Source organism: Schistocerca piceifrons, chromosome 7 (assembly GCF_021461385.2).
Source record: "Schistocerca piceifrons isolate TAMUIC-IGC-003096 chromosome 7, iqSchPice1.1, whole genome shotgun sequence".
NCBI lineage: Eukaryota > Metazoa > Arthropoda > Insecta > Orthoptera > Acrididae > Schistocerca > Schistocerca piceifrons.
Window position 1 is genome coordinate 320,262,797 of NC_060144.1, and position 144,179 is coordinate 320,406,975.

The 144,179-nt window shown below is 42.5% G+C and overlaps 2 protein-coding genes across 2 annotated transcripts in view; both read right to left on the reverse strand.

The window, feature by feature from the left end:
* Window positions 1-14,763: 14,763 nt before the first annotated feature.
* LOC124805654 (acetylcholinesterase-like) lies at window positions 14,764-68,321 on the reverse strand. Its single transcript, XM_047266221.1, has 10 exons — window positions 68,238-68,321; window positions 62,365-62,499; window positions 59,382-59,667; window positions 46,415-46,600; window positions 36,281-36,501; window positions 33,038-33,203; window positions 29,780-29,958; window positions 26,507-26,630; window positions 21,992-22,124; window positions 14,764-14,911 (listed from the first exon to the last, which is right to left on the reverse strand). The coding sequence occupies exons 1-10, from the start codon at window positions 68,319-68,321 to the stop codon at window positions 14,764-14,766; spliced, it is 1,662 nt and encodes a 553-aa protein (XP_047122177.1).
* Window positions 68,322-106,554: 38,233 nt separating this feature from the next.
* LOC124805655 (acetylcholinesterase-like) overlaps window positions 106,555-144,179 on the reverse strand; it is a 47,979-nt gene continuing 10,354 nt past the window's right edge. The window contains exons 4-10 of the mRNA XM_047266222.1: window positions 130,488-130,673; window positions 121,390-121,610; window positions 118,530-118,695; window positions 115,015-115,193; window positions 113,192-113,315; window positions 109,233-109,365; window positions 106,555-106,702 (exon numbers count right to left, since the gene is read on the reverse strand). Coding sequence (XP_047122178.1) covers window positions 106,555-106,702; window positions 109,233-109,365; window positions 113,192-113,315; window positions 115,015-115,193; window positions 118,530-118,695; window positions 121,390-121,610; window positions 130,488-130,673 — 1,157 coding nt within the window. The remainder of the gene's footprint in view (window positions 106,703-109,232; window positions 109,366-113,191; window positions 113,316-115,014; window positions 115,194-118,529; window positions 118,696-121,389; window positions 121,611-130,487; window positions 130,674-144,179) is intronic.

Below are 144,179 nucleotides of genomic sequence, written 5' to 3' on the forward strand. Positions count from 1 at the left end.
TCTAATTGTATAACGTTTTATAGGCGGAGAAGGAATGAGAGAGAGGAGAAAGACTAATTGAGCTCTGTAATAAATTTCAGCTAATAACAGCGAATACTCTGTTCAGGAATCACAGTAGGGGAGGTATACATGGAGGGCGTGAAACTGAATGAAATTGGATTCCGCTGCTGATGAGATGTGAACCAGTCTTCCACCATGGGATGATAGTAACAGCGGACGACGACAGTCGACAACGGCCAGTTGCGCCCACCTATTCAAAACATGTGGCTTCACGCCACTGCGCGGAATCTCGCGGAAGTGGAATATTTCTGTAGTCAGTGGCGAGCCAGTGTGTGAATCGGACATTCAACAAAGCTACGAGCCCCCTTGAAAAAGTCCTCCGCAGATGGGGACAAAACGTCGGGTTTTGAAGCGAAATGCCTTAGACCACGGTAATAGCCCGAACATATTATTAACTGTGACAGCATCCTAACCCCGGAGAACGTACGTTTTTCTTTCTTCCGTTCCAAACATTAATAATTTTAATTTCAAGAATTAAAATTAAAAAAAGGAAAAGAAGAATAGAAAAAGGGGAGCAAATACACCAATGGCCATTAAAATTGCTACACCAAGAAGAAATGCAGATGATAAACCGGTATTCATTGGAGAAATATATTATACTAGAACTGACATGTAATTACATTTTCACGCAATTTGGGTGCTTGGATCCTGAGAAATCAGTACCCAGAAAAACCACCTCCGGCCGTAATAACGACCTTGATACGCCTGGGCATTGAGTCAATCAGAGCTTGGATGGCATGTACAAGTACAGCTGCCCAGGCAGCATCAACACGATACCACAGTTCATCAAGAGCAGTGACTGGCGTATTGTGACGAGCCAGTTGCTCGGCCACCATTGACCAGACGTATTCAGTTGGTGAGAGATCTGGAGAATGTGCTGGTCAGGGCAGCAGACGAACATTTTCTGTATCCAGAAAGGCCCGTACAGGGTTTCGTAGGGATCCAATGAAGGGTAGAGCCATGGGTCGTAACACATCTGAAATTTAACGTCAACTGTTCAAAGTGCCGTCAATGTGAACAAGAGGTGACCGAGACGTGTAACCAATGGCACCCCATACCATCACGCCGGGTGATACGCCAGTATGGCGATGACGAATACACGCTTCCAATGCGCATGCACTACGATGTCGCCAAACACGGATGCGACCATCATGATGCTGTAAACAGAACCTTGATTGATCCGAAAACATGACGTTTTGCCATTCGTGCACCCAGGTTCGTCGTTGAGTACACCATCGCAGGCGCTCCTGTTTGTGACGCAGCGTCAAGGGTAACCGCAGCCATGGTCTGCTAGCTGTTAGTTCATGATGCTGCAAACGTCGTCGAACTGTTCGTGAAGATGGTTGTTGTCTTGCAAAACGTCCCCACCTGTTGACTCAGGCATTGAGACGTGGCTACACGATCCGTCACAGCCATGCGGATAAGATGCGTGTCATCTCGACTGCTAGTGATACGAGGCCGTTGGGATCCAGTACGACGTTTCGTATTACCCTGCTGAACCCACCGATTCCATATTCTGCTAACAGTCATTGGATCTCGGCCAACGCGAGCAGCAATGTCGCGATACGATAAACCGCAATCGCGATAGGCTACAATCCGACCTTTATCAAAGTCGGAAACGTGATGGTACGCATTTATCCCCCTTACACGACACATCACATCAACGTTTCACCAGTTAACGCCGGTCAATTGCAGTCTGTGTATGAGAAATCGGTTGGAAACTTTCCTGATGTCAGCACGTTGTAGGTGTCGCCACCGGCGCCAACCTTGTGTGAATGCTCTGTAAAGCTAATCATTCCTGTCGGTTAAATTTCGCGTCTGTAGCACGTCATCTTCGTGGTGTATTAATTTTAATGTCCAGTAAGTGTACAACAGAGATTGAGTAACATATTACATCTCAATAATACGGCAATAAAAACCTGCAAAGCCAATATAATTAACAGAGCGATGTCGTATGCAATGTTAAGAAATCGCAATGATCGCAACAGATCTGCAAGTATCAATAAGAAAATAACAGTTACGACGTGAAAATGCGAAACTTAACTGAAGTTCATGAATTGAAGGTGAAGCTCGCCGTTTCCAAAGGGGCCCCAGAATTCAGCACAGTGAAACTGGCTCCAACTCTCTCATTGCTGTGCCGCGCCCTGAGCTGGCTGGCCAAGCTATGCACGTAGAAGACGACATTCGAAACCAGACATAGATTCAAATCGGCCCACAAATATACCCAACAACCACGCTCTGGACTCCATGCCCAAGACCCTTGCGCATGTACCCGTCTTATTCGTTGGGCGGACCTCTCACACAGTCCTCCTCGCTTCGATACCACACGCCAACTCGCCACTCCACAACACACCCGTCCCCATCAACAAACTTGAACAAAGGTCTTAGTGGCCTCAAACCAGACGGACATTACACGACAGATCGAGCTATTGGCGCCAGGAACTCGAAAGACAACGCCACAACCCCGCCACGGCTCAATCTGCAACATACACCTCATGACAGTCTGAACGAAATTGGACTCAAAGCTGTAATTCAGTAGACAGTGTCTCGATGCGAACCTGTGGTCGAAAAAAGTGAAAAGCAAGGAAGTTTCCACATGCCGCGCAACTGATACAGCTTCTCTATGTAGTGTAGGACCCTCTCCCATGAATCGACCAGGTATCGCTAGATTGACCCTCTCCCATTGTTAGGTGGGATAACTATCCGCATTTGTCCTTTAAGTTTCCGGGTAAACGGCTTGAAGTCAGCGTGTAAGTAGGTGATGGTTAGATAATTCTATAAGATTCTCGGTGTGCTGTGCGTGGTTCTAAGGAAGGTGATTCCCCAGTGAATGTTTCCGGTAAGGTTACACCATTAATATTTTCACTGGAAATCAGCAGGTGCTGTTGTCCATAAGTTCCAAAACCTCTTTCAAAAAATCGTGGAAATACTGCTCCAGGTGCTTATTACTTGGAGCGTGACGTAAAATTTGCGGTCGTTTTTCTACGTTGATGGGCTTGATAGTCTAGCGTTTGGGTCCTCCATATTCTGCATATGTTCAGAGGTTCGAACAAGCCATATCAGGGGCAACTGGGCTGGTGTACAGGTTTGTTACTGCTATATTATACATTCTTTAATTGCGTTTTGTGTGTTATGAATTTGTCCCTGTGGAATCGCCAAGGGGGCGATGAGTTGTTGTATGCCTGGATTGCATTACGTGGTATATAGTTTGGTTTGATTCAACTCCAACGCTGTGTACCCCGATCTAATTGTATAACGTTTTATAGGCGGAGAAGGAATGAGAGAGAGGAGAAAGACTAATTGAGCTCTGTAATAAATTTCAGCTAATAACAGCGAATACTCTGTTCAGGAATCACAGTAGGGGAGGTATACATGGAGGGCGTGAAACTGAATGAAATTGGATTCCGCTGCTGATGAGATGTGAACCAGTCTTCCACCATGGGATGATAGTAACAGCGGACGACGACAGTCGACAACGGCCAGTTGCGCCCACCTATTCAAAACATGTGGCTTCACACCACTGCGCGGAATCTCGCGGAAGTGGAATATTTCTGTAGTCAGTGGCGAGCCAGTGTGTGAATCGGACATTCAACAAATCTACGAGCCCCCTTGAAAAAGTCCTCCGCAGATGGGGACAAAACGTCGGGTTTTGAAGCGAAATGCCTTAGACCACGGTAATAGCCCGAACATATTATTAACTGTGACAGCATCCTAACCCCGGAGAACGTACGTTTTTCTTTCTTCCGTTCCAAACATTAATAATTTTAATTTCAAGAATTAAAATTAAAAAAAGGAAAAGAAGAATAGAAAAAGGGGAGCAAATACACCAATGGCCATTAAAATTGCTACACCAAGAAGAAATGCAGATGATAAACCGGTATTCATTGGAGAAATATATTATACTAGAACTGACATGTAATTACATTTTCACGCAATTTGGGTGCTTGGATCCTGAGAAATCAGTACCCAGAAAAACCACCTCCGGCCGTAATAACGACCTTGATACGCCTGGGCATTGAGTCAGTCAGAGCTTGGATGGCGTGTACAGGTACAGCTGCCCATGCAGCATCAACACGATACCACAGTTCATCAAGAGTAGTGACTGGCGTATTGTGACAAGCCAGTTGCTCGGCCAAGATTGACCAGACGTTTTCAATTGCTGAGAGATCTGGAGAATGTGCTGGTCAGGGCAGCAGTCGAACATTTTCCGTATCCAGAGAGGCCCATAGAGGACCTGCAACATGCGGTAGTGCATTATCCTGCTGAAATGTAGGGTTTTGCAGGGATCGAATGAAGGGTAGAGCCACGGGTCGTAACACATTTGAAATGTAACGTCCATTGTTCAAAGTGCCGTCAATGCGAACAAGAGAAAACCGAGACGTGTAACCAATGGCACCCCATACCATCACGCCGGGTGATACGCCAGTATGGCGATGACGAATACACGCTTCGAATGTGCGTTTACCGCGATGTCGCCAAACACGGATGCGACCATCACGATGCTGTAAACAGAACCTGGATTCATCCGAAAAGAAAAATGACGTTTTGCCATTCGTGCACCCAGGTTCGTCGTTGAGTACACCATCGCAGGCGCTCCTGTTTGTGATGCAGCGTCAAGGGCAACCGCAGACACGGCCTCCGAGCTCATAGTGCATGCTGCTGCAAACGTCGTCGAACAGTTCGTGCAGATGGTTGTTGTCTTGCAAACGTCCCCATCTGTTGACTCAGGGATCGAGAGCTGTCTGCACGATCCGTTACAGCCATACGGTTAAGATGCCTGTCATCTCGACTTCTAGTGATACGAGGCCGTTGGGATCCAGCACGGCGTTCCGTATTACCCTCCTGAACCCACCGATTCCATATTCTGCTAACAGTCATTGTATCTCGACCAATGCGAGCAGCAATGTCGCGATACGATAAACCGCAATCGCGATAGGCTACAATCCAACCTTTCTCAAAGTCGGAAACGTGATGGTACTTGTTTCTCCTTCTTACACGAGGCATCACAACAATGTTTCACCAGGCAACGCCGGTCAACTGCTTTTTGTGTGTGAGAAATTGGTTGGAAACTTTCCTGATGTCAGCACGTTGTAGGTGTCGCCACTGGCGCCAACCTTGTGTGAGTGCTCTGTAAAGCTAATCGCTTGCATAGCACAGCCTCTTCTTCCTGTCGGTTAAATTTCGCGTCTGTAGTTCCTCATCTTCGTGGTGTAGCATTTTAATGGCCAGAAGTGTAATAAACAAATAGTAAACATTGTACAGCGTAAAACCAGAGCCTAAATATCGAGTCAAATCCTTCATTTTTTTTTGAACAGATTTTCGTCCGTCTGCTAAAATTATTGGACTAATGAAAGCCCAGACATAATACATTTTAGTTTTTAAACCTCCAGTAATAGCAAAATCTTCCATAAATATTTTCCACGAAAGAGCTCGCGACTGCCTGTCCTGACCAGAGAAGTTGATACTAGAGTATTTCTCTCAATGCAATGAACATTGACTAAAATAGTACTACTTACGTTCTCATATGCTTAACTAGTTAAGACGGTTAAATTTTAATAAGCTCGAATACCTTTGCGTTATCTCAGACTGTGGCTTGTAGCAACTGATAATATCAACTAATCAAACGGCTATCGTGTCACTGTCTATAATAAACTTAGTGCTATAAATGGTTCGTGTGCCAATACCTCTCAATACTATAATCGATGTGCACTTACACAAATTAACAACTAAAATTAAATATGCATAGTTATACAGGGTGAACCAGAACTCCCTCGACCAACATTCAGAGGTTGTTCAGGTATACCTTCTGAGTATTTTGATATAAGGGGCCCACAGTCTCTGGCGACTTGTTACACCGTAATACTGTAGTTATGCATTGCCCAGTTTGTTACCCCAGCGGCCCTTTTTTCTGGGTAATATCTACACAACACAGAAAAGGCCTGCAGTTTTGGATTCACCAAATGTTCGACCAAACAAACAAGATTAAGTTCTCATAGGCGACTACGTACAGTCGGTGAGAGAATTTGTGGGACTCCTCGCCTCATCGTTATGCTGAGCCGCACAACTTTACTGTCTATTATCACAGCATAGCGTTCAAGCAGAAGAAGTGCTGCCAACATATTGTCTATAGACGTGAAGTCGAAAAACTATCCGAACACTGTCAAACGGTTTTAGATAATGTGGGATACTGTAATGATGCTGATTCATTTATGTCTTACGTTTATCTGATGTGTTCAATAAACTGACGAAAAACCTCTGTTGTATCGACTGTCATAATACAAACGGACTACAAGTTATCATGATAAGGATGCAAAAGAAGTCGATTTGATAAAACAACCTATCCCAAGCCGACACGAATTAGCAGGATAATACGCACTTTCACTTCGCAACGGTCTGTCCCTAAGTTCAGTCCACAGTCATACAGAAGTAGCGTTACTAGACTCCACATGTAGCAGTAGTGGTAGATTCATAACAAAATACAATTAACCAATAATTCCTTGCCATAATTAACTCAATACAGTTGACAGAAGCAGGATAAGCAGGCATTAACCAGCGCGCAATTCAGCAAGTTTTTCACCCGTAAATCTACTGAGTACAGCATCAAGGTAGCCATAAAACTTCTGAAGAAAATGTTTTCTTGGGATTTCTTTAATGATATTCGATCTGCTTGCTATTGGCCCTTTCACAGAAGAGGTAAAAATCTTGTCTCCAGTGACATTATGACCTGAAACTGACGCTGTCTTCCACCTTGAAGGGTGAATCCTATATCACTAAACTAGCATACAGCTGCATCAAATTGCGCTATCTTGTTGCCCGAAAAATGGAAAAAACATAGAATTCACAACTTAAATGGCGAAATAAGCAGCAGTTTCTGTTGCAACTAGGTTCCTGAACTCAAAACCATGTAATTTTGAACCAGATCAGGAAGCAAATCGGTCACATAGTTGCCAAACGTATCCTACGGTTCTAGGCGCTACAGTCTGGAGCCGAGCGACCGCTACGGTCGCAGGTTCGAATCCTGCCTCGGGCATGGATGTGTGTGATGTCCTTACGTTAGTTAGGTTTAAGTAGTTCTAAGTTCTAGGAGATTGATGACCTCAGAAGTTAAGTCGCGTAGTGCTCAGAGCCATTTGAACCGTATCCTACGATGTTACCATTTCTCTATAAGACATCGAGTTGTAGAATACGTTTGGAAACTATATGACCGATTTACTTCCTCGTTCGGTTCAAAATTACCCATGTATATTAATTCTTGTCGTTTAGATTAAATATACTGAATTATTCTCTTTGGCTCTTTTACCAACTTGGCAGCCATTTTAGAAGCCGATATCTTGGATGCAGCTTGTAACTTTGAAATGGTAAGAAATAATGTAACGTATGAAACACAGGGAATTATACGGGAAAAACATACGTGCCTTACATTTAAGCATAACTTTATCCACACTCTAGATATGGCTGACATTTGTCCCGTATATGTTACATAAAATCTGATGGCTTCAACATATGTCAAATGCATTGAGATCATCCTGCTGTCAGGAGAGGGGAGCATCCGTACTATCACAGATGATTACAGTCAATGCTAGCGGGACAGTGCGGTGGTGAAACTTCTCGGATATTCCTTAAAACAGACTGTGTCTCAGACGAACAGAAAGCTAGTCGATCGGAAACGGCTCTCGATGAAGCGACGTCACCGGTAACCCTGGCACCGTCCAGAGCGCAGTTCCCGCCGCATTCTGCAGTAAACTGCGATCAGCCGTACATTAGTAATGAGAATTTTGACCAACCATAAATTGCACCCTCAAAAATTGCAAATATTACGATGTATCTCCGAGGACGATTCAGACTATCGGTTTCAACTTGAACAAGTGGCGACACGAATATTCTATGGTAACCATCGTTTCAAAAATGGCTCTAAGCACTATGGGACTTAACATCTGAGGTCATCAGTCCCCTAGACTTAGAACTACTTAAACCTAACTAACCTAAGGACAAATCCCACACATCCATGCCCGAGGCAGGATACGAACCAGCGACCGTAGCAGGAGTGCGGTTCCGGACTGAAGCGCCTAGAACCGCTCGGCCACAACGTCTGGTTACCATCGCTTCTCCTCAGATCCGCGGTTTGCGGACGACGCTAATTTCTGCCAGAACGGAAGGATCAGTAAACAGAATCATTGATTCTGGTCAGAAGTCAAGCCTCACTGGAAGTATCCATCGAAGGTAACTGATAAGAGAGAATGCTGTACCTTAAAACACTTTTGACAGTTGCCTCTAGCCAGTCCTGTAATGGAGGTTTAATATATTTTCTTATTCCACTTTGAAGCCATAGCATTACCACTTGTAATTACGTGACATTTTCTTTATATTATGAATATGATATCAAGACATTAAATGTTTTTTGAAAATATTTATTGGTCTGTGCCTGTGACAGCAACGTTACAAAAAAACTGGAACCTATTTTTAACTTTTGTTTAATATCACTTACTTTCTTGAAAGTCAAGAATGATAGTAGTACTGTTAACTTTTGCTTACATTAGAACTACAAAATAGCTACAGTCCACACTAGCTTGGAACTAATTGGTTTGGTATCCTATGACCATGACAAGAAATTAAGTTTACTACCGCAATAATTGCTCTCAGAAAAAGTTGGGACTTAAGAAAAATAAATAACTGTACATTCTAATGAATGTAATATGAAAATAGTAATTACATGCAAAACAGCTTTTGAAATAATCACGAACCAAACGAAAAGCTTTCGCATTTAATTTCCTCACTTTTTATGAATAAAATCTATTTTTTTCTTTTTATCCAAATTGAAAGAGGTCCTTCAAATAACACGGTCGTGATACACACATTACTTCTTATACTTTGATGAACATTCAATCTACACACGTAAATATAACTCACGTATAATAATACAGCTCAGCGACAGTGATCAAGAGAAACCTAATTCCCAAAAGATCAAATTGTAAGAGAACAAGATCGCGAGAGAGAGCTAAAGTACAAGAGAGCTTTTCACACTCGTACACGTGCAGTTATAACATTTTAACAGTGTTATCTTTGCGTGATTTTTTCACAGTGTCAGTAACAAGGTTCATACATCATTGCATTGCATAGATGTTTTAATTAGCAAAATTAAATCGTCTTTCACTTAAGCAGTCATTTAGTAATTATTTCTCTTGATATAGGGGAAAATTCGTTAAGTCTGGCTATGACGCAACAAAGCGATGGCATTCACTTTGTGTGTGCTCTGGTGATTTTCTGAAATTATACAAATAGTGTAGAAAAGTAAGGATTTTCCAAATGTGAAAAACTGTTCCAAGGTACTAAATGGTCAATTCAAATTTAAAAGTACTGCAATCGAGAAAATTTTTTGAGCACTGTATTTAATAATCTATGTGTTACATTGACGCCAACGGCTTTGCCACAGAGCTGGAGTGCAAGCAGAATAACGTGGCCAGTAGAGGTGCAGTCAGCAGGACATGTGTGGTGAGGGGGTGAGAGTGGCAGTGGTGGGGGTTGTGGGCAGGTGCTGTAGGGGAAAGGACGAGTGCTGGAGGATAAGTGCCCTTCTAGACTGATTCCTACACTCACTTTTTTGGTAAATATTAATTGGATCTCCTCTGTGCCCAAACTTGCATGGTGACCATTCAAATAGATCTACTGTCGCCTCTTATTTGCTTACTATCTAAAAATAATTCCTCAGAAAACGCAACAAAAGCAGCAAGTTGTTATCGTCTGGCCTAGCAACCATTTGTAGCTTTAAGAGAAGCGTCATAAATGGCGAATTATGAGTAGAACAAACATTTCTCTTGTAGCCAGGTTAAAATTTGCTTCCCTTGCCAAAAATCTGTGGAGATTACACAACATCAACTCCCTAAAATTTTTTGGAAACGCAGTTGCGAGAGGATTCTGAAACAGTGGTTTATTAAGTTTATTAAGTGAGGAGCTAAGGAAAAGTAAGGTCAATGGCTTATGAAAAAGCACATCCTCAGTATAAAAAAAAACGTGTAATATCTTCACTCATCTCTCGTTTCACCAGCTATTGATGGCCCTTAAAAATTACATTCTTTCATCGAAAAAATCTTAGTGACTGGAATAACACGGTAGATAACGAAATTGTGCACAATAATCTTATGGCACAAGGTGCTATCATTAGCCAAAATCTTAATTCGACGTCTCAAGGTTGTTTATGGAATACCAGGTATGTTGTGGATATTTAATTCTGGCTTTATCGCTGGTGCATGCGTTTGCAGATAGGTCTGCTATACCACATTAATTTTCTCGAAATTGGTGACAGACAGAGATCTCCAATCAAGTCAAAAGAAAATTTCAATTCGTTAGTTAAATTTCGTACACAGAAACATATTACTAGGTAATATTTACCAAGCGCAAAATCGTGGCCACACCCATTTTTCATTGCAAACTTTTTCGAATTTCGGGCAGTGTCTTACTTGAATGTAAATACATAACTCTAACCATTAACGAAATGATGGGTACGTCATCATGAAGCTGACATATAAATCTATAAGTAACGCATAAATGAAATGTATTTGCCAAATACACTCATGCTCATAAATTAAGGATAATTGCAGAATGTGGTTCCACACAACGTGGCACTACAAAAACTGGCGATAATAGCATACGCACATAGGGAACACACACGACACAGATCTGTAAGTCCACGGTATTGGTGATAAGTTGAGAAAACCGTCCTGGAACACATGTGCTACAAAAGGCCACTGTTTCCTGCGCATGTACCCCGACATCAATATGGCATATGGTCACTATGCACACGTACACAGGCCGCACAGCGGGTTGGCATACTCTGGATCAGGTGGTCTAGCAGCTGCTGGAGTATAGCCTCCAATTCTTGCACCAGTGCCTGTCGAAGCTCCTGAATTGTCTCAGGTGTTTGAAGACGTGCAGCAATACGTCGACAGAGAGCATCCCAGACGTGTTCGATGGGGTTTAGGTCTGGAGAACACGCAGGCCACTCGTTTCGCATGATATCTTCTGTTTCAAGGTACTCCTCCACGATGTCAGCTCGGTGGAGCCGTGCGTTATCGTCCATCAGGAGGAAGGTGGGACCCACTGCACCGCTGAAAAGGCGGACATACTGGTCCAAAATGACGTCCCGATACACCTGACCTGTTACAGCTCCTCTGTCAAGGACCTGCAGGGGTGTACGTGCACCAATCATAATCCCACCCAACACCATCAAACCACGACCTTCATACAAGTCCCTTTCAAGGACATTAAGGGGTTCGTATCCTGTTCCTGGTTCACACCAGATGAAAATCCGGCGAGAAGCACTGTTCAGACTATTCCTGCATTCGTCCATGAACCGAACCTGGGACCACTGTTCCAATGACCATGTACCGTGTTCTTGACATCAGGCCTTACGGGCTCTCCCGTGACCAGGGGCAGTGGAATGCACCTTGCAGGTCTTCGGGCGAATAAACCATGTCCGTTCAGTCGTCTGTAGACTGTGCGTCTGGAGAAAACTGTTCCAGTGGCTGCAGTAAAAAAATATTTGAAATGGCTCTGAGCACTATGGGACGTAACTGCTGTGGTCATCAGTCCCCTAGAACTTAGAACTACTTAAAACTAACTAACCTGAAGACATCACACACATCCATTCCCGAGGCAGGATTCGAAGCTGCGACCGGGTAACGATCGTGCGGTTCCAGACTTTAGCGCCACATCAGCCGGCGGCTGCAGGAAGGTACCGAGCAAGGCTACCTGCAGCACTCCGTGGCCGTCTGCGGGCGCTGTTGGTGAGATATAGGTCTTCTTGTGGTGTTGTACACTGTGGACGCCCCGTGCTGTAGCGCCTGGACACGTTTCCTGTCTGCTGCAATTGTTGCCATAATCTTGAGATCACAATTTGTGGCACACGGAGGGCTACGACCTGCTGTGTTTGACCAGCCTCCAGTCGCCCCATTCTGCCTCTCGTAACGTCATTAATACGTGTTCTTTGAGCCATTTTCAACACACAGTCACCATTAGCACGTCTGAAAACGTCTGCACACTTACTTGCTGCACTGCACTGTGACATGCACCAGCACACCTCTGCGTATGTGGACTCCTGCCAGCGCCACAGTGCGACGACCGCAGGTCCAATGCACCGCTTGGTCAAACCCCAAGGAGACTTAAACCCGCAAACCGCCCACCAGAGCGTGGCTTCACCATATATCACCATTACCCTTAATTTATGAGCATGAGTGTAATTTCTGTAAAATCGATTGAGATATATTACAGGAGGATCGCCGACTGTCCAAAGGCCAGCAAACAATATCGGCCTCTCCTTCCAAGCAAACGAATGAACTCGCCTAGCACTTTGGACGAAAATTGATCACTGCGCGGCCTCTAACACCGGTTTCCGTCAGATCACTGAAGCGCTGTCAGCTCTGGGTCAGCCGAGCGCTGCTGGCAAGCGAGGTGCTCTCAGCCATTGTGAGGCCAGTTGAGGACCTACTTGACTGAGACCTGGGATCCGGTCACGTAGACTGACAATGGCTGGGAAAGTGGTATGCTGACCATATGCCCCTCCATATTCGCATCCAGTGGCACATATCGACTTATGATAACATCGTGGTCGGTTGATACCGTTCTGCCTTTCGAGGCCTGTTCCGATTGAGTTTAGTTCTAGTTTTTTGACATTTTACTGTACTATCCACCAATAATCATTATGTGAAATGAAATTAAGAAGAAATGTTATCAAAAACCAGTTACAAGTTAAAAACTTTCTGAAATAGACACTACTGGCATTCAATACAAATTTCTGTTTCCAAAGCAGAGAAAATTCTTGACTTTCAGAAAGCTCTGCTCATTAGCACATCCATGCCCAAGGGAGGACTCGAACCTCCGCTGGGACCAGCCGTGCTTGATGGTACAAGATGCTGCACAACCCATGAATATGACTTACCTGTCCACATTTTATGTAACTAGTATTAAAAATACACAGAATTTTACTCACCCTAAAACTCTGTAACTGAATAATTTACGGTATTACCAATTGCTTTAATATGTCATAGAGCACTTAATATTTAGCCCACGTTATATTTACAAATGTTCCACAAAACACAACCTCATGTCTCATAATAACAAAAACAGTATAAAATTCCGGAAACTGCTTATGTCTTTCTCTGGTGCGCATTTCTTCATGTGACTCTAAAATCAGCCACTAGATTGAAACACAGACCAGGAAACATCAAGTGTTCCTAGGTACACTATCCTCTAGGTACAACACTCTCCTCTACTTCGAAAGCGATAGTTAGATATTGAAGATGGTATTCTCGTGTTGTCAGGCCATTTTACATTCAGGTTATTCTAATAGCAGTCCGTTTGCAATACTTGTTAGACGAAGAAGCTCTGCCGTCGCTGATGTTTGAAGACGTTTGTACAGGACGATGATGCCACACCATATCACGAGCTAGGTTCCTAGACATATCTGAATATTCAGTTGCCCTCAAAATTGGTGTGCCGTAGAGATCTTGAGGAGTGACCGCCGCATTCACTGGATCTAAGTCCATTAGCGGTCTCTCTGTGGAGGCATGTGAAGGTAACTGTGCATGCAGTGAAGATAAGAAACTTTGCGCACTTCAGGAAGCGCTCTGTAGATATTTGAGATTGCGTTCCGGTACGTGTTCGTTAAAGTCCATGAGGAATGGATGAAGAGGGTATCGACAGTCTTTTAACTTGCCAGAGAACACGTCTAGTACACTGTGTAGCCGTTATGTGTTGTCACAAGCATTTGCATGCTTCGGACAAAATATTAAAAAATGGTTCAAATGGCTCTGAGCACTATGGGACTTACCATCTGAGGTCATCAGTCCCCTAGAACTTAGAACTACTTAAACCTAACTAACCTAAGGACATCACACACATCCATGCCCAAAGCAGGATTCGAACCTGCAATCTTAGCGGCCTCGCGGTTCCGGACTGAAGCGCCTAGAACCGCTCGGCCACATCGGCCGGCACAAAATATTAAGTAAGGCGAGATTTGATAAAGCTATGCTCAGATGAAGGGCACAACTGTTTTCTCGTGCTGATTTCTGTCTGTCTGCTATGTCAAATGACGCCTTTTTGATCTGAAAATTGCGAGGTGCGTCCAACTGGCGGGCTCCCATATGACGAGTTAGTTGGTAACAGAGTCTCACAGGATTTCTCCCTCACCCAGCAAACACTAAATTTCTGTTTATCCATCTGGCTTGTTTTACAAGGCGATTCTACACCTATGGATCGCCCTGCTAATGACAATTTGAGTATCTCTCTGTTTAAGTTTTTCGGAAAGCTGTTTCGGTGATTCTAGAGCTGCGAAGTGTGACGTGTAAGTCCTTGGAGCAGAACCAGTTGGCAATAAGCTGTATAACTTCACATTTTTGTAAGGGAACTACTGATTTATTTAAATAATTACGAGAGAGAAATTACACAGATGAGCACTGTGGTTTTTGTATTCAGAGTGCATATGTTAGAGTGGTAAGCATCTAAAAACTTCAAAAAATGTTTGTGGACTTCACTGAGCGTAGTAGTGCATTTATCATATGAAGCAGGATTTTCAAAGACAAGCTGTGAACTGGAACTGTTAACGGAAATGAGACTTAAATTGTAATGATTTATTGTTTTATAAACCTAACAGATCAACGTTTATTTATCACTGAGTTGTACATGGCAAAGAATATCATAGCATATAACTCATCAGGAAGACAGTATTTCTCTCCAGAAATCCATCCGTTCCTTAAGGAAGTCTTGACGAGTCACAAATTCCAGTTTCATATCCAAATAGTTGGATGCATTCGCCGTCAACTTTTGCCATACCACTGGACTTCCAGATGGAGCCGGATCCCTGGAAAACGAATGACAGTTCTGTGATATAACACGTGCAGCCACGAGAAGCATAACCTACAACTACGCTGCTCTCTAATAACTTCAACATTTCACTTATTTTGTATATCTGTGCGAGCTGAACCAAAATTTTTAGTGTACAGCAAACTATAATGAAGAACAATAGCATTTTGTCACAAATCTGGAATAAGAAATGAAAACTATGTTCTAAAAAATTTAAGAAAATGGACATCAAAGTTGATAAGTTACTGTCTAGGTGCACCTATACAGAAGTTCCACACGCAGATTAATGTCAGTGTGATAGACATGAATTGCACCTGGAAGACAACTGGTTGTCTGAAAGTGGAACCCAGTAGATCCTGTGAGAATAAGGGAAGGATGAACAGTGAGGGAGGGTGAGTGGCAACTATAGAGGCAGTTGAGTCTGAAGACGATAGGTGGTTAAATGCTTCTCTGTTTGTAATCTATAGACCTTGTTAATGATTTTGAACTATAGGAGATTAGGCCAAGAAAGACCAAGATTCTATAATCCGTATTCGATGTTACTCATTCGAAGTGAAAGCTCAATAAAACTTCGGTCTTTTCTTATAAATACAGTGAAATATCAGTGTCACTGCCAATAATATGTAAAAGGCTTCTTGAAAGTGGTACACGGACGTCCAATCGGATGAGTGTATTTGGGTAGGAAAGCAGGCTAGATCAAGCTAGAAGTTTTTTCTATTGCCATCCATGAAACATCTGCGAAAAGAATGTCTCAATGAGTAAATTGATGCCCAATCTATATTACCCTAATTTACTCCATGGCAAGGCTGCATGACACACTTTCTACAAAATAACGGTTCTCATGGAAACCCCAAAAACGGTAGTAATGACTATTTATTTTCAGGAGTCTAGTCGCCCATTAACGTTACATCAAGTTGTAGGAGGTCAGTGACTAAGGGATTTATTGCTAGCGCACACGAGCAGATGTAATTTCGATAGATCGCTCACGCGCTGCCTGCGATATGTAAGCTGCAATAGAATCGCAGACCAGAGAGCAGTGTCGGCTGCAGTAGGAGCAGTGTCGGCAGTAGTGGTGGTAGCTCGCAGTCGGGCGGTTGGGCCGGTCGTGCCTGTGCAATGTAGTATACGGTAAAAATAGTCGCGCGCATATTGTTACAACTAAATTTGTACTATTGTTATATCAAGTCCCATGTAAATACCTTTAAAAAATCTTTCAATAATAAACTTCCTTATAAAATTAACTTTTGACAATCATATAACTGAATTTAAAGAATTTACTAATTTCTGCAATCCATTGTCATCCTGATTATCGTAAAGAAAAATGAGTTGTTTCTTTTTATACATGACAAATCTAGCGGCCAGCATTGCACTGGGCTGTGCCAGAAAAAATTCTTATATCCGCGTTATCCGGTGACTTCTTTGAGGTAAGAATTTTCAATTTATTCAGAATGATCTTTCAGGGTCATGACGCAGCACTGCTGACGTACAAATTTACTAGTTTAGATTCACAGTCAGTTAATTATTGATAGGTTATATATGAGTCACATTTTTTTATTGGGAAGTTAGTCACGTTATTATTGCGAGGTTACGGAACAGTATTCTGTTGGGAGATTACACTAAATGTGAATATATAGATAATTTTGTACATATTTTTTCTGTTGGGACGTTACAAAGTATATGGTTACAAAGTATAAGGTAGGGCCAAACTTTCAGGAAACATTCCTCACACACAAATAAAGAAAAGATGTTACGTGGACATGTGTCCGGAAACCCTTAATTTCCATGTTAGAGCTCATTTTAGTTTCGTCAGTATGTACTGTACTTCCTCGATTCACCTCCAGTTGGCCCAATTGAGGGAAGGTAATGTTGACTTCGGTGCCTGTGTTGACATGCGACTCATTGCTCTACAGTACTAGCATCAAGCACATCAGTACGTAGCATCAACAGGTTAGTGTTCATCACGAACGTGGTTTTGCAGTCAGTGCGATGTTTACAAATGCGGAGTTGGCAGATGCCCATTTGATGTATGGATTAGCACGGGGCAATAGCCGTGGCGCGGTACGTTTATATCGAGACAGATTTCCAGAACGAAGGTGTCCCGACAGGAAGACGTTCGAAGCAATTGATCGGCGTCTTAGGGAGCACGGAACATTCCAGCCTATGACTCGCGACTGGGGAAGACGTAGACCGACGAGGACACCTGCAATGGATGAGGCAATTCTTCCTGCAGTTGACAATAACCCTAATGTCAGCGTCAGAGACGTTGCTGCTGTACAAGATAAGGTTGACCACGCCACTGTATGGTGAGTGCTACGGGAGAACCAGTTGTTTCCGTAGCATGTACAGCGTGTGAAGGCACTATTAGCAGCTGATTGGCTTCCACGGGTACACTTCTGCGAATGGTTCATCCTACAATGTGTCAATTCTCATTTCAGTGCAAATGTTCTCTTTACGGATGAGGCTTCATTCCGACGTGATCAAATTGTAAATTTTCACAATCAACATGTGTGGGCTGACGAGAATCCGTACGCCATCACGTCATCAACACAGATTTTCTGTGAACGTTTGGGCAGGCATTGTTGGTGATGACTTGATTGGGCCCCATGTTCTTCCACTTACGCTCGATGGAGCACGTTATCATGATTTCATACGGGATGCTCTACCTGTGCTGCTAGAACATGTGCCTTTGCAAGTACGACACAACATGTGGTTCATGCACGATGGAACTCGAAGTGTTGGTACGCTTCTCAACAACAGATTCGGGACCGGTGGATTGGTAGAGGCGGACCAATTCCATGGCCTCCACGCTCTCCTGACCTCAACCCTCTTGACTTTCATTTACGGGGGCATTTGAAAGCTCTTGTCTACGCAACCCCGGTACCAAATGTAGAGACTCTTTGGGCTCGTATTGTGGACGGCTGTGATACAATACGCCATTCTCCAGGGCTGCATCAGCGCATCAGGGATTTCATGCGACGGAGGGTGGATGCATGTATCCTCGCTAAAGGAGGACATTTTGAACATTTCCTGTAACAAAGTGTTTGAAGCCACGCTGGTACGTTCTGTTGCTGTGTGTTTTTATTCCATGATTAATGTGATTTGAAGAGAAGTAATAAAATGACCTCTAACATGGAAAGTAAGCGTTTCCGGACACATGTCCACATAACATATTTTCCTTCTTTGTGTTTACTGGAAGTTTGGCCATACCTTTTTGTAACACCCTGTATCTTTTACAGCAGTCAAGTAGTGTAAAAATCGACTATTTATTACAGTACTAAGCGTACTGTGTATTTGCAGTCGTTCCATAAACGTGGTTCGTTTACTGCACAGGCTTTTGCACTTGGTGGCTATTCGAAAGTGTGTAACACACGCTTGTGTACAGGACAACACTCCAACTAACAAACCGTTCAGTATCTGATGTGATGGAACCTTCCTTAAACTTCATATATTGTTAATCCACTGTCGCTTGACCGAAACTACACTGATTCGAATAGAAGATTAATGTTTAGTAATAAACAATCAAACCTTAGTACGACTTGGGATTCAAGCACCACGAAAAGATGCTATCAGTGTGCTAAACTTCTAAATTACATAGGAAAAAAGCCACAACATCAACGAACTACTTTAATACATTGGTCACAACAAAACACTCCACAATGACACAAGGAAATTAACAACGTTATTATGGCCCAGATCGACGACAACAATGGCGGAATTATTTACTTGGATGCACCAGGTGGCACCAGGAAAACGTTTCTAATTAATCGATTTCTGGCGGAAATACGTGCTAAACAACACATCGCACTTGCTCTGCCATCATCCGATGCTGCAGCCACACTTATGGAAGGAGGACCAACTGCCGATTCCACCATACAACTACCGTTGAATACAGACGAATAACAATTCCGTATGTAAAATCTCAAGAGCATGTGGACGGGGTGAACTTATAAAGCAAGCTAAAGTTATTTTCTGAGACAAATCCACAATGGCTCATAACAAATCACTCGAAGCCGTGGACAGAACATTACAAGTTTTGCGAAGAAACTGAAGTGATCGGAGGAGCTCCGTTCATAGTCACAGGAAGTTCTCTACAAACACTTCAAGTTATCCGCAGCAGACGAGATCAATACATACTGAAAAAGATCGCGTCTCTGGCCACACATACAAAAACTGCGACTAACAAAAAATATGAGAACTGAACCATCGAAGGATGACACAACAGGTCATTTTACTCAACAATCTTACAAATATTCGATGGCACATATCCTACGTACCAGACGACCGGCCTCATTAAACTGAACAGGGATTTCTGCAACACAGCCACTTCTGAAAACGAACTCATCTATCAAACTGATCCAAACATTGTTCACAACTGTAGCAATCCGGACTGGCTATTCGAAAGCTAACAATAATATCGTCGACTATATCAACTTTAATATTCAAGAGAAGATTCCTGATGAAGAGAGAATATACAAATCGATCAACACGATGGTAAACGTTGATGAAAGTGTTAACTTCCTACAAAATTTCTAAACTCTTTACAACTAGCGGGAATGCCATTACACTGACTTCGACTTAAAGTTGTATCTCAGATCACAATACTCAGAAATCTCAATTCATCAAAAGTATGTAATGGAACAAGGATGATCGGCAAACAGCTATCGAATAACATCATCAAAGCCGAAATCATGACTGGAAAGTACAAAGGACACACACTATTTATGGCCAGAATGCTACTGATCTCTACTGAGCGGCCATTCCATTTTAAAATCCTGCAAATTCCAATCACATTAGCCTACAGTTTTACATTTAGCAAAGCTCAGGCACAAACTTTAAAATACTGCTGCATCAACCTCGAAGACTACTGCTTCTATCACGGTCAACTATACCTAGCTTGCCGTCGAGTAGGAAATTCGAAAAAATTGTACATTTATACCCCGAATAACAAAATGGCAGACGTTGTTTGTAAACAAGTGCTGTAAATACTCGGAATATGTTATCAATAACAACTTTTTACCTCTTATACTTTAACAAATATTGTAAATAGTTAGAATATGTTTCCAATATTTTTTTACCTCTTATGCTTTAAAGTTTGTCCTTTCATTACAACTACTAAACAATCGCACATCAACTCCCTGAGCGAAGCCGGGTATCACAGCTTGTGGGACGTAAATCGAGAAGTCAGTTTGTGCACAAAATCCTGCACCGGCAAAACTTTCTCAGTAATGGGCGGCGGTAGAGGCAGTATGGCTCAATATTTCTGCTGGGGAGCTCCAACGATTTATCGATTTGTTGAGTCCATGCCACGCTGAGTTGCTGCACTACGCCGGGCAAAAGGAGATCCGACACGACGTTAGGCGGTGGCTCATGACTTTTGTCATATACACTTCTGGAAATGGAAAAAAGAACACATTGACACCGGTGTGTCAGACCCACCATACTTGCTCCGGACACTGCGAGAGGGCTGTACAAGCAATGATCACACGCACGGCACAGCGGACACACCAGGAACCGCGGTGTTGGCCGTCGAATGGCGCTAGCTGCGCAGCATTTGTGCACCGCCGCAGTCAGTGTCAGCCAGTTTGCCGTGGCATACGGAGCTCCATCGCAGTCTTTAACACTGGTAGCATGCCGCGACAGCGTGGACGTGAACCGTATGTGCAGTTGACGGACTTTGAGCGAGGGCGTATAGTGGGCATGCGGGAGGCCGGGTGGACGTACCGCCGAATTGCTCAACACGTGGGGCGTGAGGTCTCCACAGTACATCGATGTTGTCGCCAGTGGTCGGCGGAAGGTGCACGTGCCCGTCGACCTGGGACCGGACCGCAGCGACGCACGGATGCACGCCAAGACCGTAGGATCCTACGCAGTGCCGTAGGGGACCGCACCGCCACTTCCCAGCAAATTAGGGACACTGTTGCTCCTGGGGTATCGGCGAGGACCATTCGCAACCGTCTCCATGAAGCTGGGCTACGGTCCCGCACACCGTTAGGCCGTCTTCCGCTCACGCCCCAACATCGTGCAGCCTGCCTCCAGTGGTGTCGCGACAGGCGTGAATGGAGGGACGAATGGAGACGTGTCGTCTTCAGCGATGAGAGTCGCTTCTGCCTTGGTGCCAATGATGGTCGTATGCGTGTTTGGCGCCGTGCAGGTGAGCGCCACAATCAGGACTGCATACGACCGAGGCACACAGGGCCAACACCCGGCATCGTGGTGCGGGGAGCGATCTCCTACACTGGCCGTACACCACTGGTGATCGTCGAGGGGACACTGAATAGTGCACGGTACATCCAAACCGTCATCGAACCCATAGTTCTACCATTCCTAGACCGGCAAGGGAACTTGCTGTTCCAACAGGACAATGCACGTCCGCATGTATCCCGTGCCACCCAACGTGCTCTAGAAGGTGTAAGTCAACTATCCTGGCCAGCAAGATCTCCGGATCTGTCCCCCATTGAGCATGTTTGGGACTCGATGAAGCGTCGTCTCACGCGGTCTGCACGTCCAGCACGAACGCTGGTCCAACTGAGGCGCCAGGTGGAAATGGCATGGCAAGCCGTTCCACAGGACTACATGCAGCATCTCTACGATCGTCTCCATGGGAGAATAGCAGCCTGCATTGCTGCGAAAGGTGGATATACACTGTACTAGTGCCGACATTGTGCATGCTCTGTTGCCTGTGTCTATGTGCCTGTGGTTCTGTCAGTGTGATCATGTGATGTATCTGACCCCAGGAATGTGTCAATAAAGTTTCCCCTTCCTGGGACAATGAATTCGCGGTGTTCTTATTTCAATTTCCAGGAGTGTATGATGTGCGCCTTGTATCGAAGTGTTCCGTGTTTCGGTAACTCGCTGCTCACTGACTGACAGGTTGGCAGTGAAGCGCAGGTGGGTGCCGTGGCACACTGCTGTGCCAGCAAATCGTATTACAGCGAGTGACTTCCTCACGAGAACGAGCCCTCTTGCCTTAGTCTGGCGCTGTTACAGCCTGATTAACTCTCTCTTCAAGTGATCAGTGATTCAGGCCGCTATTGCCAGCTAAAACTAAGTAAGCAGAATTATTATTTACAGGACTTACCCGTATTTGGGGAAATTGGTCCACAGTGTTGTCAACTGACTTGCCACCTTCCCATCGTTGGAGTTAGGGTCCGTGTCTGGTCCCAATAAGCCATTCGGAAACAGATACGCCGTTTCCCCGGCATGCATCATACCTGCAAAATATTTTTACTTCAGCTATAGTTAAGAATGTTTCAGACTATCAAAGCCTAACCATATTTTTCTTGAAAAGTGCTACACAGGTGCGTATGCATTTCCAGTACTTCTGTTAAAAAAACGTGGTAGAATGTGCAACAGTTTCTCTAACTGACGCTAACTGTCCAACAACATAGTTCAGTCAGCCAATAAAAATGTGTTAAGTATGCAAATGGTAATCTATGGAGCCACGACGTCGTTGTTTCTTATTGCCAGAGAAGTGCTATGATTCGATTACCGATGCATACTATATTGAGAACAGCTAAATACAAAATTAGTAGTGTTTTAAGGAAGAGAAAACCAAAGATTGTGAATTTTATGCTGGGAAAACTACTTCGTTACGTTTACAAAGGCAGACATGACCTACAGTGACAACAGCGACCGGTACATTGGCAAGGATTACGCCTGAGACCTACAGCTACTTTAGGCTAAGCGTATAGTCAATAGTGAGTCCGCTTAATTGTTACAGAAGCGTGCTGGAAAAGATTACAGAATTTTCGTCACTTGTGAATAGTACTAGCGCGGCAAGTTATACCCGCTACAGAAAGCTGACTATAACTAGCAATAAACAGCAGCGAAATCTTAAATTTCGAATGCAATACACATCGGTAAGGCAGGGAAGTTTGGGTTGGGTTGTTTGGAGGAAGAGACCAAACAGCGAGGTCATCGATCTCATCGGGTTAGGGAACGACAGGGAAGGAAGTCGGCCTTGCCCTTTCACAGGATCCATCCCGGCATTTGCCTGGAGTGATTTGGGGAAATCACGGAAAACCTAAATCAGGACGGCCGGACGCGGCATTGAACCGTCGTCCTCCCGAATGCGAGTCCAGTGTGCTAGCCACTGCGCCACCTCGCTCGGTGGGAGGGAAGGACACCAGCAGTTATAGACTGTCACTTTACATGAAAAACTCAGCAATGCTTGGTGTGATAAATATGGAGTCAAACTACGAGATAACGAAGACAGATATGCGTCAAACTAGAAACACAAAACAATAATTGTTTTTTTCTATCGTCACCTACATAAAAAAACAAAATGTGAACACTTTGAAGAGAGCGTTAGAATTATAACGTATAATGTCCTCGATCATCCGGAAGTGGTTAGGAGAATATTTCAGACTGTCAGCTATGCGTTGTTAGAGGCATGATTTTAGAATGGATAACAGGGACAAATAGTTTCGAGATGGTGTTCTAAAACTGCCTCGGAAACTGTATTAGCTACTTACCCGTGAGCTAACAAGCTAGATACATTCCCAACAAACACGGTCGAACTTTCGTATTCAATGGAGGTCACGACAAAAATATTGTGTATAATTGATCAATAGTAATGAACTAGAATTTGAAAAAGTAGGAAGGTATATCTCCTTAACACGGCTGACAATTAGAGACCACAGTATATACGTTTGTGCCGTAGAAGTCTGTGCTGAATTATATTTGAGAATTACCGCGAAATCAGGTAATGCGGCGTAGCAGATTGAAAGAGGCCGAATCCTTGCTGACAGATAAATGCTCGGGAAAGTCAATAGCGAGAAACGATTAACACCTTCTGATAGAGATCCATCCTATGCTCTTTCGTTCCGATGTCATAATAATGAATGACCATATAGATAGCGGTTTTTGGTCCACAGTTCGTGGAGCAGAATTGCTGGCTTGATGCTCGCTCACTATGATGACACTGAAACAACATTACACCAATACTGAAATATTAAATACAGTCTTCTGAAACAGTTTTTCGAGCGACAGGTAGACAGTTGCTACTTTCGACCGCTATATGGCTGGGCAACTGAAAAGTAAAAAGTTAAGTCCTATCGCATGATTGGCTGGTACAACAAGATGGGCGGATCCAGCAGCCTAATTGGAGAGGTTTTTCCTGCGATTTTCTTCCGTCAGTGCATACACAGCCTGACAGACTAGTGAAGCATCCTGAAGATGTGGTCGGATGTTAATGTTACTTCGTACACGTACACAATTTCGGCTGGTATGTAAATAAACAGAACGATCACCAGAGAGCATTAGTGCTGTTGCTGTTCGTTCAAAAAATGGTTCAAATGGCTCTGAGCACTATGGGACTTAACACCTCTAGAAGTTAGAACTACTTAAACCTAACTAACCTAAGGACATCACACACATCCATGCCCGAGACAGGATTCGAACCTACGACAATAGCGCTCGCGCGGTTCCAGACTGAAGCGCCTAGAACCGCTCGGCTACAGCGGCCGGCTGCTGTTCGTCTTAAGTATTGTTACTAGACCTGTCACAGTATACAAGGGGCCTGAATAGCGTTTACACGTCGAATGATCACTGTGAAGGACAGGGAGATGCTGCGTACTAGAATGAGGCAGCGTTATCAACAGTCAAGAGATTGTGAAAAGGGCCTCATTGTGGGGCTCCTTCGGCCCGTATGGTCAAGTCGTGCAGTATCCAGATTTGTGAGACATTCGGATGTTGGACTGCATGGGGACGTCAGAGCAGGCTGATGTGTCGTCAAAACGCCGCTCCAACAAGTCTGGACATCACAAGGGAGGATCGCCGTAATGTGAACCAATCACATCGTAACCTCTCCACATCTGTGACCGCCATTCGAGAGGAAGTAATGAACCCCCTGCAACATTCTGGGCTATCACGAACAGCTGGTTGTAGTATAGAGAACCCGGACTATGAGGTCATTGTCCCATGCGTAGACTGCTGTTAACAACACAAAACACACTGCTGTGTTTGGAGAGATGCCATTACTGGGAAGTGTGGAATGTGGGCCCATGGGGTTCACGGTGTTCGGAAATAAACAATAGGTGTGCACAACCCAGAATAACCATGTTTGCGAGTACAGTGGCGACCTGAGGAAAGGTCGCAGTTTTCCAACGGTGTAGAGACCCTGTGCAGGGTCACTGCTGGCGTCATGGTTTGGGGAGTCGTCGGGTATGACTTTGTGACACGGCTTATAGTGGTTGAGCGAACTGTGATGGCACAGCGGTACGTCACAAACATCCTGCGTTCTCAAGTCTCAGGCGACAATATCGTGGTGCCATTTTTCAACAGGACAATGCTCCTTCATACATGGCATGTTTCTCTATCAAATGACACGGTAATGTTGAGATACTCTCGTGACCAGAAAGATTCTCAGATGTATCCTCGATAGAACATATGTGGGAACAGCTCCGGTATCAGCTCTGTCGCGATACAAAAATCTAGGATATCGAGGACCAGTTACAACGTTTGTGACGCAGCTTGCTTCAGGAGAGGATACAATAGCTTTATGACATTAATCGCATCCAGGCCAGAGGGGGTGCAACGTCTTAGCGATAAGTAGGTTCATACTGCCTAGATGGCTCAAATTTGACTCTATTAGTAAACAATGAAATAACATCACATATGTTTTCCTTCCGCGAAATTTCATTTAATTTCCTCCTGCCCTTCTGGGCGTTTCACTTTTTTTCTCAAAATGTATATGTAAATGATTTAGTGGGTAATATCGGAAGCTCCATGAGTATGTTGGCAGATGATGTGGTTGTCTTTAACAAGGTAGCAACGTCAGCAGCCTGTATCGAAAGATAGGTGGATCTGCATAGGGTTGATGAATGGTGCAAGGGTTGGGAGTTGAACCTGAACCTAAAGAAATGTAGCATGACGAGCATATGTAGGAGAAGAAATTCACTAGGGTACCGTAGCAGTATTGATGACAAACTGATAGAAACAGTGACTCTAGTAAAATATCTAGGAGTAACCATCTGGAACGATCTTCCGTTGAATGACCACGTAAAACAAACAGTTGGATAAGGAGATGCCATACTTAGAGTCATAGGAATTGATTCACGAAAGAGGAGGCTAACAAAACAATTGTTCGATGCATTCTTGAGTGTTAGTTATGAGTCTGACACACTTACCGAGTTGGATTAATAGAAGTGATAGAGGAGATCCAAGGAAGAGCGACGAGTCTCGTCATGGGATCGTTTAGTCGGTGAGCGAGCATTGTAGAGATATTCAACAAACCCCAATCGCAGACGATGCAAGAGAGGCACAGTGCTATTTTACCTCCGGAATATTTTACCCAAGAGGACACCATCATCATTTAAGCATACAGTAAAGCTGCATGCCCTCGGGAAAAATTACGGCTGTAGTTTCCCCTTGCTTTCAGCCGTTCGCAGTACCAGCACCGTGAAAATTCGAAAAACTAGACCTAATACGGGGATTTATCGAGAATCACGCGCCATTCACGAATGGAACAGACATGGAGGGGGGGGGGGGGGTCAAATAGTGGTACCAGAAGTACCGCCACCCACCATCAGGTGACTTGTGGAATGTAGATGTAGATGTAGCTGAAAAGCAGTGCGTGATAGGGAACACTTACCGTATTCTATAGAGCCCGTTCCGTTGTAGCTGAAGTAATAGAAGTGAACTGATATGTTGCTGGAGTTCGCCACGGCCCTAGCGAAGGAGTCCGCTGGTTGTATGAAGTACACGTCAGAAAACAGCTGCAAATAAAAAGTTACTTTGTAGAAAAATTTGGAGATGCTATTCAAGCGCATCAAAACATACAGAGCAGTACTTCAAAGAACTGATTATTTCCCCCTGTAAGCATATACAATGTTTGACATTTGAACCGTCGTGCAACAAAACTATTGGGAGAACACAACTTAGACGCAGTGCTTAAGCCACCGGATTTCCATTAGGGAGGAGAAGGGGCTCAAATCTCAATCCTATCTTCCATATTTAGATTTTCTGTCGTTTCTCAAAATGGTTCAAGATAATGCCGGCACGGTTAATCTGAAAAGGACACGACCGATTTATTTTCCGATCTTTTGGGGATTCTTGATTATTTTCGCCTTTAACGACACTATTGTCGACGGATTGTATGTTCATACCATCCGAGGAAGGGGTTAAGGCAGTGGCAGATGGATACTCTGCTGACCTCCCAGAATCACACTCACTGGAAAAGAGATGCACAACTTACATTTACCTAAACGTGAGCTAAGTAAAAGAAATAAGAGTTTTTTCCACGTTTAAAACACAGCGTAACTCTGTTAGAACTAGAAATTTGCTTCTAGTGTTTGTACTGTGTTCGCCTTCCCTACCATAGATCTCACATTCTCGTTCCATTTCATACAGTTTTGCAACTTTACGCCCATATATTTAAAAGAATTGACTGTGTCAAGCAGGACACTATTAACAGTGTATCCTATCAGTACAGGTTTGTTTTTCCTACTCTCCCACAATAACTTCATTTTTCTATATTTAGAGCTAGCTGCCATACATCACACCAACTAGAATTTTGTCTAAGTCATCTTGTACCCTCCTACAGTCACTCAACTTCAACACCTTACCGGACACAACGGCATCATCAGCAAACAACTGCAGATTGCTGCCCATCCTGTCCACCAAATCATTTATGTATATAGACAACAACAGCGGTCCTATCACACTTCCTATAACATCCACGATATATATATACATATATTTATTACGAGTGGAATATGAACGTGTGGATAATATTCATTCAATTATGTAATTATTTCTTAAAAAGATGATAATTATGTAAAACAGAGACAATATTTGTCTCACATTCTTTGTTAATCTATGTCATTCTTTTCTTTTGTTTTGTACCCTTTTGTCGTCTTCTTCTGATGTACATCGCCGACGCAAGATGCGAATCGATTTGAAGTCTGTTAAATGAAAAACATTTAATGTAAAATTATTGTACTTTTATGTTCATTTGCTGGTAAAAACAAATAGAGCCAAGTGCGTTAAAACTATTTATGATTAATTATTGAAAATTCACATCATGTTTTAATTATAATTTTGTATTAATTGCTTTATCATAGCTGCAAGAAACGCAGCCATTCTTAGTTGAGATTATATAGCAACTTCGTCTGTACTTCTAGTTGAAAATAGCATGGGTTTGTGTTAAACTAATTTTCAAAACAATTTAATAATTTTTTATCGGTGGCATCAATTTAAATGATTAAATAGTTATTGGGAAAAGGAAAATCTTAATTAAAAAAGAAATCCTCTATCTTTTGTTGGCCGCCATCTTAACTTTTATTACAGCGGCAAATTTAAATTACTTGGAATTGCAAGCAATATTCCGATGTGAGAAATAAATGTGCACCGGTGGTACTGAACTCTATTTATAAAAGAACAAATTAATCGAATCAGACTGCATTTTCTAAGAACAGTGCTGATGGTATTTATTGTTGAACAAGATTTCATTGCTGATGTATGTGGCCAAAATTAAACTACGCACGAATCACGGGGGAAAATATTTCTGGTAGCATACGTCAGTGTTGTGTGCGGGTGGTATTCTGTGGTTCCCTTTCATGATCAATTTGCTAAGAATAATTAAATCCATCGAAGACAAAAAAAATTATAAAAGCTCTGATGTACTATCTGTAATTTTAGTGATATGAATACAGCTTACAGTCAACATTATTACACTATGTCAGGTGGAATTCTTGTGTAATTTGAACAACATAATTATCCGGAAGAAGTTATAGTTTGAATAATGCATTATACATGTGTATAATATTGTCAGTATCATTTACAAAATCAAATCAATGCAACTGGTTAAAAAAAAAAAAAAAAAACAGAGTGAATTCAAACCGCAGAATACCATAGAGTATCGAATCATCCATATTCATTGGACATGTCGATGTTGATGATACACAAAAACCGCCACATTCCCTGGGCACTCCTAACGATACCCTTGTCTCTGATGAAGACTCGCCGTCACGGACGACATACTGGGTTCTATTAGTTAAGAAGTTTTCGTACCACTCTTATGTCTGTGAACTTCCATAAATTTTGTTAACAGCCTACAAAAGGTCACCGTGTCAAATGCTTTCCGCAAATCTGCCTGTTGCCCTTCATCCGCAGTTCGCAGTGTTCAATTGGCTCTGAGCACTATGGGACTTAACATCTGAGGTCATCAGTCCCCTAGACCTAGAACTACTTAAATCTAACTAACCTAAGGACATCACACACATCCATGCCCGAGGCAGGATTCGAACCTGCGACAGTAGCAGCAGCGCGGTTCCGGACTGAAGCGCCTAGAACCGCTCGGTCACAGCGGCCGGCTGTTCGCAGTGTATAATGTGAGAAAAAGCCAAGCTGAATTTCGCTCGAGCGATGCTTACTAAAACCATGCTGATTCCTGGGCATAAGCTTCTCAGTCTCAAGAAAGTTTATTATATTCGAACTGAGTATAAGTTCAATGATTCCGCAGCAAACTGCAGTTAGGGATATTGGCCTGTAATTTTGTAGGTCCGTTCTTTTATCCTTATTACATAGTTATTGGAGTTAACTGCGCTTTTTTCGAGTCGCTTGGGACTTTGTGCCGGGCGAGAGATTCACGATAAAAGAATGCTAGGCAAGGGGCCAATGCCGTAGAGAATTCTTTTTAAAACCTAATTGGGATTGTATGGGGAACTGATGATTTATTTTCTTTCAAATCTTTCAGTTGTTTCTCTACGCCAGGGATGCTTATTACAACGACGTCCATACGGGAGTCTGTCCGATGGTCAAATGACGGTATGTTTGTACCATTCTCGTGTGAACAACTTCTTGAACGTTTAATTTAAAACTTAGGCTTCCGTTTTGCTCTCCTCAACTAGCACTCCAGACTTACATCAACAACAGCTTGCATATCCTCTGTAGAGAAGCCCTCGTCCCCAAAGTAGAATTGCTCCAGCTGTTCCGCTGCTCGGGTCCGCTGTTCCTCCGTGGGCAGCGGCAGCTGGGAGCCGATCAGCGCCGTGAAGTTCTCCTTCATGTCGGCGACACCCTCTTCTGTTAGGATACTGGACACTGGAATATACAAACAACTCTCCAGCATAAGGCAGCTTTTGCTTTAATTATTTCATTACATGTTCGCGAAAAGTTATGTTTGGTAGCTTGTACAATGGTCTGTGGTGGACAGATTCTAGCCCCTGAGAGTGATTGCTACTACACAGGTTTACGTTGAGCCTGGTGGTTCTTTGCGAAGCTTTTGAAGATCATATACGTATTGGCATCTGATTTTTTTCCAGTTTACCTCTTTTCTTCCCTTGTTTAATCTTAGAACGATACACAAAGATTCACTCACGTTCAGAAAATAATGAACACCTTGAACGACCATAAACAGGACGTTCATATTCACAGGACGTGTACATTAGCATGTTCTGTAGGAATTCAATCATCGACGCTTATAAGGCGCGAATGGCGTCCTGTGGTGTAGCTATCCATGCTGCATTCACCTGGTTCCAAAATTCATCTGTGGTGGTTGACACTGGGTCACAGCGTTGCACCCGACGTTTCACAGTAGTCCACACATTTTCGATTGCCTACAAGTCTGGTGATCTGGCGGACATTGGCAACATTCTGACATTCTGTGACACCAAGAAGGCACGTGTTCGTGCAGCAACATGTGGTAGTGCATTGTCGTACTGAGAATTGGCATCTGGAGTGTTTTACAGACAGGGTGTGGTTAGGGGTCTGAGGATGTCATTCACATTGGTCATACTGGTGACAGTGCCCTGGGCGCACACCAACTGTGATTTGTGGTTATACCCAATAGCACCCCATACCATAAGGCTTTGAGTTGGTGCTGTACGTCTTGTGCTAATGCAGTCACAGTGATGCCGCTCCCCCTGTCTGCGGCGAACCAAAATGCGGCCATCATTTTCAAACAAGGGTTCCTAGGCTCGTCCGAAAACACTGTTGATGCCATTCCTGTCCCCAGCGATGTCTTCCATACACCATTGCCGTCTAGCATGTTTCTGTACGTTTATGAAAGGCAGGCGGAGATGTGGAGGACGCACACGTAACCCATGCCGTAATAAACGGTGACGGACTGTCACCCGTGATAGTGTTCAATGTGTTACACAATTCCACTCATGCGCCATATCAGAGGAGGACGTAGATCTGAGGGCTGGTCTGGGTGTTGCAACGTGAACCATCTCGTCGTGTTATACGACATTACGTGAATCATTCTGCATACAGCCGTTGCACTGCCGAAACTCTTTGTCCCACACGAGCAGTAATTTCCCGGTTGGATGTAACGCATTCTCTCATGCCAATAATGCGCCGTCTTTCAAACTCCGTGACTTAACCGTACGTTTCGCGCATACGTCTGCGAGCCATCGTGCACTTCTGCTCAAGACTCAGTGGTCCATTACCTTCGGTTTATAGCGACAACGAGAGCCACAGGCGCATTTTACAGGAAGGTGGTGTTGCGTCGTAGTGTCGATGTTGGCCTTGAAGCCGCGGGCCGACATGGTTCAAATGCTACTCATTTCTGCACAACATACTAATGTAGATATCCTGTGAATATGAACGTCCCATCTCTAGTCGTTCAAGCTTTCTGTTTTTTTTCTGAACATGAGTGTCCATCAGAGCTGAAGTGATCAGCCTTAAAGGGAGGTTTACTGTCTTTTAGTTAAAAAAATCGATACTTTTAAAATGCATTTTTGGATCCATAAAAGTGTTTAGAATCCACCCCTGAAACCGTTTTCCCGAATACAGAACGGAAATGTTTGTTATTCGCGGTTGAACAAAAAAATGCGCCTGCCAGAAATCGGCCTTTTTCACGCACCAGTTTTTTTCTTTCGGAGGACGAGTTATTGTACCGGTGCTTGGGAGGAAACATACAAGATTCCAAGCATTTGCATTCTGGTGCGAAGACTGTGCAGATTGCGACTTTCCTGGCAGTGAGCAGCTTCAACGAAGGGGGCTATGGACGTCACCCTGGGGCTCTGTTCGATGCAGTTCGCCAAGCGTTCGGACGACCACCGGATTCAAGAGGCCGAAAACCGCTTGTCACTCGCCGTACGAGCGACTGTGGAGCAGCGCAGGGTGGTCCAGATCGAGCAGAACGCCCTCTGTGAGGAAGAGGAACGACTAGTTTATGGACCCGGAATAGCAGATTGAACGTAAGTTGCATAATACTGCATTTACATGTAGTCAACACTTCAACGCGTTTTTCTCTAAATGACTTTTTTTCTCGCGCGGTATCGTAACTTCAAATCTACTGAACCGATTGGCATGATTCTTTGTTTCCGGTGAAGCTAACTAAATTGTCTAGGAGTTGTACCACTTTTATTCCGATCCATCAACTATAAGTAATTTTACTTGGCCGTCGAAGTCGAAAAATCGATGGAAAAAACCATATTTTTTTCAAATGGCCTCCATTTTGTTTCCTATGGTCCACATAACTTAAGCGAGGTACAACTCCTAAAGAATCTTATATACCTCGCTAACGTCAACTCAATTTTGATTTCAGACGAGCGGCTAACCTGTGACATACTTCGCATGAAGGTCTACATCGAAAACTTGTTTCGTTCCGACGGCACTTCCGCCTTTGCTCTTCGACATTTCTGGTCGAAGAAATTCCAGTTTGAAGAGGAAATATCAAGAAACATTTTGACTAAATTTGACATTCATATCTATAATACATCCGAAGAAAAAAAATTCTCAAAGAAAATGTTTTTTTTCGGGTCAAAGATAGTAAAACTCTCCTTAAGAAAGAGAATAAAGGCAAGCCGCGAAATTGTCCTACAAAGGTTGTTAATGACTTTGGTAATTTACGAGCGCCACTATAAATTTTGGCCACTAATGCAATTTGAACGTGCTGCGATCAATATTCTCGAAACTAAATGAATTAAAGAGTACGTTTTTTCAGTAGTTTGCAATGACCATACTTTCTCGAAAATCGAGTACTTGAGGCAAAACGTGGCGAAACACACAGAACTCGTACTCAGAATACCGGGGCGTTGAAAAGAAACCCTCCGTCACACTGTACTTTGCAGATCTCTATGCAGATCGTAAGTATTACAAAAAATACAACTGAGTCATATATGACACAAGCTGAGTAAGTAAAGGCAGGGAATTCGCAGATCTTTTTACTTACAGAAGGGTATGATGATCCCCTCTCCAGAAGTGACGCCCAGAATTATGGGCACCTGGTTGTAGCTGCCTGCCTTGAGAATGTCCGCTGGATGCTCAACGATCACCGCAGAGTCCGACGGTGGCTCCACGACGGGCAGGAACGCCAGCGGCAGTGGACAGCGCTTCTCCTGTACGAGGGTCGCCATGTTAGTAAAACCAAAGTTATTACCTACTTGTTGGTCTAAATAAGAACGGTTCGGCATAACTGTATACAACGTATCACCTGAGCCAGAAAACTATCCAAAGCAATGTAAAAGCAAACACTTGATCTAGAGCACCATGTTACTACAAGAAACTAGTCTACAATAGTAACAGCGTGGCCGGCCGAAGTGGCCGTGCGGTTAAAGGCGCTGCAGGTTCGAATCCTGCCTCGGGCCTGGATGTTTGTGATGTCCTTAGGTTAGTTAGGTTTAACTAGTTCTAAGTTCTAGGGGACTAATGACCTCAGCAGTTGAGTCCCATAGTGCTCAGAGCCATTTGAACCATTTAGTAACAGCGTCTCTTTTAATAATGGCCAGTATTATTGTTTAGTATTTACATGACTCTCTAGACATGCCTCACAGGAATTTCCTGATTATGTCAAGAGTTGTTTAGCAGTCTTAAGTCGAAGTAATTACATGAAGTGTGCCGCAGGTTTCTAAATTGGTTCCTTCGTTGTTTCTAACATAATTTAACGATCATCCTTTACTACTGTCAAAACTTGCAAATTTAATACTTTTTTCAGCTTATACAAGTACAAGACTTTGAAACTTAAAGCATAAGACACGTCAGAAAGGGAAACAGTTCGATTAAACAACATCAGAAAAATATCATAAAACTTTATAATATGTCGAAAGTATACAAGATAACATGAGTGGATGTATTAATATAAAAGATGGCAGCTATAAAGGCCACAAGAAATAGGAAAGCAACTGGAACAGATGGATTTAATGCAGACTTAATTACATATGGAGGAATGCTGCTTCATTTTAAACTGCTACATATTTTGAAAACTGTTGGAAGCAGAAGAATATCCCTCAAAGCCCGAGAAAGGGTAAAGTAAAAGCAACAGTACAAGTAAGGCAAAAGAAGCAACATTTTGCTGTAACTAAGAGTAATAAAAGTTGTTGATACAAATTATAAACTATAATCCGGAATTAAAAGCAGCAGATTTCAAAGCATTCTTGCTAAACGTACGGGTATTTGGAAAAGACATGCTATTTTAATTTTACAAGTTACTGAAAACAACAAGAGTTTAACCAAGGAACACAGTAAATATTTTTAGATACCGACAAAACCTTCGGTAATGTTTTAAGAATAAGTCTCGAATGAACGTAAGTGGGAAGGATACTACAGAAATCTGATATCAGCGTGTCCGAAAATTTATCATTGTTTAGGATCTAGTTGGAAACTCTCAAACCTTGCCCACCAAACACGGAAATTATACATCAGTATTAAAAATACTTCTATACACTAACTACTCTACACTCATTTCAAGGAAAGAGAGTGTTTTACAGGCAGCTGTTGATTAACTGAATTAAAGATGTTACGAATATAAAACTACAAATTTAAATTTCACTGCAGAAAACCAAAACCATGGTTTTTATAGGAAAGCACCCAGCATGGACTAAATTTTGTAGTTAATATTAAAATACACTACTGGCCATTAAAATTGCTACACCAGGAAGATGACGTGCTACCGACAGGAAGAAGATGCTGTGATATGCAAACGATTAGCTTTTCAGAGCATTCACACATGGCTGGCGCCGGTGGCGACACCTACAACGTGCTGACATGAGGAAAGTTTCCAACCGATTTCTCACACACAGACAGCAATTGACCGGCGTTGCCTGGTGAAACGTTGTTGTGGTGCCTCGTGTAGGGAGCCTATCGCGATTGCAATTTATCGTATCGCGGCATTGGATGCTCGCGTTGGTCGAGATCCAATGACTGTTAGCAGAATATGGAATCAGTGGGTTCAGGAGGGTAATACAGAACGCCGTGCTGAATCCCAATAGCCTCGTATCACTAGCAGTCGAGATGACAGGCATCTTATCCGGATGGCTGTAACGGATCGTGCAGCAACGTCTCGATCCCTGAGTCAACAGATTGGGACGTTTGCAAGACAACAACCATCTGCACGAACAGTTCAACGACGTTTGCAGCAGCATGGACTATCAGCTCGGAGACCATGGTTGCGGTTACCCTTGACGCTGTATCACAGACAGGAGCGCCTGCGATGGTGTACTCAACGACGAACCTGGGTGTACGAATGGCAGAACGTCATTTTTTCGGATGAATCCAGGTTGTGTTTACAGCGTCGTGATGGTCGCATCCATGTTTGGCGACATCGCGGTGAACGCACATTGGAAGTGTGTATTCGTCATCGCCATAGTGGCGTACCACTCGGCGTGATGGTATGGGGTGCCATTGGTTAGATGTCTCGGTCACCTTTTGTTCGCATTGACGGCACTTTGAATAGTGGATGTTACATTTCAGATGTGTTACGACCAGTGGCTTTGCCCTTCATTCGATCCCTGAAAATCCCTACATTTCAGCAGGAATATGCACGACCGCATGTTGCAGGTCCTTGTACGGGCCTTTCTGGATACAGAAAATGTTCGACTGCTGCCCTGGGCAGTACATTCTCCAGGTCTCTCACCAACGGAAAACGTCTGCTCAGAGGTGGACGAGCAACTGGCTCGTCACAATACGCCAGTCACTACTCTTGATGAACTGTGGTATCGTGTTGAAGCTGAATAGGCAGCTGTACCTCTACACGCCATTCAAGCTCTGTTTGACTCAAGGCTGTTATTACGGCCAGAGGTGGTTGTTCTGGGTACTGATTTCTCAGGATCTATGCACCCAAATTGCGTGAAAATGTAATCACATGTCAGTTCTAGTATAACATATTTGTCCAATCAATACCCGTTTATCATCTGCATTTCTTCTTGGTGTAGCAATTTTAATGGCCAGTAGTGTACATGCTGAAGTAGTGGCGTCTGTTGGGGAGTTCAGTGAATCATTACATTAAAACTCTGTACACCTAATATTGCTAAGTTACAGTCACTATTTTTTTTGCCAGCATGACACATTTCTGTGTCCATGATGATACTCTTTGGAGCATACCACATTATGATGCGTGTATGCTTTGAACTGATGGTTCGGCCGTAATTTTCTCATTTAAGTGATACTCATGTTTTGCGCTAGGAAATGGCTCACTTACGAAGTCCGTGAGTGCGAGAGAATCATCTCTGATGAGGTCTGAGTAGTTGGCGGCGCGAAGGAAGGCAGCCAGGCGCGCGTCGTTGTCGTCAGTGTGGTTATCGCCTTGCGTCTGGAAGCCGAGCGCCTCCGCCATCCGATACGCCCTCTCGCGTGGTATGTCCGTCAGCCCCCATGGGGTCGTCGCTACCCCACTCTCCATGATCACCCCACTGAAGAGACCTGCAGAGAAATTTCACCACAATGAAACAGTAACGAATGAATGTAATACCCTACTGCGCTGTACTGTTTTATTGAACATTCGTAAAATATTAAATTTTATGTCAGGCTATTATTTCAGGATAGATACGAAACTTTTGGGAACAGCTATTTCGAAAAATTAGATTTAATTTTGTCTCCTATACTTAAAAGTAGAGACATGTGGGCCTTACGGCAAGTACTCATCCCAGAATTCGCCAGAAGTTATTTAGGAAATCGTCAATGGCTAAAATCAAACTGACCAGACAAGTAAAGATCTGCACTACGTCTGCATACTGCGTACGAGTACATTCATGGTGTCCTCACTTTTAAACTGTATTGTATTAGTTGTTGCCAATTTCCTTTTAATGTCAATGAATACGTTTCGTATTTCATAGAAATGACTGTTTTGATTTCCTTAATGATGTACTGTAATCTTGTTAAACAGGAGGCGTTCAACAGAATATTGCCACATCCTAACAGACACCACACTCCTGCTCATTTTTGTTATACTCTGCGTCTGTAGTGCATTAAGCGGCCAGTTAGTTTACCGTCGAATACGATGTCTGATAATGAGAATACTATCCTTTGTCTTGGTATGTAATATGGTATTTAGATGGGAGTATTATAATGCAATAACATGAAGTTGTGGGCGCTACACTTCAAGTTAAACCAGTTTCCAGTTTATAAACGCGGATTATAGGAAACGTACTGAATGCAGTAAATACATTAATATATGCAAAAAGTAATCCACCAAAAACTTCGATGAGGTGAAAACTGTCATAGAAGCAATAAATCTCTTTACCGACTCATAAGAAAGCATAGCGTATCTAAGCTTTGAACTGAGGGGGGACGGGTGGAGGGCGTATAATGTCTCTTTTGAAATATTCAAGTCGATATATTTTAAGCAAATAATAAAAGGACTCTGAATAATATTATATGGACATAAAAGACAACTTAATTATGAAAATGTATTAAATTAGCGTCAAAGAAAGACTAGCGATTGCAATGTAATAAGAAGACATTATTTATATTAGGTGAGATCGTAGTGCATAACGTTCTCGAAACTAACATTATTATCTTTGTCATTATATATAAGAGAAAACAATATTTAAAACCACTTCGAGTCAGATCATTTCTTCTGTTGTATATAATGTACGCTTGCTGTTGTAAAAGGGTAGCTTTTGTTCTATTTGTTCTCGTACGTAGCGAATAATTCAAGTGTGTATTCTGTGCTTAGTGTAAATATATTTATAAAACGTGAGTGCATTGTGTTATTTCAAGAACCCATGCAAACAACTCTTCCTGAATTAATAATTGCAAGAAGTTATTTAGCATTTTTTCAGTCTCTGCGAAGCGAGCAGGGGTGATCTTTGACTGGCAGAAATTGGCCGCCATTACGCGGCGTATTTAAATTTATTGTTTTGTGTAACATATCACCACAGCCGGAGCAGAAAGAATCATTTCAAGTTATTCAATTAACTAAAGTGCAAAGCTTCACTAACTTTATTTCGTCAAAAAATGTATTCTTTCAAAGATACGATTTATTCTAGGTCAGTGAACTTGGCCTGCATTACATTTCGCCGAAAGCATTTGAAATAACTTGTAGGGAGCCTGGCGCTCATTTGAAACATAATTTAATATTTATCTTTGGCCACCTACTGTTATATTATCCCTTTCTCGTGTTTCACTTAATAATAATAATAATAATAATTAATAACCACAGAATGGAAGGGATAATATAGGCGGTTGGGAGCGGGATAGCGGGAGATAGAGGGAGAGTAACTCAGGTACGTTTCGCGGTGAATGACGAAATAGTTTCGAGATTTTATGATAAATGCGTCGGGATGCATTTTCTACGGGTGGCCGCAGCTACCACTATTTCTCACTGAGTGCACCCTTCCGATGAAACCAGTTCTACAATTGAGTCATTTGTTTCTGAAGCCAATCGAGCGCCAAAACAAGAAGAAAATGAGTTAGCGGCGGTATATTTTTCTATGAAGCAAAATGTGTATTTTAGTGCTGAAAACAAACACCAAATACAACACTGTCACGATTCAGTTGTTTCTTCATCAAATCCAGAAACATAAGGGCCACAGATATCAGAGACATGTCTTCACAGCAGGCCTTTTCTTGATGTTGAAATAATTAGATTAAATAAAGTTTTTCGTGTGTTGAAAAATCGAGTGTAGTGTAAGCATGTGCAAATCACTAACCTCTGGACAAACTTATTTCCTGATGAGGAAATTGCCCGTCGTAATAATAACAGAAAGCAACAGAAATCTAGATACCAAGTGAAGCAATACAATCATTTTAAAAAAAAAGCCGTGCTGTATACAGATATATAAAAAAATATTGGCGAAGTGTGAGTAGGACTTGCGCACAGAGGGTTATCTGCAAACTTAGTTATGTTTATTTATGTATAGTACATTCATCCTGAGAATCGAGAACCTCAACGATTTTTACCTGTTTTTGATATAGCTACTGACAAGATATCGCTGCTGGGAATTCCAAGACCGTATCAAAATCTTTACAGAAGTTCCTCAGAATTACACCGGACGTACAAAATGAAGCGAGCAGGGGACTTCATTTTATGTATGCAAATATAGAACATTTTATAAAGTATTTTTATTTACTTACTAAAATATAATTACAACTTACATTTTATGTTTGTGAGCAGCAATGTTCGCCTGTTATGTTTTTGACGGAAGATGAATGCAATGTATATTCTCATTGCAAAAAGATGTTTTTAAGTGACATAATTACAGTTTAGCAATTTTCAGATTTTTCACTTTACTTGTACCGTGAAAACTTGCTTCTTGTGAAATTTTATGTTTGTACGTCAACGGGAAGTACCCTACAGAGTTTAAAGTATGATTTTCGAGTAACAAAATATGTGACATAAATGGTCGTATCTTTTGAGTGCATTGACTTAGAATCTGAAAATTTTTACGCCGCCAAGGGACCATAGATCATATGATATAAATTTGAACTCGATACGCCAATCTCTTCAAGAACGAAAGGGGTCGTAACGGACGGACAGATGGAAAACGAAAAAAAAATTCTTGCTATATAATTGCCAATTAGCAATTTTCGGATTTTTTTCCTTTACTTTTACTGTGAAATCTTACTTCTTGGCAAATTTCATGATTCTAGGTCAACGGTAAGTACGATATATATTTGATGAGTGAGTTTTCGAATATCAAAACAGGTGACATAAATGGCCATACCTATAGTCTGTACTGACTTAGAAGCTTAAAAGGTTTACATCGCCAATGAAACATGCATCTTAGTATGTGACATAAATTTGAATCCGATACGCAAATTTTTTCAGAGAAAAAGGGGTCTTGGCAGACCGACAGGTAAAGTGATAGACGGAGGAAAAAAGAAAAAATATTTTTTCGTGTTACGTAATTACAAATTAACATTTGTTCTTTGGGGCCCACAGTGCAAAATATGTCTTTCAGTGACATGATTGTTGTGAATAAATCCAGCTACACTGCTATGTAAGTTGTTTATATTTTATCTTATTCACGATGAGCCCATTTCGGCAAATTGCCATCGTCAGGGGCTATGCAACATTGTTGCTGTCATGTCCTGTCTGTTTTAGAATTATTACTATCTCCCAGGTGTACAGTGGAGTTGTATGTCGTTTTCCATACGTGGTATTTTTCTGACTGCTTGGATGATATGGAAAACAAGTAATATCCGACATACAACTCCACTGTACATCTGGGAGAAAGTAATAATTTTGAAACAGACTAGAAATGACAGCAACGATGTTACATAGCACCTGACAGTGGCAATTTGCCGAAATGGGCTCGTCGTGAATTAGATAAAATATAAACAATTTACATAGTAGTGCAGCTGGATTTATTCATACAAATTAACGATTTTCGGATTTTTTCCATTATTTTTACTGTGAAACCTTGCATCTCGCCAAATTTCATGTTTCTAGGGGAACGGAAAGTTCCCTGAGGATTTTGATGAGTGAGTTTTCGAGTGTCAAAATACGTGACATAAATGGCCATATCTTTTGACTGAAGTGACTTATAATCTTAAAATTTTTACACTGCCAAGAAACCATAGACTTTAATATGTAGCATACATTATGACTTGATGCATCTACCCACTCCTGAGAGAAATGATTCTGAACAGTCGGACGGATAGACACACTGACAATAAAGTGAGGCTACAAGGGTTTTATTTTTAACGGATTTATTTGTGGCATCAAACCATCATCTGCTGGTGATACCTCTGACGTTTGCCTACAAATTAAAGACCTTTTGGAATATTGAATTCATACTGAATTAAAGAGCCTTTGTCCTTAAAGAAACGAGTTACAAGTTATTCAGCACATCTAGATGTATTAGAGGCGCTAAAGTGATGGATATAATCGAGGAAATTTGTATATTATTGTAGGAAAGATTGTCCTCTAGTACTAACTGTGTAAAGGATAATGTCCACTATTAAAAGCATTATTAAGACTGCACGCAACAAACGTCAAATGGGCCAGATGTGCAATCATACTTTCATGTTCAAAACTTTAGTATTTCATCACAAACGAATGAAGTAAGTAGGCAATTCGTCATTTACATTACGTATGGAAGATAACGTATCGCAGCAGGCTTCTCATTCATAAACCGCATTTTAACGCAATTTGTTTATAACGATATCGAGCTTCTCCGTGCTATAGGGGTGGCATGTTTGATTAGCAGTCAAAAGCTCAATCCAGATATAGAAGGGGTCAGTGACGTGCAATGGAATGAAGACAAGAATTTATGGTCAGATGAGTATAGGATAATGTGGCCAGCAGCAGAAAATGGTAAAACGGGAGTAGGATTCGTTATGAATAGGAAGGTAGGGCAGGGAATGTGTTACTGTGAACAGTTCAGTGATAGGGTTGTTTTTATCAAAATCGATGGCAAATTGACACCGACAACGATAATTCAGGTATACATGTCGACGTCGCAAGCTGAAGATGAGACAGAGAGAGGAGGACATGGGCTTGGGACAAGGAATGAGAGAGGAGAGAAACTAATTGAGTTCTGTAATAAATTTCAGCTAGTAGTAGCAAATACTGTGTTCCAGAATCACAAGAGGGGGATGTATACTTGGAAAAGGCCGGGTGACACGGGTAGGGAGAGATTCTCACATCAGATACTTTATTGTAAATCGTACCCAGGAGCAGATATAGACTCAGATCATATTGTATCAGTAATGAAGAGTAGGCTGAAGTTTAAGAGATTAGTCACGAGGAATCAACACGGAAAGGGGTTGGATACGGTTACCATTGCTAACAGAAGAAATATTTCAGCTGATAGGTTAAATGTTGAGGAAAATTCAGGAATACAGAAATACAAGTCACTGAGGAATGAAATAAATAGGAAGTGCTCCGAAGCTAAGACGAAATGTCTGCATGTAAAATGTGAAGAAATCGAAAAGATATGATTGTCGGAAGGACTGACGCAACTTACAGGAAAGTCAAAACAACCTTCGGTGAAATTGAAAGCAAGGGTGGTAACACTAAGAGTGCAGTGGGAATTCCACTATTAAATGCAGAGGAGAGAGCGAATAGGTGGAAAGAGTACATTGAAGGCCTCTACGAGAGGGAAGATTTGTCTGAAGTGATAAAACAGCAGTCGGTTTAGAGGAGACAGGTGATCCAGTATTAGAGTCAGAATGTAAGAAAGCTTTGGAAGACTTAAGATCGAATAAGGCAGAAAGGGTAGATAACACTCCATCAGAATTTCTAACATCATTGGGAGAAGTGGCACGCTGGTGTGTAGAATGCATGTGTCTGGCGACATATCACCTGACTTTCGGAAAAATATCATCCACACATTTCCGAAGACTGCAAGAGCTGACTAGTGCGAAACTATTCGCACAATCAGCCTTACAGCACATGCATCCAAATTGCTGACAAGAATAACACATAGAAGAATGGAAAAGAAAGTTGAGGACGTGTTAGATGACGATCAGTTTGGCTTTCGGAAAGGTAAAGAAACCAGAGGGGAAATTCTGATGTTGCGACTGTTAGTGGAAGCAAGACTAAAGAAAAATTAAGACATTTTCATAGGATTTATACACCAGCGTTCGAAAATATAAAATGGTGCAAGATATTCGAAATTCTAAGGAAAATAGGGGTAAGCTATAGGGAGATATAGGTAATATACAATATGTACAAGAGCCAAGAGGGAATAATAAGAGTGGACGACCAAGAACGAAATGCTCGGATTGATAATGTTGTAATCCAAAGCTAAAGGGAAAGAAATAATGATAAATCAACAATAAAGCTGGTAATTTATAACATCAAACATGTTAAAACTACCAATCAAAATAATTAAAGGTAATAAAATCAAAGCCAATCTAACTTCATAAGATTTTGATTGAGCAACAGAACGCAGGGAACGTAACAAGGAATAATTTGAATTAGAAGACCAACCAGCAATTATAACAGTATAAACACCTAATCTAGTACAACATAAAAAAAACAAAAAACCATAAGAGAAAGAACACATGGAAGTAAAATAAGGAAAAATTACTCAGACAGCCAAAGAAATTATTAAATTAAAAACAGGAGAAAAATAGTACTGTTCAATCTGTACATCGAAGAAGCAATGGTGAAAATGAATGAAAGGTTCAGGAGTGTAATTAAAAGTCAAGGTGAAAGGGTATCAATGATACGATTCGCTGATGACAATGCTATCCTGAGCGAAAGTGAAGTAGAATTACATGATCTGCTGACTGGAATGAACAATTTAATGAGCAAATCGAAGAAAGACGAAAGTAAGGAGAAGTACCAGAAAAGAGAACAGCGAGTAGCGTAACATTCAAATGACTTCTGCTACCTAGACAGCAAACTAACCACGACGGATAGAACAAGGAGGACATCAAAGGCAGACTAGCACTGGCAAAAAAGACATTCCCAGCCAATAGAAGTATTGTAGTATAGGACTTAATTTGAGGAAGAAATTTCTGAGAATGTACGTTTGGAGCATAGCATTGTATGGTAGTAAAACATGGACTATGGGGAAACCGGAACAGAAGATATCTGAAGCATTTGAGATGTGGTGCTACAGATGAATATTGAAAATTAGGTGCACTGATAAGATAAGGAATGAGGAGAATCTGTGCAGAATCGGAGAGGAAAGAAAAATGTTGAAAACACTGGCAAGGAGAAGGGGCAGGATGACAGGACATCTGTAAGATATCAGGTAATGACTTCCATGGTGCTAGAGAGCTGCAGAGGGCAAAAACTGTAGAGGGAGACAGAGACTGAAATACATCCAGCAAATAATTGAGGACGTGGGTTGTAAGTTCTACTCTGAAGAGGTTGACACAAGAGAGGAATTCATGGATAGCGGCATCAAACTGACTCAAATAAATAAATAAATAAAAATAAAAAATAAAAATGTAGAGGAAGAAGGAGAAACGTCCATCAACACGGGTCGGAATTTTGCAGTGACACGATTGTAGCGTACCAGGACTATACTTTAGGCTCTCCATTGTTACTGCATGTGTTGGTGAGGATCCCACGACAGTCGTTCGGAGGACACAGACACACTGATCGCTCAGCTGTGACCATGATACAGCGACGATCAGTATACTGAGACATGAGATGTACTTGTTTGCTCGAAGATAAATATCCATATGGGTAGTGCAACGATTTCTAAGCATTGCGGATGACAGTACAGAGACCATCGTTTAAGTCTCCTTTGAGCGTCAACACAGAGGGGCGCGCCGCCAGTGCTATGCTGAACGACAACACTGAAAGAGGATGGATATATTGATTGCTCGGCTATGCACTATCATACAGCTACGATGAGTGCCTTGAGTCATGAAATGCACTTGTTTGCACCAAGAGAAGTATCCACACAGACAGTGCAACGATGTCCAAGCACCGCGGACTGACAATATAGTGACCATTCTTGCGGTGTCATTTGGCATGTCAGCACCGAGAGGCGCGCTGACAATGATACGCTAAACAATGACACCGGAAACTGGCGTTTCACAACATTTTTTGAGGCACGCCTCGGGTCTCCGTTTGGCATCATGTCATCCAATCTCAGTTCGGGTTGATAATCAGCCGATTTCGAAACATTGGTGCTGTGCTAAGCTTCGAACCCCCTAATAACTTACAGATTTAAACACGTGCTCTTCCTAGTAAACTGTTCATATACAATAAGTTAAATTTAATTATATGTTGTTCTTCTAGGTGATGTAATTTTAATGGCCATCGGAGTAAAATAAAAGCTTTGAAAATGTCTGAAAATGATTTTTACTTCAATCAATGTTATTCTTGATACATAACATTTACCAAGACTCAACAGAAAACTTTAATGCAATCAGTGTGCATGGTGCGAACGTATAAGGTTTGAGAATCTTAACTGGAAGAACTACATGCCACATAAAAAAGTGAGAGGATAGTTGAATGTTTGGCAGTAGGATGATTAATGATTTGAGGACAGGAAGATCATGGCCATCGTGTTTGTTGACTTTTCTGCTCACTGCGATAAAGTGAGTCACTAGAAACTTCCAACGAAACTCAATAAGCCGACAAAAGATTTTACAGGATTCTGCCAATGAATCCTGATCAGTTGACAAAAGATTCCTACTTTGCGTATCTTATCAGAGCCTCTCATTAAAGCGGTTATTTTATGACAGTATTCTCACGGAAAAAAGAACAGTAGATGGCAATTATAGAAAAATAATTTTCCCAACACATTGTTCTCGCTCTCTTCTTATGCAACATATACACAAATGACTAGGTCATTGAATGAACGACAATACAGATCATTTGCGTTTATGGTACTGTGAGAGATGCACAAGACATAAATTCTTAAGAAGTGAAACAGTAACTTACAACTGTAAGAAGAATTATGAAAGTATTACAATGGAGATTTCCTGAAGCCTTACTTATCAAATACGTAATGATGGGCATACCACCATCAAGATAAGTATACAGACTGGACGTTGAATGTATCTTAGCTTGATGACTATCAGTGAAACAATTTCTGCCTGAAAAATCTTGAGGTTGTACTGATATTCATACAACACTGTCTCTAGAGAAGAAGAATCTTCTTAAAAAGTGTTTATTTCACTGTCTAGATTTTAAATACAGTCAAGTGGCGAAAATATTTTTTCGAAATTTTTACCTGACTGTGGCTCCAGAAAAAGAAAAGAAAATCATCTCCAACAAAAGCTTAGCTGGAAAGGCTCAGGGAACAGCCCTAAGTGCTTAGAACATCATTCTTGTCAATCTGCTCCTATACAGCTGATTATGGCGAAAAGACTTGAGGTTCAGTTAACATCTGAATCTTTTTTTGATTTATAATACTTCTAATAGAAAACTTTAACAGATGCAATAAACTTTAAGGAATTAGGGAAGAAGGGTAGGAAGTCTGAAAAGAATGACGAAATGCAGAGCAGTGTCGGGAAACATTAACGTCGGCAAGACTTATCTCCTTCAGTTACGTACTCCACATGAACGTCAATAGTCTGATAAAAATTGTTATGAACGCTTTTGGGGGCTCAAAGACAAATCTAGGTGGTGCGAATAAGTGGCTGGTAATTTAAAGCTGAACTGGCAACAGAAAAAGATGCACTGGATACAAAAAAGTCCAAACTAAAAAAAAAATCGTAGGTGGAAAGGTATCAGAACACATAATTTACACCTATCAGCTTGTAACTGTGGGCAGGAAAGAGAAGAAATGCTGATATGAAGGGATTGAAGCATATGTGGATAATGGTGGAAACTTAAGTAAAGCTGCCCATACCGAAAACAAAGAAAGAATTTAATGTCTACATTCCACCCATTTCCTTTTCGTATCTTTTTTAGAAGTCTTCCAGTTCTAGAACGAAGGTTTATGGTCTTGATAGCCCAGGAGGTACTCACCGTTGGTCGCAGGCGAAAGGAAGAGATGTGACGTGGAGCCGCCGCCTGCGCTCTCCCCAAAGATGGCGACCCTGCTGGGATCCCCGCCGAGGGCCGCTATGTTCCTCTGCACCCACTGCAGGGCCAGCACCTGGTCCTTGAAACCGGCGTTGCCCGGGATATCTTCGTTCTGTAGGCTCAGGAACCCTGCCACACACAAACTATCAGACTTCAACTGCTTTGTTTATTGAATATACAAGTTTCTTTAAGATCTGGTTTCTGGTTTTTCTGCTCTGAAATAAAAAACAGTATCCAACAGGATAGGTAGTACTCAACAGAAAAATAATCTTAGAAGTCCTGAAAGCCATAATTGGGAGACGATTCTTTGCTGTACTCAGAGTCATCAATATTAGATTCTAAACTGTGTTGGTTAAAGGTGTTGAACATGAAAACGTACAAGGATGCTCCTGAGGTACAAAGTGACTTATGAATTTTTAGAATCAAATGGATAGGATTATTGGTTCGTAAACGGCAGTGAAATTTTTAATATAGTTTCTCCTTTCAGACAAACGAATGGACCATATATCTCTTCCCGCAATGGTTCGTCATGGTTCTACAAGGTATCTTTTCTATGTACCAACATGTTGTTCAAAGAAATAGTGATTTGTGAATTTGTCTATGAAGATAATACTTTATTAGATAGCAGTGTATCTTAAATCGAAATATAAGCCAAAGAAATATCTGAAAGTACTATACAGTCATAATGAATGAATCCAAACCCATTCTAGACTACGTGTGGAACAATTCACTCAAGTGATACCAGAAAACAGTTCTTAAATGTCAACATGGAAACAAATTAAAATTCTTCGATGTTTAACTTTTATACTCCTACCTAAGAAGACAGATGAAATATGGTTTTATTGTTAACCTTGCAGTGTGGTTTAGAAGATAATGTGTAAAAAATAGTTTTAAAATTAAATATATCATTCAAAAAGAAACGAGCCAGACGCTGTAAAATGAAAATTGCTGAAGGAATCGTAATGCTATTTGCAACAGCAGAAGATGTGGTCCCTATAACAGCGCTGAGACCCCTAAGTCGTCACTAGAAAGACACGGTTGCATAACCACGTGACGTCAGAGCGACGAGCATGCGTCCACTGACTGCTTCACTCAGTCGTGCTGGAAACAGAGAAATGGTGGCTTAAAAGGTAGAGTAACAGGGTGTGGTGGCTTTCCTGCCAGTGGAAGGAGCGTAGGGAACAGAAATTCGTCGAAGAACGGTACGAAGACACTGAATGCCTGTTCCAAAACCAAAGCTCAATCTGATCTCTACATACCAAAGCTCAATCCGATCTCTACACTGCATACACAAACTCCGCATGTCATCATCTGCTGCGTGGCGCAAGGTACCTTTAATCGCTATAGTCACTTACTTTCCTATTCCACTCACAAATGGAGCGAGTGAAGAATGGCTGCCCATACACCTCCGAAGGAGCCCTAATTTCTCTTATCTTATGTTCGTGGTCCTTACGCGAAATGCACATTGGCAGCACTAGTATCATTTGCACTCAGCTTCAAATGCCGGTTCTCTAAATTTTCTCAGTTGTGTTCCGCGAAAAGAACGTTGTCTTCCCTCTAGGGATTCCCATTTGGGTTCAGAAAGCATCTCCGTAATATTGCCGTGTTGATCGTACCTGCCCGTAACAAATCTAGCAGTCCGCCTCTGAACTGCTTTAATGTCTTCCTTTAATCCCACCTGGTGGGTATCCCAAAAATTCGAGAATTACTCAAGAGTGGGTCGCACTAGTGTTTTATACGCGGTCTTCATTCCTGAAACTTTCCCACTAAACTGAAGCCTACCATACGCTCTCCTTACTACCGTCAGTATGTGCTCGTTCCAGTCCATACCGCTTTGGAACGTTACTCCCAGATATTTAGTAGACGTGACATTGCTAATCCTGTATTCGAAAGTTGCAGGATTGTTTTTCCTACTCATCCACGTAAGTTACATTTTTATACATGTCGAGAAAGCTGCCATTCATCACACCAACTAGAAAGTTTGTCTAAGTCGTCTTTTCTACAGTCGTTCAAAGATGACATCTTCCTGTACACCACACTCTAATCAGCAAACAGCCACAGACTGATGCTCATCCTGTTCGTCATATCATTTATGTATATAGAGAATAAAAGTAATCCTGTGACACTTCTCCGGCGCAGTCCTGACGATACCCTTGGCTCTGATGAACAACATAGTGTGTTCTATCACTTAAGAACTCATCGAGCCACTGAAATGTCTGAGAACCCATTCCACATGCTCGTAACTTCTTTAACAGTGTGTCGTGGAGACCCGCGTTAAACATTTTCCAGAAATGTGGGAATATGGAACCTCATTGTTGCCCTTCATCCATGGTTCGCTGTATATCATGTGAGAAAAAGACATGCTGAATTTTGCGCGATCGATGGTATCTAAGACCGTGCTGATCTCTGGACATGTTTTTCCGTCTGCGGGTAATTTACTTTGTTCATACTGAGAACATGTTCAAGGATACTGCAGCTGACCAATGTTAAAGATATTAGTCTTTCATTTTGCGGGTCCGTTCCTGTGAGCTTCTTACGTACAGGAGTCACCTGTGCTTTTAGCAAGTCATCTGGAACATTGCACTGGGTGAGAGGTTCGCGAAAAATGCAAGCTAAGTATGGGGCCAATGCGGTACTTTATGTAAAACAGAATTGGGACTCCATACGGACTTGGCGATTAATTTGTTTTCAACTCTTTCAGCTGCTTCCCTGCGCCAGAGATGCCTATTACAGTTTCCACCATCGGGTGTTTGGACGACGGTGAAACGAAGGTATGTGTGGACGATCCTCCTGCTGAATGATTTCTTCAAGGCGAGATTTAAACTTCGGCTTTCCTTTTGCTGTCTTCTATTGTCACACCAGATTTTCAACGAGTAACTGGATTGAAGTCTTAGACACGCTTAACGATTTTACGTAGGACCAAAATTTTCTCGGGTTATCGGCAAGATTTTTTTTCTACGGTGACGATCGTAGTTTTTGTATGCTTCCGGCATCGATCTTTCTATACAGGCACGAATTTGTACTAACTATTGTCTGTCATTTGAGCGTTCCTTTCTGAACCGAGAATGCGACAGTCTCTACTTCCTCAGCAATTTCCGAATTTTGTTACTGAACCACTGTGGGTCTTTCTGTCCTAAATCCACTTACTCGGCACATACATCACCAGAGCGCCATTTACAATCCATTTAAACTTTGCCCATAATTTCTCTGCCGGCCGGAGTGACCGTGCGGTTCTGGGCGCTACAGTCTAGAGCTGAGCGACCGCTCCGGTCGCAGGTTCGAATCCTGCCTCGGGCATGGATGTGTGTGATGTCCTTAGGTTAGTTAGGTTTAATTAGTTCTAGGCGACTGATGACCTCAGAAGTTAAGTCGCATAGTACTCAGAGCCATTTGAACCATAATTTCTCTATGTCCGTAATACTAGAACTAAATGGTCGTCACTTATTTTCTAAGTGGGTTGAAGACAAGTGCTTATCTGCTCTTTCTAGCAGCCGGCCGGTGTGGCCGAGCGGTCCTAGGCGCTTCAGTCTGGAAACGCGACCGCTACGGTCGCAAGTCGAATCCTGCTTCGGGCATGGGTGTGTGTGATGTCCTTAGGTTAGTTAGGTTTAAGTAGTTCTAAGTTCTAGGGGACTGATGACCTCAGATGTTAAGTCCCATAGTGCTCAGAGCCATTTGAACCATTTGAACTCTTTCTAGCAGAAAGACTCTCCTATCTTGTTGATAACTTTATTGACTTCAGTAACCATTGTCATTAAAATGACTTACGGGTCCATGGCTGCCAATGAAACTCGACGGTCTTCAATAATGAGGGCATCCACCAGCTGGGAGATAGTAATGCGTGTCTCGTTCCAGATCGTGCGCAATCCTCCTGCGACATCCGTCCTTCATTGACTCGCTTCTGCCATGGCTCGATCGTCCAACAGACATGCATTGCTCTAAGTTCACTTATGCCATTATTTGAAGAATTCCTTTCCCCGCACTCATTCTGCCGTCAGAAAATGTACTACACCCATTTTATATTCTTTTGAAGCCTCCATTTCTCCGCTTTCAGCGCGACTAAGTGCTGTAGCCGATCGACAGGTACACGTGCTCTCCCTGTCATCAGGTGGCCCTGCGTCCAGGCCGTGAGTCTCAGCGCTCTTGTGGGAACCACACCTTATTCCGTAGGCAATGGCAGCACGATCCGTTCAGCGGTTTTTCATTTTAGGGCCTCCTCTTTTTGAATGGCATTAATAGCTTTCCAGCAGAACTATCACGTACTGGTAAGATGTACGTATCGCACTACGCAACGTAACTGATAACAAATGTTTCGATTCAGCATCAGGGCTGGTCGAACGATGTGTGGCTGCTAAATTACTTGGGTCTTGGTTGTCCAGAGGAGCGACTAAACACGGTCACACACTGTTAGAATCAGTAAAATGTTTCTGTTTCTATCATCTGTGATTATTAAAATATAGGAAGTGGGGAACCAATAACTCTAACCGACACACGAGAATATTTTTAATGTTTCAATTAAATACGAAATTCGACAGTAAATACTGGCAGTCTGTGGCACGGAGTGGTCATTGTTGTTGTTGTTGTTGTGATCTTCAGTCCTGAGACTGGTTTGATGCAGTTCTCCATGCTACTCTATCCTGTGCAAGCTTCTTCATCTCCCAGTACTTACTGCAACCTACATTCTTCTGAATCTGCTTAGTGTATTCATCTCTTGGTCTCCCTCTACGTTTTTACCCCCCCCCCCCCCCCCAAGCTGCCCTCAAATGCTAAATTTGTGATCCCCTGATGCCTCAGCACGTGTCCTACCAACTGGTCCCTTCTTCTTGTCAAGTTGTGTCACAAACTTCTCTTCTCCCCAATCCTATTCAACACCTCCTCATTAGTTATGTGATCTATCCATCTAATCTTCAGCATTCTGCTGTAGCACCACATTTCGAAAGCTTCTATTCTCTTCTTGTCCAAACTATTTATCGTCCATGTTACACTTCCATACATGGCTACACTCCATACAAATACTTTCAGAAACGACTTCCTGACATTTAAATCTATACTCGATGTTAACAAATATTTCTTCTCCAGAAACGCTTTCCTTGCCATTGGCAGTCTACATTTTATATCCTCTCTACTTCGACCATCATCAGTTATTTTGCTCCCCAAATAGCAAAACTCCTTCACTAATTTGCCTCATTTCCTAATCTAAATCCAGTCACAATACCATACTTCGGTGATATTTCGCAAAAAGTGGCTAACATTTTCAAAGCTTTCAAAGTTGATACCGCTTTTCAGACCAATAATATGCTGAGGTTTAAACTAAGAAATAATTTGCAGCAGGAAAGCGATAAATATGAGACAGCTGGGGTCTATAAAATTCAGTGTAACACTTGCAAGGCAAGCTATGTAGGCCAAACTGGTAGGTCCTTTAAAGTACGTTACAAAGAACATAGCGATGCTTTCCGGCTTAATAGTTTCGAAAAGTCAGCTGTACCCACGCATATTTGGGAAACGGGACACCCCATGTTGGGAATAGATCAGGATCTCGTTATTTTACACAGACAGGACAAAGGCAAAAAGCTGGATCTACTAGAACAGCTGGAAATTACGATACATAGCGTGGATAATCAGAACACACTGAATGAACAGCTAACTGGTGATACAAATAACTTTTTCAAACATTTCACTGGTTTCTTTTAGTAACTACATTTTTAGTAAATGGCAGGATGCCATCATTTCATGAGGTCCTTGGAACATGTATACGTTATCTGTTTGAATAGACATCTCTGTGACTTCCTTGTTTACTTGCCCGTGAGCTCACACACGTTTCGATGTCGTGTTTGGCTACGGGGTGTGTGGTATCAACGAAGACGCACGGGCGGTTTACGACGATAGAGGAGAGAGCCATGTGGTTAGATGTTGAACACCATAGGCAACACCATTTTAGAGTTTTTTTATATTTTGACGACTATGTGGAGATGCAGCTTGGAAGACACGGCTGCAACAAGGGAAGTAGCCACAATGTTTTAATTTTATTATCAATTTTATTGTGCCTGGCGCATGTTCCATTTTAGCGAGTTTTAACAGTTTCTTTTACTTTTTATTATTCTGATGATGGAAGCTTGACTTCCGAAACGCGTCAATCTTAGTGTTTTACACTATAAACATGTGGTTGAGCCGATATATTTTTTAACATTTCTTTTGTTTCCTTTTCTGCTTGCTCAATATACAGATTGAATAACATGGGGGAGAAGCTACAACCCTGTTTCACTCCCTTCCCAACCATTGCTTCCCTTTCGCGCCCCTCGACTCATAACTGCCATCTGGTTTCTGTACAAATTGTAAATAGCCTTTCGATCTCTGTATTTTACCCCTGCCACCTTTAGAATTTGAAAGAGAGTATTTCAGTCAACATTGTCAAAAGCTTTCTCTAAGACTCCAAATGCTAGAAACGGAGGTATGGCTTTCCTTAATCTTTCTTCTAAGGTAAGTCGTGAGGTCAGTATTGCCTCACGTGTTCCAACATTTCTACGGAATCCAAACTGATCTTCCCCGAGGTCGGCTTCTACCAGTTTTTCCATTCGTCTGTAAAGAATTTGCGTTAGTATTTTGCAGCTGTGACTTATTAAATTGATAGTTCGGTAATTTTCACATCTGTCAACACCTGCTTTCTTTGGGATTGGAATTATTATATTCTTCTTGAAGTCTGAGGGTATTTGCCCTGTCTCCTACATCTTGCTCACCAGATGGAAGAGTTTCGTCAGGACTGGCTCTCCCAAGGCCGTCGGTAGTTCTAATGGGATGTTGTCTACTCCATGGGCCTTGTTTCGACTCAGGTCTTTCAGTGATTTGTCAAACTCTTCACGCAGTATCGTATCTCCCATTTCATCTTCATCTACATCCTCGTCCATTTCCATAATATTGTCCTCAAGTACATCGCCCTTGCATATACCCTCTATATACTCCTTCCACCTTTCTGCTTTACCTTCTTTGATTAGAACTGGGTTTCCATCTGAGCTCTTGATATTCATACAAGTGGTTCTCTTTTCTCCAAAGGTCTCTTTAATTTCCTGTAGGCAGTATCTATCTTGCCCCTAGTGGGATAAGCCTCTACATCCTTAAATTTGTCCTCTAGCCATCCCTGCTTAGCCATTTTGCACCTCCTGTCGATCTCATTTTTGAGACCTTTGTATCCTTTTTGCCTGCTTCATTTACTGCATTTTTATATTTTCTCCTTTCATCAATTAAACTCAATATTTCTTCTGTCACCCAAGGATTTCTACTAGACCTCGTCTTTTTACCTACTTGATCCTCTGCTGCCTTCTCTACTTCATCCATCAGAGCTACCCATTCTTCTTCTACTGTATTTCTTTCCCCCATTCCTGTCAATCGTTCCCTTATGCTCTCCCTAAAACTCTGTACAACCTCTGGTTTACTCAGTTTATCCAGGTCCCATCTCCTTAAATTCCCACCTTTTTTCTGTTTCTTCAGTTTTAATCTACAGTTCATAACCAATAGACTGTTGTCATAGTCCACATATGCCCCTGGAAATGTCTTATAATTTAAAACCTGGTTCCTAAATCTCTGTCTTACCATTATATAATTTATCTGATACCCTCTAGTATCTCCTGGATCCTTCCATGTATACAACCTTCTTTTATGATTATTGAACCAAGTGTTAGCTATGATTAAGTTATGCTCTGTGCAAAATTCTACCAGACAGCTTCCTCTTTCATTTCTTACATCCAATCCATATTCACCTACTATGTTTCCTTCTCTTCCTTTTCCTACTCTCGAATTCCAGTCACCCATGACTATTAAATTTTCGTCTCCCTTCACTACCTGAATAATCTCTTTTACTTCATCATACATTTTATCAATTTCTTCATCATCTACAGAACTAGTTGGCATATAAACTTGTACTACTGTAGTAGGCATGGGCTACGTGTCTATCTTGGCCACAATAATGCGTTCACTATGCTGTTCATAGTAGCTTACCCACACTCCTTTTTTTATTTATTATTAAACCTACTCCTGCACACTCCTATTTGATTTTGTATTTATAACCCTGTAATCACCTGACCAAAAGTCTTGTTCCTCCTGCCACCGAACTTCACTAATTCCAACTATATCTAACTTTAACCTATCCATTTCCCTTTTTAAATTTTGTAACCTACCAGCCCGATTAGGGGATCTGCCAGTTTTATTTCTCCTGATAACGACGTCCCCGCCCAGAGATCCGAATGGGGGACTATTTTACCTCCGGAATATTTTACACAACAGGACACCATCATCATTTAACCATACAGAAAAGCTGCATGCCCTCGGGAGAAATTACTCCTGTAGTTTCCCCTTGCTTTCAGCTGTTCACAGCACCAGCACAGCAAGGCCGTTTTGGTTAGTGTTACAAGGCCAGATCAGTCAATCATCCAGACTGTTGCCCCTGCAACTACTGAAAAGGCTGCTGCTCCTCTTCAGGAACCACACGTTTGTCTGGCCTCTTGACAGATACCCCTCCGTTTTGGTTGCACCTACGGTACGGCCATCTGCATCGTTGAGGCACGCAAGCCTCCCAACCAATGGCATGGTCCATGGTTCATGGGGGGAGGGAGGGGGGTATGAGTATGTATACCAGCATAAGATTGTGTGAAAGTGAGGTTATCTTTCAGATAAAAGCTGTAGCGTTTGCTAAATAATTCTGCAGATTTACGTATTGCACATCACGAAAGTCTTCAAGATGGGGGAACCGACCAAAGGAAAAATCCAATTAATAAATAGAACGTTGTGTAAGAGCAACTTGCATCCTTTGGGGCGGAAATGGCTGCTGGTCATCCCAGGCCATCAACAGCCAGCTATCCTGATGTATTTCCACGACGCTAGAACATCTGGTCATCTGGGATTCACGAAGATTCTGGGAAGAATCAGACGCAGGTATTACTGGTCGGGTCTCTACCGACATGTTAGACACTATACAAGTCACTGTGGAATTCCAGCGACAAAGCGTATACTGTAGTTACCTTCGGGCAATCTGATAACAGTACTAACTGTAGCCCAGACATTTCATCGATTTGGAATCGACGTCTTACGGAGATTCCCAAAATCGGAAAACAGAAATCAACTGCTGTGACACCTGACCTGCTACGCTGTCACCAAAGCTGTGCCGACTGCTAAAGATCTGAAAATTTCAGTGTTCCTTCTAGTAGCACGGAGTACCCTGTGTGGTGGCCTATGGAGAGCTAAACTAGCACAGGATAGATCAGGATGGAGAGCTGCGTCAAACGATTCTTTGGACTAACTACCACAACAACATCATTAACAAACGAAAGTCTTTTTCTTGAGGATGGAAGAATAGTGGCCTATTTACAATTAAGACTTATTGCTCACAATGCTAACTGTGTTTTTAAATCCTCGAATCTTAATAATCACAAAATTATAAAAACAGTCAATAATAGGACAGATTTTGAATTACGAAGGGTTTCAAATGTTTTACTTTATTACTGACTACATGAATATACAGACGAATGCTCCAAAGATACCTAAGGCATCTATCCAACGTACAATGTTTCATAAACGTCACATCTTTAACTCCAATGTTCTTCTTTGTAAGATATTACAATTAAAAGACCCGGTGAAAAAATAGGAAACCACCAAGAGTGTACAGATAGTGCTTCTGTCAGACTGCTAGTGATAAAGGTAATGACATGAAACAAGCCCACCCAATTCGTATTTCTAAGACAGTTGAAGTAACAATTCAGCAAACCTGTATATGAACACAGTTAACGTCCATGTTTTACAGTATTCTGTATCACGTCTCAGCGCGGGAAGACTGATGCACCAAAATGGAGGGGATCCTTTAACCACAAATCAGTACTTATACGGAAGCATCATTCATGTCAATCCCTCTCCCCACTTTCGTATACGATGTCTTGCAAATCTTGGACATTGTCAAACAGGTAGAAACCGGGTTCCCAGAGTTCATAGAGACTGTTATGAAGAGGTTCAGATGTCCAGACGCCATACACATATTTGGCTACTCACTGGACTTGATTTTTCATCAGTTTCCACACAGTCAACTATTGATGTAATATGGAAGAAATGATGGAAGGGTAGAAGGACGTGTGTCATTTCTTTCCAGAAATACCATCCCAGCATTCACCTGGAAGGCTGGACGGTGGTTTGAGCTACTGTCCACTCAGATGCGAGTCTCGGGATAGTAAACGGTCCTTTACAACATTAAAACTGCTTGATCAGCTGAGATATATCATTCATGACCTTCCTCTTCTTCGACTTGTAGCTAGAATGCAAAGACTCTGATTTGGGATAATTCTTCTGGAACATTGTTATGAAAAATTGAAGCTTGGAGTGGGTTTCTTCTTTATTACAATTTCTGATTTAAATAGTGTTGTTCGCAAATCTATTCTGAAAGTATGTATTTGCAGTATATCTATATACGTGACGGAAACACAGATAATAAAGACCCCCACACTACAGTAAAAAAGAGAGCAGAATCTACTGAAATGTGATGCTACAGAAATTAGTACTTATAGATTCAGTAGGGAAATCGAGGTAGGTACCTCGAATTAGGGAAAAGAAAAATGCTTTAATTAAAAGAAAGGATTGATGGATAGGCATATCAAGCACCTCTGGTCATGAGAAGTTTTGGGAATAGTATCAGAGGTAATTACACATTGCAAAATGAAAATTGCCTACCATCCACAGACGAAGGGCCTACAAAACGCATTAATAAAACGTTGGCAGATTTGCTCTAGATATACGTTAATGTTGAACAAAGAGATTGGGACACACTACTTCACATGGTGGACATTTGCATATAACACGGCAAAGCAGAACACACGTCTTTCTACCGAGCGAGGTGGCGCAGTGGTTAGACACTCGCATTCGGGAGGACGACGGTTCAATCCCGCGTCCGGCCATCCTGATTTAGGTTTTCCGTGATTTCCCTAAATCGCTCCAGCCAAATGCCGGGATGGTTCCTTTCAAAGGGCACGGCCGACTTTCTTCCCCGTCCTTCCCTAATCCGATGAGACCGATGACCTCGCTGTCTGGTCTCCTTCCCCAAAACAACCAACCAACACGTCTTCTGCCCTTCCTTCCTTTCTTCCATATTATATTAATAGTTGACTGTGTGGAAACGTTGTGGGCAGTGACGAGTTCCAACAATATTAATTTTTTGGTGAAGGAAACACGTAAGCTATATTTCCTTGTAATGGTTTCGTCATTTTCCAAAACGAACAGATGGTTGCAGCATTGTGCGATGTTGCAGAATAAATAAATTCATAAGAAATGAGATGAAAGATTTTATATTTTATTGTGTTCTATTTCGCCGTCGCACTGTTTCTCGCTCATTTAATTCCGTGTAGGTGTTTTCCCCCTAATTTCGTAAAGGTATCGACGGAATATGCAAAACTGTAATCTTTGGCGGCCGATGGATAAAGTGTACGTTGCCCGCAATGTCACCGTGCGGCTGCAAGGATAGTAGACAGAGGACATGTCGATACCAGGACATAAAGTCTTTGAGAATTTCAATTCCGTATACTCAGATGGTCAGTAACTACGAAAATGGTTCAAATGGCTCTGAGCACTATGGGACTTAACATCTGTGGTCATCAGTCCCCTAGAACTTAGAACTACTTAAGCCTAACTAACCTAAGGATACCACACACATCCATGCCCGAGGCAGGATTCGAACCTGCGACCGTAACAGTCGCGCGGTTCCGGACTGAGCGCCTAGAACCGCGAGACCACCGCGGCCGGCTCAGTAACTACGCCTCGTGGACAGACTCCTGAACAATATAAGCAGATATCACCATTTGAGAGTGGACGGATGTCAAGTTAACCATGGCCAAACACAGCGTCAGCAAGGAAGCTAGAGAGACGACAGAACCTCAGGACCGAGCAGTTGTGAGACAGGCGCTCAGAGCCCCGGATTTATCATCATCGATCCGAAGTGTGGCTGGTGCTTAAGTGACCACAAGGACCATTAATAGGCAGATCACAGAAAGGGGTCTGAGATCACGGCGCATCTTTGCACAAACGACCACTGATCTCTGTACACCAACAAGCCTGCATGCAGTGGTGTTGGACAAATTCGACCGGGAATCTCATTGATTGGAGTAGAATTGTGTTCAGTTATGAACCTTGCTTCGGACTGAGCCCCTATGGACATGATGTCGCACGCAATATGATCCGACAACCAGGAGTGATGGTCTGGTGTACCATTTCATTTTAAAACAGGGCCCCTTTGGTTGTCATCCGTGGCACACAGCACAGCAGTACGTCGACGATATTTTACGCCCCGTTTTGTTGCCTTTTATGACAAGTCATCCTGGGCTTAAATTTCAGCAAGATAATGCGCATCAGAAAACGGCAAGGATTTCTACTACATGTCTTCGTGCTTGCTAGACCATACCTTACCCAAGAAAACCCTACTTTGGCCAACAAGGTCTCCTAATATCTCCCCAAATGAGAACGCTTGCAGCATAATTGGCGGGGCCCTCCAACCAGCTCGGGATTTTGTCGACTTAACGCGCCAGTTGGACGGAATTGTGCACGATATCCCTCAGGAGGATATCGAACAACCCTGTCAATCACTGACAAGACGCATAAGTGCTTGTATATGGTCAGAGGTGAACTAACACTTTATTAACTTGCTCAATTTGTGGTGAAGATCTTTCTCTTGAACAAATCATCTTATTTTTTCTCAAATTGTAATCATTTGTTTGTCTGTACACATATATTGCATCATCCGATATTCGTCCCATTTGGAAAATTCCTTCGTGTAGCGTTCTTTTTTTATCTCAGATTATATTCATAGTTAATGCATGAGATTAGGTAGTCCCCCCACCTCCTCCCCCCCCCCTCCCCCCCCCCCCAAAAAAAAAGAAAACCATGTACGTACCAAGGGCGCCTAGACGGTAGGCGATTGAGACCAACAAGACGCCCTTCTCCACGAAATAGTGCGGAGTGGCTCCGGAAGAACTACCAGTCTTGAAGGCTCCTCCGTGGATGTAGACCATGACGGGCAAAGGGCCACTCGCCGTAGCCGGCGCGTAGACGTTGAGGTAGAGGCAGTCGTCAGAGCCTTGAGTGAAGGGCAGCAACCCGGCCAACACGGGCTGGGCGCACGCGTCCGCGAAAGACAGAGCGTCCCGAACCCCGGACCACGAGGCTGCCGGCTGCGGAGCCTGCACACGTCGGCGTACGGTCAAGCGGCAACTCGCTTTACCAGTCCACACTAGCACACATACTTAGCGGCCACTGTAAGATTCTTTTAAAACGACGTATTCTTCCAAATACTTAAATATTAATACAGTAAGGTATCGTCACTCTGTCTGCATATCGCAAGATAACGAAAGGTTCGAATTTCAGTCATTGTCGACTGTTTAGCCTTGGTGTGACTGAGGATGCTAGGTTCTCACTTAGATAAGACGGTACAAAAATACACTGAGGTAACAAAGTCATGGGAAAGCGATGTGTACGTATACAGATGGCGGTAGTATCTCGCACACAGGGCTTAGAAGGGCATTGGATTTGTACACGGGCAATTCACGTGAAAAGGTTTCCGACGTGATTATGGCCCCAAGACGCGAATTAACAGGCGTTGAAGGTGGAACGGTAGTTGGAGCAAATATGGCGCCTTATAGGGGATCACTGATAATTGTATGTCTACATGAACCGACGATCCTGCTTCTTCTGAAATAGATTCATTACCATAGAGCAACCGTTAGAGTTCATGTTAACCCACAAAATATTATATCATTCCCCAAAGCCTACGACATCAAGATGGTCCATAAGCGGAAAGAAATGATTTTGACAAATAAGCGTGCACTGGGTCTGTGCTAGGGCCCACTGGTTCCTATTTGAACTTTAGCCCACTGACAAACTGACCACATTGCGAAATTTTTACACCGAGGAAAAACTGGAGATTGTCAGAAAAAAGTCTAATGAAAGTAAGAAGTTATTTCGTTAAACCAAAACATTTCATTCTATGACTTGAGTCAGTTATTACATGTAGTCGAAAACAATGGAACAAATATTACAGGAGCATAATATTTACTTCCACTGCGTAACAGGGTACACTATGTGCATCAGTTGATCAGAACAATGTAACAGTGTACCTCACTGTAACCTAAGGTATTACTATCGTGTAAACAGTAAGAACCTCAAAGTGGTGAAGCACAAGGTAACTCAGCCTAAAGACAAAATGTTTTGATTTGGTAGTGTAGGAGCTGTATGTTAACGTGTGTCATATAAAGGTAACCTTAAAAAATTTTCGTAGCCAACGGTCGACTTAAAAATCAATTACTAAATGCTAATAAGTTCTATTTGAGGTTGTTTACAGCCGTTTTTCTGGCAAGCCTATGGAAATAAGTATCAGACTCTTGTATGTACGTATTAAATCGGGAATCTAGAAACGACGGAGAGGCTTCGTCTCGCCATAGCCCTCAGTGTTTCATATCGCCACAACAGGCCACAACAGTCCGCGCACTCCACCGTCGCCCCCCACACCGAAGCCAGGATTATTGTGCTGTTCGGCCCCCAGTGGACCATCCCCTCTCCCACCCCCCCCCCCCCCCACCCCCCCGGCCTCACCGCCACACCTCACGGGAACGTCACACACCGAAGACGAGTGTAACACCAAATGTATGCGTGGTAAAATAATGATGATTACGCGTACGTGGAAACGGTGTTTGCGCAGCAATCGCAGACACAGTGTAACTGAGGCGGAATAAGGGGAACCAGTCCACATTTGCCGAGGTAGATGGAAAAACGCCTCAAAAACCATCCACAGACTGGCCGGCACACCGGACCTCGACACTAATCCGCCGGGCGGATTCGTGCCGGGGACCGGCACGCCTTCCCACTCGGGAAGCAGCGCGTTAGACCGCGCAGCTAGCCCGGCGGGTACATCAGACTCTTTACTTGCATGGCGACAACAATTAACCTATGCGATAGAAACGGAAATCAGAGTCTTGAGCATTAGAAGGAAACTTTTGATCCTAAGAATGGTTATTTAGTCACATAAAGAAGATTAGTTAACTATGAGGTCACAGAGTATGAACTGTTAAGTGTACCGGAGATCTCCTTGTAGCTAATCACCCGTGACATGCTCATGTTTGTGTAGTTAGAATAACCTGTAACGACCCTGAGCATTCTTTCACTACACAAACAATAATCTATGAATGCAAGACGAACTTTTACATGGGAATTTCGTGAGAGTCCATCTGCGGTGAGTGCTGGCTGAGCTGCTACATTTACCATCGGTATCCTGTATAATTACTTAGCTGAAAATCCTGAAATCGCTCAGTATAGACAATGTTCATAAGTTTGAGAAATGTCCGGATTATTAGTGGCTAGACGGGAGCAAGACTATCACAAATCGCCGAAGTTCAATCGTAGTAAAAACGATCTCTCGTGAGAATGCGTTTGATTGGATACCGCAACCAAAAAGCTTCCCCTGACGTTTTGCACGCGCCCGGCTACCTGCTAATCCAAAGAGCTATGCAAGACATTGCAGCATCGATACGTGTGTACATGCGTTCGTGCGTCCTTGTACATGACGAGGTAACGTCATGTTGTTTTGTTAATGGAACGAGGCAAAACGCAGACTTTTTTCATATTATTTAAGGTCATAGTAACAACTGGCGTCCGACGGATGTACACTACTAATTTGTTGTTTCCTTTGGAAACCTACAAAAAGAATATGCTAAGACCTCATGAAGCTGTGCATGATTGACATAGCACTGAAACAAGGCAACAACAAGGGGTGGTTTAAATAATTAGTTATATAAAGTGCATTTATATACTTGAGTACCTAGAAAATGTGTGGAATTATACATATGGCTACTGTAGCTTATAGATTATTCATGTGTAGTACTCACGCGGAACCGAAGATCTCCGACAGGTGGCGTTGCGTACGGTATGCCGAGGAACTGGTTGTAGAGAACGCCATTCAGTGACGTGGCTACCACGCCCCTCAGGTCGCCGTTCTCTACAGTCACGAAGACGTCGTCTCCCTGTAACAAGTGCTCTGGTCTTCATTCTAAATAACGGTGAGTACTAAATTTAAAATACTGTAATCAGCTGCACAGAAGGGACTACCTGAGGATGCAGGAAGCGTTATTGGATCAGATGCATCTATGGTTATGTGTTACTTTAATAGAATTGTGGAGAACAAAAGCCGAGATAACAATCGTTAACTGCTCAGTGCAAAGATAAAATCTAAAATATGGAAACAGAAACTAGAAACTAGATTTTACCTAACAGGAGGAGCAGACTCCACATCCCAGTTTGCCTAAGCCGATTTAAGAGCGATATAGCAGCCTTAAACCTCGTCAGAAGGCTCTCAGGACGGTAAAATGGCAGTTGACGGTATGTGAATTCACATCTTTAATGTGTGGCTAGCACACTCTAACTCGGTAAATATCAGAGTCAATGAAATTGTAATTATTTTGCAGATATTGCTCCTCGAGTTGCAAAGAAAGCTACGAGCAGAGAACGCGAAAGGAAGTAGCAGAACTCCGACCCTAGGCTTCCCTAGGACAAACAGCCCACGTCGAGGAAGAACTTCGTGAAGAGAGCTGGAATCAGTGACCTTAACGTGTAGGCTGGACATTCAACACTGTACGGAATCATATGCTGAAAAAATAGCAGGTGGGCACAGTAAAAAATACGCCAACTGAAGCACACGGAATATGTGAAACCTGAACCTCTGTACCTGCGTACACGCACTACAAGCTACTTTACGGCGTGCGTTAGTGGGTTCGTCCGGTTCCACAACCTTTTCTCCCCTTACATGTTCCATTTACGAATGGAACGTCGGTAAAGCATCGTATGAGCTGTTATCTCTGTGATTTTCACGCCATCGTCATGTCGCGAGAAGCAAATGGAAGTTACATGCTGACCTAATCTTCTTGTAACGTCACACATCGAAATGTCAACTGTACACCTCTTCGCGATGCACAACGCCTCTAATGTAGCGCCTGCGACGAATTTGTCAAACATTTCAGATGCGCTGTCGTGTCGACTTAACGATCCCGAGACGAAACGCGCCGCTTTTTGTCGAATATCCTGTCTCTCTTCTGTTTATTCTACTTTGTAAGTGTCACAGACTGATGAAAAGTAATCTCGAATCTGTTGTTGTTGTTGTTAACTTCAGCCCAGAGACTGGTTTGATGCAGATCTCAACCTCAAATCTAACAAAAAAGCTTTGCAGACCGCTCCTTGTGTGGATACGTGACGTTTCTTTAAGATACTCCAATTTAATGTCAGCCTTGCCTCTGCTTTTTCTACTGTTTTATGCAGTCACACCGCTTTATGTCGCTGCTGATCTCTACATCTCGGTATTTCGATAACTGTTTCCAGTGGATTTTTTTTGCCAACAGCTTAATCGACAAGAAATGTACCTCGTCGCCTGTTTTTGGGCAGTACCTTACGTTTACTTACTTTCAAGGTCAACTGCCAGTCTCTGTACCAGTAATCGATCTGCAGCAAGTCTCCCTGCGTTTCACTGCAACCTTATGGCGTTGTAGGCTTCCTGTGAAAGCATCAACGCCTCACGAAAGCTCCGGTGTTATCCACTTGAACAGTGATGTACACTGAAGTGAAAAACGTCGTGGGATAGTGAACATACACTGATCAGACAGAACATTTATGACCATGACCGACTATGGATATCGAATGGGGAAGGCGCCCGATCTATCTCAGTTTGACCGAGGGCAGACTGTGATGGCCCGGAGGCTCGGCACGACCATTTCGGAAAGTGTACGACTTGTCGAGTGTTCGAGGAGTGCTGTGGTGAGCGTCCTCAACACGTGGCAAAACCAAGGTGAAACCATGTCCAGACGTCGTGGGGTTGGGCGGTCACCCTCATTACAGATGTCGGACGTCCTCTGTCGGGGAGAGTGGTAAAATAGGACAGGCGGAACTAACATCAGACTTTAATGCTGGCCAAAGTACAAGTGTGTCTGAACACGCAGTGCACCGAACACTTCTAAAAAGGGGCCTCCGCAACCGATGACCAACGCATGTGCCAATGTTAACGCCACGACATCGACATCGGCAACTACGACTGGAATGGGCACGTGACCATCGGCAATGGACGTTGGCGCAGCGGCAGAGCTTTGCATGGCCTGATGAATCCCAATACCTCCTTCATCGTGCCGATGGGAGGGCGCGAATTCGCCGTCTCTCAGGGCAACAGCTTCTTGACACCTGTACAGCGGGACCGAGACAAGCTGGTGGCGCCTGCACAACGTTCTGGGGAACATTTAATTGCAAGGCGCCATGACTGCAAAGGAGTATCGTACACTGGTAGCAGACCGCGTACACCCCTTCATGACGATTGTGTTTCTCGGTGGCAGCGCCATTTTTTCAAGATAATACACCATGTTACAAGGCCAGAAGTCTGATGGAGTGATTCGCTCGCCAGATCTGAACCCGATGGAACACATCTGGGATGTGGTTGAAAGTGACTTCAGAGATCCCCCCACCCCTCCTCCCTCCCGGAATTTATGGGAATGATGTGACTTATGTCTGCAGGTGTGGCGCCAACTCTAGCGACCTACTAAGGCCTCACTGTTTCCATGCCACGATGCTTGGCCACTATTATCCATGATAAAGGTGTTAGGTAGGTGGTCATAATGTTCTGGCCAATCAGTGTACAAATGGCGTTAGTATACGTACACAAGGTATGAAAAGGCAGTGCATTGGCAGAGCTGTTATTTATACTCAGGTGATTCCTGTGAAAACCTTGACGACGTGATTGTCGACGAATGACGTTAATTAACAGGCTTTGAACGCAGAATGGTGGTTAGAGTTAGACACTTGGGACACTCAATTTCGGAAATCGCTTCTGTGATCCACAGTGTCAAGAGTGTGCTGCGAATACCAAATTCCAGACATCACCTCTCACCACGAACGACGCAGTGGCCGACGGCCTTCACTTAACGAGTGAGTGCAGCCGCCTTAGCCTAAAGTTGTCAGTGCTAACAGACAAGCAACACTGCTTGAAATAATCGGCAGAAATCAATGGGGGATGTACGAAGAACACATCCATTAGAACAGTGCTCCGAAATTTGGCGTTAATGGGCTATGGCAGCAGACGACCGATGCGAGTGCCTTGCAGCACTTCTCCTAGGCTCGAGATCATATCGGTTGGTCTCTAGACGACTGGAAAACTTCAAAAATGTGTGTCAAATCTTATGGGACTTAACTGCTAAGGTCATGAGTCCCTAAGTTTACACACTACTTAACCTAAATTATCCTAAGGACAAACACACACACCCATGCCCGAGGGGGGACTCGAGCCTCCGCCGGGAGCAGCCGCACAGTCCACGACTGCAGCGCCTTAGACTGCTCGGCTAATTCCACGCGGCGACTGGAAAACTGTGACATTGTCAGATTAGTTTCGATTTCGGTTACTAAGAGCTGAGGGTACGGTTCGAATGTGGCGCAGAGCCCACGCAGCCATGAGCCCAAGTTGTCAACAAGGCACTGTACAAGCTGGTGGTAACTCCATAATCGTGTGGTCTGTGTTTACATGGAATGGTGTGGGTCCTCTGGTCCAACTGAACAGATCATTGGCTGGAAATGGTTATGTTCAGCTACTTGGAGACCATTATAAACTTTTCGTGGACTTAATGTTCCCAAACAACGATTAAATGTTTATGGATGACAATGCGTAAAGTCAGAACATTCTGGAAAATTCGAGCGGATGCATTGGTCTCCGAGATCGCCTGACATGAATCCCATCGACCATTTAGGGAACATAATCGAGTCAGCTCATGCACAACATCCTGCACCGGCAAAACATCTACACTACTGGCCATTAAAATTGCTACACCACGAAAATGACGTGCTGAAGACACAAAATTTAAATGACAGGAAGAAGATGCTGTGATATGCAAATGTTTAGCTTTTCAGCGCATTCACGCAAGGTTGGCGCCGGTGGCGACACCTACAGAGTGCTGATATGAGGAAAGTTTTCAACCGATTTCACATACACAAACAGCAGTTGACTGGCGTTGCCTGGTGAAACTTTGTTGTGAGGACTCGTGTAAGGAGGAGAAATGTGTACCGTCACGTTTCCGATTTTGATAAAGGTTGGATTGTAGCCTATCACGATTGCGGTTTATCGTATCGCGACATTTCTGCTCGCATTGGTCGAGATCCAATGACTGTTAGCAGAATATGGAATCGGTGAGTTCAGGAGGGTAATACGGAACGCCGTTCTGGATCCCAACGGCCTCGTATCACTAGCAGTCGAGATGACAGGCATCTTATCCGCATGACTGTAACGGATCGTGCAGCCACGCCTCGATCCCTGAGTCAACAGATGTGGGCGTTTGCAAGACAACAACCATCTGCACGAACAGTTCGGCGACGTTTGCAGCAGAATGGACTATCAGCTCGGAGACCATGGCAGCGGTTACCCTTGACGCTGCATCACAGACAGGAGCGCCTGCGATGGTGTACTCAACGACGAACCTGGGTGCACAAATGGCAAAACGTCATTTTTTCGGATGAATCCAGGTTCTGTTGATAGCATCATGATGGTCGCATCCGTGTTTGGCGACATCGCGGTGAACGCATATTGGAAGTGTGTATTCCTCATCGCCATACTGGCGTATCAACCGGCGTGATGGTATGGGGTGCCATTGGTTACACGTCTCGGTCACCTCTTGTTCGCATTGACGGCACTTTGAACAGTGGACATTACATTTCAAATGTGTTACGACCCGTGGCTCTACCCTTCATTCGATCCCTGCGAAACCCTACATTTCAGCAGGATAATGCACGACCGCATGTTGCAAGTCCTGTACGGGCCTTTCTGGATACAGAACATGTTCAACTGCTGCCCAGGTCAGCACATTCTCCAGATCTCTCACCAATTGAAAACGTCCTGTCAATGGTGGCCGAGCAACTGTCTCGTTATAATACGCCATTCACTACTCTTGATGAACTGTGGTATCGTGTTGAAGCTGCATGGGCCGCTGTACCTGTACACGCCATCCAAGCTCTGTTTGACTCAATGCCCAGGCGTACCAAGGCCGTTATTACGGCCATAGGTTGTTGTTCTGGGTACTGATTTCTCAGGGTCTATGCACCCAAATTGCGTCAAAATGTAATCACATGTCAGTTATAGTGCAATATATTTGTCCAGTGAATACCCGTTTATCATCCGCATTTCTCCTTGGTGTAGCAATTTTAATGTCCAGTAGTGTACAATTAATGACGAATACAACGGCAGCGTCGCTCATATTTTTGCTAGGGACTTCCAATGACTTGTTGAGTCCATGTCACGTCGAGCTTCTGCAGTATGCGGGGAAAAGAGTTCCGGGACAATATCAGGTGGTATCCCATGTCTTTTGTCACCTAGGTCTAAATGATAATTAGCAGTGGCCCTATAACAGTTATATTTACATCTGAAGTTGATGCGAAGAAGGAATTGTTGAGTTCCAGCTGCAAGGAAGTCCTGAATCGAATCGGAAATCTGATACTCAGTAAGCTCGTTTTATGATCGGTAAACAACGTTGCGAAATTTTATCTAGTGCCTGTCGGAAATCAAGAACTGTGGAAGAAACATGATGGATTGTAACTATAATGGCAGCTGAGAACAAGGCTCGATTTTGAAAAAATTCCTCATCTCTCAAAATCTAGACGAAGACGTCAAATAGCAAGACCTAATGTTGACAAAGGGCAATTTCATAAAAGCGGCTGAATGTGGAGAAGCTAAGCTTAACGATTAGCGTACCTCTTGAACCACGGGACGGCGAGGGACGGCCGCTACCCGCGTTGAGAAGGCCGTAGCAATCAGCAGCAGCACGATGGAATGCATGTTTGCCTGTGAGCGGACGCGGTGGTAGTGGCAGTATATATATCCACATATCGCTGAGGAATTATCTATTATCTGCTTTGCGATAAAGCAAATACGATCAGTAACTTTAGTTCAAGTACCTTACATCCGGTTCGAGGAATCATATTATCTCTTTTCTTGCAGCATTAGAAGTGATGTTTAGTTCTTATTTTTTTACCGTGGGAGAGATGGTGACCTCGTCCCCTTAGTACATCAATTAGATAACTTAAAATAGCTGTTATTGAAAGAAAACGCTTTTGAAAATTTCTCGGAATTATAAAGCTTCACCTTACACAAAGTGTCTGCAATCTGAAGTGTTTATTAATTTAAAATGGTCAGTACTGGTAGGTTTCTTCCGATTTTTCTTTGAAAACTATTTTTAATAAAAAAGGAGGGCCGGCCGGTGGTGGCCGAGCGGTTCTAGGCGCTTCAGTCTGGAACCACGCGACCGCTACGGTCGCAGGTTCGAATCCTGCCTCGGGCATGGATGTGTGTGATGTCCTTAGGTTAGTTAGGTTGAAGTAGTTCTAAGCTCTAGGGGACTGATGACCTTTGATGTTAAGTCCCATAGTGCTCAGAGCCATTTGAACCAAAAAGAGGAGATATCTACTTGTGTCCTGCTTGAGATGGCGAGGTACCTCCTTGTAATTTCCGACATAAACCAATTGGGAACTATCATTTGCAAATAAATACATAGTAATGTTGAAATGCAAGAATTGTTTCAATCACACGTTAAATGTCGAAGCTTCTGAAATACGTTGTTATTCATTCACTATTTCACGTTCAAACACACCAAAAAATATCAAAAACTATTGTCATTGTCAGAAGTCAGTCATCGCACCTGCAAGGATGATTCACATCGTTCCGGATCTCTTTCATGAGGAAGGTTTTCGTAAAATGGCCGATATTCCGATCATAGTGCAGGAAGCACTGACTTGGACAGTTGTATCAAATCATTGTACTTTTTTTGTTATAGACAGGATTTTCGTTTGCAAAGATTTGAGGTCTGACGATGAGAGCTTCTTGACTGTACTTATTTTTTTCTTACCTTCCAGAGCACTAAGCTCCTCCTAAAACTCTCGTGGACTGAGTGTTTGTGTCCTCCTAATCATTTCATCATCGTCATCATTTGTGAGAGTGACTAGATTGGATTGTGAAAAGAAAATGGACTGTGTAGAAATTGGGACTTTGCACGGGCGCTGATGACCGCGCGGTTGAGCGTCGAACAAACGAAACATCACCAAACTCCTCCTTAAATCGCACAGCAAATGGAAGCTCTTTAGTGAAGTTTAGCCAACACATCCTCTATCTTCCAACTGGCTTTCTTAACTAATAGTTCATTTTACGATTCAGATGATACTTCCAAGCCACAATTTTCTCAAGGGTTGCTTCTTGAACAACATAAGGTTTGTATCCATGATTACATCCAGTATAATTTTTTCAGTGGCTCAGTCAATAAACAACTGACGTCCTTTTATTTTTTGCTGAGGTAGTGAAGTCCGAGGTGTTATGTGTCCACGAGCCCTAGATGGTGGAACGGAACGGGGAATGCAGCCATATGGAGCTGACCAAGAATATAAAATTTCAGGCATTACTTCTCACCACGGTCAACGCAATGGCCGACTGCCTTCACTTAACGATTAAGAGCAGCTGCGTTTGCGTAGAGTTGTCAGTGCTAGCTGACAAGCAATGCTGCGTGAAATATCCGCAGAAATCAATGTGTGGCTACGACGAACATATCCGTTATGACAGTGCGACGAAATTTTGCGTTAATGGGCTATGGCAGCAGACGACCGACGTGAGTACCTTTGCTAGCACCACGACATCGCCTGCAGCATCTCTCCTGGGCTCGAGACCATATTGGTTGTTCCCTAGAAGACTGGAAAACTGTTCAAATGGTTCAAATGGCTCTGAGCGCTATGGGACTTAACTTCTGAGGTCATCAGTCCCCTACAACTTAGAACTACTTCAACCTAACTAACCTAAGGACACATCACACACATCCATGCCCGAGGCAGGATTCGGACCTGCGACCGTAGCGGTCGCGCGGTTCCAGACTGTAGCGCCTAGAACCGCTCGGCCACACAGGCCGGCTGGAAAGCTGTGGCCTGGTAAGGTGAGTCCCGATCTCAGTTGGTAAGAGCTGATGATAGGGTTGGAGTGTGGCGCAGAGCTCACGAATCCGTGGACTCAAGTTGTCAACAAGGCACTGTGCAGCCTGGCTGGGACATTTATAGGACGTATTCGAGAGGTCAGTTCGTGCACAAAATCCGTTAACGGCAACACTTTCTTAGTTATGGACGGCTGTAGAGGAAGCATGGCTCAGTATTTCTGCAGGAGACATCCAACGGCTGGTTGAGTCAATGCCACGTAGAATTTCTGCATTAAGCCGGACAAATGGAGGTTCGTCGCGATTTTAAAGGTATCCCATACCTCTTTCACCTTAGTGTATGGCACTTTATTTATAAACAGTTATTTTCTGTACATTCGTTTGCACCCTCCGTAGCAGAAGATGCTAATGCACGGCTATGTGGTGGCGCTCGGTTCGGAGGTAAGCTGGTTCGAGTTCCAGTGGTAGAAAATTTTCGCTGCCAATATTTGGCAGGCAAAGGGAGGAGAGATGGTGGCGTAAAATTACTGATAACCTTTTTTGCTTCAGTGTCCTGGAATAAATTTGAAACCTCTTAACATTACCTCATGAAGTGAGGGCATGTGACACTGTTGATGGTGATTGGTCCGTCGGATGGGGACTTCAAATTCTGCAACCCTTGCTGCTGTTCGGAAGGAATAGACAGTATGTTGCACCCTCTCCCTTCCATTCATCGATAGCAACACAAACCCAACGCTACATTGCACAAGCACAAATGGATAAATGTGGGGGTGGGGAGTAGCAGAAACTGTGGAAAGTGGGACAGAGGCTGGTGGAGTGTAGAGGACACTTCAGCTGTCAGTCCCTCACCCAGAATGAATAAAGTGCACCAATCTAACCTTCCTCTCTGGCAGCTGGACATAGACTGTTTCCTCCCATTTCCTGTGGCAGGTGGTGGTGGTGGAGGGAGGGTGATTGTGAAGGAGTGTTGGGAGGGGTGAGGGGAGTTAGGTTAGTAGGGGTAGCCCAATTGGTCTACTTTCCCACTAAAATTTAAAAGTCCCACCATGATGTCAGTGTGACATTGCCACATCTGCGGCCGCTGTCTTGTATCCGCCATCTTGAATACACTTGGCAACAATGCAAGCTGTCCCACAAACCACCCAACTCCACTACTCATAGGCTCTGTTCAAACCGATCAACAGAAGCGGTAATACATGCTTCCAGTCTGGTATGGAACTATTGTTGCACATGTGCTGACAGTTCAGCAGAGATGTCCGGGCAGTTTTCCCCGCTGAAGAAAGCCAACAGGCGTCACATCTGGGGAATGGACCAGCCAAAATACAGATCATCTGCACCCAATCCAACGATTTTCAAACAATTCGTGAAGACATGCTGTAGTACTTCGAACACTAGGGGCTGGATAACCACCAGGTTCCTCCTAGTATGCAGAAGAACATCTTCTAGCATCTGTAGAAGATGGTCTGTTAAAGGGCTGCGATACTTGCGTGTGTTCAGTGTTTTGCCTATGAAAAATGGGCTATGAGCTGATGGTTAACTGTCCCACACCACACGTTTACACACTATGGAGGTTGATGTTCCACATAACGAAGCCAATGGGGATTTTCAACAGACCAATAGTGGATGTTTCGGCAGTTTACCTAAAACCATGATCGGTAAATGTGGCTTCATCACAAACCAAGATACTTGACACATCTGGAATACCCCGTCTTGATGCCCATGTACAGAAGTTAACATGATTCTCATAATCGTTCTCGTGCAGATCTTGACAGAGAGAGGGATGTGAGAGGGATGGAACCTATGTCGATGGAAAATGCGTAGGACACTTGCCTGATACGTGACAGTTCTTCCTACGATTGCGCGGGAGCCAACGTGCAGATCAACTGCAACACCAGGATGAACATTAATTTCCTCCTCTTCTGTCGTCACTTGTTTCCTTCTGTTTCGTTGTCTACATGTTGCACGACCATTTACACGTAACTGGTTACAGAGGTTGATAAATAACTGCCGAGAGGGTTGATGTCTGTTGGGGTATCTTGCCACATACACAATACAAGAACGTACTGCAGTTTGCCTACGCTCTCCATACAGCATAAGCAAGTCAGCTTTTTCTTCGTTGGTAAATCCCATCATCCACTAATGACCTATTGCTTGTACTGTCGCTCACTAACTGACCAGCAAGTCGCAGTGCACTCAAGGAACACACAAGCGTACTGTAAGAAAACATAACATTATCGTACCTAGCAACTATGCAGCCTGAATTGCAGGAACAAATGTCGGTGTGGAAACTTTTCAAAATACAATATCTCGTAAACGACTCACACTAGAATCCTGCAACAAACACCACTAACATTCTAACTCATCCTACCTTTAGTTCGTTAAAGTCAGTTCCATTTAAAAAGTGTATTTGGCACAAAAAATAGACTCTCTAAGTATTATTACAATCTGTTTAATGGTTAACAATACCAGCCCACGACTACCAATCCATTCTGTGAAAACTGCAGAACAAAAGCGCTTTCCATTTCTGCAATACTTGCAGTGCAAGTTTTAGGTGATTCATCCTGTACGTGTACACACATCAAAAAGAGCTTTGCATCACCCCCGTTCCCAGAACTCCTGTAGATAGCCGTTGACTGCGGATGTTGTATCACAAAAAAATGGTTCAAATGGCTCTGAGCACTATGGGACTTAACTTCTGAGGTCATCAGTCCCCTAGAACTTAGAACTACTTAAACCTAACTATCCTAAGGACATCACACACATCCATGTCCGAGGTAGGATTCGAACCTGCGACCGCAGCGGTCGCGCGGTTCCAGACTGTAGCGCCTAGAACCGCTCGGCCACTCCAGCCGGCTGTTGTATCACAGACATAGTCTCTTCGACTGTTCAGAGATGTCACTAAATCCGCCCAGAGATGTACACTACCATGCATTAGCAGCGCCTATTAGACGGAGGGTGTCCGGCAGCCGATCAGTTCCAGTCATTCCACCAGGAATACACTTGGCAACAATGCAAGCTGTCCCACAAACCACCCAACTCCACTACTCATAGGCTCTGTTCAAACCGATCAACAGAAGCGGTAATACATGCTTCCAGTCTGGTATGGAACTATTGTTGCACATGTGCTAACAGTTCAGCAGAGATGTCCGGGCAGCTTTGCCCACTGAAGAAAGCCAACAGGCGTCACATCTGGGGAATGGACCAGCCAAAATACAGATCATCTGCACCCAATCCAACGATTTTCAAACAATTCGTGAAGACATGCTGTAGTACTTCGAACACTAGGGGCTGGATAACCACCAGGTTCCTCCTAGTATGCAGAAGAACATCTTCTAGCATCGGTAGAAGATGGTCTGTTAAAGGGCTGCGATACTTGCGTGTGTTCAGTGTTTTGCCTATGAAAAATGGGCTATGAGCTGATGGTTAACTGTCCCACACCACACGTTTACACACTATGGAGGTTGATGTTCCACATAACGAAGCCAATGGGGATTTTCAACAGACCAATAGTGGATGTTTCGGCAGTTTACCTAAAACCATGATCGGTAAATGTGGCTTCATCACAAACCAAGATACTTGACACATCTGGAATACCCCGTCTTGATGCCCATGTACAGAAGTTAACATGATTCTCTCTAAGTATTATTACAATCTGTTTAATGGTTAACAATACCAGCCCACGACTACCAATCCATTCTGTGAAAACTGCAGAACAAAAGCGCTTTCCATTTCTGCAATACTTGCAGTGCAAGTTTTAGGTGATTCATCCTGTACGTGTACACACATCAAAAAGAGCTTTGCATCACCCCCGTTCCCAGAACTCCTGTAGATAGCCGTTGACTGCGGATGTTGTATCACAAAAAAATGGTTCAAATGGCTCTGAGCACTATGGGACTTAACTTCTGAGGTCATCAGTCCCCTAGAACTTAGAACTACTTAAACCTAACTATCCTAAGGACATCACACACATCCATGTCCGAGGTAGGATTCGAACCTGCGACCGCAGCGGTCGCGCGGTTCCAGACTGTAGCGCCTAGAACCGCTCGGCCACTCCGGCCGGCTGTTGTATCTCAGACATAGTCTCTTCGACTGTTCAGAGATGTCACTAAATCCGCCCAGAGATGTACACTACCATGCATTAGCAGCGCCTATTAGACGGAGGGTGTCCGGCAGCCGATCAGTTCCAGTCATTCCACCAGGAAGGAGGTACACAGCTCGTGTTGTCTGTAGTTCAACAATGCCTAGACGGTCAATACAGCAGTTCGATCACGTCCGCATTGTTACTTTTTGCCAGGAAGGGCTCTCAACAGGGGAAGTGTCCAGACCTCTCGCAGTGAACCAAAGCGATATTGTTCCATATCGGCAGCATTTTGGCGAGGCATTCGTCATCATGGACAAGTCGCCCCCCTATTGTGCATATCTTGTGAATGGCTTCCTTGAGGATAACGACATCGCTCGACTAGAGTGGCCAGCATGTTCTGCAGACATGAACCCTATCGACATGCCTGGGATAGATTGAAAATGGGCTGTTCATGAACGATGTGACCAACCAACCACGCTGAGGTATCTACGCCGAATCGCCGTTGAAGAGTGGGACAATCTGGACCAACAGTGCCTTGATAATCTTGTGGATAGTATGTCACGACGATTACAGGCATGCATCAATGTAAGAGGGCGCGTTACTTGGTATTACAGGTATGGCGTGTACAACAATCTGGACCACCATTTCTGAACGTCTTGCTGTATGGTGGTATAACATGCAACGTGTCGTTTTCATTAACAATAAGAAGGGCGGAAATGATGTTTATGTTGATTTCTATTCCAATTTTCTGTACAGGTTCTGGAACTCTCGGAACCGAGGTGATGCAAAACTTTTTTGACGTGTGTATTGTCCCAAAAAGTTAAATCTCTGCACAACGCATAAATTTGCACTGAGGACCATTTTTTCGAACGCGTTTTTTCATATGCTCAGTTCTTCAAAATTAAGACTTTTGTGTTTACAAAACAAACTTATTGTTCATACATGATCTGTTGAAACAGTTTTGTTAAAATCTCATATTTTCTGCTGTTATAGGGTGTCGAAAACTGTGTTTTTGCAAAACTCGGTATTTTCTCTCAGCCATATAAAGTAAAAGTCGATAAACGCAAACTATACTTTGCGCCTGAGAGACCAGAATAGAGAATAACATTGTAAGCTATCAGTCAATAACAATCTATTCTTTTTTAGAGGGTAAACTGCTATTTGCCTCTGTATTATTATATTTATGTTTTGTACATCAAATTTTCGGCTTTTATGCCATTATCAAGTACCTTTGGCATTGTACTTCATAATGGCATAAAACCAGAAATCTGGATAATACAAAAGATAAAGATAATAGCACACAGTCAATAGGCGGTTTAAGCTTTTGGATAGTATTGCTCAACGCCACTGAAAACTTTTTAATAACACTGCAGTACGTTAGTACCAATGTAAAGTGTGATTGTCAATGATAATGTGAAAAGGTTTTCCAAAAAAAGCAAGAACAAGAAATTTACAGCTATTGCTTGTTCACGTGGGCTACCAGACATACCAGTGAACCCAAAAGTCTTAGGAAGAAAAGAATGTAGAGCAACTGACCCAGTTATGTGGATATCACAACTTTTCATCGACATGTGAACAGTTTAAACGGAACGGAACAGGATACATTATTACCAAAATACATAGTAATGACATCACCAAAATGTAGAGAACTCGAGAAAGAAGCAAAAAGGAAAAATGCTGTTTCTATAAAGTACAGCGTAAGGAAAAATACGGCTGCACGGTACGAGTACCTGTATATGCCACAACATTTCAAAGAACATCAAGGACGTCCAAAGACAGACTCTCAAATCTGGCCAATAAATTTCATGTAACAGAGAAGTTACTGACTGAAAACTGACCGAGTAATTGCAGCATGAGTAAAGATAAAGAAGTTACACAATCTATGAAAATTATATCAAAACATATAACTGTACAAAGCCACAAATCAAGGAAAAAAATCCAAAAGAGGATATTTACAATCCGATTTGAATGCAATCAAATGTGGAAACATTTCTACAACAAAAAGGGAATCATGAGGCCTGTCTACTTGCTCTTTATAGAAGGACAAACATATTTTCTAACGTTGTGTTAAATAGACATTTTAAACTCCCCATAGAGGTACATGCTAAACATGCAAATGTTGGGCTACTGAAATTAAAAAATGAACATGATCTGCAGAAAAAGAATCAGTTAATAAAGAAACTACAGGTTACAAAAACTTCATATGAAAAGTTCTATGCAATAATGACAGAGGAAAATCCAAATTTGGTTAAAGTGTGTTTTTATGTAGCACAGAATAAGCCAATAGCCGAGATTTCTATGGGTCAAGTACTCTATTTAAGACAAGTATAACTAAAAATTTGTGTTTTATGACTTATTCCTGAGAACAGACGAAGAAAAGGATTGCTTTTTATACTTGAAGCAGAAAGACTGAAAGGGTGCAACCCGGTAGCTTTTGCTCTTTTGGATTTTCTCAGAATCCTTGACACGTCCCAGCCAGTAATAGTCCAAATGAAATTCGTTTATCTTCTGATTGCTATACCAGTCAAAATTAAGATACAGTAAAATGTGCACACTAATGGCCTTCATGGAAGTGAACAGAAAATTTAATGAGCCGGTCCATTATTTCCCTTTTGGGGTGTAGTCACAGCCACATGCCTCCTGACAAAGTGTTTGGTACAGCGAAAAAAGACTACAGGAAAAAGGAAGATATTCTTTCACCGACTGAATACTATACTGGCAAAACGCGGCATCGTGAAGATGCTAAATAAAGACAGAGAAGCAAAGGATCTCAAGTCCACTGCATTAAAAACCATGCGATCTAAGATGCCTTTCGAAATAACTGCTCAGTGAGGGATGGTTTACGAAAAGTCTAAGAAAAAGTTACTTAGGAAACAACAATATCTGGCTATTACGGCTTGAATGTTTATCTTACTAGATTTAACATGTCCATTCGTCTGATTTGACATTCGAGTTGCAAAGGTATACGCAAATCATAAAATAAATTTAATTTGGCAGTTTCTTCGTTGGTCATGTCACAAAACATCAATGCACATGTGTTTCCAGATCTATATAACTATTTTCGTACAGATGTCTGTGCCGTAAGTCTGTAGAAGATTGTAAGAACCAGAGGAAAATTTTGATAGCATGCTAGTTTCAGGTGTTTCTATAAAGTGGAGGGGGATAGTAAAAAATCTGATGTTACATCGCCAATGTGAAGTCAAGTCATTAAATGAAGGCACATTATCTTAGATGAATTATTTTTACTAACAGAATACGTGTGGAAATTAAGTGAACCAATGGAGTAGAAATACAAAGTTTGTGCGTTTGAAGGGCACACAGATAGGCGATAAAAGAGTAATTAATGGCAAACGTTCCTCTTAGCGCACTATCAGTCCCATTCAGTAGAAAGATTGTTCTTGTTGGCTACACATTCTGATTTTCCGTGAAACGATCATTATTTATCTTAAAGCCACTAACAGCTTTACTGTTCTAGCAGCCATCTATATCACCATATCTGAGTGCTAGATCAAGTGATTAACGTAATTGTTGTTACTTATCTGTAGGTGAGTGAGTGTGACAATGTAAGACATGTAGCAAGTTAGAGATGAATCACTTCCTGTCTCGGTTGCGAGTATTCTCATTAAGGTCTAAGTTCACGGAGACTGACTAAGGGCATTTCGTTGACTACAGCCACAGTGTGTAACAATAGAAAACTTGTTTCATTCTTTTGGAGATTTGTGTTGGCCACTGAATCACACAATTGGGAACGTAACACGCACGGTCCATAGAACTCCATCAGATGTGATCTGCATTCTTTATTATTCAATTCCGTAACACTCTGGCTCGGCTGCTGTTTCACTACACAGATGAACAAAGGTCTGCTACTGGAGGGACGTGTGAAATATTTTACATCCTCATGGCCTTTTAACAGTATTCTGTGCACGTTTCCTGAAACAGGGAGTTCTGTGGACGCGTTGAAGTACTTCTAGATATGTCGGTGAACAGAAATAGGCTTCTTGATGATCGAACTTATTGTTGAGGCGTAGTGGGTACAGTTGGTGTCTTGAGACATTATAAAGTTATAAAGAGCAGTTTACCAAATAATGCTTCAGTCTCCCCACAGACTTGCTGTGCAGGATGGTGCTCTGCTCAAGGAAGGGGGCTTGCAGAGATCCAGATCTGGGTACAATCAACCTGATTTAGGTTTTCATGGTTCTTTATAGATCCATTATGGGAGATGTCATGATAATTCACTTGAAAAAGACACAGGCAATTTTCGTCTCATCTTTATCCAATGCTAGTATGTGCTCCATGCCGGCCGCTGTGGCCGAGCGTTTTTAGGCGCTTCATTCCGGAACCGCGCTGTTGCTACGGTCGCAGGTTCGAATCCTGCCTCGGGCATGGATGTGTGTGATGTCCCTAGGTTAGTTAGGTTTAAGTAGTTCTACGTCTAGGGGACTGATGATCTCAGATGTTAAGTCCCATAGTGCTCAGAGCCATTTTATGTGCTCCGTTCCTAACGTTAAGGATTAAGGACTTGCATAAAAAGGTGCACCATGTGCGAGACTCTTAATGCGGAGGCATCTTCATCAGAGGCGAAGGTAAATTCTGGCGTACCAGACGGTGGTGTGGTAGGAATGCTGCAGTAAGCGATAGGGGAGTGTAGCTATGACGTAGCAAATAATGTACATAGCTCTGTGGGGTTCCCTGCAGCAAAACTGTTAAGAAATGCAGAAGACGCACTCGTACTTTCTGCAGCCAACTCAGCAAGTTTGAAAGGGACCAAACTGTGGCATTCCGAGTGGCGGGGTGTGGTAAATTCTCACACCCGTAGGCGAGGTTCTGGACGTCTACGCAGCAGAGACGACCGCCAGGATCGTAGAAACGTAAGGGCAGCAGTGGCAGACCGTGCAGCTACCACAGCACAGATAAGAGGGATTGTGAGTCCAAACGTGTCAACCGAGCTGTTGCGAACCGGTTAATAGCAATGGGACCACAGGCACGGGCATATCTAGCCCGTCTTTCACTCACGTCACAACTTCGATGGCACCGCTCGACTGCTGCCTTGGAAGGTGGAGTGGCGCTCTGTAGTCTTCAGGGATGAAAGCAGATTCTGCCTGCAAGCAAGTGACGGTCGCTACGCGTACGATGTACTCTTCGTGAGCACCGTCTGGTAGAGTGAATTCGTCTAAGACACATTGGCCACATCACGGACATTACCGTCTGGGGTGTGATAAGCTACAACGCAAGCTCACCTCCGGTGTTCCTGGAGGGACGCTAACCAGCGCTCAGTACAGGCAGAATATTGTTATACCCCTTCTTTCGCCGTTCTTGCAACAGGAAGGTGATGTGTTGCTCCAACAGGACAATGCTCGTTGACACACTGACCGTGAAACTCAATGCTCTGCAAGATGTGCAGGAGTTTCGCTAGCCATCACGATCTCCTGATTCGTCTTCAATCTAGCACGTGTTGGATATGATGGGACGAGAAGCGACTCGTGCGACTCGTCAACCAATAAACCTTACACAACTACGTGAGTAGTCGGGCAGGCGTGGCATAACGTATCCCAGGACAGTGTTCACCAATGGTACGATAGACTGGATGGCAGAGTCAGCACCTTCATTGGAGGCTACACCACGCACTAATGTGGGTGTTTCAGCATTGGTCGACACCTGGTACCTCAGAACTACTTGTGCTATTGATCTCTAAATGTGATCATTTCATGTACTCCACATGCACTGTTGCAGCAATAAATCTTGCGTGAATGGGAAACCTCTAACAGGATGTACTAAGTTTTTCCAGCAGTGTATAAAGAAATGTCATGTAAAGCTTATAAATAATCAAAAATATTCGATACTAGGTGATTGTGCTGTTGACGATGAGTCAATTTTTATTTATTATATGTGTCTAGGACGCAAAACAATAAAAATTCAATAAAACAAATTAAAATACAATTCGGTAATACAAAAAATAACAGAATTCTGCAAGACACTGCGGATTTGTGATTTTCTATTGGATGGACAGCAAGATCCAGAATTCCTATATCTTTATGGTCTTATCACTTGGTGAACGAAGGTTTTGCGTGGTGCAAAGATCGGTCAGGTTTCTGCAGACCGGGAGATGTTGTAGGTCCAGCAGGTCACCACACTCGCAGAATGAAGCCCCACTTCCTAAGGTTCGTGTTGGATTGGACAGTCTTGTCCTCAATCGGTTCCTTCCATGTCACGTACGGAAGATGAAATTCCGCGGCAGGTTCCTCTTTGACTTTCTCCCCACTCCTTTCGGTTAATGAATTTCGCCATCTCTCTGTTTGGCTATTTCAGATGCTGGTAGGATTGTTGATGCTGTGTGGATCAAGCTGCTCCTTGACCTTAGCCTAGCTTTTGTGGTTCATGTCCGAACAGGAGGTGTCTGGGATCGATTTCCTGTTCCTTTTTTCCGTTTTGTGGCTGTTCTTCTGTGGATGAGCAGTCAGTTTCCCGCCAGGAAAGTCATGCGGTGGTCAAATCCTTAATCTGATTCAGCACATAGAAGATGGGTATGAAAGAGGACAAACGATGGAAATAGTATCCATAGATCTGTCAGCAGCCACAATAAGTTGAGTAGAAACATATTTTCAGTCAAAAAAGACTTCTGTTCAACACAGTTCACCCAGTGTTTGCTACAGACCAGGAGGTTTTTTGTCTTTCTGCATAATAACAAGAACCGACGATAGACCTTGAAGAGCGGTCTCTCTGGTGGGGTAGTGTACCGCTGCACAACATCTCCACTAACGGCCAACCAATCGACCCTAAAAATAAATAAATAAATAAATAAATAAATCTGATCAACCAGAACGTTATGACAGCCAAGCAACTATTGATATAAACCCGCCCAGGTGATAGCAGCGTCACCTGGTGAGGACTGAATGACTGCTACTCAGAGATATGCACGGTGCGTGTAGTATCAGTGAGCGTGCTGTCCATGTGTAGAATGGGGATGGCGTGCGATCTATCTGAGTTTGACCGAGGGCAGATTTTGATAGCCTGAAGTCTCGACACGAGCATTTCAGAAACTCCACGACTTGTCTGGTGTTCTAGGAGTGCTGTGGCGAGTGTCTTCAACACTGGGAGAAACCAAAGTGAAACCATGTCCAGATGTCGAGGGGGCCGTCGGCCACCCCTCAGTACAGATGTTGGACGTCGTAGGACGGGCAGACTAGTAAAACAGGACAGGCGGCGAACGGTGGCGGAACTAATATCAGACTTTAATGCTGGGCAGAGTGCAAGTGTGTCTGAACACACAGTGCACTGAGCACTCCTAACGATGGACCTCCGCAGCCGACGTCCAATGCATGTGCCAAAGTTAACACGACGACATCGGCAACTATGACTGAAAAGGGCACGTGACTATCGGCACTGGACGCTGGCGCAGTGGCAGAACGTTGCATGGTCTGATGAATCCCGATACCTTCTTCATCATGCTGATGGGAGGGCTCAAATCCGTCGTCTTCTAGAGGAACAGCCCCTTGACACCTGTACTGCAATATGGAGACGTGCTGGGGGCGGCTGCGGAACATTCACGTGGCTATCCACAGGTACAGTGAAGTTCGTGCATGGCACCTTGACGCCCAATGTGAATCTTTCACTGGTTTCAGTCCACGTACACCAATTAATAAGTCTGGAACCGTGCGACCGCTACGGTCGCAGTTTCGAATCCTGCCTCGGGCATGGATGTGTGTGATGTCCTTAGGTTAGTTAGGTTTAAGTAGTTCTAAGTTCTAGGGGACTGATGACCTCAGATGTCAAGTCCCATAGTGCTTTGAGCCATTTGAAACATTTTGAACCAATTAATATGGTCATGTATCCCAACGGAAGAGGCAGTTTTCAGCTAGGAAACACTCCATGTCAGAAGACCAGGAGTGTGATGGGGTGGTTCGAGGAACAAAATGGCGAGTTCCGGTTGATGTTCTGGCCCCAAAACTCGCCATATCTGGGCCCGACCGCACACACCTGGGATGTGATTGAACATGGCGTCAGAGCTCATCGCACGTCCCCGGAATTTACGGGAATTATGTGACTTGTGTGCACAGATATGGTGCCAACTCCCTCCAGCGACATACCAAGGCATCACTGCTTCCATGCCACGACGCTGTTATCCGTGCCAAAGTAGGACTTCTGGCCATTAGGCAGGCGGTGATAATGTTCTGGCCGATCAGCGTACTCATGCAGATGACACAGCAACTGCAGCTCAAGGCAAAATCTTTGAAGAAGTGGCAGATTTCGAAGATCTCGGCAAATTTTATAATGAAAACCTCGTCAAGCGAAACCCCTGAATGATGTAAGCCCTCACCTTTCATCTAAGAAACCGGGAGAGGACAATGGCTAAGCCTCTACGATACTCCGAAATGCCTAGGAGTAAAGTTGGATTCTGGTCTCATATTCAAAGATCATTGCCAAGAAACATAGTTAAATGCCATACGTAAACTTACTGGCACACCTGGGCCTCACAGCTACACGTGTTCCGTACATCTGCCATGACAATATGCTTCTCTGCAGCAGAATACGAGGCACCAGTCTGGTGAAATTTCACACCTGCCAGACAGGTGGTCTCGCGTCCGTCGGCCGTCGTAATTTAATATATATATTGTTATGGTTATTATTATTTTTTGATTGTTGCCGACTTACGTGGTGGGCCTTAATAAAAATGATATTTCATTTAATTTTGATTTTACGATTAAATGCTTTCCTGAAGTTCTCCATTTTAGCAATATTAATCTTAAATTATTTGTTACTTTAATGAATGTTCGACTCGCTGAATCTTAAAACATGAGCATATAAGTTGTACAATGTAATAAACTTTTCATATTAACTTCCTCGGCTAGTCAGTTCACTTTAAAGCATAAGATCTTTAGTTATTAATTAAAATTGCGGCCCACACACGCGCGAGAGTATTTTTCTTACCTCCGTTAACCATTGTATTGTAGTCAAGAGTCCTGGCTCTGGGTCTTGGCTATGGTACTGAAAATAAGAATCTTAAAGCTAAGTATTTTCTGCAACGTCGGGCGGCTGGGGAGAAAAATTAATATTTTGTTAGTAGCGGGCGAGTTTTCCGCTTCCGCTAATTTTTCATAAGTTAATATCGCCACGTAATGGCGTCGTTGGCTGCATCGGCCGCTGCGATTGTTGAACTGTAAATTACTTGAATACAGGTTAATTCAAGGAAGGCGGACATGAAATCGGGATCACCTCTTACAAATTAAAAGTGCACAATAATATTAAATCAGTATATTATATGCTTAACTCATACAAATATGCTTACATTTGCCAGCACTCGCAAGATGTCCCTCTATACACATTCAAGACAAAAGAGGAAGTCAAGACGACTAAAAAATTAACAAAAGAGCGTATCTTGTCGTCTCTTTAGATCATTTTGTCATAAATTATTTCTTTGCATTTGAAACTTGGACAGAGAGATTATTACTTTACGGCTACATGATAAAAATATATTATTCAATTTATAAATACTGTTTTTTTTAAGTCTTTTCGTAATATAGCACTGGGGACGCTATATTGCCCCCCGAAATGTTTATGTCATAAAAAATGTTCGTGTTTTTTGACATAAATATTTCTTCTTTCATGTCCACAGTGTCCACACGCAGATTTTTCTTTCACAGTTTACATATGTCACATCGTATGTTGTAATTACTGAGGTGTGTTGCACACAAAGTGTAATACAGATGAAGTTATCTACATAACAATATAATATACAATTGGTTACGTATACAGTCATGTACAAAAGGACATAGAATATAATTTGTTTTGTTTTGGTTGATTCTTCTTAGGGTTGCAACTTTTGCAGTGTTCAAGGTATACAATCACTAGTTAGTCTGTAGAACTTGAAGTCCCAGGGGTGTCAACTGTTCGCTCCCCATTTGGCGCGGCCGTAGGAAACCTGGGGAAAACCTCGGCGGAGCGACAGACTAACTGCTTGGGTCACTTTCACTTAAACGTTTCTGGGATGTCATTGGAGTACAGGATGTGCATACATTACAAATAATGTTTTGTTGCACTACGCAAAGAAATGAGGTCATTATAACACTTGATTGCGGTGTCGTTGATGATCTACGCCGCGACGTTTAGCTCGCGACGGCGTCGGTTGGTGTGTTCGGTGCTCGGCGGTCGCGGCGGCTGCGGAGAGGTCAACGCCCGCTCGACGCCAGCGTGTCTCTCGCCGTCGCGGGACGTCAGAATCAGCTGATCGGCTGCACCGTTGGCGATGCGCTTCTGTCTCGCCCGGGCGTCGCGGAGTGGGATGATATTCGCCCCCCCGCTCTTGTTGGCAGGAGTCAGCTCTGCTACGCATCTCCGACGTAGTACATGAAACATACACACAACCAACGTAATATTTGTTTCCCGCTGCAGATGGTTACGCTAGTGGGAAAGAAGCATTTATTAGTGCGGCAGTTGTTGTTAAGCTTTCGCCAGTTTCCGAGTGTCAAGCCAGCACTGTCTTGCAGAATACATGACATGGACCTTCTCCCGTGAATGCAGTTTTGATGCAATACTGTTTCCATTACACGTCAGTTTTTGTCTTGACAAAATTATTTGTTTTCGCCGCACTCGCAGGCACTGGTGAGTGTCCCAATACGAGCACAAACATTCGCCGTTTCTGCGGTCGCTGTTTTGCAACAGTCCACGCATCGCATTCCAATCTCGCATTATTGTGCTCACTGAAACTACAGTCTGTCCCAAAAATATTGACTGTGGGTTCACTTCACGTTAACAGTTCACATTTATAAGCAAATTCACAGTTTTTCGTGCGTAATATTGGCGTTTGGCGTCCTTACCGCTGTTGAACGTTCAATACCAGCACTTCACTGTCCATATCACAGTTTCACCTTCACAGTTTTTCACACTGCTTAAAGTAACTGTTTCGATTAGTTCACAAACACTAATGTATTTCATTCAGTCTGAACTGGATTTTGGCTTGTGCTGGATTTTACCAGTCTCTCGCACTAATTATCTCTTTTCATTTTCCACTTAGAGTCGTACTTGGCTTCAGATTTTTTGACTATACAATTGTATTTCCGTCTCATCTGAGGTAAGTCCTCATGTCATGTCTGCCCATTCATTGTGTACTTGCCCTCCAGAGCCAGGCTCGACTTTACAAAACTTTGCCTCTCGCATTATTGTACACATTTTATGATCTAGGCCTAGCGTGCAAGTTCCTAGATTAATGTTAGATTTTTGACTTTTGTTTACACTACAAATTCGTGCAAATCTCTGCCTTAGCAGATGGCAATATATTTTAACAGTGCTTAGCGGTAGTCGCGTTTACTGATTTGCTTTGTACCTTGTCCACAACACATGAGGTACCTTGGGTGATGTACACCCTGCACTGATATTGTTAAGTAAATTATGATTGAGCATATTTCAAGATCGGTATAGACATAAATACATGGAACAACATATACACTATAATATTGAATTTCATAAGTTGCATTACTACTACAGTTCAAAAATATTCATGACATACTAATGAAAAATTCTTTCATCGTTACATGCTGTTGAATTTTTTTAAGCATTTTTCAACATGAAATTTGTAAAATATTCTTAAACCTACGTTCATTTTTTTTTCTTCAAAATGCAATTGCTTAAAAATACTATTATTCCTTAACATCTGCAAAATTGAATCGCACTAATCTTGTGTGCCTCATTGTCTTTAAATGTTACACTAAAATCTTAACATTTACACACAGAAAAAAAAATACTCTCTAAACTTAACCTACTACACACAAATGTAAACGTTGCTCTACTGAGCGAACTTCTTTAAGTCTTTGTAAGTATTTTCTTGTTTCTTTCGTAATTGCCTCCTTCTTTGACCACGGGATGGTGTAGTTTGCGTGACAGAAAGTAACGTGAGGTACCACTTCGATGTTGTAGCTGTAGCCCTCGATAACACCGGGTTTTTCCGAAAACACATTCTCATAATCTGTAAGTAGCTGAGTCAATTCGTTTTGTTGTGCTTCAGTCAAATGTTCTGACTCCCTAACTTTCATGGCTATCAGTTTCCTTTTTTCCTCTTTGTCTTCAGTAATAAAATCTTTAAAATATACTTGTCTTGTACTTAAGCCAGAATATAAATTCATTACCTGTATTCCTTCGAATCTCGACTGAAAGCTCCGGCAATATTTACCGTGCACTTCCCGTGTCCTCAACAACGGCAAAACTACACGTGTACCCTCATTCATAAGGCTTACTTCCCCGCACAAGAGGTCGATTTTTGCGTCCCTCTGGCGTAAAAATTCTATCCCCAGGATGCAAGCAACACCTAATCCCTTAACTACTAGGAACGATCTTTTCATTGCTTCATTTCCTACCATAAACTCGACTTGCACCTGGTGCCTTATGATATGAGATTGTGCACCTATTGCACCTGTTACACGACAATTCTTCACTGGCAATACTGGTATTCTATTATTTTGACTCAAGTACTTGTAAAAATTTGCACTCATGAGATTGGTTGACGCACCGGTATCGACTATTATGTGTATTGGTGCTCCATACATATCTGCTTGCAATATAGCCTGCACAACACTTTTGTCGGTTCGATTACATTTCTGCGGTATGTCTACAAGTTCCTTTTCTATTTTTGTTCCTTCATTGTATCTCAGCATACAAAGTTTATGGCTGTCATCCGTGAATGTGCCCTCACTACACCATCCTGCAGCCAACAACGGAGAGCGTATTGTGGCTGTCTTTAGTTTAACGGATGAGCATTAGTGGGTTGACAGTTGTCTGTCACTTCCACTACCCTCACATTGTGGTTCTGGTTGTTGTTGTTGCTACTGTTGGGTTGGCCACCCTGCCTCCCCGATGGTGTATTTTGACATTGTGTATGGCCCTGGTTTTGCGGTGGTCGGTTGTAACTTCCTGACATGTTCTGTGACGAACCTGGGTTGGCGTTCCATTGTGGCGCTGTATTTTGTTGCCACTGTGGTGTCGGTTCATTATAACCACGCCACTGGTTTCGGTTGTTCCGCCATTGCGGATTGCCGTTACCATTAAATCCATTAGTCATGCGTCCATCATGATGTCTCTTTCGATTTTGACGATTATGACCGTTGCCGTTATAACCATTGCCATTGTTTGTGCCTCGATTCTGTTGCCGGTGCTCTTGCTTATTCCCGTTGTTACTACCGTTGCTGTGGCTGTTATTGTAATCAGCTTTTTGTTGATTACAGCCTGCATGGTTCCACTTGTTTTCGGTTTTCATATCTTCGATCAATAAGTCAACAGAATCCACTATTTCCATGAATTGTTCTATATCGTATTCCGGCACATTGATGAAATATCTTTTAATTTCACTGGGCAACTTCATTTTTATCAATCTGATTATGTCACGATCGGACATTGGCTCGTCCCAGTACCTGGTTTTGTTTATATACTTTTCGAAATATTTGCGTAACGTTCCCATCTTAGGATTGTACATTTCTGGACTGTACAACTCCTTTCGTAGTGTTTCTTGGACGCTATCGGACCAGAATTTTTGCAAGAATGCACCTTCAAACTGTTGCATCGTTAGACATTTTTCGGACACTTCGGTGGCCCACAGTGCCGCGTCACCTTGAATATAGGAGACCACGAACTGTATTATTTGTCTTTCCGTCCATGTCCTGGGAAACGCATTCCTGAAGCTCTTAATAAATACAACAGGGTGGACATTTCGTTTTTCGCTATTGAAGGGTTGGAATGTCCTGTGTTTTATTACATTGTCCTCTTTTTTGCACATCTGATTGCTACATTCTGGGACATTCATCACTTCGTGATGTGCGCTGCACGGTATCGCATGTTGTTCGTGCTCATAATTCGCATTAGGTTACGGTTGCGCACTCGCACCCTGCATACCGTCAGCGTTATTACAGTAATTAGTACGCGGAGTCGGATTCATGATCTGTCCGCCACTGTTTACATTGCTTTCCAACGCAGTCAGTCTCCGCGCGACCTCCTGTTGCCAATTTGGCAACTCCGCTGTCACACGGGATTTGATCTGTGTTAATTCGGCATGTAGTGCAGCAGTGCTAGCGTCAATATTTACACTCGCGGCCGCAGTGGCTTGTTCTACAGCTGTTTTTACGTCGCTTTCAATCTTTGCAGATATCTCGCGATCCTTTACTTCTAGCCATTCATTTAATTCTTTTTCTACTTTTTGAGCTTGCACTTCCAAATATGCGTCAATACTTTTCCGTGCATCTATCTCCACATTATCCACGCGGTTGGTTAAAGTCTGGACATTGTCTTCAAGCCTAGCCTGAGATATCTGTAATTTCTGCATCTCGCCGGCTAAGCTTTGCACAAGATCGGGGATTTCTTTGCAAGCGTCCCGCATCTCGGCAAGTTCGCTTTGGATCCTATCTAGTTTGGCTTCATTGCGCTGCTCTTGCTCACGTAGCATCTGAGCCAGTTTTTCGTCTCTTTGTTTTTCCCTCTATTCTGACATTCTTTCTTTTTCCCTTTCTTTCTATTCTCTTTGTTGCTCTTGCTCATAGAGCATCTGAGCCAGTTTCTGATCTCTTTCCTTATCTCTTTCTTCTAACCTGCACAGAAATTCTGCAAATGGGTCTGCAATCGGTTAGCATACTGGTGCCCCGCTTAATCTAGCACTCGATTGGCCCCCCTGCCCAGGCAGTGGAGTTGTTACTCTATTCCCATTCTGCTGTGGAGCGTCATTCACCGTCCACAGATCCTCGCCCCCCGCTCCGGAAATTATGTTATCCGAGGCGGTGGCTTGGGATTCGTTTACGTATTGCAAATGATCCTCACTTTCCATATTAACAGAATTCTGTTCTTCTGGTACGGATGCTTTAGGTTGTCCTATCTTACCCATACTAAATTCACTTTAAGCCACTGACGAATCTTTAACAATGATACACACACGATTACATCTACATCTACATCTATACTCCGCCAGCCACCTTACGGTGTGTGGCGGAGGGTACTTATTGTACTACTATCTGATCCCCCCTTCCCTGTTCCATTCACGAATTGTGCGTGGGAAGAACGACTGCTTGTAAGTCTCCGTATTTGCTCTAATTTCTCGGATCTTTTCGTTGTGATCATTACGCGAGATATATGTGGGCGGTAGTAATATGTTGCCCATCTCTTCCCGGAATGTGCTCTCTCGTAATTTCGATAATAAACCTCTCCGTATTGCGTAACGCCTTTCTTGAAGTGTCCGCCACTGGAGCTTGTTCAGCATCTCCGTAACGCTCTCGCGCTGACTAAATGTCCCCATGACGAATCGCGCTGCTTTTCGCTGGATCATGTCTATCTCTTCTATTAATCCAACCTGGTAAGGGTCCCATACTGATGAGCAATACTCAAGAATCGGACGAACAAGCGTTTTGTAAGCTACTTCTTTCGTCGATGAGTCACATTTTCTTAGAATTCTTCCTATGAATCTCAACCTGGCGCCTGCTTTTCCCACTATTTGTTTTATGTGATCATTCCACTTCAGATCGCTCCGGATAGTAACTCCTAAGTATTTTACGGTCGTTACCGCTTCCAATGATTTACCACCTATGGCATAATCGTACTGGAATGGATTTCTGCCCCTATGTATGCGCATTATATTACATTTATCTACGTTTAGGGAAAGCTGCCAGCTGTCGCACCATGCATTAATCCTCTGCAGGTCCTCCTGGAGTACGTACGAGTCTTCTGATGTTGCTACTTTCTTGTAGACAACCGTGTCATCTGCAAATAGCCTCACGGAGCTACCGATGTTGTCAACTAAGTCATTTATGTATATTGTAAACAATAAAGGTCCTATCACGCTTCCCTGCGGTACTCCCGAAATTACCTCTACATCTGCAGATTTTGAACCGTTAAGAATGACATGTTGTGTTCTTTCTTCTAGGAAATCCTGAATCCAATCACAAACCTGGTTCGATATTCCGTAAGCTCGTATTTTTTTCACTAAACGTAAGTGCGGAACCGTATCAAATGCCTTCCTGAAGTCCAGGAATACGGCATCAATCTGCTCGCCAGTGTCTACGGCACTGTGAATTTCTTGGGCAAATAGGGCGAGCTGAGTTTCACATGATCTCTGTTTGCGGAATCCATGTTGGTTATGATGAAGGAGATTTGTATTATCTAAGAACGTCATAATACGAGAACACAAAACATGTTCCATTATTCTACAACAGATTGACGTAAGCGAAATAGGCCTATAATTATTCGCATCTGATTTATGACCCTTCTTGAAAATGGGAACGACCTGCGCTTTCTTCCAGTCGCTAGGTACTTTACGTTCTTCCAGCGATCTACGATAAATTGCTGATAGAAAGGGGGCAAGTTCTTTAGCATAATCACTGTAGAATCTTAAGGGTATCTCGTCTGGTCCGGATGCTTTTCCGCTACTAAGTGATAGCAGTTGTTTTTCAATTCCGATATCGTTTATTTCAATATTTTCCATTTTGGCGTCCGTGCGACGGCTGAAGTCAGGGACCGTGTTACGATTTTCCGCAGTGAAACAGTTTCGGAACACTGAATTCAGTATTTCTGCCTTTCTTCGGCCGTCCTCTGTTTCGGTGCCATCGTGGTCAACGAGTGACTGAATAGGGGATTTAGATCCGCTTACCGATTTTACATATGACCAAAACTTTTTAGGGTTCTTGTTTAGATTGTTTGCCAATGTTTTATGTTCGAATTCGTTGAATGCTTCTCTCATTGCTCTCTTTACGCTCTTTTTCGCTTCGTTCAGCTTTTCCTTATCAGCTATGATTCGACTACTCTTAAACCTATGATGAAGCTTTCTTTGTTTCCGTAGTACCTTTCGTACATGATTGTTATACCACGGTGGATCTTTCCCCTCGCTTTGGACCTTAGTCGGTACGAACTTATCTAAGGCGTACTGGACGATGTTTCTGAATTTTTTCCATTTTTGTTCCACATCCTCTTCCTCAGAAATGAACGTTTGATGGTGGTCACTCAGATATTCTGCGATTTGTGCCCTATCACTCTTGTTAAGCAAATATATTTTCCTTCCTTTCTTGGCATTTCTTATTACACTTGTAGTCATTGATGCAACCACTGACTTATGATCACTGATACCCTCTTCTACATTCACGGAGTCGAAAAGTTCCGGTCTATTTGTTGCTATGAGGTCTAAAACGTTAGCTTCACGAGTTGGTTCTCTAACTATCTGCTCGAAGTAATTCTCGGACAAGGCAGTCAGGATAATGTCACAAGAGTCTCTGTCCCTGGCTCCAGTTCTGATTGTGTGACTATCCCATTCTATACCTGGTAGATTGAAGTCTCCCCCTATTACAATAGTATGATCACGAAACTTCTTCACGACGTTCTGCAGGTTCTCTCTGAGGCGCTCAACTACTACGGTTGCTGATGCAGGTGGTCTATAGAAGCATCCGACTATCATATCTGACCCACCTTTGATACTTAACTTAACCCAGATTATTTCACATTCGCATTCGGTAATAACTTCACTGGATATTTACTGCTATAAATACTCCTCCACCATTGGCGTTTATCCTATCCTTGCGGTATATATTCCATTCTGTGTCTAGGATTTCGTTACTGTTCACTTCCGGTTTTAACCAACTTTCCGTTCCTAATACTATATGCGCACTATTTCCTTCAATAAGAGATACTAATTCAGGAACCTTGCCCTGGATACTCCTGCAGTTTACCAATATTACGTTAACTTTCCCTGTTTTTGGTCTCTGAGGACGGACGTTCTTTATCAACGATGATAATGTCCTCTCTGGTAAGCCGTCAGGTATTTTATCGTTTCGCCCAAGGGGGGGTCCCTCTAACCTAAAAAACCCCCGTGTGCACGCCACACGTACTCTGCTACCCTAGTAGCTGCTTCCGGTGTGTAGTGCACGCCTGACCTGTCTAGGGGGGCCCTACAGTTCTCCACCCAATAACGGAGGTCGATGAATTTGCAACCATTATAGTCGCAGAGTCGTCTGAGCCTCTGGTTTAGACCCTCCACACGGCTCCAAACCAGAGGACCGCGATCGACTCTGGGCACTATGCTGCAGATATTAAGCTCAGCTTGCACTCCGCGTGCGATGCTGGTTGTCTTCACCAAATCAGCCAGCCGCCGGAAGGAACCAAGGATGGCCTCAGAACCCAAGCGGCAGGCGTCATTCGTTCCGACATGTGCTACTATCTGCAGCCAGTCACACCCAGTGCGTTCAATAGCTGCCGGAAGGGCCTCCTCCACATTACGGACGAGACCCCCCGGCAAGCACACCGAGTGCACACTGGCATTCTTCCCCGACCTACCCGCTATTTTCCTGAGGGGCTCCATAACCCGCCTAACGTTGGAGCTCCCTATAACTAATAGGACCGCCCTCTGTGACTGTCGGGACCTTGCCGGAGAATCGGCCACTGGCCCAACAGGCGAGGCATCCTGTGGTGGCTCGGAAACGATGTCATCACCACTAGGAAGCACCCCGTACCTGTTGGAAAGGGGTAAGGCAGCTGCCACGCGGCCAGATCCCACCTTCGCCTTTCGGCCAGGCACGCGCGAGCCCACCACTGTCCGCCATTCACCCTGGAGTGATGGCTGACCGGTAAGATGCTCACTGCCGGAAGACGCAGCGACATCAGGGGTTCCATGTGATTCCAAGGCCACCGAAGTAGGCATAGGTCTCACCACAGTTGCCCCAACGCCACTACGAGCCGACGCCTGCGCCTCGAGCTCGATGAGCCTAACAGACAAAGCCTCCACCTGCCCCCGAAGAGTGGCCAATTCTCCTTGCGTCCGCTCACAACAACCACAGTCCCTACACATGACTATGTTTACCCTACTCTATACGGTGACAAATTCCCAAGATAATCTTCTGATGAGCTACTCTGATAATCAAGAAACACTCACTGAAATACGAGACGCGAAAACTACGCTAGGTTTTCCCAGAAAAACTATTTAAAAGCTAAGCGCAGCAAATAAGTACAAAAACGCTTTATACAAACAGTACTCGCTGCTGCTGGTGCTCTCGCTCTGGCTGTCACAAGACAAGAAATAAACATATAAATAAACAAAACGAATAATTATCCCCTCCAAAAATAAACACATAAATACACAAAACACCGAAGGTATCTCATGTGCACATGGGTTCGATATTCCGCACACAGCTACACAGGATGCTTGCACAATAGGCCTTACCTTACTTATTTTTCTTTCTCGCAATCCTTTTTCTTTTCCACATTTTTTCCTCTCCAGATCTCCTCAGGGTGTGGTTTTGTTGTTGTACATGTAAAAGAATTCATACAAGCATTAATATTTTACAACAATTAGACACATACATAATTACATTCATTACAATAGAGTCAGATTTCGTAAATTTCGTATTTTCTTTAATCGGGCCCCAAAGTAGCGGCGCCAATCTCTTGTCCGTCGGCCGTCGTAATTTAATATATATATATTGTTATGGTTATTATTATTCTTTGATTCTTGCCGACTTACGTGGTGGGCCTTAATAAAAATGATATTTCATTTAATTTTGATTTTACGATTAAATGCTTTCCTGAAGTTCTCCATTTTAGCAATATTAATCTTAAATTATTTGTTACGTTAATGAATGTTAGACTCGCTGAATCTTAAAACATGAGCATATAAGTTGTACAATGTAATAAACTTTTCATATTAATTTCCTCGGCTAGTCAGTTCACTTTAAAGCATAAGATCTTTAGTTATTAATTAAAATTGCGGCCCACACACGCGCGAGAGTATTTTTCTTACCTCCGTTAACCATTGTATTGTAGTCAAGAGTCCTGGCTCTGGGTCTCGGCTATGGTACTGAAAATAAGAATCTTAAAGCTAAGTATTTTCTGCAACGTCGGGCGGCTGGGGAGAAAAATTAATACACTCCTGGAAATTGAAATAAGAACACCGTGAATTCATTGTCCCAGGAAGGGGAAACTTTATTGACACATTCCTGGGGTCAGATACATCACATGATCACACTGACAGAACCACAGGCACATAGACACAGGCAACAGAGCATGCACAATGTCGGCACTAGTACAGTGTATATCCACCTTTCGCAGCAATGCAGGCTGCTATTCTCCCATGGAGACGATCGTAGAGATGCTGGATGTAGTCCTGTGGAACGGCTTGCCATGCCATTTCCACCTGGCGCCTCAGTTGGACCAGCGTTCGTGCTGGACGTGCAGACCGCGTGAGACGACGCTTCATCGAGTCCCAAACATGCTCAATGGGGTACAGATCCGGAGATCTTGCTGGCCAGGGTAGTTGACTTACACCTTCTAGAGCACGTTGGGTGGCACGGGATACATGCGGACGTGCATTGTCCTGTTGGAACAGCAAGTTCCCTTGCCGGTCTAGGAATGGTAGAACGATGTGTTCGATGACGGTTTGGATGTACCGTGCACTATTCAGTGTCCCCTCGACGATCACCAGTGGTGTACGGCCAGTGTAGGAGATCGCTCCCCACACCATGATGCCGGGTGTTGGCCCTGTGTGCCTCGGTCGTATGCAGTCCTGATTGTGGCGCTCACCTGCACGGCGCCAAACACGCATACGACCATCATTGGCACCAAGGCAGAAGCGACTCTCATCGCTGAAGACGACACGTCTCCATTCGTCCCTCCATTCACGCCTGTCGCGACACCACTGGAGGCGGGCTGCACGATGTTGGGGCGTGAGCGGAAGACGGCCTAACGGTGTGCGGGACCATAGCCTAGCTTCATGGAGACGGTTGCGAATGGTCCTCGCCGATACCCCAGGAGCAACAGTGTCCCTAATTTGCTGGGAAGTGGCGGTGCGGTCCCCTACGGCACTGCGTAGGATCCTACGGTCTTGGCGTGCATCCGTGCGTCGCTGCGGTCCGGTCCCAGGTCGACGGGCACGTGCACTTTCCGCCGACCACTGGCGACAACATCGATGTACTGTGGAGACCTCACGCCCCACGTGTTGAGCAATTCGGCGGTACGTCCACCCGGCCTCCCGCATGCCCACTATACACCCTCGCTCAAAGTCCATCAACTGCACATACGGTTCACGTCCACGCTGTCGCGGCATGCTACCAGTGTTAAAGACTGCGATGGAGCTCCGTATGCCACGGCAAACTGGCTGACACTGACGGCGGCGGTGCACAAATGCTGCGCAGCTAGCGCCATTCGACGGCCAACACCGCGGTTCCTGGTGTGTCCGCTGTGCCGTGCGTGTGATCATTGCTTGTACAGCCCTCTCGCAGTGTCCGGAGCAAGTATGGTGGGTCTGACACACCGGTGTCAATGTGTTCTTTTTTCCATTTCCAGGAGTGTATTTTGTTAACAGCGGGCGAGTTTTCCGCTTCCGCTAATTTTTCATAAGTTAATATCGCCACGTAATGGCGTCGTTGGCTGCATCGGCCGCTGCGATTGTTGAACTGTAAATTACTTGAATACAGGTTAATTCAAGGAAGGCGGACATGAAATCTGGATCACCTCTTACAAATTAAAAGTGCACAATAATATTAAATCAGTATTTTATATGCTTAACTCATACAAATATGCTTACATTTGCCAGCACTCGCAAGATGTCCCTCTATACACATTCAAGACAAAAGAGGAAGTCAAGACGACTAAAAAATTAACAAAAGAGCGTATCTTGTCGTCTCTTTAGATCATTTTGTCATAAATTATTTCTTTGCATTTGAAACTTGGACAGAGAGATTATTACTTTACGGCTACATGATAAAAATATATTATTCAATTTATAAACACTGTTTTTTTAAGTCTTTTCGTAATATAGCACTGGGGACGCTATAGTGGGTACAGCGTTGAATGAAACTGTACGCATTGTGACTGGCTGCCTACTACCAACTCGTGTCTCCAATATTTATCCGATGAGCTGTAACGGTGAAATACCTTCGTGTATTTAGCTATTTGATGTAGTATCACTGTTTATATCTGTTTACGGCGAAGCGGATCCCAGACTCAATATCACAATCGAAAATTTCATAAATAATTAATTCGAGGAATGTTTAAGTAAAACTGGACGATCTTACATTCTTATACGTTGGTTCAATGGGTCAGAGAGAGAGACAGAGAGAGAGAGAGAGAGAGAGGGAGAGAGAATTCAGGGAAGAGGTATGTACTTCACCTTGCTAATCATCTGGGAGTGAGACTGAGATACTCAGGAAAAGCTACTATGAAGGTATCGTACATCATGGACATCCTAAAGATCCTGACCGCCTACTTTCTAAACAGATTCAGCAAACGTTACATAGTCCAGCATGTATTTTACGTGCTAACCACGACGCCAAAATAAGAGAAATTCGAGCATATGTAGTCTGTCGACAGTCTTCCTCAGCGGTTATAGATGGAAAAAAAGGTTCTGTGTGCTGCCATGGATTTTCTGACCCTCCAAATTGCTGATTTGAATGAATTTTTTTGTATTCGTTTGGGTGGAGCCCTGGATGGTTTAGATTAACAAATCACCCCGGCAGATGGAGCTGCAGTTGTTATCTCGGTTATTTATCTATACTGCAAGTAAACGGCTGGATCGACTTGAATTAAATTTTTTGTATGCATTAAAGTGGGGGCCTGGAAAATTTACATTCTTAAATCAGCACGGTAGATGGCGTTGCATTTTCTTTTTTGTGCAATATTGAGCGTATTATATTCAGATATAAGTTACGTACAGTATTTCGTTGATTTTTCGACATTTTAATTTGAGTGCATTATATTCAATACGTTTCGTTAATTTGACATTTTAATTTTTTTTTACGGTGTCTTTTGATGTTTCAGGTATCGCATTTCAGTGAATATTAAGTGTATTATATTCACATACAAGTTATGCCATGTCTTCGTGGATGGCGCTGCAGTCGGTATCTATGTTATTTATTTATACTGCAACTGAACGGCTGGATCGATTTGAATGAATTTTTGTGAATGCATTCAAGCGGGGCCTGGAAAATTTACATTCTTAAATCAGCACGGTAGGTGGCGTTGCATTTTCTTTTTTGTGCAATATTGAGCGTATTATATTCAGATATAAGTTACGTACAGTATTTCGTTTATTTTTCGACATTTTAATTTGAGTGTATTATATTAAATATGTTTCGTTATTTTGACATTTTAATTTTTTTGTACGGTGTCTTTTGATATTTCAAGTGTCGCGTTTCAGTGAATATTATTATATTCACATGTAAGTTACGTACATAAAACAATGCCACGTCTTCGTGGACGAGGAGGAAATATTGGTCGACGGACTCAGAATTCACAATTAGTCCAGAACCGTCGGTTGAATAGATCGGCAGAAGATCAATTGACGCATAGTGAAAATTTAAGAAACCAGTCTGCAATCAGACGTGCTAATGAAAGTCAAGGGCGACGCAACGAACGCCTTAGAGCTAATGCATTGAGACGAAGACAGGCCCGTTAACGAGTCACCGACACATTCAGAACACGTGAACAACAGCGTTTGCAAGAGCATCGTGCATTGACACGTGCATCACTTCTTCGGCTTGCGCTTGAATATGAGTCTTACATCGACTATTCGTCAGTCACAAATTGTAATCGGTGCTATGAACAATCAATGCCAACACTGTGATGCACTCAAATACAGAGGTGAATCGGCCGGTTTCTGCTGCGCGTCTGGAAACGTTGTATTGCCACCATTGAATTCGCAACCAGAACCATTGAAAGCACTATTGGCTGGAGCTACATCTCAATCTAAATTGTTTTTGCGTAAAATTCGCAAATTCAGTTCGTGCTTTCAAATGACATCATTTGGAGCAACAAAAATCGTTCAGAATTAGGATGGTCGCAATTTTCAATCAACGTTTAAGATTCAGGGCCAAGTGTATCATCAAATTGGTTCTTTAATGCCGATGCCCGATACCGATTCAAAATTTCTGTAAATCTACTTCATGGGTGATGATGAGCAGCAAATAAACGCACGCTGCGAATACAACCATATCGAATAGATGGAGGTGCGAGAAATAGTGAGTATTTTAGATCCGTTTTTACAGAATCACAACCAGTTGCTTCAGTTGTTCATTACCGTTTCAAACAGACTGCAAAACGAAAACAATACGATCGTCATCAAAGCAGACAAAGTACTAAAAACCACATTAAGTGAGTTTTTCGAACTATGCCACCGACCAGGGAATCCCGGTCAATTCGCAAAGACATTAATATATACTGATGGGCCACAATATTTCACATGGAACAAAAGTAAAAAAAAAGTGGGAATCACGAAAACGAGGTGTTCCGGTTGAAGGATACAACGGCATATTTATGGGAAATACATTAGGCCGATTATACACAGTCCATCCAAAGCAACTCGAATGTTTCTTCTTGCGTTTATTGTTGGTTAATGTTCCTGAACCGACGTCCTTCCAATACTTCAGTCAATGGCATTTTGTACGACACATTGGGATATTACACTTGCAGATGCAGCATTGAGTTCCTTGCCTCATCAAATTCGCCAGTTATTCGCCATATTATTTACGACATTATTTCCATCTCTAGCTTCTTTCCTCTGGGACAAATATAAAGATTCCATGAGCGACGACATTCTGCATCCCATTCGGATCGCTGATCAAGATCCCAATATCGATTTTTCGCCGGAAATATACAGCGAGGCGCTAATAAAGATTGGAGATATTTGCATTCTGATTTCGAATATGCCACTCATTGATTTTGGTATACCCTCACCTAACCGCCCACCAACAGACATCATTGACGGCGTGATTCAGCGCAAACAACAGTTCAATACGGCCTCTCTAACTACTTTCGTTGAGAATAATGAGCAACTACTCACTGATGAACAAAGGAATGTATACGATCGAATCAATTTGTCAATTGCAGCAGAACAAGGTGGATTCTTTTTATTGGACGCACCAGGTGGCACTGGTTCAAATGGCTCTGAGCACTATGGGACTTAACATTTGAGGTCATAAGTCCCCTAGAACTCAGAACTACTTAAACCTAACTAACCTAAGGACATCACACACATCCATGCCCGAGGCAGGATTCGAACCTGCGACCGTAGCGGGCGCGTGGTTCCAGACTGAAGCGCCTAGAACCGCTCGACCACAACGGCCGGCGGTGGCACTGGAAAAACGTTTCTCAACTCACTAATACTTGCGCGCATTCGACCACAAAATCATATTGCGTTAGCAATTGCTTCATCAGGTATTGCAACCACTTTGCGTGATGGCGGACGGACTGCAAATTCAGCACTCAAGTTGCCGTTGAACATTCACACGAATCCAGATGCAGTGTGTAACATAAAAAAGCATTCCGGTATGGCTAAGGTTTTGCAAAAATGCAAAATTATTTTCTCGGATGAATGCACTATGGCCCACAAGCATTCACTCGAAGCTGTCGATAGAATGATGCAAGATCTAAATAATAACACAAGACTTCTCGGTGGTGCCTTACTGCTGCTGTCCGGTGATATTAGACAGACATTGCTGGTCATTCCACGCTCTACATATGCGGATGAAATTAACGCATGTATAAAACAATCTTATCTATGGCGAAATGTCTGTACATTACATCTTAACACAAATATACGTGTTCAACTGCAAAACGATCCATTGGCACTATGATTCTCCGCGCAGTTGTTTAACATTGGAAATAGAACAATACCATTGCATGGAGGCACACAATGCATCAAATTGCCAGACAGTTTCTGCAACGTGTCAAATACGAAAGATGCTTTGATTGAAAGCATATTTCCAGATTTACAAGTTAATAATATTAATCATGCGTGGCTTCGTGAACGAGCTACTTTAGCCGCAAAAAATATCGATGTTGACGCTACTAACTTCAAAACACATCAATCATTTCCCGGCAATGAGATATTGTTCAAATCGATCGACACTGTTATCGTTCCTGACGATGCAGTCAACTATCTGTTGAATTTTTGAATTCGCTGGATTTACCAGGAATGCCACCACATAACTTGCGAATAGAAATTGGCTCAACTATCATTTTGCTTCGGAATTTAAATGCACCTAAGCTTTGCAACGGTACAAGATTAGTCATAAGAAAATTATGGGCAATGTTCTTGAAGCTACAATTTTGAACGGCAAATTTGAAGGTGAGGTTGTTCTCCTGCCACGAATCCCAATGATCCCTTCAGACTCGACCATTCCATTCAGACGTCTACAATTTCCAATACGCTTGGCATTTTCCATAAGTCACAAGGTCAAACAAAGTCGATTTGTCGGTTGGATCTAGAAAATCTGTTCTTTTCTCAAGGCCAATTACATGTGGCGTGTTCTCGCGTTCGAAAACCGTAAAGTTTATTCATTTATACTCATCAGGAATTGACTAAAAATATTGTTCATCAACTCGCATTGAGATAAAATTAAACAAACATTATTGGTTATAACGAACTGCTTTTACAAAAATTCCAAAATAATGAATAATGAAATTATAATCTTGTTTGTCTTTCATTTCATAGTTTGTTTAATATCCTAATCGCTTAAAATATCAGGAAGGACAACGTCTCTCTTCCTCTGACATTCTTTCCTCACTGCGTCACAGGCCTCTAGCACAAGCAGCAGGCACTCAACCTCGCGGTTGGCAGTGGTCATAACGTTTTGGCTCATCAGTGTATATGAAGTGTTCGACTTCTTCTATTACACTACTGGCCATTAAAATTGCTACACCAAGAAGAAATACACATGATAAACGGGTATTAACTGGACAAATATATTATACTAGAACTGACATGTGATTACATTTTCAAGCAATTTAGATGTATAGATCCTGAGAAATCAGTACCGAGAACAACCACCTCTGGCCGTAATAACGGCCTTGATACGCCTGGGCATTGAGTCAAACAGAGCTTGGATGCCGTGTACAGCTACAGCTGCCCATGCAGCTTCAACGCGATACCACAGTTCATCAAGAGTAGTGACTGGCGTATTGTGACGAGCCAATTGCTCGGCCACCATTGACCAGACGTTTTCAATTGGTGAGAGATCTCGAGAATGTGCTGGCCAGGGCAGCAGTCGAACATTTTCTGTCTCCAGAGAGGCCCGTACAGGACCCGCAACACGCGGTCGTGCATTATCCTGCTGAAATGTAGGGTTTCGCAGGGATCGAATGAAGGGTAGAGGCACGGGTCGTAACACATCTGAAATGTAACGTCCTCTGTTCGAAGTGCCGTCAATGCGAACAAGAGGTGAACGAGACATGTAACCAACGGCGCCCCAAACCATCACGCTCGGGTGATACGCCAGCATGGCGAAGACGAATACACGCTTCCAATGTGCGTTCACCGCGATGTCTCCAAACACGGATGCGACCATCATGATGCTGTAAACATAACCTGAATTCATCCGAAAAAATGACGTTTTGCCGTTCGTGCACCCAGGTTCGTCGTTGAGTACACCATCGCAGGCACTCCTGTCTGTGATGCAGCATCAAGGGTAACCGCAGCCATGGTCTCCGAGCTGATAGTCCATGCTGCTCCAAACGTCGTCGAACTGTTCGTGCAGATGATTGTTGTCTTGTAAACGTCCCCAACTGTTGACTCAGGGATCGAGACGTGGCTGCACGATCCGTTACAGCCATGCGGATAAGATGCCTGTCATCTAGACTGCTTGTGATACGAGGCCGTTAGGATCCAGCACGGCGTTCCGTATTACCCTCCTGAATTCACCGATTCCATATTCTGTTAACAGTCATTGGACCTCGACCAACGCGAGCAGCAATATCGCGATACGATAAACCGCAGTCGCGATAGGCTACAATCCGACCTTTATCAAAGTCGGAAACGTGATGGTACTTATTTCTCCTCCTTACACGAGGCATCACAACAACGTTTCACCAGGCAACGTCGGTCAACTGATATTTGTATACGAGAAGTCGGTCGGAAACTTTCCTCATGTCAGCACGTTGTAGATGTCGCCACCGGCGCGAACCTTGTGTGAATGCTCTGAAAAGCTAATCATTTGCATATCACAACATCTTCTTCGTGTCGGTTAAATTTCGCGTGTGTAGCACGTCATCTTCGTGGTGTAGCAATTTTAATGGCCAGTAGTGTAATATTTTGACAGTGTAATCCTTGCGTGATTTTTTTCTCAGTATCCGTTACAAGGTTCATGCATCGTTGCGGATGTTTCATTCTGGCTTTATCGCTGTTGTACGCGTTCGCAAATGAATCTGCTACACCAAATTAATTTTCTCGAAATTGGTGACAGACAGAGATCTCCAATCAATTCAAAATAAAAATTCAATTCTTTAGCTAAATTTGATACAGAGCAACATGCTACGAGGTAATATGTACCAAACGCAAAACCATGACCACACCTATTTTTCATTGCAAACTTTTTCGAATTTTGGGCAGTGTCTTACTTGAATGCAAATACTTAACTTTAACCATTAACGAAATGATGGGCACGTCATCATGAAGCTGACATATAAAACTGTAAGTAACGCATAAGTGAAATGTCTTTGCCAAATAGTTTCTGTAAAATCGTTTGAGAAATATTGCAGGAGGAGCGCCGACTGGCCGAAAGCCAGCAAACAAAATCTGCCTCCCCTTCGAAACAGACGAATGAACTCGCCTAGCACTTTGGAGGAAAACTGGTCACTGCGCATGAGCCACCATCTCCTGTGCGGACTCTTTAACACCGGTTTCCGTCAGATCACTGAAGCGCTGTCGGGTCTGGGTCAGTCGGGCGCTGCTGGCAAGCGAGGTGCTCTCAGTCCTTGTGAGGCCAGTTGAGGACCTACTTGACTGAGACCTAGCGGATCCGGTCACGTAGACTGACAATGGCTGGGAAAGTGGCGTGCTGACCATATGCCCCTCCATATTCGCATCCAGTGGCACGTATCGACTGAGGATAACACAGTGGCCGGTCGCTACCGTTGGGCCTTTCGAGGCCTGTTCTGATTGAGTTCTAGTTTTTTGACATTATTACTGTGCTATATACCAATAATCATTAAGTGAAAGGAAATTAAGAAGAAGTGTTATCAAAACCAATTCCAGCTTAAAAACTTCCTGAAATAGCACTACTGGCAACAAACACGAAGTTCTATTTCCAAGCCAGAGAAAATTCTAAAGACATTCAAAAAGCTCTGTTCATTAGAGAAAGTCACGAGTTGCGTGGTAGAAAATCTTCTTCTGCTTGAAGGTACAAGATGCTGCACAACCCATGAAAATCACTTAACTGTCCACATGTTATGTAGCTACGAGGGTGAGTCAAATGAAAACCTTAAATTTGTAATAACAAGTCGAAATTTCGCGCCGTTATCCTGTAAGTTGGTAAGCGTGCTACAAACAGCGTGCAGAATGGCCTGTAGGTGGCAGCATAGTGCAGATGCACACATACCGTTGCAGTATCAGTATAAAAGATGGCCGCCCCACTTGCGACTTGCACCAGGGAATAACAGCGTTCTGTTATTCGGTTTTTGCGTAGCGAAGGTGTGAAAGCTATTGAAATTCGTCGGCGAATGAAGGTTCAGTACGGTGTGCATGTTTGTCACAGCAGCAAGTCTACGAATGGAGTAGGAAGTTCGCAAATTCTGTGACTTCAGTGGAAGATGCTCCTCGTCCAGGTCAGGGACAACGAGTTGTGACTCCACAGAACATTGCAGCAGTTGAAGCCACAGTGAAGGAAAACCGCCGAGTGACACTGAATGACATTTCAGCATGTTTACAGATTAGTCATGGGTCAGCACACCACATTGTGCATGATGTGCTCCAGTTTCACAAAGTGTCTGCAAGATGGGTGCCACGGCAGCTGACTCCTGAAATGAGAGAACGACGTGTTGATGCTTGTGAAGAACTTCTTCGGCGCTTTGAACGAGAATATGATGGCTTCCTTGCAAGAATCATTACTGAGGACGAAATCTGGGTTGACATCCCGCAACCGGAAACGAAGAGAGCGAACAAGGAATGGCGCCATTCCTCATCACCAAAACCAAAGAAGTTTCGAAGAGAATCATCAACAGGGAAGGTTTTGCTGACTCTCTTTTGGGATGAAAAAGGCGTCATTTTGGAGCATTACATGCCTAGAGGGACCACTGTCACCAGTGCATCATACACAGATCTCCTAAAAAACAATTGCGGCCTGCAGTCAAATCAAAGCGACGTGGATTGCTGTCAGCAAGTGTCCTTTTGCAACATGACAATGCAAGGCTCCACACTGCCCATACAACAGTTGCAGCAATTACATACCTGCATTTTGAGTGTCTTCCTCATCCACTATACTCACCAGACCTTGCCCCAAGTGATTTCCACATGTTTTGACCACTCAGAGACGCAATGGGAGGAAAGAAGTTCCATTATGATGAAGAGGTACGCCACGCGATGCATGAGTGGTTGCGCGGACTACCAAAAGAATTTTTTCCTAAAGGAATTTATGTACTTTGTAAGCTGTGGAGGACTTGCATTGAGCGTGGGGGAGATTATGTTGAAAAGTGATACAGCTTTGTACCACTTCTGCACAATAAATAATATTTTTAAAAAATATTTAAGGCTTTTATTTGACTCGCCCTCGTAGTATTAAAATTTACAGAATTTTACTCACCATAAAACTCTGTAACTGAATAATTAATAGTAATAATTAATAGTATCCCCATATTGCTTTAATATGTCATAGAGCACTATATATGTAGCCCTCGTTATATTTACAAATGTTCCACAAAACACAAACTCATGTCTCATAACAACAAAAACAGTATAAAATTCCGGAAACTGCTTATGCCATTCTCTGGTGCGCATTTCTCCATGTGACTCTAAAATCAGCCACTAGATTGTAACATAGACCAGGAAACATCAAGTGTTCCTAGGTACACTATCCTCTAGGTACAACACTCTCCTCTACTTCGGAAGCGATAATTAGATATTGAAGATGGTATTCTCGTGTTGTCAGGCCCTTTTACATTCAGGTTATCCTAATAGGAGTCCGTTTGCAATACTTGTTAGACGAAGAAGCTCTGCCGTCGCTGATGTTTGAAGACGTTTGCACAGGACGACGATGCCACACCATATCACGAGATGGGTTCCTAGACATATCTGAATATTCAGTTACCCTCAAAATTGGTGTGTCGTAGAGATTTGGAGGAGTGACCGCCGCATTCACAGGATGTAAGTCCATTAGGGGTCTCTCTGTGGAGGCATGTGAAGGTAACTGTGCATGCAGTGAAGATAAGAAACTTTGCGCACCTCAGGAAGCGCTCTGTAGATATTTGACATTGCGTTCCGGTACATGTGTTGGTCAAAGTCCATGAGGAATGGATGAAGAGTGTATCGACAGTCTTTTAACTTGCCAGAGAACACGTCTAGTACACTGTGTAGCCGTTATGTGTTGTCACAAGCATTTGCATGCTTCAGACAAAATATTAAGTAAGGCGAGAATTGATAAAGCTATGCTCAAATGAAGGGCACAACTGTTTTCTCCAGCTGATTTCTGTCTGTCTGCTATGTCAAATGACGCATTTTTGATTTGAAAATAACGAGGTGCGTCCAACATGGCTGGCTCCCATATGACCAGTTATTTGGTAACAGAGTCTCACAGGATTTCTCCCTCACCCAGCAAACACTAAATTTCTGTTTATCCATCTGGCTTGTTTTACAAGGCGGTTCTACACCTATGGATCGCCCTGCAAATGACAATTTGAGTATCTCTCTGTTTAAATTTTTCAGAAAGCTGTCTCGGTGATTCCAGAGCTGCGAAGTGTGACGTGTAAGTTCTTGGAGCAGAACCAGTTGGCAATAAGCTGTACAACTTCACATTTTTGTAAGGGATTTATTTAAATAATTACGAGAGAGAAATTAAACAGATGAGCACTGTGGTTTTTGTACTCAGAGTGCACATGTTAGAGTGGTAAGCATCTAAAACTTTCGAAAAATGTTTGTGGACTTCACTGAGCGTAGTAGTGCATTTATCATATAAAACAGGATTTTCAAAGACAAACTGTGAACTGGAACTGTTAACGGAAATGAGACTTAAATTGTAATGATTTATTGTTTTATAAACCTAACAGATCAACGTTTATTTATCACTGAGTTCTACATGGCAAAGAATATCATAGCATATAACTCATCAGGAAGACAGTATTTCTCTCCAGAAATCCATCCGTTCCTTAAGAAAGTCTTGACGAGTCACAAATTCCAGTTTCATATCCAGATAGTTGGATGCATTCGCCGTCAACTTTTCCCACACCACTGGACTTCCAGATGGAGCCGGATCCCTGGAAAACGAATGACAGTTCTGTGATATAACACGTGCAGCCGCGAGAAGCATAATCTACAACTACGCTGCTCTCTAATAACTGCAACATTGCACTTATTTTGTATCTGTGCGCGAGCTGAACCAAAAGTTTTAGTGTACAGCAAACTATCATGAACAACAATATCATTTTGTCACAAATCAGGAATAACAAATAAAAACCATATTCTAAAAAATTTAAGAAAATGGACACTAAAGTTGATAAGTTACTGTCTAGGTACAGCTATACAGAAGTTCCACACGCAGATTAATGTCAGTGTGATAGACATGAATTGCACCTGGAAGACAACTGGTTGTCCGAAAGTGGAACCCAGTAGATCCTGTGAGAATAAGGGAAGGATGAACAGTGAGGGTGGGTGAGTGGCAACTATAGAGGCAGTTGAGTCTGAAGACGATAGGTGGTTAAATGCTTCTCTTTTTGGAATCTATAGACCTTGTTAATGATTTTGAACTATAGGAGATTAGGCCAAGAAAGACCAAGATTCTATAATCTGTATTCGATGTTACTCATTCGAAGTGAAAGCTCAATAAAACTTCGGTCTTTTCTTATAAATACAGTGAAATATCAGTGTCACTGACAATAGTATGCAAAAGCCTTCTTGAAAGTTGCAATCGGATGAGTGTATTTGATTAGGAAAGCAGGCGTGTTGTGAACTAGCTAGAAGTTTGTTCTATTGCCATCCATGAAACAACAGCGAAAAGAATGCCTCAATGAATAAATTGACGCACAATCTATATTACCCTGATTTACTCCATGGCAAGGCTGCATGACCCAAACCTTTCTACAAAATAACGGTATCATGGAAAACCCAAAAACGGTAGTAATGACTATTCATTTTTAGGAGTCTAGTCGCCGATTAACGTTACATCAAGTTGTAGGAGGTCAGTGACTAAGGGATTTATTGCTAGCGCACACGAGCAGATGTAATTTCGATAGATCGCTCACGCGCTGCCTGCGATATGTAAGCTGCAATAGAATCGCAGACCAGAGAGCAGTGTCGGCTGCAGTAGGAGCAGTGTCGGCAGTAGTGGTGGTAGCTCGCAGTCGGGCGGTTGGGCCGGTCATGCGTGTACAATGTAGTATACGGTAAAAATATTTGCGCGGATATTGTTACAACTAGATTTGTACTATTGTTATATGAAGTCCCATGTAAGTACTTTTAAAAAATCTTTTAATAATAATCTTTCTTATAAAATTAACTTTTGACAATCATACATCTGAATTTAAAGAACTTACTAATTTCTGCAATCCGTGGTCATCCCGATTATCGTAAAGAAAAATGAGTTGTTTCTTTTTATACATGACAAATCTAGCGGCCAGCATTGCACTGGGTTGTGCCAGAAAAATTTCTTATAGGAGCAGATACATATGCGTTATCCTGTGACTTCTTTGAGGTAAGAATTTTCAATTTATTCAGAATGATCTTTGAGGGCCATGACGCAGCACTGCTGACGTACAAATTTACCAGTGTATATTCACAGTCAGTTAATTATTGAAAGGTTATATATGAGTCACATTTTTTTATTGGGAGGTTAGTCACGTTATTATTGCGAGGTTACGGAATAGTATTCTGTTGGGAGATTACACTAAATGTGAATATATAGATAATTTCGTACATATTTTTTCTGTTGAGAGGTTACAAAGCATAAGGAATATTCGTAGCAATTGAATACGTAATTTTTTTAGTTGTAGAATGTGTCACCGTCACATGCTTCTATTATATATTTTACAGCAGTCAAGTAGTGTAAAAATCTACTATTTATTACAGTACTAAGCATACTGTGTATTTGCAGACGTTCGTATTTGCAGTCGTTCCATAAGCGTGGTTCGTTTACTGCACAGGCCTTTACACTTGGTGACTATTCGAAAGTGTATAGTTAGAGTATGTTTCCAATATTTTTTTTTACCTCTTATGCTTTAAAGCTTATCCTTTTATTCCAACTAGTAAACAATCGTATATCAACTCCCTGAGCGAAGCCGGGTATCACAGCTTGTGGGACGTAATCGAGAAGACAGTTTGTGCACAAAATCCTGCACCGCCAACACTTTCTCAGTTATGGGCGGCGGTACAGGCAGCATGGCTCAATATTTCTGCTGGGGAGCTCCAACGATTTATCTACTTGTTGAGTCCATGCCACGTTGAGTTGTTGCACTACGCCGGGTGAAATGAGGTCCGGCACGATGTTGGGAGGTGTCTCATGACTTTTGTCACCTCAGTGTATCATGTGCGCCTTGTATCGAAGTGTTCCGTGTTTCGGTAACTCGCTGCTCACTGACTGACAAATTGGCAGTGAAGCCCAGGTGGGTGCCGTGGCACACTGCTGTGCCAGCAAATCGTATTACGGCGAGTGACTTCCTCGCGGGAACGAGCCCTCTTGCCTTAGTCTGGCGCTGTTACAGCCTGATTAACTGTCTCTTCAAGTGATTGGTGATTCAGGCCGCTATTGCCAGCTAAAACTAAGTAATCAGAATTATTATTCACAGGACTTACCCGTATTTGGGGAAATTGGTCCACAGTGTTGTCAACTGACTGGCCACCTTCCCATCGTTGGAGTTAGGGTCCGTGTCTGGTCCCAGTATGCCTTTCGGAAACAGATACGCGGTTTCCCCGGCATGCATCATACCTGCAAAATATTTTTACGTCAGCTATATTTGAGAATGTTTCAGACTATCAACGCCTAACTATATTTTTCGTGACAAGTGCTACACAGGTGGATATGCATTTCCAGTACTTATAAAACGTGGTAGAATGTGCAACAGTTTCACTAACTGACGCTAACTGTTCAACAACATAGTTCAGTCAGCCAATAAAAATGTGTTAAGTATGCAAATGGTAATCGATGGAGCCACGACGTCGTTGCTTCTTATTGCCAGAGAAGTGCTAAATAGAATGATTCGATTACCGATGCATACCATATTGAGAACAGCTAAATACAAAATTAGTGGTTTTTCAAGGAAGAGAAAACCAAAGATTGTGAATTTTATGCTGCGGAAATCCTTACGTTTATGAAGGCAGACATGACCTACATTGGTAAGTACCAAGAAGACTACGTCAGGTTGCAGCCTGAGACTTACAGCTACTTTAGGCTAAGCGTATAGTCAATAGTGTGTCCGCTTAAATGTTACAGAAGCGTGCAGAAAAAAATTACAGAACTGTCGTCACTTGTGAATAGTACTAAAGCGGCAAGTTATACCCGCTACAGAAATCTTACATTTCGGATGCAATACTCATCGGCAAGGAGGGGAGGGTTGGGTTGGGTTGTTTGGGGGAAGAGACCAAACAGCGGGGTCATTGGACTCATTGTATTAGGGAACGACAGAGAAGGAAGTCGGCCTTGCCCTTTCACAGGAACCATCACGGCATTTGCCTGGACTGATTTAGGGAAATCACGGAAAACCTAAATCAGGATGGCCGGACGCGGAATTGAACCGTCGTCATCCCGAATGCGAGACCAGTGTGTTAACTACTCCACCACTGCGTCAAACTAGAAACACCAAATAATAATTTGTTTTTTCTGTCGCCACCTACACAAAAAAAAAAACAAAATGTGAACGCTTTGAAGAGAGCGACATAATTATAACGTATAATGTCTTCGATCATGCGGAAGTGGTTAGGAGAATATTTCGGTCTGTCAACTATGCGTTGCTAGAGGCATGATTTTTGAATGGATAGCAGGGACAAACAGTCTCAAGGTGGTGTTCTAAAACTGCCTCGGAAACTGTGTTAGCTACTTAGCCATGAGCTAACAAACTAGATAGATTGCCAACAAACACGATCGAACTTTAGCATTCACTGGAGATCACGACAAAACTATTGCAATATCATTGATCAATAGTAATGAACCAGAACTTGAAAAAGTAGGAAGGTATTTTTCCTTAACACGGCTGACAATTAGAGACCACAGTATATACGTTTGTGCCGTGGAAGACGGTGCTGAATTATGTTAGAGAATTACCGCGAATTCAGGGAATGTGGCATAGCAGATTGAAAGAGGCCGAATCCTTGCCGACAGACAAATGGTCAGCAAAGTCAATAGCGTGATCCGGACAGTTATGCGAGAAACGATTAACACCTTCTGATATAGATCCATCCTATGCTCTTTCGTTCCGTTGTCATAATAATGAATATCCATCTAGATAGCGGTTTTTGCTCCACTGTTCGTGCAGCAGAATTGCTGGCTAGATGCTCGCTCACTATGATGACATTGAAATAACATTAGTGCTGTTGCTGTTCGTTCAAAAAATGGTTCAACTGGCTCTGAGCACTGAGGTCATCAGTCCTCTAGAACTTAGAACAACTTAAACCTAACTAAGGACATGACACACATCCATGTCCGAGGCCGGATTCGAACATACGACCGTAGCGGTCGCGCGGTTCCAAGCTGAAGCGCCTAGAACCGCTGGCCGACTGCTGTTCATCTTAAGTATTGTTACTAGACTGGCACAGTATACAAGGGGCCTGAATGATCACTGTGAAGGTCGTGGAGATGTTACGTACTAGAATGAGGCAGCATTATCAAGACCCAAGAGAGTGTGACCTCATTGTGGGGCTCCTTCGGCCCGTCTGGTCAAGTCGTGCAGTATACATTCGGATGTTGGACTGCGTGAGAACACCAGGGCAGACTGACGTGTCGTCAAGACGCCGGCCAACAAGTCTGGCCATCACAGGGGAGGATCGCCGTAATGTGAACCAATCACATCGTAACCTCTCCACATCTGTGACCGCCATTCGAGAAGAAGTAATGAACCCCCTACAACATTCTGGGTTATAACTAACAGCTGGTTGGAGTATACAGAACCCGGGCTACGACGTCTTTGTCCCATGCGTAGACTGCCGTTAACAACACAAAACACACTGCTGGATTTGGAGAGATGCCATGACTGGGAAGAATGGAATGTGGGCCCATGGGGTGAACGGTGTTCGGAGATAAACAATAGGTGTGCACAACCCAGCATAACCATCTTTGCGAGAACAGTGGCGACCTGGGGAAATGTCCCAGTTTTCCAACGGTGTAGAGAACCTGTGCAGGGTCACTCCAGGCGTCATGGTTTGGGGAGCCGTCGGGTATGACTTTATGACACGGCTGGTAACGGTTGTTGGACCTCTGATGGCACAGCGGTACGTCACAGACATCCTGCCTTCTCAAGTCTCATGCGACAATATCGTGGTGCGATTTTTCAACAGGGCAATGCTCGCTCATACAAGCCATGTGTCTCTCTATCAAATGACACGGTAATGTTGAGGCACTCTCGTGACCAAAAAGATTCTCAGATGTATCCTCGATAGAAAATGTGTTGGGCCAGCTCCGGTATAAGCTCTGTTCCGATACAAAAATCCAGGACATCGAGGACCAGTTACAACGTTTGTGACGCAGCTTGCTTTACGAGAGGATTCATCAGCTATATGACATCCATCGCAGCCAGGCCAGAGGGGGCGCAACATCTTACCGATAAGTAGGTTTATATTACCTAGATGGCTCAAATCTGACTCGATTAGTGAACAATGAAATAACATAACATACGCTTTCCTTCCTCGAAGTTTCATTTAACTTCCTTCTACCCTTATGGGCGTTTCAATTTTTTTGCAAAATCTATATGTAATATCGGAAGCTCCATGAATATGTTGGCAGATGATGTGGTTGTCTGTAACAAGGTAGCAACGTCAGTAGCCTATATCGAAAGACAGGTGGATCTGCATAGGGTTGATGAATGGTGCAAGGACTGGGAGTTGAGCCTGAACGTAAAGAAATATAACATAATGAGCATACGTAGGAGAAGAAATTCACTAGGGTACTGTCGCAATATTGATGACAAACTGCTAGCAACAGTAACTATAGTAAAATATCTAGGAGTAACCAACTAGAACGACCTACCGCAGAATGACCACATAAAACAAACAGTTGGATAAGGAGATGTCAGGCTGAGATTCACAGGAATTGATTCACGAAACAGGAGGCTAACAAAACAGTTGTTCGACGCATTCTTGAGTGTTAGTTATGAGTCTGACACACTTACCGAGTTGGATTAATAGAAGTGGTAGAGAAGATCCAAGGAAGAGCGACGCGTATCGTCATGGGATCGTTTAGCCGGTGCGCGAGCATTGTAGAGATGTTCAACAAACCCCAATTGCAGACGATGCAAGAGAGGCACAGTGCTTTATGGAGACATTTGCTATTGAAATTCCGTGAGAATTCGGTCTGACACAAAGCATATTACTTGCTCCAACATATGTCTCGCGAAATTATTACAACGTGAAAATTCGAAAAATTAGAGCTAATAATACGGGGATTTATCGACAGTCACGCACCATTCACGAATGGAACAGACAAGGGGGGAGGGAGGGGGGGGGGAATCAAATAGAAGTACCAGAAGTACTTTGCGCCACCCACCATCTGTTGACTTGTAGATGTTGATGCAGATGAAAAGCAGTGCGTCGTAGGGAACACTTACCGTATTCTATAGAGCCGGTTCCATTGTAGCTGAAGTAATAGAAGTAAACAGGTATGTTGCTGGAGTTCGCCACGGCCCTAGCGAAGGAGTCTGCTGGTTGTATGAAGTACAGGTCGGAAAGCAGCTGCAAATAAAAAGTTACTTTGTAGAAATATCTGGAGACACTATTCAAGCGCATCAACATATACAGAGTAGTTCTTCAGAGGGCTGATTATTTCCCCCTGTAAGTAAATACAATGTTTGACATTTGAACCGTCGTACAACAAAACTATTGGAAGAACACAACTTAGACTCAGTGCTTAAGCGACCGGATTTCCATTAGGGAGCACAAGGGGTTCAAATCTCAATCCTATCTTCCATATTCAGATTTTCTGTCGTTTTCCAAAAAGGTTCAAGATAATGCTGGCACGGTTAATCTGAAAAGGACACGACCGATATATTTTCCGATCTTTGGGGAATTCTTGATTATTTTCGCCTATAACGACACTATTGTCGACGGATTGTATCTTCGTACCATCCGAGGAAGAGGATACGGCGGTGGCAGATGCATGCTCTGCTGACCTCCGAGAATCACATTCACTGGAAAAGAGATGCACAATTTACATTTACCTAAACGTGAGCTAAGTAAAACAAATAAGAGTATTTTCCACGTATAAAACACAGCGTATCTCTATTAGAACTAGAAATTTGCTTCTAGTGTTTGTACTGTGTTCGCCTTCCTAACATAGTTCTCACATTCTCGTTCCATTTCATATAGGTTTGCAACGTTACACCCATATATTTAAACGAATTGACTGTGTCAAGCAGGACACTATTAACACTGTATCCAATCATTAAGGGTTGTTTTTCCTACTCTGCCACAATAACTTCATTTTTCTATATTTAGAGCTAGCTGCCATACATCTCATCAACTAGAAATTTTGTCTAAGTCATCTTGTACCCTCCTACAGTCACTCAACTTCAACACCTTACCGGACACAACAGCATCATCAGCAAACAACCGCAGATTGCTGCCCATCCTGTCTACCAAATCATTTATGTATATAGAGAATATCAGCGGTCCTATCACACTTCCCTTGGTATTGCTGACGATACTCTTGTCTCTGATGAACACTTGCCGTCAAGGACGACATAGTGGGTTCTCTTAGTTAAGAAGTTTCCGAGCCACTCGTATGTCTGTGAACTTCCATATACTTCGTTAACAGCCTGCAAAGGGTCACCGTGCCAAATTATTTCCGGAAATCTAGAAGTATGGAATCCGACTGTTGCCCTTCATCCGCAGTTTGCAGTGTATAATGTGAGAAAAGGGCAAGCTGAGTTTCGCTTGAGCGATACTTTCTAAAACCATGCCGATTGCTGGACATAAGCTTCTCAGAATCAAGAAAGTTTATTATATTCGAACTGAGTATATGTTCAATAATTCAGCAGCAAACTGCAGTTAGGGATATTGGCCTGTAATTTTGCAGGTCCGTTCTTCTACCCTTCTTACATCGTTACTGGAGTTACCTGCGCTTTTTTCGAGTCGCTTGGGACTTTGTGCCCGGTGAGAGTTTCACGATCAAAGCAAGCTAGGCAAGGGGCCAATGCCGTAGAGAATTCTTTTTAAAACCGAATTGGGATTCCATCCGGAGCTGATGATATATTTTCTTTCAAATCTTTCAGTTGTTTCTCTACGCCAGGATTGCCTATTACAACGTCATCCATACCGGAGTCTGTCCCAGGGTCAAATGACGGTATGTTTGTACGATTCTCCCGTGTGAACGACTTCTTGAACGTTTAGTTTAAAACTCTTTTGCTCTCCTCAACTGGCGCGCCAGACTTACATCAACAACAGCTTGTATATCCTCTGTAGAGAAGCCCTCGTCCCCAAAGTAGAACTGCTCCAGCTGCTCCGCCGCACGGGTCCGCTGCTCCTCCGTGGGCAGCGGCAACTGGGAGCCGATCAACGACGTGAAGTTCTCCTTCATGTCGGCGATACCCTCTTCTGTTAGCATACCGGAGACTGGAATATACAAGCAACTCTCCAGCATAAGCCAGCTTTTGCTTTAATTATGGCGTTATACGTTTGTGAAAAGGTACGTTTAGTAGCTTTTACTATAGTCTGTGGTGGACAGAATCTAGCCCCTGAGAGTGATTGCTACTACACAGGTTTACGTTACAAACGTTAGATTAACACTTAAGCCTGGTGGTTCTTTGCGAAGCGTTGGAAGATCATATATGTATCGGCATCTGATTTTTTCCAGTTTACCTTTTTTCTTCCCTTGTTTAATCTTAGAACGTTACACAAAGATTTACTCATGTGCAGAAAAAACAGAACACCTTGAACGACCATAAACAGAACGTTGATATTCACAGGACGTGTACATTAGTATGTTTTGCAGAAATTCAGTCATCAAATGGTTCAAATGGCTCTGAGCACTATGGGACTTAACATCTGTGGTCATCAGTCCCATAGAACTTAGAACTACTTAAACCTAACTAACCTAAGGACATCACACACAACCATGCCCGAGGCAGGATTCGAACCTGCGAACGTAGCAGTCGCGCGGTTCCGGACTGAGCGCCTAGAACCGCGAGACCACCGCGGCCGGCTAATTCAGTCATCGTCGCTTATAAGGCGCGAATGGCGTCCTGTGGTATAGCTATCCATGCTGCATTCACCTGGTTCCAAAATTCATCTGTCGGGCTTGGCACTGGGTCACAGCGTTGCACCCGTCGTTTCACAGTAGTCCACACATTTTCGATTGGCCACAAGCCTGGTGATCTGGCGGACATTGGGAAAATTCTGACATCCTGTGACGCCAAGAAGGCACGTGTTCGTGCAGCAACATGTGGTAGTGCATTGTCGTACTGAGAATTGGCGTCTGGAGTGATTTACAGACAGGGTGTGGTTAGGGGTCTGAGGATGTCATTCACATTGGTCATACTGGTGACAGTGCCCTGGGCACGCACCAACTGTGATTTGTGGTTGTACCCAATAGTTGTACCCAATAGCACCCCGCACCATAAGGCCTTGTGTTGGCGCTGTATGTCTTTTGCTAATGCAGTCACTGTGAAGCGGCAACCCCTGTCTGCGGCGAACCAAAATGCGGCCATCATTTTCGAGCAAAAGGTGCCTAGACTCGTCCGAAAACACTGTCTGATACCATTCATGTCCCCAGCGATGTCTTCCATACACCATTGCCGTCTAGCATGTTTCTGCACGTTCATTAAAGGCAGGCGCTGAAGTGGACGACGTACACGTAACCCATGCCGTAATAAACGGTGATGGACTTTCGCCCGTGATAGTGTACGATGTGTTACACAGTTCCACTCTTGCGCCAGATCCGAGGAGGCCATAGATGTGCCCAGCAATGCCATTCGAATTAAGTGTCGATCTTCTCGGGGCTGGTCTGGGTGTTGCGACCTGCACCATCTCGTCGTGTTATACGACATTCCGTGAATCATTCTGCATACAGCCGTTGCACTGCCGAATCTCTTCGTCCCACACGAGCAGCAATTTCCCGGATGGATGCATCGCATTCTCTCATGCCAATAATGGGCCGTCTTTCAAACTCAAGGATTTAACAGTGCGGTTCGCCCATACGTCTGCGAGCCATCGTGCACTTCTGCTCAAGACTCACTGATCCATTACTCTTGGTTTATAGCGACAACGAGAGCCACAGGCGCATTTTATAGGCAGGTGCTGTTGCGCCGTGATGTCGATGTTGACCTTCAAGCCACAGTCCGACATCTCTAGTCGTTCAAGGTTTCTGTTTTTTCTGAACATGAGCGTACATCAGAGCTGAAGTGATCAGCCTTAAGGGGAGGCTTACTGTCTTTTAGTTCAAAAAATAGATTTTTTGAAAATTGCGTTTTTGGATCCATAAAAATGTTTAGAATCCATCCCTGAAACGGTTTTTCCGAATACGGAACGGAAATATTTGTTATTGGCGATTGAACAAAAAAAGATGCACGTGCCTGAAATCAGCCTTTTCCACGCACCAGTTTTTTTCTTTCTGAGGACAAGTTATTGTGCTTGGGAGGAAACACACAAGATTCAAATGAAAGTTTGAACACGTGTGTTTGGAAGTTAGCCCCCAAGCATTTGCATTGTGGTGCGAAGACTGTGGAGATTGCGACTTTTTTGGCAGTGAGCAGCTTCAACGAAGGGTATTCAGCAATTCTGAAGACCATGACAACGATGGACGTGACCCTGGGACTCTATTCGACGCAGTTCGCCAAGCATTCGGACGACCATCGGATTCAAGAGGCCGAAAACCGCTTGTCACTCGCCGTACGAGCGGCTGTGGAGCAGCGCAAGAAGGCCCAGATCGAGCAGAACGCCCTCTGTGAGGAAGAGGAAGGACTAGTTTATGGACCCGGAATAGCAGATTCAACACAAGTTGCATAATACTCAATTTATATGTAGTCAATACGTCAACGCGTTTTTCTCGAAATGACTTTTTTTCTCTCGTGGTATGGTAACTTCAAATCTAGTGAACCGATTGGCATGATTCTTTGTTTCTGACGGAGCTAACTTAATTGTCTAGGAGTTGTACCACTTTTGTTCCGATCCATCAAATATAAGTATTTTTACTTGGCCGACGAAGTCGAAAAATCTATGGAAAAAACCCTATTTTTATTTCCATTTTGTTTCCTATGGTCCAAATAACTTAAGCGAGGTACAACTCCTAACGAATCGTGTATACTTCGCTAACGTCAACACAAGTTTGATTTGAGATGAGCCGGCTGACCTGCGACATACCGCGCGTGGCGGTCTACATCGAAATTTTGTTTCGTTCCGACGGCCTTTGCTCTTAGACATTTCTGGTCGAGTAAATTCCAGTTTGAAGAGGAAATATCAATAAACATTTTGACTAAGTTTGACATTCATATCTATAACAGATCCCGAGAAAAAAATTCTCAAAGAACATGCTTTTTTCGGGCCAAAGATAGTAAACCTCCCCTTGAGAAAGAGAATAAAGGTAAGCCGCGAAATTGTCCTACACAGGTCATTAATGGCTTTGGGACTTTACGAGAGCTACTGTCAATTTTGGAAACTAATGCAATTTGAACGTGCTGCGACCAATGTTCTCGAAGCTAAATGAATTAAAGTGTACGTGTTGTCAGCAGTGTGCAATGGCCATACTTTCTCGAGAATCGAAACTTGAGCCAGAACGTGGTGAAACACGCAGAACTCGTACTCAGAATACCGGGGCGTTGAAAAGAAAACCTCTGCCACAGTGTACTTTGCAGATATCGATGCAGATTGTAAGTATTACAAAAATACAAGTGAGTCATATATGATCCAAGCAGAGTAAGTAAAGGCAGGGAATTCGCAGATCTTTTTACTTACAGAAGGGTATGATGATCCCTTCTCCAGATGTGACGCCCAGAATTATGGGCACCTGGTTGTAGCTGCCTGCCTTGAGAACGTCCGCTGGATGCTCAACGATCACCGCAGAGTCCGACGGTGGCTCCACGACGGGCAGGAACGCCAGCGGCAGTGGACAGCGCTTCTCCTGTACGAGGGTCACAATGTCAGTAAAACCAGAGATAGTAGCTACTTGTTGGTCTAACTAAGAACGGTTCGGCATAACTGTATACAACGTATCACCTGAGCCAGAAAACTTTCTAAAGCGATCTGAAAGCAAACACTTGATCTAGAGCATCGTGTTACTACAAGAAACTAGTCTACGGTAGTAACAGCGTCTCTTTTCATAATGGCCAGTATTATTGCTTAGTACTTAGATGACTCTCTAGTCATGCTTCACAGGATTTTCCTGGTTGTGTCAAGAGGTGTTTAGCAGTCTTAAGTCGAAGAAATTACATGTAGTGCGCCACAGGTTTCTTACTTGGTTCCTTTGTTGTTTCTGACATAAATTAACGACCATCCTTTACTATTGCCAAAACTTGCAAATTTAATACTTTCTTCAGCCTATACATGTATAAGACTTTAAAATGTAAAGCATAAGGCACGTCAAGAAGGGAAACAGTTCGGTTAAACAACGTCAGAAAAAAATCATAAAACTTTATAATGCGTCGAAAGTAGACAAGATAAAATGAGTGGATGTATTAAAAGATAGCAGCTACAAAGGCCACAAGAAATAGGAAAGCAACTGGAATAGATGGATTTAATGCAGATTTAATTACATGTGGAGGAAGCAACTGTTGGAAGCTAAAGAATATCCCTGAAAGCTGGAAAAAGGGTAAAGTAATAACAACCGTACACGTAAGGCGAAAGAAGCAACATTTTGCTGTAACTAAGAGTAATAAAATTTTTTGATACAAATTATAAACTATAAGCCGGAATTATAAGCGGTAGATTTCAAAGCATTCTTGCTAAACGTACGGCGTTTTGGAAAAGACACGCTATTTTAATTTTACAAGTTACTGAAAACGACAAGAGTTTAACCAAGGAGCACACTTAATATTTTTAGATACCAACAAAACCTTCTGTTATGTTTTAAGAAAAAAACTCGAATATACCTAAGTGGGAAGGATACTCCAGAAATCTGATATCAGCGTGTCCGAAAATTTATCATTGTTTAGGATCTATTTGGAAACTCTCATACCTTGCCCAACAAACAAGGAAATTATACATCAGTATTAAAAATACTTCTATACACTAACTACTCTACACTCATTTCAAGGAAAGAGGAGGGACTGACGGATGACATCGAAAAAGTACAAAGATGGGCAACTCGTTTTGTATTATCGCGAAATATTAGAGATAATGTCACAGACTTGATACGTGAATTGGAGTGGCGACGGGATCTTCTCATGAAATTTCAATCACCAGTTTCCTCCTCCGATTGCGAAAACATTCTGTTGGCACCAACCTACATAGGGAGAAATGATCATCACGATAAAATAAGAGAAATCAGGGTTCGCACAGGAAAATTTAAGTGCTCGTTTTTCCCGCATGCCGTTCGAGAGTGGAACGATAGAGAGACAGCATGTAGGTGGTTCATTGAACCCTCTGCCAGGCACTTTTTTGTGAATAGCAAAGTAATCACGTAGATGTAGATGTAGAAAGAGAGTATTTTACAGGCAGCTTTCATTAACTGAATTAAAGATGTTACGAATATAAAACTACAAATTTCTCTGCAGAAAACCAAAACCACGGTTTCTATAGGAAAGCACGCGACGTGGACTAAATTTTGTAGTTAATATTAAAATAACAGAAGAAGTCAAACACTTCATATACACTGATGTGCCAAAACATTATGACCACTGCCAACTGCGAGGCTGAGTGCCTCCTGCTAGTGCTGTGGGCCCGTGACGCAGTAAGGAAAGAATGTAAGAGGAAGAGAGACGAATGGACAGTCATCTCGGAAACGGCGAAGCTGGTCGCCTGTTGGCGTACTACTGACGTGACCATCTATGGAAAGTGGTTGAAGGCTGGCGAAATAACGAGTAGTCGCTATGTTATTGGACGACCACGTGCCGTCACAAAACGTAGAGGTCGGAGGTTCCCCGACTGTGTAATCCAGGACAGGCGGCAAACTGAGGCAGATCTGGCGACAGAGTACAAAGCCGGTGTAGCGCAAGTGTTTCGGAGCACACCGTTCAAAGGCCGTTGTTGGACATGGAACTCCACAGCACACGATCCTTACGTGTTCCTATGTTGATCCGACGACGTCGTCAGTTATGACTGCGCTAGGCACAGCATCGCTGAGTTTTCAATCAATAGACACGTGTCGCCTGTCCAATAAATCGTATTTCCTGTTACACCAGGTCGTGGTGGGTCCTTATGCGCCGTCATCCAGGCGAGTACCACATATGCATACTGGTGAGGGCAAAAATATGCTATGGGATACACTGAGTTTGGCTTCCGTGAAGCCATTCGATAAAATCTTTTGTAACAATTATTTCCGATTTGGATTCTAAACCTACTGGCCAAAAGTGGAAGGAGATCGTCTTCTAGATGTGTCAGTCGAGAATAAATTATTTAGGCGGATTTAGTTACATGCTGAAGTAGAGGCGTCTGCTGGGAAGTTCAGTGAAACATTACATTAAAGCTCTGTACACCTGATATTGCTACGTTACAATCACTATTTTTTTTTTGCTAGTATGACACATTTCTGTGTCCATGATGATATTCTTTGAAGCTTACCACAATATAATGCGTTTATGCTTTGAACTGATGGTTCGACCGTAATTTGATCATTGAAGTGGTACTCATGTTTTGCGCTCGAAAATGGTTCACTTACGAAGTCCGTGAGCGCGATAGAGTCATCTTTGATGAGGTCTGAGTAGTTCGCGGCCCGAAGGAAGGCAGCCAGCCGCGCGTCGTCGCCGTCAGTGTGGTTATCGCCGTGCGCCTGGAAGCCGAGCGCCTCCGCCATCCGATACGCCCTCTCGCGTGGTATGTCCGTCAGCCCCCATGGGGTCGTCGCTACTCCACTCTCCATAATCACCCCACTGAAGAGACCTGCAGAGAAATTTCACCACAATGAAAGAGTAACGAATGAGTGTTCTAATGTGTTTGAAATCTTATGGGACTTAAATACTAAGGTCATCAGTCCCTAAGCTTACACACTACTTAACCTAAATTATCCTAAGGACAAACACAAACACCCATGCTCGAGGGAGGACTCGAACCTCCGCCGGGACCAGCGACACAGTCCATAACTGACCGCTCGGCTAATCCCGCGCGGCCGAATGAATGCAATACCCTACTGCGCTGTACTGACTTATTGAACATTCGTAAAAGATTAAATTTAATGTCAGGCTATTATTTCAGGATAGTCCGCAGCTCGTGGTCTTGCGGAAACGTTTTCGCTTCCCGCACACGGGGTCCCGGGTTCGAGTCCCGGCGGGGTCAGGGATTTTCTCTCACTCGACTGGGTGCTGTGTGTTTTTCATCAATATTTCATCATCATTGATTCGCAAGTCGCCGAAGTGGCGTCAACTAAAAAGGACTTGCAATACGGCGGCCGGACTTCTTCCCCACACGGGGCCTCCCGGCCAAAAATGTCGTACTATTATTTCATTTCATTTCAGGATATATACGAACCTTTTGGTAACAACTATATCCGAGATCGGACAATTTCGGAAGATTAGATTAAATTTTGTCTCCTATACTTAAAAGTAGAGACATGTGGGCCTTGCGGCAAGCACTCATCCCAGAATTCGCCAGAAGTTGTTTAGGAAATCGTCAATGGCTAAAATGAAACTGACGAGACAAGTAATGATCTGCACTACGTCTGCATGCTGCGTACGAGTACATTCATGGTGTCCACACTTTTAACCTGGTTCGTATTAGTTGTTGCGAATTTCCTTTTAATGTCAATGAATACGTTTCGTATTTTATAGAAATGACTGTTTTGATTTCCTTAATGGTATACTGTAATCTTGTTAAACAGGAGGCGTTCAAGACAATATTGCCACACCCTAACAGACACCACACTCCTGCTCATTTTTGTTATACTCTGCGTCTGTAGGGCATTAAGCGGCCAGTTAGTTATACCGTCGAATACGATGTCTGATAGTGAGAATACTATCCTTTTTATTGGTATGTAATATGGTGTTTAAAAGGGAGTATATATAATGCAATAACTTGAAATTTTGGGCGCTACACTTCAAGCTAAACCAATTTCCAGTTTATAAACACGGAAAATAGGAAACGTATTGAATGCAGTAAATACATTATTATATGCAACAAGTAGTCCACCGCAAACATCGCTGAGATGAAAACTGTCACAGAAGCAACAAATCTCTTTACCGACTCATAAGAAAGAATAGCGTATCTAAGATCTGAACTGTGGTGGTAGGGGGGGGGGGGGGGGAGGGGGGAGGGCGGTTGGGAGCGGGATACCGAGAGGTAGAGGGAGCGTAACTCAGGTACAGGTACAGTGAATGACGAAATAGTTTCGAGTTTTATGACAAATGCGTCGGGATGCATTTACTACTGGTCATCATCCTTTTACTACGGGTGGCCGCAGCTACCACTATTTCTCACTGAGTGCACTCTTCCGATGAAACCAGTTCTACAGTTGAGTCATTCATTTCAGGAGCCAGTCTAGCGCCAAAACAAGAAGAAAATAAGTTAGCGGCGGTATATTTTTCTGTGAAGGAAAATGGAGTATTTTAGTGTTGAAAACAACCATCAAATACAAAATTGTCATGATTCAGTTGTTTCTTCATCAAAGCCAGAAACATAAGGGCCATATACATCAATTACTTCACCACAGGGTTTTTTTTGATGTTGAAATAATTAGATTAACTAAAGTTTTTCGTGTATTGGAAAATCGAGTGTAGTGTAAGAATGTACAAATCACAATACTCTGGGCAAACTTATTTCCTGATGAGGAAATTGCCCGTCGTAATAATAACAGAAAGCAACAGAAATCTAGAAACTTAGTGAAGCAATAAAATCATTTAAAAAAGCCGTACTGCATACAGATATTTTAAAAAAAATTGGCCAAGTGTGAGTAGGAGGGTTCTCTGCAAACTTAATTACGTTTATTTATGTATAGTACATTCATCCTGAGAATCAAGAATCTCAACGATTTTTACCTGTTTTCGATATAGATACTAACAAGATATCGCTGTTGGGAATTCCAAGATCGTTTCAAAATCTTGACAGTAGTTCCTCAGAATTAGACCAGACGTACAAAAAGAAGCGAGCGGGGGACTTCATTTTATGTATGCAAATATGAAACGTTTAACAAAGTAGTTTTATTTACTTGCTAAAACAAATTACAACTTACATTTTATATTTGTGTAGAGCAATGTTCGCCTGTTATGCTTTTGATGGAAGATGAATGCAATGTATATTCTCATTGCAAAAAGATATTTTTATGTGATATCATTACAGTTTAGCAATTTTCAGATATTTCACTTTACTTGTACCGTGAAAACTTGCTTCTTGTGAAATTTTATGTTTGTACGTCAACGGGAAGTACCCTAAAGTGTTTAATGAGTGATTTTCGAGTAACAAAATATGTGACATAAATGGCCATATCTATAGTCTGCATTGACTTAGAAGCTTAAAAGGTTTACATCGCCAATGAACCATGCATCTTAGTGTGTGACATAAATTTGAATCCGATACGCAAAATTTATTCAGAGAAAAAGGTGTTTTGACAGACAGACAGGTAAAGTGATAGACGTACGAAAAATGAAAAAAAAATGTTTTCGTGTTACGTAATTGCAAATTAACAATTTTTGGATTTTTCCATTATTTTTACTGTGAAAACTTGCATCTCGCCAAATTTCATGCTTCTAGGGGAACGGGAACTACCCTGCAGATTTTGATGAGTGAGTTTTCAAGTGTCAAAATATATGACACAAATGACCCTATCTTTTGATTGAAGTGACTTACAATCTTAAAAGTTTTACACTGCCAAAAAACCATAGACTTTAATACGTAGCATACATTATGACCTGATGCGTCTACCCACTCCTGAGAGAAATGGTTCTGAACAGTCGGACAGATCGACACACTGGCAATAAAGTGAGCCTACGAGGGTTTCATTTTTAACGGATAGAGGCACAGATCCCTAAATAAGCGTAGGATACTATATAACGAAAATCGGTAGCAAGATGGACATATGAAAATGAATTGCTATAGTACTCAGTCAAATCATATTTTGTCAGAATGTTTTTCCTTCTGTCAGTGTAAACGCTACAAACATTTAATGAAGACATACCAGCGCAACGTAGGATTAACGATAATACACTTCATCTTTTAAATGAAACACTACAGAAGTTCTCAGAAATCGATAAACTTTTTATTTGCCAAGTGACGAGATGTCCCTAATGGCGAACTTAATGGACTCTTCTGACCATGATTTTGGGTTCATAGCATAAGCGCATTTAGCCGTGATCGTTGGTCATAGTGATTAACGATGTCCTTTAAAGTTCTGAACGGCCACTAATCTACTATTTCAAAAAAAGATCAGGCAGAAACACAATTTTTGCTTTTATATTCTAAGATGCAGTTAACCGAATTACTGAGATTCATTGTAAAAAATGAATATTTCAGATTTTGTAGATGTGAGGCAGTGTTTAGTTAATCCATGATTAGAACAGAAAGGGAAAAGAGTCTACTCTTACGAAATTCTCACGTATCACAAAGTGTTTGCTCAAGTAAAGCTTAATTCGCAGTTCATTTGTTGAATGGATTGGTAATGCTACGTGAAAGAATACTCCTGAGGTCTATTCGACTGACTGCGAAAGAAAATTCAGGTTAATCCTGAAGTACACTAAAAGAGTTCTTAAAAATGAAGCAGAGTGTGTTGAGTGAGGCGTGGCAGCCACTAAAATTCTTATTTGTGGCATCAAACCTTCAACTGCTGGTGATACCTCAGACGTTTGCCTACAAATTAAAGACCTTTTGGAATATTCAATTCATACTGAATTAAAGAGCCTTTGTCCTTAAAGAAACGAGTTACAAGTTATTCAGCACATCTGGATGTATTATAGGCGCTAAAGTGATGGATATAATCGAGGAAATTTGTATATTATTATAGGAAAGATTGTCCTCTAGTACTAACTGTGTAAAGGACAATGTCCACCATTAAAATCATTATTAAGACTGCACGCAACAAACGTCAAATAGGCCAGATGTGCAGTCCATACTTTCACATGCAATAGTTTAGTATTTCATCACAAACGAATGAGGTAAGTAGGCAATTCGTCATTTACATTATGCGTGGAAGATAACATATCGCAAAAGGCTTCTCATTCATAGACCGCATTTTAATGCAGTTTGTTTATAACGATATCGATTTTCTCCGTGCTATAGCATGTTTGATTAGCAGTCAAAACGTCATCGGTCCTGCGTTCGAAACCCGCCGCCAATTAAATTCTTTTTGATAATCAGAATTGGCTGTTGAATATTTCCGGCGTAAGTCACCCTCATTCTACCAACGGCCTTGTCGTAGATGTTGGAGGAGTGGATTGAGGTTCAGAGCACACTCGTGTCCTTGCGGTGGGAAATAAGAAATGATCAACGGCATGAGCATGCAGAAGACAACAGAAACCACTGCATTAAAGACACATAACGTGTATGCACAGGACATGTGGCCTGTAACTGACAAAGTGTCATGATGATCTCTCCATTGGCAAAAGATTCCGGACTGGACCCCATTCGGATCTCTGGAAGGGGACCACGAGAGGGGAGGCGACGTTGTACGAGCCGGGGCGTGGAATGTCAGAAGCTTGAAAGTGGTAGGGAAGCTAAAAAATCTGAAAAATGAAATGCAAAGGCTCAATCCAGATATAGTGTGGGTCAGTGAAGTGAAATGGAATGAAGACAAGGATTTACGGTCAGATGAGTATAGGACAATGTCACCAGCAGCAGAAACTGGTATAACGGGAGTAGGACTCGTTATGAATAGGATGGTATGGCAGGGAGTGTGTTACTGTGAACTGTTCAGTGATAGCGTTGTTTTTATCAAAATCGATAGCAAATCAACACCGACAACGTTAGTTCAGGTATACATGCCGACGTCGTAAGCTGTAGATGAGATAGAGAGAGGAAGATATGGGCTTGGGCAGGGAATAAGAGAGGAGAGAGACTAATTGAGTTCTGTATTAAATTTCAGCTAATAACAGCGAATAATCTGTTCAAGAATGGTCATCATGGTCAGGAGAGATTCCCACATCAGATACTTTACTGTAAGGCGTCCCAGGACACTCAGATTGACTCAGATCATAACATATCAGTAATGAAGAGTAAGCTCAAGTTTAAGAGATTAGTCACGGGGAATCAACACAGAAAGGACCTGGATACGGAAGTACTAAGGAATGAAGAGATACGCTTGAAACTGTCTAAGACTATAGATACGGAAATAAGGAATACTTCAATATGCCGTACAGGTGAAGAGGAATGTACATCTCTAAAAGCGTGAAGAAACCATGGGTAACAGAAGAAATATTTCAGTTGATCGATTAAAGAAGGAATTACAAAAATGTTGAGGGAAATCAAGAAATAAAGAAATAGAAGTCGTTGAGAAATGAAACAAACAGGAAGTGCTGGAAAGCTAAGAAGAAATGCCTGCATGAAAAATGAGAAGTCGAAAAAGTTAAGATTGTCGGAAGGACTGATTCAACATATAGGAAAGTCAAAACAACCTTTGGTGAAATTAAAAGCAAGGGTGGTAACAATTAGAGTGCAATGGGCATTCCACTGTTAAATGCAGAGGAGAGAGCGGACAGGTGGAAATAGTACACTGAAGGCCTCTATGAGAGGGAAGATTTGTCTGAAGTCATAAGAGAAGAAACAAAAGTCGATTTAGAAGAGATAGGTGAATCAGTATTAGAATCAGAATTTAACAGAGCTTTGGAGGACTTAAGATCAAATAAGGCAGAACGGGTAGATATTATTCCATCAGAATTTCTAACACCAGTGGGGAAAGTGGCAACAAAACGAGTATTTACGTTGGTGTGTAGAACGTATGAATCTGGCGACACACCATCCGCGTTTCCGAAAAATATCATCCACACCTTTCCGAAGACTGCAAACTATTCGCACAATCAGCTTAACAGCTCATGCATCCAATTTTCTGAGGAGAATAACATACAGAAGAATGGAAAAGATAATTGAGGATGTGTTAGATGACGATCAGTTTGGCTTTCGGAAAGGTAAAGGCACCAGAGAGGCAATTCTGATGTTGTGAAAGATAATGGAAGCAAGATTAAAGAAAAATCAAGACACATTCATAGGATTTATGGATCTGGAAAAAGCGTTCGACAACATAAAATGGTACAAGATACTCGAAATTCTAAGAAAAATAGATGTCGGCTATAGGGAGAGACGGGTAATATACAACATGTACAAGAGCCAAGAAGGAGTAGAAAGAGTGGAGGAGTAAGAACGAAGTGCTCGGATTAAAAAGGACGTAAGATAGGGATGTAGCCTTTCCCCTCTACTGTTTAATCTGTACATCTAAGAAGCAATGATTTAAATAAAAGAAAACTTCAGGACTGGAATTAAAATTCAAAGTAAAAAGATGCCAATGTTACGATTCGCTGATGACATTGCTATCCTGATTTAAAGTGAAGAAGAATTGTATGATATGTTGTATAGAATGAACAATCTAATGAGTACAGAAAATGGTTTGAAAGTAAATCGAAGAAAGACGAAAGTAATCAGTAGCTTGAGTCATGTTTACAGCAAGATAGGCAGACGCGTGGACAGTACAACGATATCGAAGCACCATGGACTGACAGAACAGAGACCATTGTTGAGGTCTCGTTCGACACGTTAGCATCGAGGCTATGGACTACGATACAGGGACGGTGAATGCCTTGAGTCATGAAATGTACTTGTTTGCACCAAGATAAGTATCCACACAGACAGTACGACGATGTCCAAGCACCGCAGACTAACAGTACAGAGACCATTCTTGAGGTACCATTTGACATGTCAGCACCGAGAGGCCATCCGACAATGATGCGCTAAACAACGACACTGGAAACAGGCGTTTCACAACGTCTTTTGAGGCACGCCTCGGTTCTCAGTATGGCATCATGCCATCCAATCTCACTTCGGGTTGATAATCAGCCGATTTAGAATCAGTGGTGCTATGCTAAATTTCGAACCTCCTAATCACTTACAGATTTAAACGTGTGTACTTCCTAGTAAACTGTTCATATACAATAAGTTTAATTTAGTTACATGTTATTCTTCCCGGTGATGCAATTTTGATGGCCATTGGAGTAAAATAAAAGCTTTGAAAATGTCTGCAAATGATTTTTACTTCAATCAATGTTATTGTTGATGCATAACATTTTCCAAGACTCAACAGAAAACTTTAATGCAATCAGTGTGCATGGTGTGAATACGTAAAGTATGAGAATCTTAATTGGAAGAACTACATGCCGCATAAAAAAGTGAGAGGATAGTTGAATATTTGTCAGTAGGATGCTTAATGATTTGAGGACAGGAAGATCATTGCCATTGTGTTTGTTGATTCCTCTTCTCACTGCAATAATGTGAGTCACAGGAAACTTCCAACGAAACTCGATAAGCCGACAAAAGGTTTTACAGGATTCTGCCAATGAATCCAGATCAGTTGACAAAATATTCTTACTTTGCGTATCTTATCAGAGCTTCTCATTAAAGCGGTTATTTTATGACAGTAAAGAAAAAAGAACAGTACATGGCAATTACAGAAAAATAATTTTCCAAACACATTGTTCTCGCTCTATTCTTATGCAACATATATGCCAATGACCAATTCATTAAATGAACGACAATACAGATCATTTGCGTTTATGGTACTGTGAAAGCTACACAAGATATAAATACTTAAGAAGTGAAACTAACCTACAACTGTAAGAAGAATTATGGAAGTATTGCAATGGGGATTTCCTGAAGACTCTCTTATCAAATACGTAATGATGGGCATTCCACCATCAAAATGAGAATACAGACCGGACTTTGAATGTATCTTAGCTTGATGACCATCAGCGAAACAATTTCTGCCAGAAAAATCTTGAGGTTGTACTGATATTCAGATAACACTGTCCCTAGAGAAGAAGAATCCTCTTAAGAAAGTGTTTATTTCACTATCTAGATTATACATACAGTCAAGTAGCGGAAATACTTTTTCGAAAATTTTACCTGACTGTGGCTCCAGAAAAAAGAAAAGAAAATCATCTCCATCAAAAGCTTAGCTGGAAAGGCTCGAGGAACAGCCCTAAGTGCTTAGAACATCAACTTTGTCAATCTGCTCCTCCACAGGTGATTATGGCGAAAAGACTCTAGGGTCAGTTAACATCCGAAGCTTTTTTGATTTATAATACTTCTAATAGAAAACTTTAACAGATGCAGTAAACTTTAAGGAATTAGTAAAGAAGGATAGGAAGTCTGAGAAGAATGACGAAATGCATAGCAGTGTCAGGACACATTAACGGATGCGAGACTTATCTCCTTCAGTTACGTTCTCCACATGAATCCCAATAGTCTGATAAAAATTGTTATGAACGCTTTTGGGGGCTCAAAGACAAATCTAGGTGGTGTGAAGAAGTGGCTGGTAATTTAAAGCTGAGCTGGCAACAGAAAAAGATGCACTGGATAGAAAGACGTCCAAATTAAAAAATCGTAGGTGGAAGCGTATCAGAGCACATAATCCACACATATCAGCTTGTAACTGTGGACAGTAAACGAAATGCTGATGACAAGGGATTGAAGTATGTGTGGATAATGGTGGAAACTTAAGTAAAGCTGTCGATACCGAAAACAAAGAAAGAATGAAATGTCTACATTCTGCCCATTTCCTTTTCATACCTTGTTTAGGAGTCTTCTAGTTCTAGAACGAAGGTTTATGGTCTTGGTAGCCCAGGAGGTACTCACCGTTGGTCGCAGGCGAAAGGAAGAGATGTGACGTGGAGCCGCCGCCTGCGCTCTCCCCAAAGATGGCAACCCTGCTGGGATCCCCGCCGAAGGCCGCTATGTTCCTCTGCACCCACTGCAGGGCCAGCACCTGGTCCTTGAAACCGGCGTTGCCCGGGATATCTTCATTCTGTAGGCTCAGGAACCCTGCCACACAAGAACTATCAGACATCAACTGCTTTGTTTATTGAATATAAAAGTTTCTTTAACATCTGGTTTCTGGTTTTTCTGCTTTGAAACAAAAAAGCAGTATCCAACGGGATAGGTAGTACTGAACAGAGAAATAATGCTAGAAGTCCAGTAAGCCCTGTTTGGGAGTCATCAGTATTAGTTTCTAAATTGTGCTGGTTAAAGATGTTGAATATGGAAACGTATAGGGATGCTCCTGAGGCACAAAGTGGCTTATGAATTTTTAGAATCAAATGGATAGGATTATTGGTTCGTACAGAGCAGTGAAATTTTAAATGTAGTTTCTCCTTTCAGACAGATGAGTGGACCATGTATCTCTTCACGCAATGGTTCCTCAGGGTTCTACAAGCTATCTTTTCTATGTGCCAACATGTTGTTCAAAGAAATAGTGATTTGTGAGTTTGTCTATGAAGATTATACTCTATTAGATAGCAGTATATCTTAAATCAAAGTATAAACCAAACAAATATCTGAAAGTACTATACAATCATAATGAATGAATCCAAACCCATTCTAGACTACGTATGGAACAATTCACTCAAGTGATAACAGAAAACTTGAATTAATCACAGGTCTTGAATGTCAACATAGAAACAAATTTAAACTATTTGGTGTTTAACTTTTATCTTCCTATCTAAGAAGACATATGAAATATGTTTTTATTGTTATCGTTGCTGTATGGTGTAGAAGAGAATGTGTAAAAAATAGTTTTGAAATTAATTAAGTAATTCAAAAAGAAACGAACCAGACGCTGTAAAATGAAAACTGCTGAAGGAATCGTAATGCTATTTGCAACAGGAGAAGATATGGTCCCTATAACAGCGCTGAGACCCCTAAGTCGTCACTAGTGGGACACGGTTACATAACCACGTGAGGTCAGAGCGACGAGCACGCGTCCACCGAACGCTGCACTCATTCGTGCTGAAACAGAGAAATGGTGGCTTCAAACGAACAACAGAAGGGTGTAATAGGTCTCCTTACAGAGGAAGGAGCGTAGGGAACAGAAATTCGTATAAGAATGGTACGAAGAACACTGAATACCCGTTCCAATAACAAAGCTCAGTCCGATCTCTACATACCAAAGCTCAATCCGATCTCTACACTGGATATACAAACTCCACATGCCATCATTTGGTGTGTGGCGCAGTGTACCTTTAACCGCTATAGTCACTTACTTTACCATTCCACTCACAAATGGAGCGAGTGAAGAACGGCTGCCTATACACCTCCGAAGCAGCCCTAATTTCTCTTATCTTATGTTCGTGCTCCTTACGCGAAATCCACATTGGTGGCACTAGAATCATTTGCACTCAGCTTCAAATGCCGGTTCTCTAAATTTTCTCAGTAGTATTCCGCGAAAAGAACGTTGTCTTCCCATTAGGGATTCCCATTTGGGTTCAGGAAGCATCTCCGTAATATTGCCATGTTGATCGTACCTGCCCGTAACAAATCTAGCAGCCCACCTCTGAACTGCTTTAATGTTTTCCTTTAATACCTCCTGGTGAGTATCCTTAAAACTCGAGAAGTAGTCAAGAGTGGGTCGCACTAGTGTTTTATACATGGTCTTCTTTCCTGAAATTTTCCGACTAACCCAAAGCCTACCATTCGCCGTCCTTACTACCGTCAGTATATGCTCGTTCCAGTTCATACCGCTTTGGAACGTTACTCCCAGATATTTAGTAGACATAACATTGCTAATGCTGTAATCGAAAGTTGCAGGATTGTTTTTCCTACTCATCCACATAACTTACATTTTTATACATACAGAGAAAGCTGCCATTCATCACACCAACTAAGCTGTTTAAGTCGTCTTTTCTACAGTCGCTGAAAGATGACATCTTCCCGTACACCACACTGTCATCAGCAAACAGCCACAGACTGCTGCTCACCCTGTTCGTCATATCATTTATGTATATAGAGAATAAAAGTAATCCTGTGACACTTCTCCGGCGCAGTCCTGACAATACCCTTGGCTCTGATGAACAACATAGTGTGTTCTATCACTTAAGAACTTATCGAGCCACTGAAATGTCTGAGAACCCATTCCACATGCTAGTAACTTCTTTAACAGTGTGTCGTGGAGACCCGCGTTAAACATTTTCCAGAAATGTGGGAATATGGAACCTCATTGTTGCCCTTCATCCATGGTTCGCTGTATATCATGTGAGAAAAAGACATGCTGAATTTTGCGCGATCGATGGTATCTAAGACCGTGCTGATCTCTGGACATGTTTTTCCGTCTGCGGGTAATTTACTTTGTTCATACTGAGAACATGTTCAAGGATACTGCAGCTGACCAATGTTAAAGATATTAGTCTTTCATTTTGCGGGTCCGTTCCTGTGAGCTTCTTACGTACAGGAGTCACCTGTGCTTTTAGCAAGTCATCTGGAACATTGCACTGGGTGAGAGGTTCGCGAAAAATGCAAGCTAAGTATGGGGCCAATGCGGTACTTTATGTAAAACAGAATTGGGACTCCATACGGACTTGGCGATTAATTTGTTTTCAACTCTTTCAGCTGCTTCCCTGCGCCAGAGATGCCTATTACAGTTTCCACCATCGGGTGTTTGGACGACGGTGAAACGAAGGTATGTGTGGACGATCCTCCTACTGAATGATTTCTTAAAGGCGAGATTTAAACTTCGGCTTTCCTTTTGCTGTCTTCTATTGTCACACCAGATTTTTCAATGAGTAACTGGATTGAAGTCTTAGACACTCATAGCGATTTTACGTAGGACCAAAATTTTCTCGAGTTATCGGCAAGATTTTTTTGCTACGGTGACGATCGTAGTTTTTGTATGCTTCCGGCATCGATCTTTCCACAGACGCACGGATTTGTACTACCTTTTGCCTGTCATTTCAGCGTTCCTTTTTGAACCGAGAATGCAAGTCTCTACTTCCTCAGCAATTCCCGAATTTTGTTACTGAACCACTGTGGGTCTTTTCTGTCCAAAATCCACTTACTCAGCACATACTTCAATAGAGCGCAATATACCATCCATTTAAACTTTGCCCATAATTTCTCTATGTCTGTCATACTAGAACTAAATGGTCGCCCCTCATTTTCTTCGTGGGCTGAAGACAACTAGTTATCTGCTATTTCTAGCAAAAAGACTCTTACTTCGTTAATAACTTTATTGACTTCTGTAACCATTGTCATTAAAATGACTTACGGGTCCATGGCTGCCAATGAAACTCGACGGTCTTCAGTAATGAGGGCATCCACCAGCTGCGCGATGGTAATGCGTGTCGCATTCCAGATCGTGCGCAATCCTCCTGTGACATCCGTCCTTCATTGACTCGCTTCTGCCATGGCTCGATCATCCAACGGACATGCATTGCTCTTAGTTCACTTATTCCATTATTTGAAGAACTCCGTTTACCGCACTCATTCTGCCGTCAGAAAATGCACTACACCCATTTTATCATCTTTTGAAGCCTCTATTTCTCCGCTTTCAGCGCGACTAAGTGCTGTAGCCGATCGACAGGTACACGTGCTCTCCCTGTCATCACGTGGCCGTGCGTCCAGGCCGTGCGTCTCAGCGCTCTTGTGGGAACCACACCTTATTCTGTAGGCAATGGCAGTACGATCCCTTCAGCGGTTTTTCATTTAGGGCCTCCTCTTTTTGAATGGCTCTAATAGCTTTATAGCAGAATTTTCACGTACTGATAACATGTATGTATCGCACTGTGGGGCAGCGGGTGGAATTAATTGTTGTTAAATGTTCCTATTATTTATGCAGTCTTTTGCCGTTCTCAACACTGGCTCTCTAACTACAATATTGGCAACCAGAAAGTGATTAACAAAACGTGAAGCCTGTAATTAGACATCCTAGTGTCCACTTCATCTGAGAAATACATTTATAGCTACAGCTTATAGCTCTGAGGAATTAGGAGATTGTCTGGTATTCATAATAAAAAAAAAACGATTCTCTCTAAAATGTTCACTATATTCTGAAAGTCACAGACCAAAAAGAATCCACACAATCCAACTACCAGAGCAGTTCAGAGTCTAATGCGCTGATGCAACTATAACTGTTCAAACCAAATGTTTAAGTGAATGCTCGCCATAATTTGATGATAATGTTCATCAAACGCCACGCTAAATAATGGTAGAATGTCTGTCCCGCGGCGGCACGTGAAAATACGACATAGGCAAACTGAAGATAGATCATTAAAGTCATCCAAGAATTAACACTTCACTCGAAAACGATTTCATAGTTACGCGTATCCCGAGTAACTTATTACAGCATACGAGGCTGTTTATAGCAATGATACCGACGCGACGCGACTCCCGGCACAGGTGGTGTGCTATTCAGCGTCTGGAGAGAACTGGGGCCTTTCTTCTCTCACGCAGCGCTCTTATATATAAAGCCGCGGTGTGGACGGCTAAGGGAACGCCTGATTTGCTCTCCCGACTAGCCTCTGGGCTAGTAATGCACCACTTTAAGTTATTGAATAAATCATCGCTTCCTTTGCTGATGGCCAATGAAGCTCTCAATTTAAATGTGCATTCAGCACACAGGTAAGTAATCATAATAAAAGTCTGACGTGGCTAAGTCAAATATTTTGGGCGAGAGAATTAATTTAATTACACTACACGCAGTAGACGAGCTCTGAACTTGCCCTTTGGAGATACGTTATAGCTATAGTTTTATAGTTATCAAATTGAAACTTCTCACATCTTTATGATTATAGCGGATCTCCCTTCTACTTAAATTTAAACATCCTAGCCTTATTTATTCGCCTTAATTTCTAAGACAAAAACCAGAAAATCATGAATTTCAACTAAAATTTTAATTTGTGAGATCCAGAATACTGTTTCTACTAAATTATTATGGAAAAGGAATCCAAATATAAATTTTTACGTTTCTAGATCTTTTCTGTTGCGCCAATGATTTTTACAGAAAAACGTCCAAATACCGAAAATGTTTAAAGTTATTGAACTGATATTCAACACATATTGATTTAGTATTACTCCTGACATGCTAGAAACGGTTCAGGTTATTTACTTCATTTTTAAAGTATTGCGCAACATTTATGACATCAGAGCTAGTTACAGCGGACTAGGCTGGCACACAATGGAAAGACTGATGTGAATTTTACACGGCGTGAGTAGGCTGCTTCCCTACATCACCCTCTACTTAAATTTTTTTTTGAACGTCCTTGGGAAAGAAAAAGAAATTTAATTACAAAAGGGAAGCAAGAGTACAGCTTAACTCCCTATGAAAAATTAAAATTTAAATGTAAACATATAGAAATATTAAAATTGTTGGCATGTTCACTGCTTAATAAGCAACATTATCACTTAAAATTTAAGCAGAATCAATGAAACACTTTGGCATACATATTGCCTTAGACAGACAAACACATAAAATATGTAGAATTATGAAAATCTTAATTACATTAAATACATTTTTACATACACAAATTCAAAGAAAATAACACAGTTATTTATGATACATAAACAGATAATTATATCTTAGCAGTCTTTTCTAACCTGAAAGAAAATTTCACAAATCATTACAATTTAATTTTTACACATGTGGCTGTAGCCGCTTTTGCTGGCGTTCTACACTTCCATTCACAAGGATAGAGGAGGGGAAGTTGCTATGGTGTGCGTCCTTCACGTTCACTCTAAATTAGATGAGGAAAGGGGAGGGGTCACTATGAGTTGTGTCCAAGTCACTCCACGCTTTCACGCAGCTACCAGGCTGCCATTATCTGGTTTGTCCTGTAGAACAAACAAAAAGTGTGCCTCAGACTCTGTTCACTTAATATCTAAGGGTGGGTCACAATGAAATGGGGATACATACATTTTATTTTTCAGTATGTTACTGGAACAAAGTTAACAGAACTTTTTCAATTTTACTCTCACGGTTACTTAACTGTCATAAAATCGGTAAACAAATGGCTCAAAACGCCGTTAGTGACGTACTAGAGAAAATTTATGCTCAAGGCATACAATCATAAATTCTATGTAATCTCAATTTATTATTTCTGGGCCGGAACACTGAACCAATGCTCGGTACATTCCTGATACATTTGTATTTTATTTACTTAGCTGACTCATCTTCTATTACCTTAATCTTAGAGATAGTATGAGTATATTTGATTAGTAGTTGTCTTCTCAGCTTCTTTGTACATGTGAGTAACTTGTGGTAATAGTACAGTTCTGAGTGTTCAAAACACACTACGTTTAGTTGACTACTAAATCCATTTATTGGTCCTCTGCTGCTGTGTCAGTTCCACATCTGCAATTATGTACTTACTTTATCGAAGTGTATTTATGCTGAGCTATAAATAATGTTTCACGTCTGCCATTATGTTACTCAATTATGTTGCTAGTGTATGTACTTATTTAACACTCACTCTATTAACATTTAAAGCATAGGATAGCACATTTATTTCGTATCTATAGTGTATTGCAGCTGATCAGTTTGCTCATGTGGCAATCCATTTCCACTCGATCGGACGCTGAAACCACAGGTAGTCTCTCTCGACCTACCACTAAAGTGCACTAAGTAATTATGGACGAGCGTAATGCTAAACTCCTTAAACCTATAGGACACCATGAGCTGCTCTGTCTCATCTAACATAAGGGTACCTATGGTCGCATTCACGCCTCCAACTCATAACCTCAATACGTGTAGGTGTGTCCTGTCACACACTACACCACATAACAGCCAGCTCCAACCTTATAAATATTTCAAGGACGTGTCCTTCACGTCTCAACCACAAACACTGTTCAATTCTATTACACTGCCATTCCTTGCTACACAAGGTGAGTTCATTTTTACAACTTATCTGCATATTTTTCATAACACTAAGCACTCACTTTTACTATGAATTAGTTAGCTCTACAGCATATAATAGGTTTCACTGCCACTTCTGATCCTGCTTGTACACGAATTTATATATTTTTTTAAAAATATTATTGTGGGACTATTTCCATTAAAACAACACTTTATACTTACAATATTACCATGGTTCTATACATACTTGTTACTCAAATACATTTGTATCTTAATTACGTCATACTTCTCTATTGTTTATGTCACTGTTAGGTTTGTCACATTAGGTATTTTCTTCACTAATCGGTGGATAGAATGGTTACAGAACTCATGGTTTGATAGCCATGACGGAAAATTTTTGTATTGCAAAGTAGGAGTCGAAACTCTGGTAGATAGGAAAGATGAAGAATGAGTGAGACCTGAAAAGGAAAGAAGATCTCACACAACTGGGACTGCACAGCTGCCACACTGTGTAGAGGTTACAGAACAACCTCCTCCCTACAGAATTCATTCATAATCTTTGACCACGCCAGGTCGACTTGAAAATACCTTATGATGCCTTTTTAAAACCTGTCTCAGTTCTTCCTTCTGATTAGCTGAAATTTTATCGATTTCCTCCAATTTAGCTTCTATTTTGTTCAAAATAATTCCTTCTTCTTCTGTGTTTAGCTTACTTTTACTAAGATTGACACCTTCGTCCCAATATTTCCTATTTTTCAGAACTCGTATAGGCAGCTCCCGAGTTTCATCATTAGTTACTACATGTTTGTCAATAAAAGGTACCGTAATTACTCCGGTTATCGGCAAGACCATTTTTAACTGGCTTCTTTCAAAGTCAACAACACTCTGATATTTCGACAAGAAATCTATGCCAATTAAAACCTCAATACTGAGATTATTTACAATTAACCATGGATGATTAATTAAATTACCATTAATATTGAAGGGCAGCAAAGCTTCTTGTTTTACCATTTTTGACACCTTGCCAGTAGCACCAATTATTCTTAGTCCTGATACCCTCATTACTGTAAGGTTGTCTTTACCAGGTAATGCATCAAAGAAGGACTCAGATATCGCACTCACCTCACTTCCACTGTCTAAGAGACAACGTACATTAATACCCAACATATTCACTATTATTATAGGGTGGCTTATTCTAGTTTGTACAGGTGGTTCCTCAAACTCATCCAATACTTCCTTTTGGATTTGTCTCCAACTAAAGTGATCGACATCTGTCTTCATTACATTTAGGTCAAAGTGTGTAGGGGTTTCCTGAATTACATTTTCAGCTGCCTTTTCCAGTCGTTCTATTAATTTTAAATCGAAACACCACACGACTTCATTACATTTAGTTTGCTGAACATGACCCAAATTACTGTAGTCTGAGCGATTCTGCGCCTCCAGACTGGGCATAACACTAGTTACAGCTAAACCACTTTCATTATTATCGTCGGGTTCCTTCTCAAGTGACAACTGGTCACAGCTACTGGGTTCATCGACCCCCAACAGGCTATCCTCTACATTCTCACTTACCTCCTGTCCTAAATCTATTAGTACAGTATCAACATCCGGCACAGGCACTTTAGATAAGAGCACATCATCCTCATCGTAAATGTAAGCATGAATTTCTTCTGCTTCTTCACCTGACAATTCAGTATTTTGTAGCTCTTCCCTACCGTTAAACTGCAGCGCCTTCTCTTTCTCTTCCCACTTAGAAAGCGTCTCTAACACGGTATCTATCAAATACTGTGAGTGATCTAATATTTCTGCTGTATCCTTAGATGCTACCGACCCTTCATCCACATGTTCAGTCTGAGTATTCTGATCTGTCTTACCAATTACTGTAATTACTGGCTTAGGAAAAGTAACCGCCTGGTGAGCGCCAGTGTCCTCATAGACGGGAACTAGTTTTCCTGCCTCGGCCTACTACTGTTTCCTTTATTTCCATTATAGTTAACAGGCACAGCATTGCTTTCTGCACTGTTGTTTACCTGCATACTCTTGCTTGGAACAAAATTACTATCATTTGGACGCCATTGTTGGTTCTGATAATTATTTCTCCAATTCCTACCTCTCTTAGGATAGCGAACACCTACTGTTCTGATGTTTACATTGCCATTCTGCTCGTTCTTAAAATTACTACTAGTGTTATTAGCATTTCTGTTATTATGTGCTTGCTCTTCATTGGCTGCCACACGCTCTACACGTTCCAAATATTCAATGAAACGATCCAGATTGTCTCTAGGGGCAGATATAATTCTAGTTTGCCAATACCATGGCGGTTTGGCTTCAAGATCTAGTATTATCATTTCAGGTTTTAGCTTTTCGTTCAAATGTGACAAACGTGAGATCCATGACCTAGCAAACTCTTTAATAGATTCCTTGCATGCATTGAAGCATTTTCCACTCCAAAATTCTCTCAACACTTCATTTTGCTTATTACTAGACCAATACTCATTAATGAAAGCTGTTTTAAATTCCGCTAGTGTTTTACACTTCAACATAACATCAGCTGACCAATGCATGGCGTCACCTGCTAAATGGCTTCTAATAAATGAGATTTTCTCTCGTTCAGACCAAGTTGGTGGAATCACATCTTCAAAATCGTTACAGAAATCTAGTGGGTGGATATTTTTATCTGGATCGAACCGCAAGAACTGTCGACACCCGATAAAAGCGTCGTTTGCAGCTACAATTTGTTGCATACTACCATTACCAGAAGTTACTGAAGCTACTTTACTCTCAATGTTAGCAATGTTAGTACTAATATTTTCTACTCTCATTTCAACATTATCTACTCTTTGCACAATATGAGTAGTATCAGTTTTGATTGCATCTACTTCTGTTTGACATATGTTTACATATATATTAACATCTTTAAACCTATCTGAGGACAGTTCAGATTCCGCCTCGATCTTTTCTGTTAACTTGTGCTCCAGCTTCGCATCTTCCATTTGGAAGTCTTTGTGAACCTCAGCAACTTCGGATTTTACTGTTTTATACATTTCAGAAAATTGTTGAGCAACCTTTTTCTTAATATCCTCATGATTGTAATCAATTTTATAATTCAAACTGTCCAGATCCTCTTTCAACTTATTGCAAGCAGCCTTGAAGGTATTGTCCATTACCTCCAATCGTTAATCAAAATTGGTTTGGCTGGCCACAATCCTGTTATTTACCTCAATTATATCAGATTTTAAGTCAGCTGTCATTCTAGCATTACTGGCTGACATTTTTGCATTACTGCTTTTGACCTCAGTTATTTCAGACTTTAATTCAGCATTACTGGTAGCTATTGCTTGTAATATAACATTTAAATCAATAGCCCCAACATCTTTGGGTTGCTCACTAGCTGTTTTTTTTATCATACTCAGGTGACGAAAAACTAGCTCCAATACCAGAATCATCAAAACGAAATGAAACATCTGATTGATCAGTCATATCTAACTTATCCTTTTTAAACTCTACCACCTCTGATGACTGTTTCGTTTTTAACTCATCAGATAAACTATCATCCAATAAATTAACAATTTCTGATTTCTGCTTTACTACAGGGGTCTCTATTATTGAATCATTCTCCCTTTTCACACTACTGTCAGGAGACAATACTTCATATTTCACTTTAACATTACTATTTTCATGCATATTTACACTTGAATCGTTGTCTGGATTTACAGTTCCCTCAACAGACATAGGTTCTAATTTAAGTTTAACCTCGGTTTCTTCTGGCGGTTCCATCGCCGACAGTCTGTTAGTGCAGGTTAGTAAAAATTTTAACAGCTTTTCACTTGCCAGCGGGGCGTACCAGGATTACTGATGCGACGCGGCGCGTTGAACTGCAGACGGCACTCAGACGGCTGCTGTGTGTTTGCGTGGCCTGCAACTGCAGGCGCGGCTCCGGTTGCTCCGGCGGACAACTGCGGTGAGGCGAAATTGGCTTCTCGCGATGCCGGCAGCGCCGCTAGACTCAGTTCCAGCTCCATCAATCCAGATGCATTGTTAATCCAATTGCGTCGCCCACATGCACACGTAACACTATCACTGTTCTATTACTCAGTTGCGTGTCGCATTTCACTCCCGAATCCGAATATTTAAAAAAAATCACTTTCACTTTTACTCAGTTTCTTTCCCGGCCGATGCACCATATGTGGGGTGGCGGGTGGAAATAATTGTTGTTAAATTTTCCTATTATTTATGCAATCTTTTGCCGTTCTCAACACTGGCTCTCTAACTACAATATTGGCAACCAGAAAGTGATTAACAAAACGTGAAGCCTGTAATTAGAATTCCTAGTGCCCACTTCATCTGAGAAATACGTTTATAGCTACAGCTTATAGCTCTGAGGAATTAGGAGATTGTCTGGGATTCATAATAAAAAAAAAACGTTTCTCTCTAAAATGTTCACTATATTCTGAAAGTCACAGACCAAAAAGAATCCACACAATCCAACTACCAGAGCAGTTCACAGTCTAATGCGCTGATGCAACTATAACTGTTTAAACCAAATGTGTAAGTGAATGCTCGCCATAACTTGATGATAATGTTCATCAAACGCCACGCTAAATAATGGTAGAATGTCTGCCCTGCGGCGGCACGTGAAAATACGACATAGGCAAACTGAAGATAGATCATTAAAGTCATCCCAGAATTAACACTTCACTCGAAAACGATTTCATGGTTACGCGTATCCCGAGTAACTTATTACAACATACGAGGCTGTTTATAGCAATGATACCGACGCGACGCGACTCCCGGCACAGGTGGTGTGCTATTCAGCGTCTGGAGAGAACTGGGGCCTTTCTTCTCTCACGCAGCATTCTTATATGTAAAGCCGCAGTGCGGACGGCTAAGGGAACGCCTGATTTGCTCTCCCGACTAGCCTCTGGGCTAGTAATGCACCACTTTAAGTTATTGAATAAATCATCGCTTCCTTTGCTGATGGCCAATGAAGCTCTCAATTTAAATGTGCATTCAGCACACAGGTAAGTAATCATAATAAAAGTCTGACGTGGCTAAGTCAAATATTTTGGGCGAGAGAATTAATTTAATTACACTACACGCAGTAGACGAGCTCTGAACTTGCCCTTTGGAGATACGTTATCGCTATAGTTTTATAGTTATCAAATTGAAACTTCTCACATCTTTATGATTATAGCGGATCTCCCTTCTACTTAAATTTAAACATCCTAGCCTTATTTATTCGCCTTAATTTCTAAGACAAAAACCAGAAAATCATGAATTTCAACTAAAATTTTAATTTGTGAGATCCAGAATACTGTTTCTACTAAATTATTATGGAAAAGGAATCCAAATATAAATTTTTACGTTTCTAGATCTTTTCTGTTGCGCCAATGATTTTTACAGAAAAACGTCCAAATACCGAAAATGTTTAAAGTTATTGAACTGATATTCAACACATATTGATTTAGTATTACTCCTGACATGCTAGAAACGTTTCAGGTTATTTACTTGATTTTTAAAGTATTGCGCAACATTTATGACGTCAGAGCTAGTTACAGCGGACTAGGCTGGCACACAATGGAAAGACTGATGTGAATTTTACACGGCGTGAGTAGGCTGCTTCCCTACAGCACTACGCAACGTAACAGGTAACAAATGTTTTGATTTAGCATCAGGGCTGTTCGAATGATGTGTGGCTGCTAAATTACTTGGGTCTTGGTTGTCAAGTGGAGCGACTAAACACGATGACACACTGTTAGACTCAGTAAAATGTTTCTGTTTCTATCATCTGTGATTATTAAAATATAGGAAGTGGGGAAACAATAACTCTAAGCGACACACGAGAATATATTTAATGTTTCACTTAAATACGAAATTCGACAGTAAATACTGGCAGTCTGTGGCACGGAGTTGTCATATGATAAGATTGTGTGAAGCATAAGATCCTGTGAAAGTGAGGTTACCTTTGACATATAAGCTGTAGCTTTTGCTAAATTATTCTGCAGATTTACGTAGTGCACACCACAAAAGTCTTGAAGATGGGGGAACCGACCAAATGAAAAATACAATTAATAAATAGAACGTCGTGTAAGAGCAACTAACGTCCAATGGGGCAGAAATGGCTGCTCGTCATCCCAGATCATCAACAGCCAGCTATCCTAATGTATTTCCACGACGCTAGAACATCTGGTCATCTGGGATTCACGAAGATTCTAGGAAGAATCAGACGCAGGTATTACTGGTCAGGTCTCTACCGACATGTTAGACACTATACAAGTCACTGTGGAATTCCAGCGACAAAGCGTATACTGTGGTTACCTTCGGGCAATCTGATAACGGTACTGCCTGTATCCGAGACATTCCATCGATTTGGAATCGACGTCTTACGGAGATTCCCAAAATCGAAAAACAGAAATCAACTGCTGTGACACCTGACCTGCTACGCTATCACCAAAGCTGTGCCGACAGCTGAAGGTCCGAAAATTTCAATGTTCCTTGTAGTAGCACGGAGTACCCTGTGTGATGGCCTATGCAGAGCTAAACTTGCACAGGATAGATAAGGATGGAGAGCTGCGTCAAACCACACTTCGGACCGGCACCCACAACAACATCATTCTTGAGGATATAAGAATAGTGGCCTATTTACAATTAATACTTAATGCTCACAATGCTAACTGTGTTTTTAAATCCTTGAATCTTAATATTCACAA

Bases quoted from the DNA above. Each gene is read 5' to 3' on its own strand.
- LOC124805654 (XM_047266221.1), bottom strand. From the start codon at position 68,321: ATGCATTCCATCGTGCTGCTGCTGATTGCTACGGCCTTCTCAACGCGG. The intron at 36,502-46,414 runs GTGAGTACCTCC...ATTTCTCTGCAG, and splicing joins CCTTTCGCCTGCGACCAACG to GTCTCTTCAGTGGGGTGATC. The intron at 33,204-36,280 runs GTAAGTGAGCCA...ACCCTCGTACAG, and splicing joins CTCTCGCACTCACGGACTTC to GAGAAGCGCTGTCCACTGCC.